General features: G+C 45.9%; 2 protein-coding genes across 17 annotated transcripts; one reads left to right on the forward strand and one right to left on the reverse strand.

Annotated features, from left to right (window-relative positions):
* Positions 1 to 46,550: 46,550 nt before the first annotated feature.
* Positions 46,551 to 62,885, reverse strand: LOC132389593 (zinc-binding protein A33-like). Of its 2 annotated transcripts, none has more exons than XM_059962078.1 (6): positions 62,087 to 62,885; positions 61,298 to 61,393; positions 60,652 to 60,885; positions 59,413 to 59,435; positions 59,207 to 59,325; positions 46,551 to 47,130 (listed from the first exon to the last, which is right to left on the reverse strand). In XM_059962078.1, exons 1-6 carry the CDS (start codon positions 62,495 to 62,497, stop codon positions 46,577 to 46,579), a joined length of 1,437 nt encoding a protein of 478 aa, XP_059818061.1. In that variant the 5' UTR covers positions 62,498 to 62,885; the 3' UTR covers positions 46,551 to 46,576. The 2 variants fall into 2 exon arrangements, with proteins under 2 accessions (XP_059818061.1, XP_059818062.1); XM_059962079.1 differs by lacking the exon at positions 46,551 to 47,130 and adding an exon at positions 57,213 to 58,145.
* An 8,398-nt stretch (positions 62,886 to 71,283) lies between these two features.
* Positions 71,284 to 110,275, forward strand: LOC132389594 (zinc finger protein 234-like). 15 transcript variants are annotated; one of them, XR_009510607.1, is made up of 7 exons: positions 71,284 to 71,551; positions 73,663 to 73,800; positions 93,442 to 93,551; positions 96,581 to 96,687; positions 97,449 to 97,727; positions 100,834 to 107,309; positions 108,057 to 109,553. XR_009510607.1 is itself a non-coding variant. In XM_059962080.1 (4 exons), exon 4 carries the CDS (start codon positions 101,227 to 101,229, stop codon positions 102,409 to 102,411), a length of 1,185 nt encoding a protein of 394 aa, XP_059818063.1. In that variant the 5' UTR covers positions 93,536 to 93,551; positions 96,498 to 96,687; positions 97,449 to 97,727; positions 100,834 to 101,226; the 3' UTR covers positions 102,412 to 108,047. The 15 variants fall into 15 exon arrangements, 1 of the variants encoding a protein (XP_059818063.1); XR_009510605.1 differs by lacking the exons at positions 71,284 to 71,551; positions 73,663 to 73,800 and adding an exon at positions 88,978 to 89,315 and having other exon boundaries at positions 96,498 to 96,687; XR_009510610.1 differs by lacking the exons at positions 71,284 to 71,551; positions 73,663 to 73,800 and adding an exon at positions 88,978 to 89,315.
* The last annotated feature ends 31,774 nt before the right edge of the window (positions 110,276 to 142,049 follow it).

Genomic DNA, 142,049 nt, shown 5'->3' on the forward strand with positions numbered 1-142,049 from the left:
TACTCAATTTAATGAAGTCTAACAATTCTGTTCTGCCTGAGAATTTGTTGGTTCAGTGTATATTAAGGAAATTATTGAGAAAGTTTAACCATTTTCCAGAAGATCAAAATATAATTTAACTGGGATTGTTGATGTTGCTGTGTTCTGCGTGAATTATTGGTAACAATAAAAAATGACCTACCAGCTATTTATCAGGTGCAACAGAATCGCTTGTCATCATTTCACGCTTACAGTGGGTGAGGAATTTTTTTGCTGCAAAGTTGTAATTCTTTCAGATTCCCTTTCGGTTTTCAAGAGTCTTAAAAAGGTCATTCTTGCAGCAGGTCAGATTTACTGCGGGAAACTCATCCAACATTGTTTCATATTCAAAGGTTTGAATTCGGGATGTGCACTGATTTGGGGTGCATGAAGACACGGGTCCTGAGGAGTTGGTAGACCAGAGGGATCTGTGAACACAGGTTCATAATGACTTGAAAGTGGCGTCACAGGTAGACAGCGTCAAAATGAGTGCTTTTGGCACATTGGACTTCATAAATCAAAGTATTGAGTACAGCAGATGGGATGTTATGTTGAAGTTGTATAAGTCGTTGGTCAAGCCTAATCTGGAGTATTGCGTGTAGTTTTTGTTACCTGCCTAAAGGAAAATTATCAACAAAATAGAGAGAGTGCAGAGAAATTTACGTTTGCTGGGACTTGAGGACTCGAGCTTTAGAAAAAGTTAAGGACTTTATTCCCTTTAGTGTTGGAAAATGCAGGCAGGATTTTTCATCTGAGGTTAGGTGAGATGGGAACTGGAGGTCGCAGTTTAAGGGTGAAATGTAAAATAATTATAAGGAATCTGAGTGGGATTTCCTTCACTCTGAGGGTGGTGAGGGTCGGGGAAGAGCTGCCAGTGGAAGTTATGGATTTCATTGTAGAAAAGTTTGGATCAGTACAGGGACGGGAGGGGTATTGAGGACCATGATCCAGCTGCGGTTATGGGACTCCGCAGAATAACAATTCGGTATGGACTAAATGGGAAAAAGGGTTTGTTTGTTATAGTGCTCTCTGACTCCAAATAAAGTGTCGATGAAGGGGAATTGGTTGGGGCTGTGGTCGGGAAGCTTTCAGGATTTCCTGCTGGGGACAGATGTGAATTGATACTGGATATCCATGGTCAAAGTGTGGCGATCTCTCTCTCTCTCTCTCTCTCTCTCTCTCTCTCTCTCTCTCTCTCTCTCTCTCTCTCTCTCTCTCTCTCTCTCTCTCTCTCTCTCTCTCTCTCTCTCTCTCTCTCTCCCTCTCCCTCTCCCTCTCCCTCTCTCCCTCTCTCCCTCTCTCCCTCTCTCCCTCTCTCCCTCTCTCCCTCTCTCCCTCTCTCTCTCCCTCCCTCCCTCCCTCTCTCTCTCTCTCTCTCTCTCTCTCTCTCTCCTCCCCCCCCTCTCCCTCCCTCCCCCCCATTGCCATTCACCCCGCTTCCAAAAAATTGCCCCTTTCTCCTCTTTGCCTCAAACTCTCCTGCCCCCATTTTCACCCCTTCCCCCTCTTGCCACCTCTGCTTCCCTGTTCCCTCACCGTCGCTTTCTCTCCATCTCATGTCTCCCACTCCCTCATCCTTTCTCTTCCTCCTCTCGCCTCACCTATTTCCCTCTCTTTCACACACTCTCTCTCCTCTCTTCATCCGTTCACTTCCCCACTTACACACCCTTGTTCTCCGCACATTCCTCCCTACTCTACCCACTCACTCTTTCCCCTTCTTCTCTCCCTTATTGTCTCTTTCTCCCTTTCTACTCAATGCTTCCCCTGCCTCTCACCCTCACCACAATTTCTCCTTTACTGCAGCTCGTTTTCTGGGCCACCCTCCCGTCCCTACATCCCCCACCCGTACTGTGATGACGGTTGACTCACACAGTGATTTGTCCGATGTTGTACAATTCTTCGTTGTTTGGACAGTGACAATGTTTTCTCGGAAGATGAAGGCTTGTGGTTTCCAGGAGAGGCCAGTTTGTTCCCTTTTTATGTGCTACAGAATAGGCCGGGTTAGGGAGTGTGGAGGAGAGAGGAGAGAAAGAGAGAGAAAGAGAGAGAGAGAGAGAGAGAGAGAGGGACTAAATACCTACAGCCTCAATTTCTTACCCCTGTCCTCCTCTCTTCATCCGTTCTCATCCACACTGCCCAACTCTTTCCTCCACACATTCCTCCCTAATCTTCCCCCTTTTCTGTCGCCTTTTTCCCCGCCACCCACCCGTCCCCACATCCCGCACTTTGATGACGGTTGACACGCACAGTGAATTATAGATGTTGTGTAATTCTTCATAGTTTGGAAAGCAGCAATGTTCTCTCAGAGATGAAGGCTTGTGGTTTCCGGGAGAGACCAGTCTGTTCCCTTTCTGTGCGCTACAGAATAGGTGGGGGCACGGAGTGTGGAGTAGACGGGATAGCCGTGTGTTCTCAGTAGCTACGCCGTCACGACAAAGACCGAGCGCTGTCTGTGACCTGGTCTCTGACACAAACACACACAGACACACAAAGAGACGGACAGACACATACAAGGACGCAAAGGAACACATAGAGATGCAAACAGACAGAAATTCTTTAAAAATGAATGCAGTTTGCTTTTTCAATGTTTTAAGATGGAGGCAACTATTCTGTGAACTGTTTGAAATGATTCTTTCTCTGGGATAATCTAATGTGCTTGAGGGGATATCAGCGGGTTTGCGGGTTCACATGGAAATACAACATTCTGTAAAGTTGTCTCCATTGATGCCCTTTATCCCATCAATCTTGATTTAATTATCAATCCAACAACCCCTTCGCTTTGGATGTGCTAGTTGAAATTTTAACAGCTTTTGTAACTGATCCGCTGTGTGCAGGGACCCATAAGAAGTGGAAATATAAACCAATACTCTGCTTATGAAATAATGTTTGATGAGTTTCCAACAGTAAATCTGTCCTACTGCAAGAACTACCTGTTTTAAGACTCATCAAAACGGAACAGGCATCTGAACAAATGACAACTTTACATGAACATATTTCCACCACCCACCGTAAGCCTAAAATGATGGAAACAAATTCTACTGTATATACTGATAAATGGTTGGTAAATCGTTTCTTTATCGTTACTTGTAATTCATGAACAAAAAACAGCCACACTGTCATCCCGGTTAAGTTATCTTTTGATTCTTCTGCAGCAATGTTTAACACATCATTATAATTTTCCACAATATACTGACGAATCAAGATTGTCAAGCATAACAGAATCCTGAGACCTCATTAAATTGTGTATGCTAAAATCAACTAAAGGGATTGAGAAAAACAATGTGGGGTTACCAAGAACGCTTCAGTGGGACATATTGCATAATCCAGCGAACCCATATTCACAGCATGATGAGAACCCAGTCCGTGGACAACAAGCTGTGTGAACTGATAAGTGAAATCTCTCACCAGCGGGAAACAAAAGAACGTAATGTTTTGTGCTTTGCGGAGACCTGGTTGACGGAGGAGACACCGGACCACGCCATCGAACCCTTTGGGTTCTCCCTGTTCCCTGTGGACAGGTGGAAACAGGAGTAAAGGAGGTGGGGTATGCTTCATGGTCAACAACAATGCTTGGTGCAACCCCCAGAATATGCATGTGCTCCAATCCTTTGTTGCCCAGATGTGGAGCAGCTGTTTAGACCCTGCTGGCTGCCCAGGGAGTTCATGGTGTTATCATCACAGCAGTGTACATTCTGCCCCAGGCTGATCCTGACCTGGCTCTCAAGGAACTGTACGAAACCCTCAACACGCTGAAGACTGCCCACCCAGAGGCTGCCTTCATTGTCGCCCTGACTTTAATCCAGCATCGCTGACTGAAGCCTCTCCGAAGTGTTGTCAGCACATCCAGGTGAGCGCTCGGGGAGCTGGCACACTCGACCTTTCTATAACGCTTACAAAGTGCTCCTCCGACCACACTTCAACAATCAGATCACTCTCTGATCCGGCTTCTGCCGATGTACAGGCAAAAACTCAAACAAGAAACGGCCATAGATGATCCATCCACTGTTGGTCCGACCAATCGGTCTTCATGCTGCAGGACCGCTTGGATGACATCAATTGGATTGTCTTCCATGATGAGGATGTGACCAAGTTCACGATGGGGTCACGTGCTTCATCTGAAAGTGTATCGAGAATGTTGTTCTCCAGAAATCGGTCAATGTCGTTTCTTTATCGTTACCTATAATGTGGGCACAAAAACAGCCACACTAACAACCCCAGTTAAATTATATTTTGATCCTTCTGTATTAACACATCACAATAAATTTCCTTAATGTACCAATGAACAAACAGATTTCAAGGCGTAACAAGTCCCGAGACTTTATTAAACCGTGTATCCCAAAATCATTAAAGGCATTTACAAAAACAAGTTGGGGTTGCCGGGAATGCCACAGTGGGACAGATTGCATAATTCAACGAACCCACATTCCCAGCGTAATAAGAACCCAAGCACCCTAAACTATAACACTCTTCTTGTGATGTTCCCAACAGTCCTCCGACACACCCCTAACAGGATGATCATTTCTTTGCTCCTTCAAATTAAACCAGTACATTAACATTAAATTCAACCTCCGAAAAATCAATCAGTAAACCTGAAACAGCAGACAACTTTACTGCACCATAACAGAATCTTGTCTCACAGCCAAACATTTGAAAGTTGGAGATGAAGCTGATCCATCAGCCACAGAATCAAGACAAGATCTAATGAAACAAATGTAAATGGTCAGCAGAGATTTTCATGTCGCACCCGAAGAATATCCACAGAGACACCGAGAATATTTATTGCTCCTTTACATTTATCAATTATTTTACTGATACGGTGCTTCCCTGTCAGCTCATTGTGCATCCACCTGTCTGGAAATCTCACCACTTACACGTCTTCAAGAGTTTGATCAGATGATTTCAAATCAAGCGCAGGTCTATTAATCCTGTTTATAAAACATTTGACTTGTGTTTTTTTGCCGCTGAAAGCTTAAGTCCCATCTATTTGCCAACTGATTAATTGCTAATGGCATCCTATATACAGTTAAATTGACATTTCTATCTCAAATTCATAAACCTCCATCATCTGTAAATAGTAATTTACCCACCCCGGCACCTATCTCATAGCAAATATTCTTAATTATAATAAGAATTGATAAATACTGCCTTGTGCTTTCTTGTATCTCAGAAACTTGCGTATAACTTGCACAAGAAATCTAAATAAAATAATCTCATAAAACTTTACAGTCGAACTTCCAAAAATTAATCAAAAGGCCTGTGTAAAAGCTGAGGAAATGGCATGTAAGTAGCAAAATTGAGTGGGATGTTGGATCATCGGGATGCTTTTAAAGTTCAACAAAAGGCAACTAAGAAGCCATAAGAATGGTAAAGGAGAAACACGAGAGCAAACTCGCCAATAATATAAAACAGGATATTATATTTTAGCTACATAAGGAGCGAAAGGGAGATGAGAGCTGATATTGGAGCACTGGAAAATGATGCTGGTGAGGTAGTAATGGAGGACAAAAAATGGCAGAGAAACTTAGTGAATACTTTGCATCATTTTTCACTGTGGAAGACACAGAAGGAGCGAGTGCCTTTTCTATTACAAAGGAAAAAGCGTGTGACTAACTCAAAGGTCTGTAGGTAGACAAGTCACCTGGAACAGATGGACGACAACCCAGAGTCCTGAGAAAAGCTGTTGAAGAGATACAGATGCATTGGTCACGGTCTTTCAAGGATCACTTGATTCTGGCATGGTCCCGTCGGATCGGAAAGTAGAAAATTGCACTCTTTACGAAGGGAGGAAGGCAAAAGAAAGGAATTTCTAGGCCAGTCAGCCTGAGTTCCGTGGTTGGGAAAGTATTGTAATCATTTAACGAGGGTGAGTTTCCGAGGTACTTGGAGACTGATGATAAAACAAGTCAATGTCAGCATGGTTTCTGTAAAAGGAAATCGTGCCTGACAAACCTGTTAGAGGTCAGTGAAGAAGTGAAAAGGAGGATGGACAAATGAGAGGCAGTTGATATCATTTACTTCGATTTTCAGAAGGCCTTTGATAAGGTACCACACATGAGGTTGCCGAGAAAGATAAAATCCCATGTTGTTACAGGAAAGATACTGGCATGGACAGAGGAATGTCTGACAGGCAGGAGGCATCAGGTGGGAATAAAATGGGCCTTTTCAGGCTGGCTGCCAGTGACTAGTGTTCCTCAGGGGTCAGTATTGGGACTGCTACTCTTCACATTGTGTATCAACGATTCAGATAATGGAATTGATGACTTTGTGGCAAAGTTTGCGGATGATACAATGATAGGTGGAGGGGAAAGTAGTGCTGAGGAAACAATGTGATTGCAACAGGACTTAGACAACAGAAGGATTGGTTAAAAAAGTGGCAGATTGAATACGGTGTTGGGAAATGTATGATAATACATTTTGGTCAAAGGAATAATAGTGCAGACTAGTGTTTAAATGGGGAGAAAATTCAAATATCAGAGCTGTGGGGGGACTCGTGCAAGAGACCCAGAAAGGTATTTCACAGGTTAAGTCTTAAAGAAAGAAAATACATTGTTGGCTTTTCTGAAGAGGAATGGAATATTTAATTAAGTATATAATCCTGATCCTTTATAATACACAGGTTAGGCCGTACTTGGAGTTTTGTCAATGTTTTTGGTCCCATACCTCAGAAAGGAAGCAGGATCTCATCGAAACCTACCGAGTGTTGAAGGGACGAGACAGGGTGCATGTGTTTCATATGATGGGGTATCCAGAGTAGACAGCACAGCCTCAACATTGAGGGGAGATGTTTTTGAACAGAGGTAAGCAGGAATATTTTTAGCCAGAGAGTAGTGAACCGGTCGAATACACTGCCACGGGCTGCGGTGGAAGCTGTCTGTGGGTATATTTATGGCAGAAGATGGTCATTTCCTGATCGATCAGGCCATCAAAGGACATGGCGAGAAGGCAGGTGTATGGGGTTGAGTGGGATCCGGGATCTGCAATGATAGAATGGCGGAGCAGAATCGATGGGCGGAATGGCCACATTCTGCTCTTATGTCTTACGGTCTTTCCAAGATTCAACTTGACCTCCCTTTTCCAGTCAGCACCGCCCCGGCTTGTCCCCGTTAAACTGACTCAGTGCGGGTGGACTTTAGGACCCGGGGCAGCTCAGGACCGAATCCGCCGTGTTTCTGTTCTGTTGATGGACGTGGTGAGCGAGTTAACATTAATAGATCGATAATTCTCATCTCGTGTTTATTTCACTCTCCGCACATTTATATTTACAGGGACATTACTCCTGACATTGGTCCCAAGACCCAGCCTGTTTACAGAACCGGAGCGGAACTGGAGCAGATTCTTAGACACTTGTTTTCATCGCAAATCCAGAAGACAGTTTAACGTTTTTTCGTGAATTTATTCTGAGTGAAGTTGCGGAGATGGGAGTTGGTCTCCGCGTTGTAAAATGAATCTGTCCCGGACTCGTAACTGAGATAAACTCCCACCCTCCCGGGGTTGGGACAGGCAGCGAGTCGGGGTTCAGGGGAGGTGGCAACACTGAACAAATCATAATTCAAGTCCGATAACCCCTGTCCGATGACCCAGATCAGCCAGATAGTGGCGTCTGTGTCCACAGGACACTCGAAGCTGCTGCGTCGGTTGAGAGTGTTGTTAAGAAGCCGTATGGCGTACTGGGCTTCATCAACTGTGGGATTGATTTCAAGAGCTGTGAGGTGATGTTACAGAGGAACAACGCCTTAGTTAGACCACACCTGGAGTACTGTGTCCAATTCTGGTTACCTCACTACGGGAAGGATGTGGATACTATACAGCGAGTGCAGAGGAGATTTACAAGGGTGTTGCCTGGATTGAAGAGCATGCCTTATGAAAACAGGCAGAGTGAACTTGGCCTTTACTCCTTGGAGTGCCGGAGGGTGAGGGATGACCTGATACACGTGTATAAAATGATAAGAGGCACTGATCGTGTGGATTGCCAGAGGCTATTTCCCAGGGATGAAATGGCTAACACATGGGGGCACAGTTTTAAGATGCTTGGAAGTAGGTACAGAGGGGGTTTCAGAGGTAAGTGTTTCACACAGAAAGTGGTGGTGCATGGAATGCATGGCGAAGGTGGCAGAGTTGGATAGAACAGGGCCTTTTAAGAGACTCTTAGTTAGGTACATGGAGCTTAGAAAAATAGAGGGCTATGCGGTAGGGAAGTTCTTGACAGTTTCTAGAGTATGTGACATGGTCAGCACATCATTGAGGGCCGAAAGGCCTGTAATGTGGTGTAGAAATTTTGTTCACTGCCAACGGCGAGATGCCGAACAGTGTTGCAGAGAGACAGTTCTTGGGATGCAAGTTCACAGCTCGTTGGATGTGGCGAAACAGGTCGATTAGGTGGTGAAGGAGGCTTATAGAATACCGGCTTTTATTCGTGAAGCGCTGAGTTCAAAATCCAGGAGGTTATATTGTAATTTATAACACTCTGGTCAAACCATGTCCGGAGTATTTATCTGAGGCTTCTGTGGTGCATATCTGGACAGTTCGGACGCAACATCCATGTCGACCCTCTCCGACGGAGGCCTCACAAACTCACACTGAGAAATATACAAATAACCAATGTCCCAGCATCCGACCCTGCGGTACACCACTTGTTCCAAATTTCCCTCAGAACAGAGATGAGGAGGAATTTATTCAGAGTGGGGTGGTGAATGTGAGGCATTAATTGCCCTAATTCCTGCTGTCGGTAGTTGCCGGCCTCTGCGTCCACAACGACAGGCGTGGTTCTCCTCCGACATCACGGTGAATCTGTTCCAACAGATGTTTGTGATGGCTGAGGAATAGTGTTGACGCAGGGAGCGAGTGAGAAGCTGAGACATTAGGACTACAACACCCAGTAGGCTCCGCGGCCCCGTATGTTCGGCAGCTGAAGCTGACTGAAGCTGTAGTTCCTATGAAAAGAGAGCGTTTGTGACTATTCTTCATTGAACAATTTGTGTCATTTGTCACTCTTTACGTAACCCGACAATTACATCGTGACAATGGGGCCTGTGGTGACGGAGGGGAGAATCGGTGGTGCATCACGCTCAGTTTTGGGGTCAGTGCACAGTCAGAATCGAGTCTCCTTTTGACACCCGTTCTCCACGGCCGGCAACAAAAGTCGTGAATCTTCACTGCGAATTCCAGATTAATCACGTCCTTTCCGAGGCGGCCGGCCAGAGTTGCACAGTTCTGCAGCCGTGGTCTGACCGACATAAAACAATGACAGTAGGGGAACAGGCGCTTCTGCTCACTGTGTTGTTCTGAACCAATTGAACCGGTCACTTTATGTCTCAGTAAACCAGTCCCCTCTGCCTACACAAGGTCCACATCCCTCCATTCTCCAACCATTCACGTGGTATCTAAAAGCCTTTATCACATCTGCCTCCACCACCACCCCCGGAATTCCTCCCAGACACCATCACTATGAGTCCAAAAAAAAAACAAAAGTTGCAACACACATCTACTTTAAACATTCAGAGGCAAGTTTAACATTACAGTCTAATATAAGATGTTTGTATTACAGCAGCAGTGTCATGAAAAGAGAGAAAAATGCACTAAATTACAAAATACACAAACATCGCAAAAAGGACCCGTGAGGTACTGTTCCCCGTTTCTGCTGAAGTGCGTTTCGTCTGCGAGTAGACATTTCCTACTTCGAAACACAATACCGGGCGGCCAGTGGGTCTGTGCTTCTCAGGTACCTATAAACTTCTGTAGGGCTTCCCACAGCCTCTCCCGAACAGAGCAAATTCCCCTGGAATGTCCAGTCTTATTTTATCCAGGCAGCATCTTGTTATCGTGTTCTAATTACCATCCAAATCTTCTGCATTATTCCAGTATTAAAATGCAACATAACTGCCTGACACTGGAACCACTATCTGGGAGATATGAACTCGTATTCCCTCTGTAGATTAGCCCATGAATACAGAAGCAAAGGGAGAGCGTTGAGCCTTTATCAGTCTCTATTCATGCTGTACTTGGAGTATCGTCAACATTTTTGTGCCCCGTATCTCAGAAAGGAAGTGTTGTCCTCGGAGAGAGTTCAGAGGAATTTCACCAGGATGATTCCGGGAATTAACGGGTTAACATACGAGAAGCATTTGACAGCATTGCGCCTGTACTGACTGGAATTCAGAAGAACGCGGGGCGATCTCATTGAAACCTACCGAGTGTTGAATGAACAGATCGGGTTGATGTGGAGGGGATGTTTCCTCTGGTGAGCGTATCCAGCACTAGAGGGCGCAGTCTCAAAATTGAGGCGCAACCTTTCAGTACTTTCCTTGTTTTTACTGACTCTGTCTCAGGAGACAGCTTATCCACTGATGTCTACTGCAAACCCACGGACTCTCAAAGCTGCCAGGATTATAACTATTCGAATCCTGTTATCTGTAAAATCGCGAAGCATTTCTCTCAGTTCCACAGTCTCCAGCACATCTGATGTCAGGATGAGACTTTTCATTCTAGAGCGAAGGAGATGTCCTCCTTTTTCAAGAAAGAGGCTTCCCTTCGTCCACCATCAACGCTGCCCTCAACCGCATCTCTTCCATATCGTGCACGTCCGCTCTTACCCCATCCTCCCGCCAGCCTACCCGGGATAGGTTTCACCACCCCAACAGCCTTCGCCACCAGCACATACATTTTGGATTGGACAGTTTAATAATGTTTAAGGATGCTGTCATGTTTGAGAATCTGTTAGCTCATCAGTATACTAAGGAAAATTATGATGATATGTGAACCAGTCATCATTAACTAGGTTAATCATTTTAACCGTTTTTTGCAGACGGATCGAAAGATAATTTAACTGGGAATGTTGGTGGAGCATTTTTTTTCTGACTGAATTGCAGAAAAGGATGAAGAAATGACTTACCTACCATTTATCAGTACATACGGCAAAATTGGTTGCCATCTGTTTTCGACTGAGAGTGGGTGAAAGAAATTTGCCCAGATAAATTTGTAATTTGTTCAGATTCCTTTTCGGTTTTGATGAGTCTTAAAACAGGTGACTTCAGTAATAGATCAGATTTACTGTTGGAAATTCATCAAACATTATTTCCTATTCAAAGTCAAACACGAGGAAATCTGCAGATGCTGGAAATTCAAGCAACACAGACAAAATGCTGGTGGAACGCAGCAGGCAAGCCAGCATCTATAGGGAGAAGCACTGTCGACATTTCAGGCCGAGACCCTTCGTTAAGTCTAACTGAATGTGAAGTTAGCCTTTCAGTTTAGAGGGGTTTAGGGGAATGAGCGGGTTGATTGTATACTTACCAAAGCTGTTAAAAGTTTAACTGTCGGTAAAGAGCTTCCACCTAGGAAATCAGCAGGTAAGGGTTTTTTAGTGTTAATAATTGTGGGCTTATGGCAAGACTGGTGGGATAATGGTCACAATGGGAGATACCATTACAGAATACATAGAAGTGTTGGATTTATGGGAAAAGGGCTTAAAACACGAATCGTCTTCCAATTGACAATACTATTCCTCATGTCGTGTTGGTAAACATCATTCTGGCTCGTGTACGTTTTGTCATTATGAAACAGTTGAACACATTTTCATTCAGTGCGAAGCGTATCAGAAAGAAAGAAATCAAATGGAGGCTTCATTACAATCTTCGGGGGTTGTTAGACTTTATTTAAAAGCTCTCTGACGTAATGGGAGTGACTTTAATTTAATTCATAATATTGTGTTTCAATGCATACGATATCTGGGACTTTGGGGTAATTTAACTTTCGAACGGAAAAACAATGGAATCGGCCAGGGTTTTATTTCCCAATTCTCCGCACCACACTCCAGTCCAGATGGTGGCGGGATCAACGCCTTGAAGTGGGAGTGTCGACCGTCGTTTATCCAAATCCCGTCATATTCCTTCACGTTAGCCAATCATTCAAGGGACAGTGGAGACTGCTGTGATAATATTGGAATAGTCAACTAGCATCGTATTGTACGCCGCCGACATGGTGGAACGTCGGACAGTGAGGATGATAGAAGGGAATGGAAATAGATGCAAATATCCACTGACCAATGGGGTTGCGCCTTCCGGAGCAGTTCTCCGACTGATATCTTCCCGGTCCAATGAAATACTGATCCTCCCGGACGGTGCTTTGCCCCACCCCATACACAAACTATGCTGATATCCCACAGCTGCCGGACGATGGGATAATCGGCCTGGGAATAACACCTGGGAAATCAGGTGGTGAACGTGAGGGGCTGGACACAGACTGGAAACACTGCGGCCGCTTCCGGTTTGAACTCAGGACGCCGCTTTATTAATGAACTGAAACACCGAGGTGACCGGATATTTCACCGCGCTGATCACCTGCTCCCGGAATTTTGACTGAGTCACCGCGTAAATAAATGTGTTCGTGCAGCAGCTGAAATTCTTCAGCAAAACCCCGACGTACATAAAGATCCATTCGGAAACATTGAAATCGAATCCTTTTCCTGAGACCTGATAATATATGAAATTTACAACCGCCGTCATCCACAGGAGGATGAAGCTGCCGGAGAGGGTGAAGAGTAAAACCACAGACCTCCTCCTGCTCTCCATCTCCGGGTCACTCCGGTTCTCCCCCTTGTTCTGACCCTTCAGCCCCTTACGGACCCGACTGGCCACTAAAATGTGTCTGACTGTCAGAGCGTTGAGCAGCAGTATCCCAGCGAAAGGGAGGAACGGAACAAAAACCGTATCGAGCCAGTCATATGCTACCCACCCGGGGTCAGTGAGATAATTGTCCTTGATATTGCAGAACCACGGTACATTGTCGATGATCACTGCGGGTTCCCGTGTGAAGTATCGGGGAACGTTTCTTAGACAGGTCAGTATGCCGGTTGTTGTTAGAACCACAGCCGCAGTTTTCCCGGTGCAATATTTTGTTTTCAGCTTCTGGCAGCAAATGGCGACAAACCGGTCAAAGGTGAAAGTGACGGTGAACCAGACAGAACATTGTATGGCTGTGAACTTCAATACAGTGATAACACTGCACACAGGGGTGATGTCCAGAAAACTCCACCGGAAGTAATACCAACTGATTTCAAATAAAATGATCTCGGTAACAACCGTCAGCAGATCCGCCGCTGCCATGGCCACCAGGTAGCGAGTGGTGCAGGTGGAGAGGCCGCACTTTCCCCGGGACAGGATCACGATCGCCAATAAATTCACTTGAGAGAGAGAGAGAGAGAGAGAGAGAGAACTGACACTTTTTTTTCTCAAAAAGTTCCTCTTTATTGCCAGACGGGGCAGATGTTCCAGCTTCTTGCGAGAGTTCGCCAGGACTCCAGCCTTCGTTTTGTGGGAGAGTCTGTGACGGGGTGGGATGAGGGCGGGCGGGGAACAGGGGGGTTTTGTTTCTGGATTTTGGCCACTCCCCACTGTACATGATTGAACACATTCTGCGGAAATTTACAACGGATCGGTTTTCATCTGAAGATCAGGAGTGCGAGAGTCTGTGAACCGTTGCTAATCCAACATCAGACAGGGGTCACACTGTCTCTACCTTGCCCTCTGCAATGTGGAGTTAAAACGCTATATGGGCAAATGTTGGCGATAAAAACCAACTGCACGAACTACACAATCAGTGCTGATCCCGATTCCAGTCGCTGATGGAGCCGGTTTCACTGATTTAACCGGGACTGACCAGGTCTCTGGAAACTCAGCATCTGACGGGGCCGAGAAGCGACACAGAAGGCAACAACGCACATAAAATACTGGAAGAACTCAGCAGGTCAGGCAGCTTCCATGGAATTGAACAAACTCTAGTTTCGGTCCGAGATTCTTCGTCTGGACGAAGCGGGGCCCCGATTCCCGACGGGTCTCAGAGGAAAGCAGAAACAAGCTAGTAACCTGAGGCTGAGTTAATGGATTAATTCTACAGCGCAGTTCAGTTCCATATCACACGTTAGCAGATCCGTGAACACTGGTTCAGCTGATCAGACCCAGTCATTGACCAATAGACAGTAGGATCGGACTGTGACAGACTTCGTAACGAAACGTAAAACACAGGACCAGGGGTTCTCTCTGATCAATAACTCAGGAACTGGGAACTTCACGATGTAAAACCCTCCAACTTCCCTGGAAGGTGCTGCCCCCAGCACTGGGAAAAATCCCATTCAAACCCACCCTGTCACACCTTTCTATGGAGCTGCCTGTGCCCAGCAATGGGACTGCTCTGGAAAAGGCTCCACTGAAATCCTCCCCGTCACACCCTCCCGGAGAGCTGCTTGTCCCCAGCGCTGGAGAAACTCTGTACAACGTCCCGTTAAAGGCAAGAACAACGTTCGAGTCGGTCCCGTGAGTGAGAGGAGAGGCAGCGGTTTAGTACCGCTTGTCATTAAATATAAAATATCAGAACATGGAACTGACAGGATCGACACCTCTGACGGAGATGTACTCAATGATCATCAAGTTAAAAGCTTGTTAAATGATCACAAACAACTTCACAGCAGTAAACACTCAGAAATACCGAACATGAATTGCTCTGCTCACTCACCAGGAACTCCAATGACGGCGATGAACACGAACAATATTTTCTGCACACTCAGGTACCTACGGGCAATTGAGGACATTTTATCTGTCCAGTGATCCGTCTGTGCCACAGGTGATCTCTCGGAATGACATGTCGAGGCAGCACTTGCCTGGGGTTTTTAAAACCATTTAGCGACTCCACAGGGAGAGGTTGCAACAGATTTAAAAATAAATATTTTTAAATTATTTACAAACCATTTACACCTGCCTCGTGAAATCCCCGCGGTGACAGAATGTGATTAAATTAAAGATTTAATATTTTGACCATTTGCAAGAGTTAGTTTGCGGACATGGCCAGAGTGCGCAGAGAGAGACACTGAAGCAGTTCGAAAGGACACAGACTTTAACGCCAACAATGTTAAAGGGAAAAGCAAACAAAGACGCTCGGCCAAACAAGCCGTGAATTAAAACTCTGAAATGGAAAACGAAGCCGACTCCGCGGCTGAAAAGTATAAGCGAGAATTAAACGAAGACCGCTAGTCTTCAGATTCAGGTGACTCAACAGTCCAATTTCACAGGCAAGGCGGAAAGGGAAGTGTTGCTGTGTCCGAGGTTCAAGTCCGGACAAAAACTACGACGGGACGAATGTGGTTAAATACGATCACAATGAAATAATAATTGGCTGCCACGTGCATATTCGCGAGCGCAATTGCCGAATCTGCCGCGCTGCTGAATCCGTGGTTGTGACAGAAGCATTTGTCAGACACTGAATATTGAAGTCAATTATGTCATTGTAGCTTGTGAAATTGTATTGAATCACCTACTGTTGCCATTCTCCTCAAGAATATAAACACTCGATATAGTTTGTGCTTGGCGCACTCTAACGAGAGGGTCCCCAAGAAACTGTCTGTCGGTGGTGATGAATAAACACTTTCATATTGAAGAAACCCTCCAGTTTCCTCAGTGACAGTAACAGGCAGAACATCAGGGGGCTCGTCCGGGTCCAACCCTAACCCTAATGCATGGCCATCAAACTCAGCCGTGAGTGTGTTCTAATCATCTCATCCCGTATGTGTCAAAGAGCTGTGGATAGTGTGGAGGGCTGTCAGAGGCTACAGCGGGACATTGATAGGATGCAAAACTGGGCTGTGCAGTGGCAGATCGAGTTCAAAAAAGATAAGTGTGAGGTCGTTCATTTCATTATGTCAATTATGATGGCTGATTAATTGTAAGACTGCTGACAGTGTAGAGGTTCAGAGGGATCTTGGCGTCCGGGACCATAGGACACTCAAAGCTGCTCCGCAGTTTCACTCTGTGGTCAAGAAGGCAAGTGGGGCATTGACCTTAATCATCCGTGAGATTGAGTTTTGGAACCGTGAGGTAATGTTGCAGCTATATAGGACCCTGATCAGACCCCACTTGGAGTACTGTGCTCAGTTCGTGTCGCCTCACTACTGGAAGGATGTGAAAACCATAGAAAGGTTGCAGAGGAGATTTACAAGGATGTTGCCTGGATTGGGTATCATTCCTTATGAGCGGAGGTTGAGTGAACTCGGCCTTTACTCCTTGGAGCGACAGAGGATGAGAGGTGACCTGATAGAGGTGTCTAAGAGGAGAAGAGGCACTGATCATGTGGATAGTCAGAGTCTTTTTTCTGGGCTGAAATGTTTAGCACGAGAGGACACAGTGTTAAGGTGCTTGGAAGAAGGCATAGGTCAGAGATAGGTTGTTTTACGCAGAGAGTGGTGAGAGAGTGGAACAGGTTACCGGCGACGGTGGTGGAGGTGGAAACGATAGGGTCTCATAAAATTGTTCTGGTTTGGTCAGAGAGCTTAGAAGAATATGTGTAACCCTAGGTAGTTTCTTTGATAAGGACATGTTCGGCACAGATTTTTGGGCCGAAGAGTCTGTTTTGTGCTGTAGGGTTTTCTATGTTTCTTTTCCATGTTCTCTAGACGGTGAAGACAGTGTAGTTGTGTGTGTGTGTGTGTGAGTGTGTGTGTGTGTGTGTGTGTGTGTGTGTGAGGCTATGTGTGGGTAACCCATTGTCTCTGCCTGACCCTGCCTGAATGAACATTTGTCCGTAGACTTCGACATCACTTTATCCACTTGTTTCGGTCCCTTCCCATCTGTGTCCGCAAACTGCGCATGCTCTCGAACACTGATTTCAAACACTTCACAAAATGGCTGCCTGAACCATTAAAAAAAACAGATGTGAAAATTCAAATTAACTTCATGATCAATGTATGAACAAATGAGACAATCTTGAGATTCGTTTCGGCTCCAACTCAGCAGACACCCCCACATGCACATTGGATTATCCCAGAGCACGTATCATTTCAAATAGTCCACAGAACGGCTGCGTCCGCCTGAGTTAACAGCAAGAAGTAATTTCATTCCAAACTGCATTTATTATTGAAGTATCTATGACTAATACAACTAATACAACTGCGTAGGGAGCTCAGGGTGTTAGTTGCGAAGCTGAAGAGCAGGGCCTCCAGGGTAACAATCTCAGGATTGCTACCTGTGCCACGTGCGAGTGAGGAAAGGAACAGAAAGATTATAAAGATTAATACGAGGCTGAGAGGATGGTGCAGGAGGGGGGGCTTCAGGTTTTTCAGATAATTGGGCTTTGTTCCAGGGAAGGTGGGATCTGTTCCGAGGGGACGGTTTACACCTGAACTGGAGCGGTACTAACATTCTTGCAGGGAAGTTTGCTAGTGCTTCTTGGGGGGGGGGGGGTTAAACTAAATTTGCAGGGGGCGGGGATCCAGAATGTGAGAGAGGATAGCGAGATGAAGAATAAAGGACAGGTGGGGACTACACGGTTCCGGAATATTAAGTGTGTAGTAGAGAATGGTGAGGCGGAACAAGTGATAAGGAGGACACATGTACAGAGGGATGGTCTAACGGAACATGGAGTTAAATGTGTAGAAAGAATAAGTAAATTTAGGAAGGAGAACAAAATTCTAGGGGCGCATAGCCCGATGGGAGTGCGGGGAGCTGGGTTAAGCACAATCGGCAGCGATTCAAACAGAAAGAGGAGAAATGGGCTAAAAATTCTATATCTGAATGCACGAAGTGTCAGAAATAAGGCGGATGAGCTTGAAGCACAGGTGCGAATGGGTAACTATGATGTTGTTGGGATAACGGAGTCATGGCTGAAAGGAGATCAGACCTGGGAAATGGATGTACAAGGGTATACGTGATATCGTAGGGACAGAAATGTGGGCAGAGGGGGTGGGGTGACTCTTTTGGTGAAGAATGAGATTCAGTCCTTTGCAAGGGTGGACATAGGATCAGGAGAAGTGGAGTCTGTGTGGATAGAACTGAGGAACAGTAAGGGCAAAAGGACCCCAATGGGTGTTGTCTACAGGCCACCAAACAGTAGCATGGATATTGGGTGCAAGTTGAATAGGGAGTTAACTTTGGCATGTGGCAAAGGTTATGTCGCAGTAGTTATGGGGGATTTCAAGATGCAGGTGAACTGGGAGAATCAGGTTGGTGCTGGACCACAGGATCGGGAGTTTGTAGAGTGCCTACGGAATGCATTCTTGGAACAGCTTGTACAAGAGCCGACCAGGGACAAGAATATTCTGGATTTAGTGTTATGTAATGAACTGGATTTGAGAAGCGATCTTGAAGTAAAGGAGCCATTAGGAGGTAGTGATAATAATATAAGTTTTTATCTGCAATTTGAGAAGGATAAGGGCAGCTCGCAAGTGTCAGTTTTGCAGTGGAACAAAGGAGACGATGGAGCCATGAGGGAGGAGCTGGCCAAAGTTAACGACAGATATCCTAGCAGAAAAGACAGTGGAACAGCAATGGCAGGTATTCTTGGGAATAATCCACAAGGTGCAAAATCAGTTCATCCCCCGGAGAAGGAAGGATTCAAAGGGGGGAAAGAGGCCACAGTGGTTGACAAAGGACGTCAGAGATTGCATAGCATTAAAAAAAGAAGTATGACAGAGCTAAGGTGAGTGGGAGGACAGATGATTGGGACATTTTTAAGCAACAACAGAAATTAACTAAAAAGGCAATACGGGGAGAAAAAATGAGGTAAGAACGCAGGTTAGCCAGGAATATAAAGGAGGATAGCAAAAGCGTTTATAGGTATGTGAAGAGAAAGAATATAGTTAAGAACAATGTTGGGCCCTTGAAGAATGAATTGGGTGAAATTGTTATGGGAAACAGAGAAATGGCAGAAGAATTTAATAAGTACTTTAGATCTGTCTTCACTAAGGAAGACACAAGCAATCTCCCAGATGTATGGATGGGCCAAGGACATAGGGTAACAGAGGAAATGAAACAGATTGACATTAGGAAGGAAACGGTGATGAGTAGACTGATGGGACTGAAGGCTGACAAATCCCCAGGTCCAGATGGTCTGCATCCTAGGGTACTAAAGGAGGTGGCCCTGGAAATTGCGGATGCATTGGTAATCATTTTCCAATGTTCCTTAGATAGACAATAGACAATAGGTGCAGAAGTAGACCATTCGGCCCCTCGAGTCTGCACCGCCATTCTGAGATCATGGCTGATCATTCACTATCAATACCCAGTCCCTGCCTTGTCCCCATATCCCTTGATTCCCCTATCCATCAGATATCTATCTAGCTCCTTCTTGAAAGCATCCAGAGAATTGGCCTCCACCGTCTCCCGAGGCAGTGCATTCCACACCTCCACAACTCTCTGGGAGAAGAAGTTTTTCCTCAACTCTGTTTTAAATAACTGACCTCTTATTCTCAATCCATGCCCTCTGGTACTGGACTCTCCCAACTTCTGGAACATATTTCCTGTCTCAATCCTATCAAATCCTTTAATTATCTTAAACGTTTCAATCAGATCCCCTCTCAATCTCCTCAATTCCAGTGTGTACAAGCCCAATCTCTCCAATCTCTCTGCGTAAGACAGCCCTGCCATCCCAGGAATCAACCTAGTGAATCTACGCTGCACTTCCTCAATTGCCAGAATGTCCTTCCTTAAACCTGGAGACCAAAACTGTACACAATATTCCAGGTGTGGTCTCACCAGGGCCCTGTACAAATGCAAAAGGACATCCTTGCTCTTGTACTCAATTCCCCTTGTAATAAAGGCCAACATTCCATTTTCCCTCTTCACTGCCTGTTGCACTTGCTCATTCACCTTCATTGACTGATGAACTAGGACTCCTATGTCTCTTTTCATTTCTCCCTTACCTAACTCTACACCGTTCAGACAATACTCTGCCCTCTTGTTCCTGCTTCCAAAGTGGATAACTTCACATTTATTCACATTGAATGACATATGCCAAGTATCTGCCCACTCACCCAGCCTATCCAAGTCTCCCTGTATTCTCCTAACGTCCTCTTCGCATGTCACACTGCCACCCAGTTTAGTATCGTCAGCAATCTTGCTGATATAGTTTTTAATGCCCTCATCTAAGTCATTGACATAAATCGTAAAGAGCTGTGGTCCCAATACAGAGCCCTGTGGTACCCCACTAGTCACCTCCATCCAGTCCGAGAAACACCCATTCACTGCTACCCTTTGCTTTCTATCTGCCAACCAGTTTTCTATCCATGTTGAAACCCTGCCCCCAATGCCATGAGCTCTGATTTTACTCACCAATCTCTTATTTGGCACCTTATCGAATGCCTTTTGAAAATCTAGGTACACTACATCCACTTGCTTACCCTCATCTAACATCCTTGTTACACCCTCAAAAAACTCCAACAGATTAGTCAAGCATGATTGGCCCTTGGTAAATCCATGCTGGCTCGGCCTAATCCTATTACTGCCATCAAGATATGCCACTATTTCGTCGTTAATAATGGACTCAAGCATCTTCCCCACGACTGACGTTAGGCTAACAGGGCGATAGTTCTCCATTTTCTCCTTCCCTCCCTTCTTGAAAAGTTGGATAACATTAGCCACTCTCCAATCTTCAGGAACTGATCCTGAATCTAAGGTACATTGGAAAATGATTACCAATGCATCCGCAATTTCCTGAGCCACCTCTTTTAGAACCCTCGGATGCAGACCATCTGGACCCGGGGATTCATTAGCCTTCAGTCCTATCAGTCTACTCATCAGAGTTTCTTTCCTAATGTCAATCTGTTTCAATTCATCTGATATCTTATGACCCTGGTCCATCCATACATCTGGGAGATTGCTTGTGTCCTCCCTGGTGAAGACAGATCTAAAGTACGCATTAAATTCTGTTGCCATTTCCCTGTTTCCCATAACAATTTCTCCCAATTCATTCTTCAAGGGGCCAACATTGTTCTTAACTATCTTCTTTCTCTTCACATAGCTAAAAAAGCTTTTGCTATCCCCTTTTATATTCCTGGCTAGACTGAGCTCATACCTGATTTTTTCTCTCCGTATTGCTTTTTTAGTTAAGATCTGCTGTTCCTTAAAACTTTCCCAATCATCTGTATTCCCACTCATCTTAGCCCTGTCATACTTCTTTTTCTTTAATGCTATACAATCTCTGACTTCCTTTGTCAACCACTGTGGCCCCTTCTCCCTCTTTGAATCCTTCCTTCTCATTGGAATGAACTGCGTTTGCATCTTTTGTATTATCCCCAAGAATATCTGCCACTGCTGATCCACTGTCTTTCCTGCCAGGGCATCCGCCCATTTAACTTTGGCCAGCTCTTCCCTCATGGCTCCGTAGTCTCCTTTATTTAATTGCAACACTGACACCTCTGATCTGCCCTTATCCCTCTCAAATTGTAGATAAAAACTTATCATGTTATGATCACTACTTCCTAATGGCTCCCTTACTTCAAGATCACTTATCAATTCCTGTTCATTACACATCACCAAGTCCAAAATAGCCTCGTTCCTGGTTGGCTCAAGAACAAGCTGTTCCAAAAATACATCCCTTCGACACTCCACAAACTCCCTATCCTGGGGTCCAGCACCTACCTGATTCTCCCAGTTCACCTGCATGTGATTCAGGATCAGTTCCTAAGGATTGGAGAATGGCTAATGTTATCCCACTTTTTAAGAAAGGAAGGAGGGAGAAATACTCACACGTTTCTACTGTCTGATATTCGGATGTTCATGTGTTCTGCTGCTGTCTTCCATGGTGAAGACTAATGCAAAATAACATTGACTTGATCTACTATTTTTTGTTCGGCTTTGCTCCCTCTCCAACATCATTTTACAGTTGTCTGGTATCCACTTTACCTCTCCTGTACGCTTTGTGAGGAATATCTGAAAAAAAAGGATTCTGGTTTCCTCTTTTATGTTACTGCCTAGATTACCCTGACATTCATCGTTTCTGTCCTCACTGCTCTGTTTTCTTTGCATTCCGCATTGATATGGCTGAGAGTGTTACGACGCGGCACGGCCCAGAACCAGAGGCATGGAATGACCTGAGATTCAGGAGGTTGAAGTACGAGGGCAGACTGAAAATGTCAGGGTGTGGGGTCTGGAGGACAGGACAGGAAAGTTCAGATCACAGCACTGCGGGGTTTATTTTTCTTTGTGCTGGTCTGCAATAAACGGGCTCCTGAATCGGCTACAGTGATGCCTGGTTCTGTGGCTTTAGACTCACTATCGAGCACTTCAGTTCAATATGTTATGTGCTGACTTTGTTATCTGCAAGATCTGTTTTTTACCCCTGCACATCGGGTGTTTGACGATCTTCTTTCTTTAATAAGTTCTAAGAGATGTCTTTGTTTTGTGGCTGCCGGTATGGAGACGAGTCTCAAGGTTGTATGCAGTATATATACATTGATAATAAAAGTACTTTGAACTTCTGAACGTCGATGCTGTCAAGTTATAAAAGCTTTCCGTTCCTCTAGCTTTCTACAAATAGTTGCTATATTCTATGCCCCTTCTTTTGCTTAGCCTCATCCTCCCTTTAAAATACTTCTTCTTCGGGATATATCTCTCCTGCGTCTTCAGAATTTCTTATAGAAGGCGTAGCATTGACGCAGAGGTACAACGGTACCTAAAGGTGTCGAGACAGGTAAATAGAATGAAGGCGTCCACTGGGATACCTGTCGTTATATGGAAAGTACTGAACAGAACTCTTGGAAGGACTTTTTAAAACATGAATTGTATCAAAAGCTTGAGATGTGTCTGGTGCCACACGACAGAAAATGTTTAATTGCACTGGAGATTCATCAGAATGTATGGTATGGACTGAGGAGCAAGGAGAGACCGCATTGGTGGGAATAATGTTCTCCTGGAGCATCCAATGTTGAGAGGTGATCTTAAAGAAGACAATGAACATGAGGTGCATCGATAATATAAATGGAGACCGCCTTTTCAAGCACGAGGGGGTGGTTGTAAAACTCAAGGGCATAGATTTTACGTAAGAGAAGAAAGACTAAAAGGGGACATTTTATCCACAGGCAATGATGGGGATGTGGAAGGAGCGACTATAGAAAGTGGTAGGGTGGAGTTCAGCTAGAGGGTTTAAAGGATATATTTACAGGCTAATGGATAGTACCTGATCACAGTGTTATGGGCTAGATGCAGGCAAATGGGCTGAATTCAAGTGGGCATGGACCATTTGGAAGGAAGCACACTTTCTCTTCATTGGGACTCTGTGATTCCAGACAGAGGTCTGAATAACAAGGAGTGTTTTAAGAAGAAGCGTGTGAAGTTTAGAGGTGATCTTAGGAATAATTGCTTCTGAAGGTCACCATCTGGAACATAATGACGGAGGACATGTTGCAAGCAAGCATTTAAAGACCATCTCTTTGAGCATTTGAATCAGCAAGGCAGAGAAGGCAATAGACCAAAGGCTGAATTGGAGAAGGCAGATAACTGGGATATAATGATGAGCTGAAATCCCTGTTTCACTACTTACATGCCGGTTTCTTAGCCTTTACACAGGCCTTTTGATCATAGTTAAACACTGTAAAGTTTTATGAGATTTTTTTTTTATTTAGACGCCTTCTGCAGGAGCCGGTGGGCAAGTTATACACGGGTTTCTGAGATAGAGATTGGGATCCCACAAGGCAGTATTTATTATTTCTTATTATAATTAATAACATTTTCTCTGAGATAGATACAGGGGTGGGTAAATCACTATTTGCAGATGATAGAGCTTTAAACATTAGAGGTAGAAATGTCAGTTTAACTGTATATAGGATGCCATTAGCAATTAATCAGCTGGTAAATAGATGGGACTTGAGCTTTCAGTGGAAAAACACAAGTCACGTGTTTTATAAACAGGATTAATAGACCTGCGCTTGATTTGAAATCATCTGATCAAACTCCTGAAGACGTGTCAGTGGTGAGATTTCCAGGCAGGTGGAAGCACAATGAGCTGACATGGAAGCACCGTATCAGTAAAATAATTGAGAAATATAAAGGAGCAGTAAATATTCTCGGTGTCTCTGTGGATATTCTTCGGGTGCGACATGAAAATCTCTGCTGACCATTTACATTTGTTTCATTAGATTTTGTCTTGATTCTGTGGCTCATGGATCAGCTTCATCTCCAACTTTCAAATGTTTGGCTGTGATACAAGCACAGGCTTTAAGATTCTGTTATGGTGCAGTAATGTCGTCTCCTGTTTCAGGTTTACTGATTGATTTTGCGGAGATTGAATTTAATGTTAACGTACTGGATTAATTTGAAGTAGCAAAGAAATGATCAACCTGTTGGAGGTGTGTCGGAGGACTGTTGGGAACATCACAAGAAGAGTGTTATAGTTTTGGGTGCTTGGGTTCTTATTACGCTGGGAACATGGGTTCGTTGAATTATGCAATATGTTCCACTGTGGCATTCTCGGTAACCCCAACTTGTTTTTTAACTGCCTTTATTGATTTTGGGATACACGATTTCATAAGGCCTCAGGATTTTGTTATGTCTGAGAATCTGTTAGTTCATTGGTATATTAAGGAAATTTATTGTGATGTGTTAACTATTTTTCAGAAGGATCAAAATATAATTTAACTGGGATTGTTGGTGTGGCTGTTTTTGTGCCCACATTATAGTTAACGATAAAGAAACGACATTGACTGATTTCTGGAGAAGAACATTCTCGATACACGTTCAGATGAAGCACGTGACCCATCGTGAACTTGGTCACATCCTCATCATGGAAGACAATCCAATTGATGTCATCCAAGCGGTCCTGCAGCATGAAGACCGATTGGTCGGACCAACAGTGGACGGATCACCTATGGCCGCTTCTTGTTTCAGCTTTTGCATGTACATCGGCAGAAGCCGGATCAGAGAGTGATCTGATTGTTGAAGTGTGGTCGGAGAAGCACTTTGTCAGCGTTATGGAAAGGTCGAGAGTGCCAGCTCCCCGAGCGCTCACCTGGATGTGCTGACAACACTTCGGAGGGGCTTCAGTCTGCGATGCTGGATTAAAGTCAGGGCGACAATGAAGGCAGCCTCTGGGTGGGCAGTCTTCAGCGTGGTGAGGGTTTCATACAGTTCCTTGAGAGCCCGGTCAGTATCAACCTGGGGCGGAATGTACACTGCTGTGATGAAAACACCGTGAACTCCCTGGGCAGCCAGTAGGGTCTAAACAGCTGCTCCACATCTGGGCAACAAAGGATTGGAGCACATGCATATTCTGGGGGTTGCACCAAGCATTGTTGACCATGAAGCATACCCCTTTACTCTTCCCTGTGAGGGGTTTCCACCTGTCCACAGGGAACAGGGAGAACCCAGAGGGTTCGATGGCGTGGTCCGGTGTCTCCTCCGTCAACCAGGTCTCCACAAAACACAAAACATTATGTTCTTTTGTTTCCCACTGGTGAGAGATTTCAGCTGTCAGTTCACACAGCTTGTTGTCCACGGACTGAGTTCTCATCACTCTGGGAATATGAGTTTGTTGGATTATGCAATATGTCCCACTGAAGCGTTCTTGGTAACCCCACATTGTTTTTCTCAATCCCTTTAGTTGATTTTAGCATACACAATTTAATGAGGTCTCAGGATTGACAATCTTGATTCGTCTGTATATTGTGGAAAATTCTAATGATGTGTTAAACATTGCTGCAGAAGAATCAAAAGATAACTTAACCGGGCTGTTTTTTGTTCCTGAATTACAAGTAACGATAAAGAAACAATTTACCAACCATTTATCAGTATATACAGTAGAATTTGTTTCCATCATTTTAGGCTTACAGTGGGTGGTGGAAATTTGTTCATGTAAAGTTGTCATTTGTTCAGATGCCTGTTCGGTTTTGATGAGTCTTAAAACAGGTAGTTCTTGCAGTAGGACAGATTTACTGTTGGAAACTCATCAAACATTATTTCATACGCAGAGTATTGGTTTCTATTTCCACTTCTTATGGGTCCCTGCACACAGCGGATCAGTTACAAAAGCTGTTAAAATTTCAACTAGCACATAAGCGAAGGGGTTGTTGGATTGATAATTAAATCAAGATTGGTGGGATAAAGGGCATCAATGGAGACAACTTTACAGAATGTTGTATTTCCATGTGAACCCCCAAACCCGCTGACATCCCCACAAGCACATTAGATTATCCCAGAGAAAGAATCATTTCAAACAGTTCACAGAATAGCTGCCTCCATCTTAAAACGTTGAAAAAGCAAACTGCATTCATTTTTAAATAATTTGTCTGTTTGCATCTCTATTTGTTCCTTTGCGTCCTCGTATGTGTCTGTCCATCTCTTTGTGTGTCTGTGTGTGTTTGTGTCAGAGACCAGGTCACAGATGGCGCTCGGTCTTTGTCGTGACGGCGTAGCTACTGAGAACACACGGCTATCCCGTCTACTCCACATCCCCTCCCCCGCCTATTCTGTAGCGCACAGAAAGGGAACAAACTGGCCTCTCCCGGAAACCACAAGCCTTTATCTTCTGAGAGAACATTGCTGCTTTCCAAACTATGAAGAATTACACAACATCTATAATTCACTGTGCGTGTCAACCGTCATCACAGTGCGGGGTGGGGGATGTGGGAACGGGTGGGTGGCGGGGAAAAAGGCGACAGAAAAGGGGGAAGATTAGGGAGGAATGTGTGGAGGAAAGAGTTGGGCAGTGTGGATGAGAACGGATGAAGAGAGGAGGACAGGGGAAAGAGATTGAGGCTATATTTATTCATTCTTTCTCTCTCTCTCTCTCTCTCTCTCTCTCTCTCTCTCTCTCTCTCTCTCTCTCTCACTCTCTCTTTCTCTCCTCTCTCCTCTCTCCTCCTCACTCCCTAACCCGGCCTATTCTGTAGCACATAAAAAGGGAACAAACTGGCCTCTCCCGGAAACCACAAGCCTTCATTTTCCGAGAAAACATTGTCACTGTCCAAACAACGAAGAATTGTACAACATCAGACAATTCACTGTGCGAGTCAACCGTCATCACAGTGCGGGTGGGGGATGTGGGGACGGGAGGGTGGCCCAGAAAATGAGCTGCAGTAAAGGAGGAATTGTGGTGAGGGTGAGAGGCAGGGGAAGCATTGGGTAGAAAGGGAGAAAGAGACAATAAGGGAGAGAAGAAGGGGAGTGAGTGAGTGAGTAGGGTAGGGAGGAATGTGCGGAGAACAAGGTTGTGTCAGTAGGGAAGGGAATGGATGAAGAGAGAAGAGAGAGTGTGTGAAAGAGAGGGAAATAGGTGAGGTGAGAGGAGGAAGAGAAAGGATGAGGGAGTGGGAGACATGAGATGGAGAGAAAGGGTGAGGGAACGGGGAAGCAGAGGTGGCAAGAGAGGGAAGGGGTGAAAATGGGGGCAGGAGAGTTTGAGGCAAGGAGGAGGAACGAGCAATTTTTTGGAAGCGGGGTGAAGGGCAATGGGAAGAGAGAGAGAAAGAGAGGGGGGGGAGAGAGATAGAGAGAGAGGGGAGAGAGAGAGAGAGAGAGAGAGAGAGAGAGAGAGAGAGAGAGAGAGAGAGAGAGAGAGAGAGAGAGAGAGAGAGAGAGAGAGAGAGATGTATGTGTTTGTTTGTTTTCAACTGCTTTACAATCCCTGCCTCTGATCGCCACACTTTGACCATGGATATCCAGTATCTATTCACATCTGTCCCCAGCAGGAAATCCTGAAAGCTTCCCGACAACAGCCCCAACCAATTCCCCTTCATCGACACTTTATTTGGAGTCAGAGAGCACTATAACAAACAAACAAACCCTTTTTCCCATTTAGTCCGCACCGAATTGTTATTCTGCTGAGTCCCATAACCGCAGCTGGACCATGGTCCTCAATACCCCTCCCGTCCCTGTACTGATCCAAACTTTTCTACAATGAAATGCATAACTTCCACTGGCAGCTCTTCCCCGACCCTCACCACCCTCTGAGTGAAGGAATTCCCACTCAGATTCCTTATAATTATTTTACCTTTCACCCTTAAACTGCGACCTCCAGTTCCCATCTCACCCAACCTCAGATGAAAAATCCTGCCTGCATTTTCCAACACCAAAGGGAATAAAGTCCTTAACTTTTTCTAAAGCTCGAGTCCTCAAGTCCCAGCAAACGTAAATTTCTCTGCACTCTTTCTATTTTGCTGATAATTTTCCTTCAGGCAGGTAACAAAAACTACACACAATACTCCAGATTAGGCTTGACCAATGTCTTATACAACTTCAACATAACATCCCTTCTCCTGTACTCAATACTTTGATTTATGAAGTCCAATGTGCCAAAAGCACTCATTTTGACGCTGTCTACCCGTGACGCCACTTTCAAGTCATTATGAACCTGTGTTCACAGATCCCTCTGGTCTACCAACTCCTCAGGACCCGTGACTTCATGCACCCCAAATCAGTGCACACCCCGAATTCAAACCTTTGAATATGAAACAATGTTTGATGAGTTTCCAGCAGTAAATCTGACCTGTTGCAAGAATGACCTGTTTTAAGACTCTTGGAAACCGAAAGGGAATCTGAACAAATTACAACTTTGCAGCAAAAAAATTCCTCACCCACTGTAAGCGTGAAATGATGACAAGCGATTCTGTTGCACCTGATAAATAGCTGGTAGGTCATTTTTTTATCATTTCCAATAATTCACGCAGAACGCAGCAACATCAACAATCCCAGTTAAATTATATTTTGATCCTATGGAAAATGGTTAAACTTTCTCAATAATTTCCTTAATATACACTGAACCAACAAATTCTCAGGCAGAACAGAATTGTTAGACTTCATTAAATTGTGTATCCTATAATCAAATAAGGGCTTGACAGAAACAAGGTGGGGTTACCAAGAACACAACTGTGGGACGTTTTGCATAACCCAACAAACACATATTTCCAATGTGATAAGAACCCAGGCAACGAAAACTAAAAACACTCTTCTTGTGAAGTTCCCAAAAGTCCTCCAGCACACCTTTAACAGCATACTCATGTTTCCCCCTTAAAATAATCCAATATGTTAAGATTAAATTCAAACTCCATGATTTCAATCAATAAAGCCGAAACAGGGGACGACCTGACTGCACCACAACACAATCTCAAAGCCTGTGCTTGTATCACACACAAACATAATAAAGTTTGAAGCTGAAGCTGATCTATAAACCACAACCATAATCAAGAATAGATCCAATTAAACAAATGAGATTGGTCAACAAATACTTTCATGTAACACTCTAGAATATCCGCAGGGATAACTGAGAATATTTAATGTTTCATTATATTTATCAATTATTTTCTGATCCAGTGCTTTCATGTCAGCTTATTATCCGTCCATATGCCTGGAAATCTTACCACTGACACCTTTTAACATGTTTGACCATATCATTTCCAATCAAGTGCAGGTTCATTAATCCTGTCTGAAAAACACATATCTTGTCCCACCCATACCTGACTCAAAATGTTCAATTAAAACAACTCAAAGTTAGATAATAGCCCCTCCATCTTCATTTCCACAATTTCTTAAAAATTCTTTCCTTCCATAAATACCATTTGCCTTTTGAATGGTAAAAATACTACTGTTACAACGTCTATATTCAACTGGCTTTACTAATACCATCTTCCAAATATAAACATGAATTCAATGTCATACTTGCCCATCCAGACCTTTACAAGATGTACAAATAGAAACAATTAGATAAAAATTGTACAATAGCTCTCTCAATTACATTTCCAAACATTAATCAAAAGTTCGTCCTTCAATAAATATTATTTGCCTTTTCAATATCAAAAATATTGCTTTACAACATCTTTATTTAACTGTACTTTCCTAATATGATCTTACAAACCCAAACTGATTCCAATGTTATTTAAGGCAGAGATTGCTAGGTATCTGAGTAGCCAGGGTATCAACGGTTATGGGGAGAAGGTGGGGGAGTGGGACTAAATGGGAGAATGGATCAGCTCATGATGAATTGGCAGAGAGTCGATGGCCCGAATGACCGACTTCTGCTCCTTTGTCTTATGGTCTTATTCTACCGTTCCAAATTCCCCTCTGATAAAACGTGAAATTACCTCTTTTATCGAAAATATAATTCAAACATTCGATTACCATACATTCTACAAGTTTACATAAATGAGACTTTAATGATATTGGCCTACAAGGAGGATCAGACGGGGAGATCCAGGTTTTAGAATGGGAACTACTACAACCATTTTCCATGTAAAAAGTAGATGGCCAAACCTCCAAATACGATTCAGAAAGTTAAAATCAAGATTTTCTACAAGTTCATGATGTAGTCTATTCCCATTCACAACACTATACTCTGCCCCTTTTCCTTATAAAACTGACAACATCACCCCTCTACCAACTGACCTGTCAAGCCAAACGACAATATAATCCTGCACAGGAATAAAACTTAAAATGAGCAGGTTTCCTGAACAGATATAACATTGGAAGAAGCCGACAATTCAGAAATAAACTGCTGAAAGTGTTGGCCATGTAAAATCAGGCTTCTTGCATTTCACTTCAATATTTCAATCCCATTACATATCTTCACAAGTAGACTGGGATGCAGAAACCCCCACAACTCAGAGCTTCATTTACAGCTTCCCACAGAACACCAGTTACACCAAGATACCTTTCTGCAGCTTTCACAATGATTTTAATTCCCTCAGTCTGATGAGATGTCTGACATGTACAATTCACCGCATCCGTTATAAACATCACAAACTTCATTTTAACCAGCAGTGAAGTATCTTTGGTGAGAGAACTGTGATGCCAGCATATATCCACTGACATCACAGTCTGTACTCTGAGTGGGATCACTTTATCCAGTTTACCTGCTCTGCTTGCTGTACTTGTCCTTGAACAGGCCCTTCTGCTCACTGTGTTGTTCTGAACCAATTGTCACTTCATGCCTTACTAAACCAAGCCCTTCTGACGACAGAAGGAACACATCCCTCCATTCTCCTCACATCCACGTGGTATCCAATAGCCTCTTTTGCACCTGCCTCCACCACCACCCGATATTCACTCCAGACACCCACCACTATGGGAATGAAAAGCAAAACTCGAAACGCAAATATCCTTTAAACATCCTGAGTCAGGTTTTTAACATCATTGCCTTTTCAATTTTTTTTTTCAACAGCAGCGCTGCAGAGAAAAGATACAAAATGCACTAAATTACAAAATACCTCAATACTGCAAAAAGTCCAATGAGGATGTGTTCCCCCTTTTTCCTGAAGTTCATGCCCACTGGCATTGGACATTTCCACCTTAGAGAAAAAATCCCGGCTCTCCACTCTGTCTGTGTCTCTCACATTCCTGTAAACGTCTGTCAGACCTCCCTCAGCTTCTGCCACTCCGCAGAAAATTCCCCGAGATTGTCCGGTCTCACTTTATCCAGGCAGCATCTCGTTAAGCCTCTTCGGCTCACCATCCAAAACCTCTGCATTATTCCTGCATTTGAATGCAATTCTCCAGATGTGGTAAAACAAGAGATTTATACAGCTGCAACATAACTGCCTGACAATGGAACCACTGTCTGGGAGTTATGAACTCGGATTCCAAGATCCCCCTGCAGATCAACACAGTCCAATCTCGCCCAATGTATATAACAGCAAAGAGATAATGCTGAGGCTTTATAAAACACTAGTCAGGCCACACTTGGAGAATTGTCAACAGTGTTGGGCCCCACATCTCAGACAGAATGTGTTGTCATTGGAGAGAGTCCAGAGGAGGTTCAGAAGGATTATTTCGGGAATGAAGGGGTTAAAATGAGGAGCACTTGGCAGCTTTGACCCTGTGGTCACTGGAACTCAGAAAAATGCGGGGCATCTCATTGAAACCTACCGAATGTTGAAAGGACTGGATAAGGTGGATGAGGAGAAGGTATTTCCTGTGGTGGGGCACAGCCTCAAAGTTGAGGAGCCACCTTTTCAAACAGAGGTAAACAGCTTATTTTTTTTATTATCCAAGGTGTATTGGATCTGTGGAATGCTCTGCCACAGACCGAGTGTGTGGGTATATTCAAGGCGGAAGTTGATCGTTTCCTGATCGGTCAGGGCATCAAAGGATATGACGGGAGGTCAGATATATGGAATTGAGTGCGATCTGGGATCAGCCATGATGAAAAGGTGGCTGACTCAATGGGCTGAATGGCCTAATTCTGTTCCTATGCCTTATGGACTTATAAACAGAAGCCCCCTCAATCATGATGAATCTCCTCTGCACTCTTCCAGCACAAAACATCCTTTGTACAGAATGCTAAGCGGAACTGAATGCAACTTTTCAAGAACGTTGTCAAGTCGAGCCGCATCTGTTGAGGGGAATAGAGTCGATGACTGGGACAGAACCCATCACTTACGGCACTAACACAGGCCCTTCAGCCCAAATTTTCCTTGACACAGAACACAGAAATCTACAGCACATTACAGGCTCTTCAGCCCACAATGTTGTACCGACCATGTAACCTACTCTAGAGACTGCCTAGGATTTCCTGATCGTATAACCTTCTATGTTTCTAAGCTCCATGAACCTATCTAAGAATCTCTGAAAATATCCTATTGTATCCACCTCCACCATCGCTGCCGGCAGTGCATTCCACGCACCCACCACTCTGTGTGTAAGAAACTTACCCCTGACATTCCCTCAGTACCGACTTCCAAGCAGCTTAAAACTACATCCCCTCATGTTATTCACTTCAAGCCTGGGAAAATGCCTCTGGTTATCCACATGGTCAAAGCCTCTCATCATCTTATTACAATTACTTATGTACAGGTTAGGAGAAATATCGCTTCAACATCACCTCACAGCTCTTGAACTCAATCCCACGGTTGATGAAGGGCATCACACCAGACCCCTTCCTAACAACACTGCCAACCTCCACAGGAGCTTTGAGTGTCGTATGGACCCAAAATCTCTCTGACACTCCACACTGCCAAGAGTCTTACCATTAATATTATATTCAGTGTTCAAATTTGACCTGCAGAAATGAATCTCTTCATCTGTGTTGAACTCCATCTGCCACTTCCCGGTTCTGCATCCGAGGCAAGGAAATAGATTGCTGAGCCTCTGGCTAGGATCATTATGTCCTCATTGTCCATGGGAATGGTACCGGAGGATTGGAGGGAGGCGAATGTTGTCCCCTTGTTCAAAAAGGGTAGCAGGGATAGTCCAGATAATTACAGACCATTGAGCCTTACATCTGTGGTGGGAAAGCTGTTGGAGAAGATTCACAAAGATAGGATTTATTGGCATTTAGAGAATCATGGTCTGATCAGTGACAGTCAGCATGGCTTTCTGAAGGACAGATCGTGTCTAACAAGCCTGATGGAGTTCTTTTAGGAGATGACCAGGCATATAGATGAGGGTAGTGAGTGGATGTGATCTACATGGATTTTAGTAATGCATTTGATAAGGTTCCTCATGGAAGGCTTATTCAGAAAGTCAGAAGGCATGGGATCCAGGGATGTTTGACCAGTTGGATTCAGAATTAGCTTGCCTGCAGAAAGCAGAGAGTTGTGGTGGAGGGAGTACATTTGGATTGGAGGGTTGTGACTAGTAGTATCCCACAAGGGTCAGTTCTGGGATCCCAACTTTTCGTGATTTTTATTAACAACCTGAATGGGTTGGCAAGTTTGTAGAAGACACAAAGGTTGGTGGTGTTGTGGATAGTGCAGAGGATTGTCAAAGATTGCAGAGAGACATTGATAGGATGCAGGAGTGGGCTGAGAAGTGGCAGATAGAGTTCAACCTGGAAAAGTGTGAGGTGGTACACTTTGGAAGGACAAACTCCAAGGCAGAGTAAATGGCAGGATACTGGGAAGTGTGGAGGAGCAGAAGGATCTGGGGCTACATGTCCACAGATCCCTGAAAGTTGCCTCACAGGTACACAGAGTAGTTAAGAAAGCTTATGGGGTGTTAGCTTTCATAAGTCTATGGATAGAGTTTAAGAGTCACAATGCAATGATGCAGCTCTATAAAACTCTGGTTGGGCCACACTTGGGACTACTCTGTCCAGTTCTGGTCACCTCACTATAAGAAGGATGTGGAAGCATTGAAAGGGTACAGAGGAGATTTACGAGAATCCTGCCTGGTTTAGAGAGTGGGTATGGATTATGATCAGAGATTGAGGAAGCTAGGGCTTTACTCTCTGGAGAGAAGGAGGATGAAAGGAGAAATGATAGAGGTATAGTTAAAATTAAGGGAAATAGATCGAGTGGAGAGCCAGCGCCTCTTCCCCAGGGCACCACTGCTCAATACAAGTGGACATGGCTTTAAGATAAGGGGACGGAAGTTCAAGGGGGATATTAGAGGAAGATTTTATACTCAGAGAGTGGTTGGTGTGTGGAATGCACTGCCCGAGTCAGAGGTGGAGGCAGAAACACTAGTGAAGTTTAAGAGACTACTAGACAGGTATCTGGAGGAATTTAAGCTTAGGGAGGCAGAGTTCAAGGGTCGGTACAACATTGTGGGCCGAAGGGCCTGTATTGTGCTGTATTGTTCTGTGTTCTATCTATTTCTCGCTGGAATCTCTCTTTTAATTGAATTTTTCATTGAAGGCACGACACCGTACAGAAAACGTAATGCATTACATTTTCCTCCATTTTGCTTTTATACCTTACCCGTAAAGAACACCGCAACGTCATCAGTGGGGCCTTCTGGGAGTTGTAGTCATTGGTTCTCGCTCGCTCCCTGTCAAAGCATGTTTCGTCAGCCACCACAGACGGCACCGAAACAGACCCACCGAGGCGCGAAGGGGAATCACACCCGTCCTTGTGGGCGCCGAGGCCGGCGACACCGACAGAAGCGACTCGCTGATCTCCACCATGGCGATGGAGCGGAAGAGCAGGGATGCCCCCGGGCCGATTTCCTCCAGCCTATCGTAGCTCAGACTTAACACTGGCCCCTGTTGTCATTGGTTGTAGTGCCTGTCGCTCAAATGGGAACGCAGAGGGTGATTAGTTTCTGTGAACTTCAGTCAGCCTTCCCGTCTTTATGAGTTTGGATTTGGATTTATAACGGGACAGGAAGCAAATTGGGAGAAATGTGAGTTTTTATGTGATGGTGCATCAGTCTCCGAGTTATATTATTAACAATAAAAGGGCAAAGGCCGTGATGAGGAAGGAGGTGATTTACTGGAGGTTATATGGATGTAAAGGGGGCCCTCAGCTGCGAGTCGAGAGTTCGGAGGGGATCGAATTGATCTCCAACGGTTGTGCACGAAGTGGTTTGGACTTTGATAAGTTTGGCGACTTTTCTTTATTTTTTTTCTTCATATATACTGTATCGTTATTAATCACTTAGTTATAGTAACCTTTATAAATTGTACTCATTTAATCGCATATGGTGTTGTCAGAAACACACTGAGTCTCAGCAATTTGCAGAACGGTAAACTTTATTTTTCGAGTCTGCAGAGTCGGACCCAACCAGCTCCTGCTAGATTGAGTGCCGAATTACACTTTGCACAGTTTTTTTATACCCTACTTGTTTACGAGTTTGTGAGTTGCACCCATGTGAGGTGCAGACATTCTTCCTTAATCTCATTACAAAATTACAAATGTGATTACCCTTTGGCCCACTTATCAGCCTCAGCGCATTTTGACCGTTATTGTTCAACCGTTAAGCATGTCTTCCCGTTACCCGTATCGCTTCTTTAATCAGCAAGCTATTGTTTCATCCTCATTTTGCAAATTGGTTTATACGTTGCCCAGCAAGTTGCTTTGCACGCTCTTTCTGTGTCAGCACATTCTAAATGGACTCCTTAAGTACCGTCTTTAATTTAATCATTTCTCTCAATCCACCCTTTTTCTTTTTAGAATGTGCTATCAATTGGGCTTTTGCCACGGGTTTACATAGGCTTCTTCCTCTAGCTCTATTTCTTTTTCTCATTCTGGATTATAGTTTCCTTAACTTTATCCACATAATCGTCTACCAATATCGAGGGAATATCCCACTGTCCTCCCTTGTTAATGCATAGCCATTTATCCTTGGGAGGACAAGTGGTAACACTCCCATATACCCCTAATCCTTGGCCCTCAAACCCCCACACATATCCCTTATTTCTTACTTGATAATATCGCCTTCCGTTTTCCAGGCATTCCTCCTTTTTGTTGTAGTCATAACATTTCTCGTTTACATGCGAGTGTGATACAAAGGACCCTGGAAAAACCGTCATGCCCACCCTTACCGTCGTCCTGCACTTATCACATCCCCCTTCAGCGCTTCTCAACAATAGCAGTATATACATTACAGTCCCAAAGTTCATTCTGTCCGTCTTTTGAGCTTTAGCACCATCGGGTCTTCTCCCTGGACGCAAGTCCATTCTGCACCTTCTTCGGGCTTTACGGGTCCCTTGATTCTCGCGGCGTGGGTCCACCCTTTTTCTTTTGTCCTTACTGCGGCTTCGGTGGTCAGTAGCACCTGGAATGGGCCTTCCCACTGCGGCTGTAACTTCTCTGGCTTCCAAGTCTTAATCAGGACCCAGTCACCGGGCTGAGTTCGGTGGAGTGCGAAGTCCAGAGGTGGGGTTTGTGCGAGTAACCCCTTCCTGCGCAATTCTGCAAAAGAACGAGACAGTGCCTGTAAATAGTCCCTTACAAAGACATCTCCCCCTTGCAGGGAAGGATAGCCCTCCACCTTGTTCCAATATGGAAGGCCAAACAACATTTCATAAGGGGATACTCCTATATCTTTTCGAGGAGCCGTGCGGATTCTTAGTAGGGCCAGGGGTAGACACTTGGTCCAGGGTAGCTTGGTTTCCATCATTAGTTTTGTCAATTGCGTCTTCAAAGTACTGTTCATCCTCTCAACTCTTCCTGAGCTCTAAGGGTGCCAGGGGGTGTGCAGCTTCCACTGGATTCCTAAGGCGTCACAGATTAGCTGGTGTGTTTTTGAGGCAAAGTGTGTTCCCCTATCTGAATCAATAGACCCCATTATTCCATATCTCGGGACTATATTTTCTAATAGGATCCATGCCACTGTAGGGGCGTCCGCTTTAGTGGTTGGGAATGCTTCCACCCACCGAGTGAAGTGATCCACAATTACTAACAGGTACTTCCATCTCTGAACTTGTGGTAGTTCCGTAAAGTCTATTTGGATCCGATGGAACGGCCGGACGGCTAATGTTTGTCCCCCCTTATGGGTGGCACGCATCATTTTCTTGTTTACCTTTTGGCAGGTGTAACAGCCCCACACCTCCTGTTGAGCTAGTGTGAATATCCCTTTACAAACATAGTCCCTTAGGATAGTGTCGCACATAGCTTGCACTCCCCAATGGCTTTGTTGTTGCAGTATATGACGAGTTACTTCCTTATTCAGTACTTGCCGTCCGTCGGGGGTCTTCCACTCACCTTCTGATGTTTGTCGGGCTCCCAGCTGGCTCATAGCGTCTATTTCTACTTGGGTGAAGACTGGTAGTTTGTTAAGCCCTTCCCTTATTGGTATCAGGGTTAGAAGTCGGACCGTTTTTTCCATTGCTGCCCGTTTGGCTTCTTCATTTGCGAGCCGGTTTCCTATTGCTTCCGGGGCTGTTCCTCGTTGATGTCCTGGAACGTGAACCACTGCAATTTCTTGAGGTAATGTTAGGGCTTCCAGAGTCATGCTTATCATTTGTTCGTGAGCTAATTCCCTTCCCCTGGCTGTTATCAACCCCCGTTCTTTCCAAATCTTTCCGAAGGTGTGTACCACTCCATAGGCATACTTAGAATCGGTGTATATAGTGCCTATTTTGTTTCTTAACAGTTGTAGTCCCCTCTGCAATGCATATAGTTCACAAGACCTCGCTGACCGATTACCCGGGAGCCGGCCGGACTCCACCGTCTCCCTAGTCCTCCCGTTTATAATAGCATATCCACTGTGTCGTACCCCATTGATGCATCTGGAGGAGCCGTCGATATATAGTTCCTCGCCTTCAATTAGGGGAACTTCTTGTAGATCTTCCCTACTTTTTGTCTGAAGGTCTGTTAGCTCCACGCAGTTATGCTCGGTTTCCTCCCCTGTTGATTCCCCGTATAAGAACTGTGCCGGGTTACAACTATTGTTCTTTTCAAAGCTTAAATCATCCCCGACCATCAGAATGGTTTCGTATTTCAGTATGCGAGAGTCCGTCAACCACCGCTGAGCTTTTTGGGCTAAGAGGGTGCTAACGGAGTGCAGGGTATACACCGTCATTCTTCCCCCAAAGGTTAATTTCCGTGCTTCTTCTACTAGTACGGCTGCTGCCGCTACGGCTTGTATGCACGTCGGCCATCCCCGGGATACCGGGTCTAACATTTTTGATAAAAAGGCCACAGGTTGCCGCTTTCCTCCTTTTTTCTTGGGTTAGTACTCCTAACGCAGTTCCTTCATTGTTTGTTGCATACAGCTGAAAGGGTTTTTCCAGTGCTGGCAGTGTTAATACCGGGGCCCGAATTAGTTGCCCTTTTATTTTCCTGATCTTCTGTTCTTCTTCTTCGGTCCAGCTGATTATTCCCCGGTCTTCCTTTGCCAATTTGTCGTACATAAACTTCACCAGGGAGGTATAATTCTCTATCCAAATCCGGCAATAGCCCACTAAGCCCAGAAATTGTCTTATTTCCTTCTTTGTCCTGGGAAGCGGTATTTTAGTTATTCCCGCTATTCTTTCTGGGGTTATTTGGCGGTGCCCTTTACTGACTCCGTGTCCGAGATATGTTATTTCCTTCTCGACAAATTGCAGTTTCTTCTTGGACACCCGCAATCCTTTTTCTCCTAGGTAATTCAGGAGTCTTATAGTATCGTCTCGCACTACCTCCTCTGCTGGTCCCGATAGTAATAGGTCATCGACATACTGTAATAGTTGGTTCTTTTCGGTACAATGGAATCCAGCCAATACTTGCTCCAGTACCTGTTCGAATAGGTTTGGGGACTCCGTGAACCCTTGGGGCAAGACGGTCCACCGGAGTTGCTTCTTCCGGATGTCTTGCCATGCTTTTGATACAAATTCAATTCGTATGAATTGTTCCCCTACTGCCGAATTAGGGTCCACCCCCGCATACTGCTGCACATTTTTCCGCACCCTGTCGAGGAAGTCGGTTGGGCTCTCATCTTTCCCTTGGTGGTTTCCAAACGCCTTGGCAAAGTTGTGACCTTTTGGCACAGCCTCCCTTATTCCCTTAATGATGTACTCTCGCCACTGTCGCATATTGCGTCTTCCCTCTTCTGCTTGTTTGTCCCACTGTGGGTCGTTTACTGGAAATTTCCGGTCCCCCGGTAACTCATTCGGCTGTTCCCTTCCCCAAATTGATATTGCAGCTTGTCGTATCATTTGCCTCTCTTGTGCAGAAAATAGCGTTCCCATAATCGCATGCATTTCTTCCCAAGTGTAAACATTAGGTCCTAAGAATTGATCCAACTGTTCTGCCAGTCCCATTGGATCTTCTAATAAAGTTTTCATATCTTTCTTAAATCCTCGTACTTCGGTACTTGTCAGAGGGACGTTTACAAATCCTGTCCCTCCTCGTGCTCCTCCCATTGGAACCTCTCGAAGGGGACACAGCTGTACCTCTTCCTTTTTTAATTCGTCTTTCTTTTTCTTATCTGCTCCTGTCACACTCCTTGTTTCGATCCTTGCTTTTGCTTTTTCCCTAACATCCCTCTCCGGGTCTATTTCTTCTGTTTTTTCACTTTCTTCACGTCCTCCCTCTGCTCCCGCAAGGGGCGCAGAAGGCTGGACATAGGGAGGGGGTAAATGATCGAGTGGGTCCCACTTCCGCTCCCCTTTAATGCCCAATTTAAAACTCTTTGTTGTTATTCCTGGCCAGGGAGCCCAACAAAAAGCGTAAGCAATTTCTTCCGGTTTTACATTTGGTTTTGAATTAACGTAAATGTTTAAGGCTTGTCGTACCCAATCCTCCTCAGACCCAAGCCGCGGCCACCAGACCGCAGGTTTTTCTATCGGCTGTTTCGACCAAATTAAACAGTACTGTATCATTTTTTTCTTTTGTTTCCCTTTTAGTCTTCCACATCCCCAATTCTCAAACATTCTACCGAGGGGGCTATCAGGAGGAACCCCCGGGTATGGTCCCGGTCTTTCCGTTTCCTCTTTCTTTTTAGAGCCACCCCTCCCATCTTATTCCGCTCTTACTTAATCCCGCACCCTTCTACTGCAACAGTAGGCACTTTACCCGGTGCGTACCAAGGACTTTTATCAGGAGGACCCCCGGGTAGCTATCCCGGTCTTCTCCGTCCTTACTTATTCCCGCACCCTTCTACTATAATAGTAGGCACTTACCCGGTGCGTCCTGGGGACTTCCAGTACCAGGTACTGTCCCCTTCTCCCCGTTTACCGCTCTGCGCTGTCCGGATATCACTCGCTCAAGCCGCGCCGGAGCGACGAGCACGGAGTCAGGGACCGCCAAACTCGGCGGGGTGCACCGTCTCCGATGTCCTTCCTCGTGTCCACCGCGGCCGGTGTGTGGATCCCGGACGAGCCCCCACGTTGTCAGAAACACACTGAGTCTCAGCAATTTGCAGAACGGTAAACTTTATTTTTCGAGTCTGCAGAGTCGGACCCAACCAGCTCCTGCTAGATTGAGTGCCGAATTACACTTTGCACAGTTTTTTTATACCCTACTTGTTTACGAGTTTGTGAGTTGCACCCATGTGAGGTGCAGACATTCTTCCTTAATCTCATTACAAAATTACAAATGTGATTACCCTTTGGCCCACTTATCAGCCTCAGCGCATTTTGACCGTTATTGTTCAACCGTTAAGCATGTCTTCCCGTTACCCGTATCGCTTCTTTAATCAGCAAGCTATTGTTTCATCCTCATTTTGCAAATTGGTTTATACGTTGCCCTGCAAGTTGCTTTGCACGCTCTTTCTGTGTCAGCACATTCTAAATGGACTCCTTAAGTACCGTCTTTAATTTAATCATTTCTCTCAGTGTACTGTCTGTTTTTGTGCGAGGCGGGGACATCACACAGCATCCACACCAGCTAATTACCCAGTTTGACGGGACCGGAGGCTGCTCCCCCTAGACAAGAATGAGCTGAGCGAGCCTGAGGCGACTCAGGGGGTTACATGGAAATAATATTGGAAGCGATATTAAACTTGGAATTGTTTGGGATATGATTTAGAAAGTTGTGAGAGTTATGGGGATCATAATATTCCAGTGTTGATTAATGAGGGCAAAATGATTGTTACTGAAACAGGGAAGGTTGTGTCACTGGCTGGGTCATTTGCTGAGATTCATAGTCAGGATAATTTAAGTGAAGAAATTAAACAATGTAGGGATACGATTTTCACTGAATACCCTGTTGTGCTGGAAGTCAGCTGTAGCAATGACAGTATCACTGATGGAGAGATTTCTTTGTTTGAATTTAAGAAGTCTATTAATAATGCAGGTCAGGGGTCTCCAGGAAAGAGTGATATTTGAAATTGTAATTGTATATAATTCACTTTTGTAAAATATTATATGTTTGAATTGTGCATCTACTTTCCTCATGGAAAATGGAAATAGCAGTGCCTGTTCTAAAACCTGGCTGATCCCCATTTGATCCTTCTAGTCATGGGCCTATATCGTGAATGTCTCATTTAAGTAAACTTATGGAATGTATGGTAATCAAGTATATTTTGGAAAGAGTGGTAATGAAGTTTTTTATTCGAGTTGGTTTTTGAAGGGTGAAATGACATAAGAGTCAGTTTTAGGTTTGGAAGATGATATTCGGAAAACACAATTAAATAACGATGTTGTAATAGCAGTATTTCTTGATACTGAAAAGGGAAATGATATGGAAGAAAGGACTTTTGATTAAATTAGGAGTGAGGTGGACATTGTATAATTTTTCTGAGTTTTTTTTTGGATGGACTGTCCAAGTACCGGTCAGCATGTTATGTGTGTGTTTCTATGAGATAGAGAATGGGATCCATCTTCAAATTAACAATGTTTGTATGTGATACAATTACAGGCAGTATTTGTAGCCCTTTATTATTTAATATTATGATGGGAAAATGGGATTCCCTGGGTAAATCACAATATACAGATGACGTAGCTTTATAGATTAGAGGTATTAATCGTAATTTGCAATTAATAGGTCACAGTGGACATATTGATGAGGATTTTAAGCTTTCAGTTGTTAAAACACATTATGTGGTTTACAAACAGCATTAATAGGCTTGCACTTGATTTTAAATTATATGATTAATATCCTGAGGAAGTGTATGGATGGATAATAAGCTAACGGGGAAGCACCTATCAGTGAAATAATTGATAAATGTAAAGGAGCTTTAAATCTCCTCAGACATCTATGTGGGTATTCTGTGGTGCAACATGATTATGTTATATTATCTGTTCTTGATTATGTCTGTGTGGCTTGTGGATCACTTTCATCTTCAAATTAGAAATGTTTGTATGTGATACAATTACAAACTTTAAGATTATGTTCTGGTGTGGTAATATTATCTCCTGTTTTGGCTTTACTGATTGCAATGGGACAATTGCCCTCAAAGTAACAGAGGTTCAAGTTGATGTCAATATACTGGATTAATTTGCAGGGGCAAGGAAATGATCATCCTGTTAAAGGTGTGCTGGAGGATGGTTGGGGACATCACAAGAAGAGTGTTTTTTTTTGTTTTGTGTGGCTTGGTTCTTACCACGCTGCGAATATGGGTGTATTTGATGATACAGTATGTCCCACTGTAGCTTTCTCCGTAACCCCACCTTGTTTTTTCCAATGACTTCAATTGATTTTATGTTACACGATCGGATTCAGTTCTGCCTGAGAGTCTGTTGGTTGATCAGTATATTCATGAAAGTTATTATCATACAGTAGCCATTTTTACAGATGAATCAAAAGGTAAGTTAACTGGGGATGTTGGTGTGGCTGTTTATGTGTGCCTGAATTGCAGGTAATGATAAAGAAATTACTTATAGCCATTTATCAACACAGGAAGCAGAATTCTTTCCCAATAGGAAATTGGTCCTTATAATTTGTTCAGAATACATTTCGGTTTTGATGACTCTTAAACAGGTCATTCTGGCAGTAGGTCAGATTGACTGTTGGAAACTTGTCAAACGGTATTTCATATATAAAGTTTGATTTATATGTCTGCACATTATGGGCCCTGCACATCACACTGTTGAGGGAAATGATGATGTTGACTGTTTAGCACCAAAAGCTGTTAAATGTTCTGTGGATATAGATCTTCCACTTAGCAAATTAGAAGCTAAAAGGTTGGTAGTGTTAAGAATTAGGGGCTTATGGCAAGACGTAGGATAATGGACGTAAAGACAGACACCTTTCCAGAATACATAAACCTGTCGGGTTTATAGAAGAAGGGCTTAAAACAACTGAAGGAATGATATTCACATGACAGAAATATCCACACTATGCTTAATTATGCCTTGTAACTAATTGGAAAACTTCATTCTGTGTCGTGTACATTTTGTCATTATGAAACCGTCGAAACACATACTATTTCAATGTGAAGCGTACAAGGCTGAAGAAAAATCAAATGCAGTCTTCAGTACAATCTTTGCGAGGGTAGATAGTTCCAGATAAAAACTTAATTAAATTATGGGAATGACTAATTCACCGTTTGAGCTGGAAAAGGCTTGTAATAATTGTGTTAAACCTCAGGAAATGGCATATAGGACCCGGGGGAGCTCAGGACCGGCCGCCCGCAGCTGCTGCTGATTCCCCGGTGTTTCTGTTCGGTTGACAGATGCGGTGAACAAGTTAAAATTAATTGATCGATAATTCTCATGTTGTGTTTATTTCACTCCATAAAACCATAGAACACTGCAGCACAGAAAGCAAGCCATTTGGTGTTTCTAGTCTGTGCGGAAACTTTTATTCCGCTCGTCCCATTGACCTGCACCCAGTCCGTAACCCTCCAGACCTCTCCCATCCAGGTACCTGTCCAATTTATTCCGAGAACTTAAGAGTGAGCCTGCATTTACCATGTCAGATGGCTGCTCATTCCACACTCCCACCATTCTCTGCGTGAAGACGTTCCTCCTAATGTTCCCCTAAACCTTTCCCCTTTCACCCTAAAGCCATGTCCTCTCATATTTCCTAATCTAAATGGAAAGAACCTACTCGCAGTTTCTGTCTATATCCCCCATAATTTTGTAAACTATCAAATCTCCCCTCATTCTTCTACGCTTCAAGGAATAAAGTCCTAACCTGTTCAATCTTTCCCTGTAACTCAACTCCTGAAGACCTGGCAACATCCTAGTAAATCTCTGCACTCTTTCAATCTCTCCAACCTCTCCATGGATACCTCATGTCTGAACTTTCTGAACTAACCTCACATGTGGGACCTTGTCAAAGGCCTTACTAAAGTTCATGTAGACAACATCCACAGCCTTTCCTTCACCTACTTTGTTGGTAACCTCCTCGAAAAACTCTTCAAGATTCATTAAACACGATCTACCATGCACAAAGCCATAGTGACTATCCTTAATCAGCCCTTGGCTGTCCAAATACTTGTAAATCTAATCTCTCTGAACATCTTACAATAATTTACCCACTACTGATGTCAGGCTCACTGGGCTGTAATTACCTGGTTTACTATTGGAGCGTTTTTTAAACAATGGAATAACAAGAGCTACCCTCCAATCCTCCGGCACTGCACCCGTGGCTGAGGACATTTTAAATATTTCTGTCGGGGACCCTGCAATTTCAACTCTAGTCTCTCTCAAGGTCCGAGAAAATATCAAGTCAGGCCCGGGGGATTTATCTACCTTTATGCGCTGTAAGGCAGCAAGCATCTCCTCCTCTTTAATCTACAGATGTTCCATGACACTACTGCTTGTTTCCCTTCCTTCCATATACACTATGCCAGTTTCCTGAGTAAATACCGATGCAAAAAAACTGTTTAAGATCTCCCCCATCTCGTGAGGCCCCACACATAGACGACCACTCTGATCTTCTAGGGGACCAATTTTGTCCCTTACTATCCTTTTACTCTTAATTTACTTTTGGAAACCCTTCAGGTTTTCCTTCACATTATCTGCCAAAGCCACCTCATGTCTTCTTTTTGTCCTTCTTTTGTATTTTCTTACGTATTCTATACTCTTTAAGTAACTCATTTGCACTTTGTTGCGTCTACCTGCGATACACTTCTCTCTTTTTCTTAACAAGATCACCAATATCCCTTGAAAACCAAGGTTCCCTATGCCTCTTAACTCTGTCTTTAATCCTGGCAGGAAAAATGCAAACTCCGCACCCTCAAAATTTCACATTTGGAGGCCTTCCACTTACTGAACACATCCTTGTCAGGAAAAAAAAAATTATCCCAATCCACTCTTCCTAGATCTTTATTCATTTCTACAAAGTTGGCGCTCAACTCGAGGACCAGACCTATCCTTATCCATAATTAACTTGAAACTGATGACATTATGGTCACTGGACCCAAGATGTTCACCTACAGATACTTCTGTCACCTGACCTGTATGGTTTCCTAATTCGAGATCAAGTATTGCATCCAATCTCATAGGTACCTCTATATATTGATTTAGAAAACTTTCCTGAAAACATTTCACAAATTCCAAGCCATTTAGCTCTATTACAGTTAGGGAGTCCTAGTCAATATGTGGAAAGATAAAATCCCCTACTATTACAACTTCCTGTTTCTTACATCGGTCTACTATCTTTATACAGATTTGCTCCTCCAATTCTCTCTGACTATTGAGCGGTCTATAATACACCCCTATTAGTGTGGTCATACCTTTCCCGTTCCTCAGCTCCCCCCATATGACCTCTGTAGACAAGCCCTCCGGGCTGTCCTGTCTTGGCACAGCTGTGATATTTTCCCCGACTAGTAATGCCACTCCTCCCCCTTTCATCCCTCCCCCTCTATCATGTCTGTAACAACGAATATTTTAATCATGTATAAACCTTAGGTGAGAGGTTATCTTTTTGTATTAATGTATTAAAAATAAATTATAAATTCTACCAATGGAGCCTCTTACTAAAAGATTCATATTCAAAATAGTATCCAACAAATCAGATTCTTGCATATATGGAAACTGGGATAATTATTTTTGTAAAAAATATCTAACCTGAGGATCTTGCAGTAAGTGTGTATGAGAGAGAGAATATTTGCTAATCAAAAGTCATCAATCGACCATCACAAAATAAATGAAAATAAAAATAAATAAATCTGCAAAAGAAAGCAGATCCCCTTAATCACTAAAGATTAAACAAGTTTGGGAGAGAGAACTTAATATGACCTTTGTTAATGAAGATGGTCAATTCTTCTTTGATATGTGCCAATCAGTGTTTAATTCAATTTAAAATTGTTTACTGTTGCTATTGAACAAAGGAGAGACTATCCAAAATATTTCCTAACATAGACAATTATTGCAATAGGTATAAAACTGAAGTAGCCACTTTTTCACATATGTTCTGGTCATGTTCTTCATCAAAATCTTTCTGGAAATCTTTATTTTCTACAATTTCTAAAGCTCTGAAAATTAATTTACAACCTAATGTACACACCTTTGATTTCTGTCTATATATGCAGTCCTCGCATGACCTTTAGACTCCTCCACCTCACTATCTACTCTAACACTCTGGTTCCCCTCCTTCTGCAAGTCATTTTTACACCCCCCCCCCCCTCCCAGCGGAACTGCAAATTTACCTGCCAGGATGTTAGCACCCTCCAGTTCAGGGGCAAAACGTCCCGTCGGAACAGGTCCCACCTTCCCGGGAACAAAGCCCAATTGTCCAGAAACATGAAGCCCTCCCTCCTGCACCATGTATTTAGCTGCACTCTCCGCACATTTATATTTACAGGGACTTTACTCCGGACGCCGGTCCCGGGACACGACCCGTTTACAGACCCGGAGCGGAACCGGAGCAGATTCTCAGCCCCTGATTCACATCCACAGTCCGGAAGAGAGGATAAAGTTTCCCCGTGAATTTATTCCCAGTGAAGGTGTGGAGATGGGACATAGTCTCCGCGTTGTAAAAGGAAACTGTCCCGGACTCGTAACTAAGATAAACTCCCACCCTCCCGGGGATGGGACCGGCAGGGAGACGGGCCCCGGGGGAGGTGAGATCACGGGACACGTCACAATCACGATGTAACACGTCACAATACCGCCCGATGACCCAGAACCCGGTCTCCGGACTCAGTCTGACCCATTCCTTCCTCTCCACAGACTCTGCGGCGACTCCCAGACCCCAGAACCGATTCCCCGTCACCTCCACCTCCCAGTAATGTTTCCCCGATGTGAATCCCTCCGATCCCAGCACACAAGGCCAGATTGTGAATCTCTTCCCGGAGTCATGGAGATTCCTCCAGGTCTCGGTCCGTCTCACACTCTTCCGATCCTCAGACACCTCGAGACACGGACCCGCCGTTTCCACATCCAGATTGACAGAGACTGGGGGGAGAAGCAGAGAATTAGAGAGTCCCCGGGGATCGGGGGGGAGACTCGGACAGCGCGGCCCCGGGAATCGGGGGGAGACTCTGTCAGCGCGGCCCCGGGGATCAGGGGGAGACTCGGGCAGCGAGGCCCCGGGGATCGGAGGGAGACTCGGGCAGCGCGGCCCCGGGGATCGGGGGGAGATTCGGGCAGCGCGGCCCCGGGGATCGGGGGGAGACTCGGACGGCGCGTCCCTGGGATCGGGGGGGATACTCGGGCAGCGCGGCCCCCGGGATCGGGGGGAGACTCGGGCAGCGCGGCCCCGGGGATCGGGGGGAGACTCGGACAGCGCGGCCCCGGGGATCGGGGGGAGACTCGGACAGAGCGGCCCCGGCGATCGGGGGGATACTCGGGCAGCGCGGCCCCCAGGATTGGGGGGAGACTCGGGCAGCGCGGCCCCGGGGATCGGGGGGAGACTCGGACAGCGCGGCCCCGGGGATGGGGGGTGGCGGAGACTGGGACAGCGCGAGCCCGTGGATCGGGGGGAGACACGGGCAGCGCGGCGCCGGAGATGGGGTGGGGGGGGAGACTCGGTCGGCGCCGTCCCGGGGATCGGGGGGAGAATCGGGCGGCGCGGCCACGGGGATGGGGGGTGGCGGAGACTGGAACAGTGCGGCCCGGGGATCGGGGGGAGACTCGGGCGGCGCGGCCCCGGGGATGGGGGGAGGCGGAGACTGGGACAGTGCGGCCCGGGGATCGGGGGGAGACTCGGGCAGCGCGGCCCCGTGGATCGGGGGGAGAATCGGTCGACGCCTTCCCGTGGGTCGGGGGGAGAATAGGGCGGCGCGGCCCCGGGGATGGGGGGTGGCGGAGACTGGGACAGTGCGGCCCGGGGATCGGGGGGAGACTCGCGCGGCGCGGCCCCGGGGATGGGGGGTGGCGGAGACTGGGACAGTGCGGCCCGGGGATCGGGGGGAGACTCGGACGGCGCGGCCCCGGGGATCGGGGGGAGACTCGGGCAGCGCGGCCCCGGGGATCGGGGGGAGAATCGGTCGACGCCTTCCCGTGGGTCGGGGGGAGAATAGGGCGGCGCGGCCCCGGGGATGGGGGTTGGCGGAGACTGGGACAGCGCGACCCCGGGGATCGGGGGGTGACTCGGGCAGCGCGGCCCCGGGGATCGGGGGGAGACACGGGCAGCGCGGCGCCGGAGATGGGGTGGGGGGTGGGAGACTCGGTCGGCGCCGTCCCGGGGATCGGGGGGAGAATCGAGCGGCGCGGCCCCGGGGATGGGGTGTGGCGGAGACTGGGACAGCGCGGCCCGGGGATGGGGGGTGGCGGAGACTGGGACAGCGCGGCCCGGGGATCGGGGGGAGACTTGGACGGCGCGGCCCCGGGGATCGGGGGGTGGGGGGAGACTCGGTCGGCGCCGTCCCGGGGATCGGGGGGAGACTCGGGCGGCGCGGCCCCGGGGATGGGGGGTGGCGGAGACTGGGACGGCGCGGCCCCGGGGATCGGGGGGGATACTCGGGCAGCGCGGCCCGGGGATCGGCGGGGAGACTCGGACAGCGCGGCCCCGGGGATCGTGGGGAGACTTGGGCAGCGCGGCCCCGGGGATCGGGGGGATACTCGGGCAGCGCGGCCCGGGGATCGGCGGGGAGACTCGGACAGCGCGGCCCCGGGGATCGGGGGGAGACTTGGGCAGCGCGGCCCCGGGGATCGGGGGGAGAATCGGGCTGCGCGGCCCCGGGGATGGGGGGTGGCGGAGACTGGGACGGCGCGGCCCCGGGGATCGTGGGGAGACTCGGGCAGCGCGGCCCCGGGGATCGGGGGGAGACACGGGCAGCGCGGCTCCGGAGATGGGGTGGGGGGTGGGAGACTCGGTCGGCGCCGTCCCGGGGATCGGGGGGAGAATCGGGCGGCGCGGCCCCGGGGATGGGGTGTGGCGGAGACTGGGACAGCGCGGCCCGGGGATGGGGGGTGGCGGAGACTGGGACAGCGCGGCCCGGGGATCGGGGGGAGACTTGGACGGCGCGGCCCCGGGGATCGGGGGGTGGGGGGAGACTCGGTCGGCGCCGTCCCGGGGATCGGGGGGAGACTCGGGCGGCGCGGCCCCAGGGATGGGGTGTGGCGGAGACTGGGACGGCGCGGCCCCGGGGATCGGGGGGGATACTCGGGCAGCGCGGCCCGGGGATCGGCGGGGAGACTCGGACAGCGCGGCCCCGGGGATCGTGGGGAGACTTGGGCAGCGCGGCCCCGGGGATCGGGGGGATACTCGGGCAGCGCGGCCCGGGGATCGGCGGGGAGACTCGGACAGCGCGGCCCCGGGGATCGGGGGGAGACTTGGGCAGCGCGGCCCCGGGGATCGGGGGGAGAATCGGTCGGCGCCGTCCCGTGGGTCGGGGGGAGAATCGGGCTGCGCGGCCCCGGGGATGGGGGGTGGCGGAGACTGGGACGGCGCGGCCCCGGGGATCGTGGGGAGACTCGGGCAGCGCGGCCCCGGGGATCGGGGGGAGAATCGGTCGGCGCCGTCCCGTGGGTCGGGGGGAGAATAGGCCGGCGCGGCCCCGCGGATGGGGGTTGGCGGAGACTGGGACAGCGCGACCCCGGGGATCGGGGGGGGGGTGGACAAAAGCGGGTGGAAAACTAATGTCTCCCCAAGGGTTTTACGCTGGCCGGAGAGCAGAGAGACCCCTGGCGTTTGACTCCTCAGACAGGGGAAATATCCTCCCTCATTCCTGCCTGTTGACCCCTGAAAGAATTTTGTGTTTCCATGAGATCTCCTCTCATTTTCCGAAACTGGGAACAGAGAACATAGAGCAGTACAGCACAGGAACAGGCCCGTCATACAATGTTCACATTCATTTGTGAGTGGGAAGTGGGGGAGTGTGATGGTTTGAGACAGTAAAGGAGGTGATAATGGGAACCAGTAAGGGAGAGATGAATGGCAGATTGAATCAGGAGGGGGAGGGGTGGAAACCCCGTAGGTGAACTGTGTGTGTAGACGTAATGAGAAGATAGAGGGGGCAAAGATGGCAGATGAGGATGACTTTGTCCCCTTTCCCACAACCCATGCCCCGCAGGCCCTCATTAGGACAGATGTCGAAGAGATCTGGCGAGACCCTTCATCAGGACCTGTGTAGCTTGGATTACCAGCATCTGCAGATTTTCTCCTGTTTGATTTTTAAAGCGGAAGTTAATAAGTAAACTTCTTGATCGTATGGGAAGGAGGCCGGAGAATAGGATTGAGAGGGATAGTAAATCAGCTATTCTGCTAAACTCCGGTGAGTACAGGCCCAGAACCATCTAACACTCCTCATATGTTAACTGTTTCATTCCTGGAATCATTCTTGTAAATCTTCTGGAACCCCTCCAATGCCAGTACATGTTTTCCGATAGAAGGGACCCAAAATTGCTCACAATACTCCAAGTGTGGTCTGACCGATGCATTATAAAACCTCAGAATTACATCCTTCCACTTGTATTCTAATCTCCTCGAAATGAAAGCAAACATTGAGTTTGCCGATCTTACCACTGACACAAATTGCAAGTTAATCTTATGGGAATTTTCGCCCTGTTTCCAGAATTGTCTCTGCCTTTATTCCTTCGACCAAAGTCATACCTGCCTAAGTTTGTACCTGTCAAACTCTACCTGTGCTACAAGATTCTTATTCCGTATACTGGTGCATTCAAATAAGACCATAAGACAAAGCAGCAGAAGCCGGCCATTCGGCCCTTCGAATCTGCTCTGCCATTTTATCATGAGCTGATCCATTCTCCCATTTAGTCCCGCCCCCCGCCTTCTCACCATGACCGTTGATGCCCTGGCTACACACATACCTATCAATCTCTGTCTTAAATGACCTGGCCTCCACTGCTGCAAGAAATTCACAGATTCACCACCCTCTGGCTAAAAAAATTTCTTCGCATCTCTGTCCTGAATGGGCGCCCTTCAATCATTAAGTCATGCTCTCGTACTAGACTCCCCCACCATGGGAAACAACTTTGCCACATCCACTCTGTCCATGCCTTTTAACATTCGACATGTTTCTGTGAGTTCCCCCCTCATTCTTCTAAACTGCACGGAGTACAGTCCAAGAGCGGTCAAATGTTCCTCATATGTTAACCCTCTTATTCCTGGAATCATTCTAGTGAATCTTCTCTGAACCCTCTCCAATATCAGAACATCCTTTCTTAAATAAGGAGCCCAAAACTGCACACAGTATTCCAAGTGAGGTCTTACCAGTTCCTTATAGAGCCTCAACATCACATCCCTGCTCCTATACTCTATTCCTCTAGAAATGAATGCCAACATTGCATTCGCCTTCTTCACCACCGACTTAACCTAGAGGTTAACCTTAAGGGTATCCTGCACGAGCACTCCCAAGTCCCATTGCATCTCAGAACTTTGAATTCTCTCTCCATTTAAATAATAGTTTGCCCGTTTATTTCTTCCACCAACGTGCATGTCCATACACTTTTCAACATTGTATTTCATTTGCCACTTCTTTGACTATTCTCCTAATCTATTCAAGACTCTCTGCAGACTCTCTGTTTCCTCAGCACTACTGTCCCCTCCACTTATCTTTGTATCATCAGCATACTTAGCCATAAAGCCATCTATTCCATAATCCAAATCGTTGATATACAACGTAAAAAAGAAGCGGCCCCAACATGGACCCCTGTGGAACACTACTGGTAATTGGCAGTCAACCAGAATGAGATCCTTTATTCCCACTTTCTGTTTCCTGCCTATCAGCCAATGCTCTATCCAGGATATGTAAATTTCCCATAATTCCATGGGATCTTATCTTGTTTAGCGACCTCATGTGCGGCACCTTGTTAAAGGCCTTCTGAAAATCCAGATACCGAACATCTACTGCATTTCCCTTGTCTAGCCTACTTGTAATCTCCTCAAAAAATTTCAGTGGGTTTGTCAGGCAGGATTTTCTTTTAAGGAAACCATGCTGAGCTTGGCCTCCAGATACTCAGTAACCTCATCCTTGACAATTGACTCCAACATCTTCCCAACCACCGATGTCAGGCTAACAGGCTAATTTACTTTTTGCTTCCTTGCCCCCTTCTTAAATACCAGAGTGGCATTTACAATCTTCCACTCCGCCGGAACCATGCCAGAATCTATTGACTTTTGAAAGATCATTGCTAATGCCTCCGCGATCTCCACAGCTACTTCCTTCAAAACACAAATGTGCATTCCATCTGGTCCTGGAGATTTATCTACCCTCAGACTATTCCGCTTCCTGAGTACTTTCTCTGTCGTAATTATGACTGCGCACACTTCTCTTCCCTGACACCCTTGAGTGTCCGGTATACTGCTGATATTTTCCTCAGTGAGGACAGATGAAAATACTCGTTCAGTTCCTCAGCCATCTCCTTATCTCCCATTACAATTTCTCCAGCATCATTTTCTATCGGTCCTATATCCACTCTCACCTGTTTTTTTATTCTTTATATACTTGAAAAAGCTTTTAGTATCTTCTTTGATATTATTTGGTAGCTTCCTTTCATAATTCATCTTTTCCCTCTTAATGGCCTTCATGGTTTCCTTTTGTAAGCTTTTAAAAACTTCCCAATCCCCTGTCTTCCCACTAATTTTTGTTTCCTTGAATGCCCTCTCCTTTGCTTTTACTTTGGCTTTGACTTCTCTTGTCAGCCACGGTCGCAACGTTTTTCCATTTGAAAATTTCATCTTTTTTGGAATATATCTGTCTTGCACATTCCTCACTTCTCGCATAAACTCCAGCCACTGCTGCTCTGCCGTCCTCCCGCTAGTGTCCCTTTCCAGTCAAATTTGGCCAGTTCCTCTCTGTCTCCACTGTAATTTCCTTTACTCCACTGCAATACCGACACATCGGATTTCGGCTTCTTTTTCTCAAATTTCACAGTGAACTCTATCATGTTACGATCACTCCCTCCTAATGGTTCATTCACCTCAATCTCTCTAATCACCTCTGGTTCATTACACAATATCCAATCCAGTATCTCTGATCCCCTAGTGGGCTCAACAACAAGCTGTTCTGAAAAGCCATCTCGTAGACATTCTACAAATTCTCTCTCTTGAGATCCAGTGTCGACCTGTTTTTGCCAATCCACTCGCATGTTAAAATCCACCACAATTATCATAACACTACCCTTCTGGCAAGCCTTTTCTATTTCCTGTTGTAATTTGTAGTCCACATCACTGCAGCTGTTAGGAGGCCTGTAGATAACTGCCATCAGGGTCCTTTTACCCCTGCGATTGCTCAGCTCAACACAGAAAGATTCTGCACCTTCTGATGCTATGTCACCTCTTTCTAATGATTTAATATCATTTCATACCAATAAAGCCACGCCACCCCCTCTGCCTACCTGCCTATCCTTCCGATACACCGTGTATCCTTGGACGTTCAGCTCTCAGAGACATGCATCCTTTAGCCACGTCTCAGTGATGGCCACAAAATAATACCTGCCAATCTGTAGCTGTACGACAAGATCATCCACCTTATTCCTTATGCTGTGTGTATTTGAGTATAACACCTTAAGCCCAGTATTTGGTACTTTTTCTTTTGATTGCACTGCAACCCATCCCAGTGGCTCCAAATTTGCTCCATCACCTGCCTGTCCTTCCTGACATCTTTACTGCTCACTATCTTAGATTTATTTCTGCTTTCCCCCTCCTCCACTCTATCATTCCGGTTTACCACCCCCCTGCCAAATTAGTTTAAACCCTCCCTACCAGCTCTATTAAACATTCCCGCAATGGTTCCGGTGTAACCCGTCCTTTTTGAACAGTTAATACTTCCCCCTGAAGTATTACCAATAATCCATGAATCAGAAGCCCTGCCTCCTGCACCAGTCTCTCAGCCACGCATTCATCTGCCTGATCCTACTATTCTTGCCCTCGCTAGCACGTGGCACAGGCAGCAATCCTGAGATTACTACCCTGGAGGTCCTGCTTCTCAGCTTCATTCCTAACTCCCGGAAATCTCTCTTCAGGACCTCCTCCATTTTCCTCTCGATGTCATTGGTACCAACATGTACCAAGACAGCTGGCTGCTCGCCCTCTCCCTTCAGAATATTCTGGAGCCGATCCGAGACATCCTGTACCCTGGCACCTGGGAGGCAGCACACCATGCGGGTATCTCTACCAGGCTCACAGAATCTCCTGTCTGTTCCCCTGACTATGGAATCCCCTATGACTACCGCATTCCTCTTCTCCCTCCTTCCCTCCTACACAACAGCGCCAGACTCCGTGCCAGAGACCCGGTCACCGTGGCCGTCCCCTGTCAGGTCATCCCCCTCAACAGCATCCAAAACGATATACTTGTTGCTGAGGGGGGCAGCCACAGGGGTGCTCTCCACTCTCCGGGCATTTCCCTTCCCTCTCCTGACAGTCACCCAGTTTTCTGACCCCTGTAGCCTATGGATGAATACCTCCCTGTAGCTCCCGTCTATCGCCTCTTCATTTTCTCTAATAAGCAGTAGGTCATCAAGCTGCAGCTCCAGATCCCTAACACGGTCTCCGAGGAGCTGAATCTCGGTTCACCTGGTGCAGATGTGGCTATCAGGGAGGCTGGAGGTCTCCCAGGATTCCCACATCTGACACCCTGAACAAAGCACTAACCCTGCAGACATGCTACCTAATTCTACAGGAATGAAACAAAGAAAGATAGGTCTACTCACCCACTTACTTCGGCAAGCACACGGACTTTTTAAACCGTTAGCTAATGTGCCCTGCTGTTCCCCCGTCCGTCCAGGCCGATTTGCCAAGGGGAGAAAAAGAGTCGGTGCCTCGCTATCGCCTCTTCCCGTTACCGCCTAAGCCCGTTGAGCCAAAGCCCTACACTCTGCTACCACCCACTCCGCTGCCCGCTGTATAGGGTGGTCATCTTTTTAAACTCTCCGCGCTGTCCTGCGCAGTCTCGCCGTTCTTGTACGCAAAGTTTTTTAAAAAACTGCCTTCCTTCAGAATTTAGCTCCCACGCCGCCCTTCTTGTCCCAATCTAAAAAAAAAACACCTTCAGTCGTGTATTCATCAGCCTATTCCACACAGTCCACATGAAATTCAGCAAGGCCTTTGATGTCGATGACAGACCACACTTGGAGCATTGTCTGCATTTCCGGTTCCCGAATATGGGGAGGATGTCATTACACTGGACAGGAGGCTTCAGGAGGACGTTACCAGGACTGGGGGCTTGGGTTAAAAGCAGAGAGTGGATAAGCTTGGGCTATTCACCTGTAGTGTAGGATGTTCAGGTATGACCCCTTATCGAGGTAAATAATTCATAAGGAGCTTAAAGTTTCTTTTTCCAAGAACTGGGAGCACAGAACCAGAGGCCTCAGACTGAATGTGAGACGGGAAATTTTTCTGAGTGGTCTATCGGGTAACATTCTCATAGAGAGGGAGGTTGGTAAATGGAATTTGCCGTCAGACACTGTAGAAACAGGTAAAAATAAAATATTTTAAAATAAATTTCGGCTGGTACACAGATGGGAAATGGTTAGAGGAATGGTGGGGGGAAACACACACAAATGGGCCATGCTCAAGAAGACATCTTAGTCTTGCAGATTGATGAAGTGGGCTGTGAGTTCAACATCCATCAACATTCCTGAAGAATCTCACCCGGGAGTCTGTCTGTGAAGTGTTGATGTGACGTCACATCAGAGGGCAGCTCAGTGACACAGAACAGACAGGCTGGGTAAGGACGGCAGATTTCAATCCCAAATGGGAATTTGTGCCTATTTCTGTGGCCGTGTGTCACACTCTGATAGTATATCCGTGTGTGTGTGTGTGTGTGTGTGTGTGTGTGTGTGTGTGTGTGTGTGGGCGCGCGCGCGTGTTGATTGTGCTAAATATCCGTCTGGTGCGTATACACATTGAAGGAGAGTGTGCACATTGAAGAATTTGTATGTCACAGTGAGTCATCACATGTCTGGTGTGTGTTGACAATGTGTCACACGTGATTGAATTGTTTAAATCAATAAATGACTGTCGCTGAAGAGACTGGTTTCCAGGTTACTGAGGGAAATAACTACGTACATTGCTGAGGCTCTGACTACAATCTGCCAATCCTTCCTGTGTGTGTGTGTGAGGGAGCTTTGCCAGGCCGGTTATGCTGTGTGTGCTTCTCCCGAGATGAAATCTTGACCCATGTCAATGCTTGTTGGTGTGTCCGAGCTCATTCTCTCAACACTTCAATGTAGTGGTCTGATCACCAAGGCATAGGAGCAGAATTAGGCCATTTGCCTATCGAGTCAGCTCTGCCATTCAATCATGGCTGATCCTTATTTTTCCTCCTCAGCCCCACTCCCTGGTCTTCTCCCCGTAACCTTTGATGCTGTGTCCAATCTGGAACCTATCAAGCTCTGCCTTAAATACACACAACAAGTTCCACAAATTCACCAGCTGCTGGCACAAATTTCTCCGTATCTGTTTTAAATAGACCCCCCCCCCCTCTATCTTGAAGCTGTGCCCTCTTGTCCTGAACTCCACCACCATGGAAAACATCCTTTCCACATCTACTCTGTCTAGGACTTTCAACATTCAAAATGTTTCTAGGACTTTCAACATTCGAAAGGTTTCAATGAGATCCCCCCTCATCTTTCTAAATTCCAGCGAGTACAGACACAGAGCTATCAAACGTTCCTGGTATGATAACCCTTTCATTCCTGGAATCATCCTTATGAAATGAACCTTCTGCAATGCCAGCACATCTTTTCTTAGATGATGAGCCCAATATTGTTCACAATACTCAAGGTGAGGCTTCATCAAATCCCTGCTCTTGGATTGAATGCTAACATTAGGGTTTAACCGCAGATTAAAATCCAGGAGCAACAGCCTCCAGGACAGCTTCTTCAACCAGGCCATCAGACTGATTAACTCATGTGGACACAGCTGTATTTCTCTGTTATATTAACCAGTCTGTTATGCATATTATTCTTCATAAATTGCACATTGCACATTTAGACGGAGATGTAACGTAAAGATTTTTAATCCTCATGTATATGAAGGATGTAAGTAATAAAGTCAATTCAATTCAAATCAATTTCTTGTTTATTTTTTTCATCTCAATCATTCTTTCAGTTCCTCTCTGTAGATATTTAAAAGCTTCCCAATCCTCTGTCTTCCTGCTAATTTTTGTTTAGTTGTATGCTCTCTCTTTTGCCTTTACATTAACTTGTCTTCCCTTATCAGCCACGGTTTTACTATTATGCCATTTGAGTATTTATTTATTTTTGGAATACATCTATCCTTCACCTTCCTCATTTTCCCAGAAACTGACACCATTTCTGCTCTGCTCACATCACTGCCAGCATCTCCTTCCAATTTGCTTTGGCCAACTCCTCTCTCAGACCACTGAAATTTCTTTCACTCCTCTGAAATACTACAATTTCAGAGGATTTTGAAATTCAGATCTCCCCCCACCTCGTCACTGTCTCACCGCCCACCTCGTCACTGTCTCACACCCCCACCTCGTTATCTCCTTATCAGATTTCAAGTTGAACTCAGTCACGTTGTGAGCACTGCTTCCTAAGGTTTCTTTTCACTACTCCCCTCTGGTTCAATACATAACACCCAATCCAGTAGAGCTGTTCCCCGAGTAGGCTCAACGACAAACTGCTCCAGAAAGCCATCACATTGCATTCAACAAACTCACTCTCTTGAGATCCTTTATCAACCTGATTTTCCCAATTGACCTGCATGTTGAAATCTCCCATGATTATCATAACATTGTCCTTTTCATCAGCCTTTTCTATTTCCAATTGTAATCTGTGGGCCACAACCCACTGACTGTTGGGAGGCCTGTATATGACTGGTGTCAGTGTCATTTTTACTTTTGCAGTTCCTTACCTCAACCCACAAGGATTCAACATCCCCCTATCCTATGTCACATCTTGCTGCTGATTTACCAGCAGAGCCACACCACCCCATCGGCCTTCCTTCCTTCCTCCGATACATTGTGTAATCTTGAACATTCAGCTCCCAACTACAACCATCCTTCAGTCACGATTCCGTGATGGCCACAGCATCATACCTGACAATCAATAATAGTGCAACAAGATCATCCACCTTATTTCTCATACTCCATATATTGAGATATAACACTTTGTGTACTGTATCTGCTACCCTTTTTAATTCTGCATCCCTAATGCACTGATACTCACCTTGCTAGCTGCAATTTTCTCATCACATCTGTCCATCCTATCTGACAGTTTGACTGCACGCTATCTTTGCATTTTACCATCAGTTCTATCGCTTCACTCCACTTCCAACCCCTCACCCCACCAAATTAGTTTAAACCCTCCCCGAGAGCTCTATCAAACCTCTCTGTGAGAATATTGTTCTCCCTTGGGTCCAGGTGCGACCCATCCCTTTTGAGCAGGTCATTCCTCCACCAGAAGAGATCCCAATGATCCAAGAACCTGAAGCCCTGCCCCCAGCACCATCTCCTCAGCCATGTTTATCTGTCAAATTATCCCATTTCTACCCTCACCAGCAATCCAGAAATTACTACCCTGGGGGGTACTGCTTCTGAGCTTTCTACCAAGCTCTCCAAATTGTATTTTCAGGACCTATTTGCTTTTACTTCCAATATCATTGTCCCCAAATTTGCCAAGATATCTGGCTCTTTTCCCTCCCTCTCTAAAATGCTGCGGACCCGATTCGAGGCATCCCTGACCCTGGCACCCAGGAGGCAACAAACCATTCGGGTGTCCCGTTCACATCAATAGATCCTACTGTCTGTTCCTGATACCTGCTTTTATTCCCTACAATATTATCGTTAGTATTAAATTCCCTGTTCCTCTGGTTGATCCAAACACATGTCCTGGTGTGTTAGTGCATTGTGCCTGGGATCAGGACACAGTGGTTCATCTGCCAGTCCTGTGTATTGGTTGTATTGTGACCCTATGCTGGTGTGTCCAGGGGTCTGACATCTCCAGCTGACCATGTGACAGTGATGCCTCCCAGTTAGTGGGGCAGATGTGGAATAAACTTCAGTTCCCCTTCAGCCCAGTATTACAGACAATCTTTGCCTCAAATTGGAACGAAATTGAGCTTCATAAACAAGGGGAAATGAATCTTTGTAAGTTTTACCTCGATTAATAGCATCAAGTGATTCTCTCAGCACTGTGTTCAATAAATAGAGGTGATCGAATTTTTCAACCGGTAGGGTCTCATCTGTCACTGACAATTCCTGGACATCGTCATTAATCCTGTAAATATTAAACTGCTGGTTATAAATTGCTATTCTGAACTACTTTACAAATCCATTCAGGGTTTCAGTAAAGAGCGTGTCCTACCTGCTGTTCCGACGAGCTTCCTCCTGAAATAAATAAAACATAAATCTGATTAGACTTGGACTTACTGTCCACATCCTGAATTTCATCCAAATCATTACAAGGTGCTGAAAATTCCAACTCCCACAGTCACTCACACACACAGACAATACAGAACCATGGGGTAAATTACAGGGAAAGTTTCTGAATGTGAAACCATTACTGAGAGGATGAAACGTACAGGGAAGACAGGACAGGCTGTGCATTATCATCTGGATATGACGTCAGTGTGATAGGATCGAGGAATTTAAGATCAGTGATGTATGTGATTGTGTGCGGGTGGAGGAAGTACCTCTATTTATGGGGAGACTTGTGGGGAGATGTAATTCCAGATGGATTTTAACAAATTCCACAATAAATTTTGTGAAGAGGATGAGGAACTCAGTGCCACAGGAGTGGCTGAAATGGAACAGCTGAGATTGACTGTAATGGGGAGGCTGGATAAACACGTGAGGGACCAGAGATTTCATGACACTGTTGCTGGTTGTGGTGAGTAGGTGGCAGGAGGATTGTGAAGCAGGGAAATTGCGAGGAGAAAATGGGCCGAATGGCCTGGATATGTTTTGAACGATTGAACGTTATCTGTAAAAGTAAAGAGACAATAATAGTTTCCCTAATTTAATGGAAACCGGATACAGAAGATGTCTGATGTGTGGGTCAAATTCTTTGTTCTCACTGATTGACAGAGAGACGCTCACACCCACCGCACCAGACACACTCACAGCCTTTGACTGGAAATGGGAGTTAATGAGAGTTTTAGAGGATATTTAATGAGGAATTAAGGAGACAGTCAGCAGCTGTCTGTTATGATCAGAGTAAATAATTTCAGAGAGATTTGCATTCTGTCCTGGGATGTACAGAAGTTGTGGAAGTCCACTTTTGGGACAATAGACAATAGGTGCAGGAGAAGGCCTTTCGGCCCTTCTAGCCAGCACCGCCATTCACTGTGATCATGACTGATGGTACACAGTCAGTACCCCGATCCTGCTCTCTCCCCATATTCCCTGACCCCGCTATATATAAGAGCTCTATCTAACTCTCTCTTGAAAGCATCCAGAGACCTGGCCTTCACTGCGTTCTGTGTGAGGTTGCCAGAGCGACAATTGATTTGTTAGAATTGGCTTCGGTGCTGTGTTTATTTCAAATAGACCACTGTTCATTTAGTGCCCTTTGACAGAAACAAATTGAAATATAATCCCTCACCTTGAGAAACATCACACTATCTTTTTGATCCATCTGTTCCTTTAACTTAGTGATTTCTTCCTGAATAATCCTTATATTCTCTTGAATCTTCCAATGATTTTTCTCCATTGGATTGAGAATCCTCTTCTCTTCTTCCCTGAGATCCCTGAGTAAGCTCTGCTCTTTCTCAGTGATAATCTGGCGCAGTTCAGCAAACTGGGATGTGATGTGGGACTGAACACTGTGTGACTGTTCCTGTCGAATGAAAGGTGAAGATTAATGTACTGCATTACTGTGCTCTGTTTCCTTTTGTCGTTCAGTTCGGTCAATTGGAGTCCATGCTACTTCTGAAAGCATTCCCATTAACACCATTCCCTCACCTTTTCATGAAACCTACTCTCACTGATTGACCCATAAACTCCCATCTGATTCACACACACAACCTTCCCACCTTCACAGGGTCAACGGTAATTAGCCATTCATCGGACATGTCATTGGGATGTGTCGGAGTCTCTTGTGGCCATAGGGAGAGCATGCAAACTCCACACAGACAGCAGCAGAGGTCAGGATCGAAACCAGGTCACTGGAGCTGCCATATTCGGCTATTCTGCATAAAAGGGAGCAAAACTCGACAGTAAAATCAGAAATCCCGCTCAGGAAGCCTCACCCAAACTCCGGAAATCTTCTCTTTCTGTTGCTGCTCCTTTTCCTGGAAGTCTGATTTCTTTTTTGTGAGAGAGTCTAAGGAAGATTTTAGCTGATCCTGGAAGTCAGTGAGTGAAGGAAATAGAAACAAAGATGCATCAAAAGAAACAGGTGATCAAACCCGATTATCACACAAAATGCCAGAGGAACTCAGTGAGTCAGGCAGCATCTATTCAGGGGAAATAAAACGGTCGGTGTTCCGGGATGAGACCCTTCATTAGGACTGGGAAGGATGGGACAGGACCCAGAATAAAAAGGTTGGGGATGAGAATCCGCCGACAGGTGACGGGTGAGACAACGTGAGGGGAAACGTGGGGGAGGGTGATGAAGTGAGAAGCTGAGAGGGGACAGGTGGAAGAGGTAAAGGGCTGGAGAAGAAGGAATCTAATACGAGAGGACATTCGACCATGGAAGCAACGGGAGGGACTGGGCTGTTTGCGGCCCTGAATAGTGACGAGGGAGGAGGTTAGGAGTCAGGTGTAGCACTTGTCCCGCTTGCAGGTGTCAGTGTCAGGAGGGAGATCAGTGGGGAGGTGCGAGTGGATCAGGGCGATACAGTAGGGGAAGCGCGATCCGTATAGAGAGCGGAGAGTTGCGGGGTGCGGCGGTTGGCTGTGGGACAGGTAGGTGCTAGAATCCCGTTGGATATGGCGGAAGTTGCAGAGAATGATGTGTTAGTTATAGAGGCTCGTGCGATGGTATGTAGGACAAAGGAAATATGTTAAGTATTAAATTAACGTTTAGTTTTTACCGTGCAGATTTTAACAGCTCCTTTAATCGGCCTGAAGCAGTGCTCTCTGTGTTCCTGCGCAGCTGCACAGATCACACAGATCAGTGTCTTGTCCGTTTCACAAAACAGCTTCAGTTCTTCCTCATGTTCCTCGCAGTGACGTTTACTTTGCTTCTCTTTCGGATTCAGGTTTAGATTTCGAGCTTTTTCAGCCAGATTTGCTAAGGCCCGATTCACCCTGAGGGTGCGGTCAGCAAACTCCTCTCTACATTCCGGGCAGGAGTTTCTCTCCTCCCTTTCCCAACACCGTGTGATACAAGAGCGACAGAAGTTGTGTCCACACTCCAGTATAACCGGATCGATGAAGAAATCCAGACAGACGGGACAAATTGCCTCCTCGCTCAAACTCTCGGCCTTTCTTTTCGAAGCCATGTTAACTCCAGCACTTGCTTATTCAGAATGCTTTCACGTTCAGGGAGCTGCTGATCCTCTGCAGTACCGGGATTGTCCACTACGCGCGCTGCAGACTCGGGGAATCAAACAACACACACACAATGCTGGCGGAACACAGCAGACCAGGCAGCATCTGTAGGGAGAAGCACTGTCGACGTTTTGGGCCGAGACCCTTCGTCATGACAGCTGTTGTGGTATTCCACCCTTTCCTCAGAGTAGTCCTTTCTTTTTAAATCTTTTTATTGATTTTAAGCAAACATAAATGAAACATGAATACAAAGAGCTTGAGATAACATAATTAATAGGTTAAAGTATAAATACAAATAGATGATAACAACCTCCCAAACTCATAGTGGTTACAAAAATTGGAGAAAATAAATTTTAAAAGTTCTAACCGACATGGGCCATTGCATTATATCACTTACACACAGTAGGATCAATAACTCTGCACCTACACCCAAATAATATAGGATATTAAAAGTAAGGTTTCGGAAAAGTAAGTTTAGCTCATATGAAAATGTTGAATAAGAGGTCTCCAAATTTCTTTAATTTTAACTGAAGGGTCAAAGACAACACTTCTAATATTTTCTAAACTCAAACAAGAAATGGTTTGAGAAAACCACTGAAATATAGTTGGAGGATTAATTTCTTTCCAATTCAATAGGATAGATCTTCTAGCCATTAATGTAACAAATGCAATCATCTGCCGGGCAGGTGGAGGGGGGGGGGGTGGAATAAATGACTATTATCCACCATTGGTAAACTGAAAGTTGTAGTAATAGGATGCGGTTGCAATTTGATATTCGGAATTGTTAGAAATAATACCAAAAATATCTTTCCAATAATTTTGCAAACAGGGGCAAGACCAGAACATGTGGGTCAATGAAGCAACTTCAGAATGACATCTGTCACTGGTTCGATTAACATAATAATAAAATTGAGCGAGTTTATCCTTGGACATGTGAGCCCTATGAACAACCATAAATTGTATTAGGCATGTTTAGCACAAATAGAAGAAGAATTGACTAATTGTGAAATGTTCTCCCACTGCCCTGTGGGTATAAGAAAGTGAAGTTCTTTTACCCATTCCTTCTTAATTTTTTCTGATACTCCTGGCTGTATTTTCATGATCATATTATAAATGATGGCTACTAAACCCTTCTGGCAAGGATTCGAGCCTGATTTTTTTCTGTAATGTCCATTGGACACAATTTCAGAAAAGACTAACATTCAAGAAATTTCTAACTTGCAAGTATCTAAAAAAAATGAGTTTTAGGCTGGACAGCTGTTCAAAGGACAGAAAACTGTTATCTAAAAATAAATCAGAAAAACATGTTATACCTTTTGTTTTCCATAACACAAAGGCCATAAACTCAATAACACAAAGTCCATAAAAGAGGGCTGGAAAAAAAGTTAGATATAAGATGGCTTGATAAGATAAACTTATTCAAGCCGAAGAATTTACGAAATTCAAACCATATTCTTAATGTATGTTTAACTATAGGATTAGTTATTTGTTTATTCAGTTTAGATAAAACAAAAGGAGGCAAAGGTTCTAAAGTAGAAAACAATGAGAAGTCTTGTACAGATTTACACTCCAAATTTACCCATTGTGGGTAAATTTACCCATTACACCAATTCTCGTGTCCAAAATATTAACTATCGGATGTTAACTGCCCAGTAGTAAAATCTTAGGTTTGTCAAAGCCAGAAAACCTTCCTACTTAGGCTTCTGTAAATATTTCTTACTTAATCTAGGATTATTATTCTGCCACATGTATGAAGACATTTTGCAATCAATAATATCAAAAAACGATTTAGGAATAAAAATTAGTAATGCTTGGATTAAATATAAAAATATGGGTAATACTATCATCTTGATAGTATTAATTCGACCAACCAATGACAGAGATAATGGGGACCACCTGGTAACAAGTTGCTTGATTTGGTCAATTAAAGTTAAAAAAATTAACTTTAAATAAACCCTTATGTCTCTTGGTAATTTTAATACCCAAATAAGTAAAATGATCTGTGACAACTTTAAATGGTAAGTGTTTATAAATTGGAATTTGCATATTTAATGGAAATAATTCACTCTTATTAAAATTCAGTTTGTAGCCAGAAAAGCTACTAATCTGAGCAAGCAAGGATGAAATAGGGGTCTCGGGGTCAGATACGTATAGAAACAAATCATCAGCATATAATGATAAATTATAACTCCCTTACCCACAGGTAATACCAAAAATATTAGGTGATTCACAAATGGCAAAGGCTAAAGTTTCCAAAGCAATGTCAAATAATAGAGGACTTAAAGGGCAGCCTTGCCTCGTACCACAGGACAACCGAAAAAATGGAGATCTTCGATTATTGGTAAAAAGTGAAACCAAAGATTTATAATACATTAATTTAATCCATGATATAAACTTCAAGCTAAAATTAAAATTCTGCAACGTATTAAATAAAAACAACCGTTCAACTCTATCAAACGCTTTTTCAGCATCTCAGGTAATGACATTCTGGTATTTTAGATGAAGAAGTATAAATTATATTCATTTATTTTCTAATGTTAAAAGATGAATAGCAGGTTTTAATAAATCCGGACTGATCTTCAGAGATAATTTGAGGTAATACATTTTGTCATGTAGTGGCCTAACTTTTGGTAAAAATCTTAGAATCCGTATTCAGCAAGGATATTGGCCGACAGGATGCACATTCAGTGGGGTTTTTATCTTTTTTAAAAATTGGAGTAATGGAGGAATCATAAAAAGTTTGTGGTTATTTACCTACAGCTAACGCATCATTAAAAATATTACAAAGACAAGGAACGAGTATAGAAGAAAAGGATGAAAAAGATTCAGCAGTATAACCATCCGGACCAGGGGCTTTACCTGAATTCATTGAAAAAGGGAGTGGGTTCCCCTTTCCAGACCCTGCCTGTGGACATGTGCCACTCCTCAGGGTTATATATGGAACCTCTTGGGCAGGGACAGGGAGTCAGTTCCCCTTTCCAGACCCTGCCCGTGGACTTGTGCCACTCCTCAGGGTTATATATGGAACCTCTCGGGCAGGAACAGGGAGTAGGTTCCTTTCTGGAGCCTGCCCGGGGACTTGCACCACTCCTCAGGGTTATATATGGAACCTTTCGGACAGGAACACGGAGTGGGTTCCCCTTTCCAGACCCTGCCCGGGGACTTGCGCCACTCCTCAGGGTTATATATGGAACCTCTCGGACAGGGACACGGAGTGGGTTCCCCTTTCCAGACCCTGACCGGGAACTGACCTGCACTCCTCAGGGTTATATATGGAACCTTTCGGACAGGAACAGGGAGTGCGTTCCCCTTTCCAGACCCTGCCCGCGGACTTGCCTGCACTCCTCAGGGTTATATCTGGAACCTCTCGGGCAGGAACTGGGAGTGGGTTCCCCTTTCCAGACCCTGACCGCGGACTTGCCTGCACTCCTGAAGGTTATTTATGGAACCTTTCGGACAGGGACAGGGAGTGGGTTCCCCTCTCCAGACCCTGCCCGGGGACTTGTGCCACTCCTCAGGGTTATATTTGGAACCTCTCGGACAGGGACAGGGAGTGGGTTCCCCTTTCCAGACCCTGCCCGGGGACTTGTGCCACTACTCAAGGTTTATTTGGAACCTCTCGGACAGGGACAGGGAGTGGGTTCCCCTTTCCAGACCCTGCCCGGGGACTTGTGCCACTCCTCAGGGTTATATATGGAACCTCTTGGGCAGGGACAGGGAGTGGGTTCCCCTTTCCAGACCCTGCCCGGGGACTTGTGCCACTCCTCAGTGTTATATATGGAACCTCTCGGACAGGGACAGGGAGTGGGTTCCCCTCTCCAGACCCTGCCCGGGGACTTGTGCCACTCCTCAGTGTTATATATGGAACCTCTCGGACGGGGACAGGGAGTGGGTTCTCCTTTCCAGACCCTGACCGGGGACTTGCCTGCACACCTCAGGGTTATATATGGAACCTTTCGGACAGGGACTCGGAGTGGGTTCCCATTTCCAGACACTGCCCGGGGACTTGCCTGCACACCTCAGGGTTATATATGGAACCTCTCGGACAGGGACAGGGAGTGGGTTCTCCTTTCCAGACCCTGACCGGGGACTTGCCTGCACACCTCAGGGTTATATATGGAACCTCTCGGACAGGGACAGGGAGTGCGTTCCCCTTTCCAGACCCTGCCCGCGGACTTGCCTGTACTCCTCAGTGTTATATCTGGAACCTCTCGGGCAGGAACTGGGAGTGGGTTCCCCTTTCCAGACCCTGACCGGGGACTTGCCTGCACTCCTCAAGGTTATTTATGGAACCTTTCGGACAGGGACAGGGAGTGGGTTCCCCTTTCCAGACCCTGCCTGGGGTCTTGTGCCACTCCTCAGGGTTATATATGGAACCTCTCGGACAGGGACAGGGAGTGGGTTCCCCTTTCCAGACCCTGCCTGGGGTCTTGTGTCACTCCTCAGGGTTATATATGGAAACTCTCGGACAGGAACTGGGAGTGGGTTCCCCTTTCCAGACCCTGCCCGGGGACTTGCCTGCACTCCTCAAGGTTATTTATGGAACCTTTCGGACAGGGACAGGGAGTGGGTTCCCCTTTCCAGACCCTGCCTGGGGTCTTGTGCCACTCCTCAGGGTTATATATGGAACCTCTCGGACAGGGACAGGGAGTGGGTTCCCCTTTCCAGACCCTGCCTGGGGTCTTGTGCCACTCCTCAGGGTTATATATGGAAACTCTCGGACAGGGACAGGGAGTGGGTTCCCCTCTCCAGACCCTGCCCGGGGACTTGTGCCACTCCTCAGGGTTATATATGGAACCTCTCGGACAGGGACAGGGAGTGGGTTCCCCTTTCCAGACCCTGCCCGGGGACTTGTGCCACTACTCAAGGTTTATTTGGAACCTCTCGGACAGGGACAGGGAGTGGGTTCCCCTTTCCAGACCCTGCCTGGGGTCTTGTGCCACTCCTCAGGGTTATATATGGAAACTCTCGGGCAGGGACAGGGAGTGGGTTCTCCTTTCCAGACCCTGCCCGGGGACTTGTGCCACTCCTCAGGGATATATATGGAAACTCTCGGACAGGAACAGGGAGTGGGTTCCCCTCTCCAGACCCTGCCCGGGGACTTGTGCCACTCCTCGGTTATATATGGAACCTCTCGGACAGGGACAGGGTGTGGGTTCCCCTTTCCAGACCCTGCCCGGGGACTTGTGCCACTACTCAAGGTTTATTTGGAACCTCTCGGACAGGGACAGGGAGTGGGTTCCCCTCTCCAGACCCTGCCCGGGGACTTGTGTTACTGCTCAGGGTTATATATGGAACCTCTCGGACAGGGACAGGGAGTGGGTTCCCCTTTCCAGACCCTGCCCGGGGACTTGTGCCACGACTCAAGGTTTATTTGGAACCTCTCGGACAGGGACAGGGAGTGGGTTCCCCTTTCCAGACCCTGCCCGGGGACTTGTGCCACTCTTCAGGGTTATACATGGAAACTCTCGAGCAGGGACACGGAGTGGGTTCCCCTTTCCAGACCCTGCCCGGGACTTGTGCCACTCCTCAGAGTTATATATGGAACCTCTCGGACAGGGACAGGCAGTGGGTTCCCCTTTCCAGACCCTGCCCGGAGACTTGTGCCACTCCTCAGGGTTATATCTGGAACCTCTCGGACAGGAACAGGGAGTGGGTTCCACTTTCCAGACCCTGCCCGGGGACTTGTGCCACTCCTCAGGGTTATATATGGAACCTCTCGGACAGGGACAGGGAGTGGGTTCCCCTTTCCAGACCCTGACCGGGGACTTGCCTGCACACCTCAGGGTTATATCTGGAACCTTTCGGACAGGGACACGGAGTGGGTTCCCCTTTCCAGTCCCTGACCGGGAACTGGCCTGCACTCCTCAGGGTTATATATGGAACCTTTTGGACAGGGACAGGGAGTGGGTTCCACTTTCCAGACCCTGCCCGGGGACTTGTGCCACTCCTCAGTGTTATATATGGAACCTCTCGGACGGGGACAGGGAGTGGGTTCTCCTTTCCAGACCCTGCTCGGGGACTTGTGCCACTCCTCAGGGTTATATATGGAACCTCTCGGACAGGGACATGGAGTGCGTTCCCCTTTCCCTGGCAGACGCCCGAAGGTTACCGGGATCCACCAGAGGGGCTGATGTAATACAAGCCCTGGCACGGTTGGTCGCTGAGGTAAGGGAACCCATTTGAATGACTGCCCGACTGCACGCGGATTTTGGTGAATTTACCTGATAACTACAGGAAAAAGGAGAATCCCTTGGGCGCTTTCTAGCTCGTTTTAAGGATACGTGAGAGTCCAATGCCGGCAAACCCCTGGACAGATCAGTGTGTCCAGCTGGCAGTGCAGACTTTCCTAAACTGTCTCAGACCCAAGCCTGCCCACTCCTTTAAGTTAACTAATCTCAATTGGTTGTGTCAGACCTGGCCCCGGGTGACATAAATTCTGATGAATATGGAGCGCAATTGACTCTTTAAAGGGACTGGGGAAAAGCGAGAGTGTGCACAGAGAACCGGTAGTGAGGAGATGGAGTTCGGGTCCCGACGAAGAACCCAGAACGGGTGGCAGGATCGTGCGGACGGTGCAGATGAAGAGGACACTTGGCTAAGGACAGAAACGGAGTTTATAGAAAGAGGGGACATTAGGCCAGAGATTGTCGCACTGCAATCACAGACAAGAATAATAAGGGGCAGTAAGTGATCCTGGATGACAGTGACACTCGACAAGAGTGCCACATTTACTCTCCACAATTCCTTCGGTCCCGGAAGTGCAGGCCAGAGGGGACGGATCAGAGTAATACTCGACAGAGTACCACATTTACTCTCCACAATCCCTTTGGTCCCGGAAAGTGCAGGCCAGAGGGGACGGATCAGAGTAATACTCGACAGAGTAAAATATTTATTGTGCAGAATCCCTTTGGACCCGGATAGGACAAGCCAGAGGGGACGGATCACAGTGATACTCGACAGAGTACCACATTTACTCTCCACAATCCCTTTGGGCCAGTTTCCGGCAGGCCAGAGGGGACGGTGATACAGGCGGCTGTGATCAGGCTCACCACACGGGCAGGCTCTTTTCTAACTGCTGTGATCAGGTAGAAGGTACAAGAGCCTCAGGACTCGCCCCACCAGGGTCAGGAACAGTTACTACCCCTCAACCATCAGGCTGTGGTACACACAGGATAACTGCACTCACCTGCTGTCCATAGAGTTGCTCCCACAACAAATGATCGTACTGGGACTGTCTGAAACTGAGTGAAACAAGAGGTGGTTTAACTGAGACAGATTGAATTCCTGTCTCAGAATTAGAGAAATATAATCTCACAGGATATTTAAAGTGGAAATGCTGGAATGATGTTTCCCAGAAGGTGTGGATCTAGCACTCACAAACTCAGAATCCGAGGACAACTCAGCAGGACTGAGGTGAGGAGAAATTTCCTCACCCAGAGTGCAGTTAATCATTGCAATTATCTTCACAAGGTTTCTAAATTGAATAGACATATCCTGGGGCTCAGCGGTGATGGAAAGTTGCAGGAAAGTGGTGCTGAGGTCAAACGTCAAGCATGTTCTGAGTTGAAGGGCAGTGGTAGCGCAAGGGGCCGAATGGCCACGCCTTCTCGATTTATTGTTTTCTGAAACACTCGGTTACCTTTGTGCCTCACTGTTTCTTGTCCTGTCAGATTGGACACGGAGAGCTGAGAGCACCGGACATCTATCGGCAGCCGCTGCGGTTATTTCATGTTCTCCTTGTTTATTTGCATTGGCGAAGTTTGTTGTCTTCTGCACTTTGGCTGATCTTTCAGTGATCCAAATATAGTTACCGTTCTGTAGCTTTGCTCTGCATGTTTGCAGGAGCTGCATGTGGCGACTTATATGTACTCTGTTAGTTTTTGGAATAGACGCTTGGGGAATCTGAGGTGGAGGATTTGGGGCTTATTTAAAATATACATAGATATTATCCAAATAGTGATTATTTGACAAGGGTTAATTCTGATATTGAAACTAACTGCTCTTTTTGTGGTTTATATCCAGAGGATTTATTTCATCTGTTTTGGGATTGTGAATATGTTGAAACATTTTAGGTTGATGTTTGTCAATTTATAGATCAATTTATTAATGTGGATTTTACTTTTTGTTTTGAAAATGTCTTATTGGGTTTACTAGTAATACCAAATCTCACAGGGATCACTTCTCTATCATAAATCTTTTGTTAATTTACAGCAAATTTTATATCCATAAATGCAATCACAGCAATAAGAAACCTTCATTTAGATTTTTACCTCAGACTTCTGAACACTTCCCGTAACTGGAAAGCTGTAAAGACTGGACAAATCTGTCAACATTTTGTGTTATCTCTGTAAATGTTCCTGCTTTGTGACTCCTCTCAGATACAGTTCCCTCCGTCCAGCAGTATTTAGAGCGGATTTCCTTGTTTATTTGCATATTTAAAGTTAATGGTTATATATTCGTTGCTGCTTTTGTGTGATTTCCTGGCTTTGTTAGCATATGTTTAGTGTTTCTGTTTTTGTTTGTGTTCAATAAAAATTTAAAATATTAAAAAATAAAAATAAAATTTACTTTGAACTTTGAGCCTCGGGGAACTTGCTATGAGACTGGGAACAAACGGTGACTGACATCTCCAGCTCCCGGCAGCAGTCCGCCCTCGGACACACTCCCAGCCAATCAGCGAACACCGCTGGTAGAATCTTGCTTCCATTGGCTGAGGAGTATCAGTGGGCGGGACACTGGGCGGACCGAAGTTTGGAACCGGGAACGAGTGGACCCGGTGAGAACCCGAGATTGGGAGGAGCTCCCGGGGTAAAGGCTGCAACAGCGGCCGGAGTTTTGAACCCTTCCGATGGCGGAGGTGAAGATTCGGGCGGAGATTCCGTGAGATGTTTCAGCCACACAGGGGGTGCCCGGTCTTTCCCCGCCGTGGATCGGGGCCTGTTGTCGAGCGCTCCCCTGTGCAAAAGGACAGGCTGAAGGTCAAGGGAGAACCAGGCGCAAAGGTAAACTCGGACTTTAGAAACAAATAAAACAGGAGCAGGCTAGGCCACTCGGCCCGTTCCGCCTATTCCACCCTTTCCTCAGAGTAGTCTTTTCTTTCTAAATCTTTTTATTGATTTTAAACAAACATAAATGAAACATGAATACAAAGAGCTTGAGAGTACATAATTAATAGGTTAAGGTATAAATACCATATTAATATTAATCTCCCAAACTCATAGTGGTTACAAAAAATGGAGAAAATAAGAAACCCTCCCCCTCCCAAAAAAATGGAAAAAAATCCTAACCGATATGGGCCATTGCATTACATCAATTATACACAGTAGCGTCAATAACTCCGCACCTCCATCCAAATAATTAAGGACAATAAAAGTAAGGTTTAGGAAAAGTCAGTTTAGTTTTTATGGAAATGTTGAATAAACGGTCTCCAAGTTTCTTCATATTTAACTGAAGGGTCAAAGACAACACTTGTATTTTTTATTAAACTTGAACAAGAAATAGTTTGAGAAAACCACTGAAGTATAGTTGGAGGATTAATTTCTGTCCAGTTCAATAGGATAGATCTTTTAGTCATTAATGTAACAAATGCAATCATCTGCAGGGCTGAGGGGGGATAAACGACCATTATCCACCATTGTTAAGCCAAAAATTGCAGTCATAGGATTCAATTTGATATTCAGAACTGATGAAATAATACCAAAAATATCTTTCCAGTAATTTTGCAAATAGGGGAAAAACCAGAACATGTGGGTCAATGAAGCAACTTCAGAATGACATCTGTCACTGGTTGGATTAACATAAGAATAAAATTGAGTGAGTTTATCCTTGGACATGTGAGCCCTATGAACAACCTTAAATTGTATTAGGCATGTTTAGCATAAATAGAAGAAGAATTGATTAATTGTAAAATGTTCTCCCACTGCCCTGTGGGTATAAGACAGTAAAGTTATTTTACCCATTCCTTCTTAATTATTTCTGATACTCCTGGCTGTATTTTTATGATTGTATTATAAATGATGGCTACTAAACCCTTCTGGCAAGGATTCAGAGCCTGAATTTTTTCTGTAATGTCCATTGGACATAATTTCAGAAAAGACTAACATTCAAGAAATTTCTAACTTGCAAGTATCTAAAAAAAAAAGGGTTTTAGGCTGGATAGCTGTTCAAAGGACAGAAAACTGTTATCTAAAAGTAAATCAGAAAAACATGTTATACCTTTTGTTTTCCATAACACAAAGGCCATAAACACAATAACACAAAGTCCATAAAAGAGGGCTGGAAAAAAAGTTAGATATAAGAGGGCTTGATAAGATAAACTTATTCAAGCCGAAGAATTTACGAAATTCAAACCATATTCTTAATGTATGTTTAACTATAGGATTAGTTATTTGTTTATTCAGTTTAGATAAAGCAAAAGGAGGCAAAGGTCCTAAAATAGAAAACAATGAGAAGTCTTGTACAGATTTACACTCCAAATTTACCCATTGTGGGCAAATTTACCCATTACACCAATTCTCGTGTCCAAAATATTAACTATCGGATGTTAACTGCCCAGTAGTAAAATCTTAGGTTTGTCAAAGCCAAAAAACCTTCCTACTTAGGCTTCTGTAAATATTTCTTACTTAATCTAGGATTATTATTCTGCCACATGTATGAAGACATTTTGCAATCAATAATATCAAAAAACGATTTAGAAATAAAAATTAGTAATGCTTGGATTAAATATAAAAATTTGGGCAATACTATCACCTTGATAGTATTAATTCGACCAACCAATGACAGAGATAATGGGGACCACCTGGTAACAAGTTGCTTGATTTGGTCAATTAAAGTTAAAAAATTAACTTTAAATAAACCCTTATGTTTCTTGCTAATTTTAATACCCAAATAAGTAAAATGATCTGTGACAACTTTAAATGGTAAGTGTTTATAAATTGGAATTTGCATATTTAATGGAAATAATTCACTCTTATTAAAATTCAGTTTGTAGCCAGAAAAGCTACTAATCTGAGCAAGCAAGGATGAAATAGCAGGAATAGATCTCTCGGGGTCAGATACGTATAGAAACAAATCATCAGCATATAATGATAAATTATAACTCCCTTACCCACAGGTAATACCAAAAATATTAGGTGATTCACAAATGGCAACGGCTAAAGTTTCCAAAGCAATGTCTAATAATAGAGGACTTAAAGGGCAGCCTTGCCTCATGCCACAGGACAACCGAAAAAATGGAGATCTTCGATTATTGGTAAGAAGTGAAGCCAAAGATTTATAATACATTAATTTAATCCATGATATAAACTTCAAGCTAAAATTAAAATTCTGCAACGCATTAAATAAAAATAACCATTCAACTCTATCAAACGCTTTTTCAGCATCTCAGGCAATGACATTCTGGTATTTTAGATGAAGAAGTATAAATTATATTCATTTATTTTCTAATGTTAAAAGATGAATAGCAGGTTTTAATAAATCCGGACTGATCTTCAGAGATAATTTGAGGTAATACATTTTGTCATGTAGTGGCCAAAATTTTGGTAAAAATCTTAGAATCCGTATTCAGCAAGGATATTGGCCGACAGGATGCACATTCAATGGGGTTTTTAATTTTTTTAACAATTGGAGTAATGGAGGCATCACAGAACGATTGTGGTTATTTACCTACAGCTAACGCATCTTTAAAAATATTACAAAGCCAATGAGCGAGTATAGAAGAAAAGGATTTAAAAAATTCAGCAGTATAACCGTCTGGACCAGGGGCTTTACCTGAATTCATTGAAAAAGGGAGTGGGTTCCCCTTTCCAGACCCTGCCCGGGGACTTCTGCCACTCCTCAGGGTTATATATGGAACCTCTCGGGCAGGAACAGGGAGTGCGTTCCCCTTTCCAGACCCTGCCCGCGGACTTGCCTGCACTCCTCAGGGTTATATCTGGAACCTCTCGGGCAGGAACTGGGAGTGGGTTCCCCTTTCCAGACCCTGACCGGGGACTTGCCTGCACTCCTCAAGGTTATATATGGAACCTTTCGGACAGGGACAGGGAGTGGGTTCCCCTTTCCAGACCCTGCCTGGGGTCTTGTGCCACTCCTCAGGGTTATATATGGAAACTCTCGGGCAGGGACAGGGAGTGGGTTCTCCTTTCCAGACCCTGCCCGGGGACTTGTGCCACTCCTCAGGGATATATATGGAAACTCTCGGACAGGGACAGGGAGTGGGTTCCCCTCTCCAGACCCTGCCCGGGGACTTGTGCCACTCCTCATGGTTATATATGGAACCTCTCGGACAGGGACAGGGAGTGGGTTCCCCTTTCCAGACCCTGCCCGGGGACTTGTGCCACTCCTCAGGGATATATATGGAACCTCTCGGACAGGGACAGGGAGTGGGTTCCCCTTTCCAGACCTGACCGGGAACTTGCCTGCACTCCTCAGGGTTATATCTGGAACCTCTCGGGCAGGAACTGGGAGTGGGTTCCCCTTTCCAGACCCTGACCGGGGACTTGCCTGCACTCCTCAGGGTTATATATGGAAACTCTCGGGCAGGGACAGGGAGTGGGTTCCCCTTTCCAGACCATGCCCGGGGACTTGTGCCACTCCTCAGGGTTATCTATGGAACTTTTCGGTCAGGGACAGGGAGTGGGTTCCCCTTTCCCAGGCAGACGCCCGAAGGTGACCGGGAGCCACCAGAGGGGCTGATGTAGTACATGCCCTGGCACGGTGGGTCGCTGAGGTAAGGGAACCCATTTGACTGACAGCCCGACTGCATGCGGATTTTGGTGAATTTACCCGATAACTACAGAAAAAAGGAGAATCCCTTGGGCACTTTCTCGCTCGTTTTAAGGATACGTGAGATTCCAATGCCGGCAAACCCCTGGACAGATCAGTGTGTCCAGCTGGCAGTGCAGACTTTCCTAAACTGTCTCAGACCCAAGCCTGCCCACTCAATTAAGTAAACTAATCTCAATTCGCTGTGTCAGACCTGGCCCCAGAGTGACATATATTCTGATGAATAGGGAGCTCAATTGACTCTTTAAAGGGACTGGGGAAAAGCTAGAGTGAGCACAGATAACCGGTAGTGAGGAGATGGAGTTCGGGTCCCGACGAAGAACCCACAACGGGTGGCAGGATCGTGGGGACGGTGCAGATGAAGAGGACACTTGGCTAAGGACAGAAAAGGAGTTTGTCGAAAGAGGGGACATTGGGCCAGAGATTGTCGCACTGCAATCACAGACAAGAATAATAAGAGGCAGGAAGTGATCCTGGATGACGGTGATACTCGACAAGAGTGCCACATTTACTCTCCTCAATTCCTTTGGTCGGATAGTGCAGGCCAGAGGGGACGGATCACAGTGATACTCGACAGAGTACCACATTTACTCTCCACAATCCCTTTGGTCCCGGATAGGGCAGGCCAGAGGGGACGGATCACAGTGATACTCGACAGTGTACCACATTTACTATCCACAATTCCTTCGGTCCCGGATAGGTCAGGCCAGAGGGGACGGATCACAGTGATACTCGACAGTGTACCACATTTACTATCCACAATTCCTTCGGTCCCGGATAGGACAGGCCAGATGGGTCGGATCACAGTGATACTCGACAGAGTACCACATTTATTCTCCACAATCCCTTTGGTCCCGGATAGGGCAGGCCAGAGGGGACGGTGATACTGGCGGCTGTGATCAGGCTCACCACACAGGCAGGCTCTTTTCTCACTGCTGTGATCAGGTAGAAGGTACAAGAGCCTCAGGACTCGCCCCACCAGGGTCAGGAACAGTTACTACCCCTCAGCCATCAGGCTGTGGTACAACACAGGATAACTGCACTCACTTGCTGTCCATAGAGTTGCTCCCACAACAAATGATCGTACTGGGTCTGTCTCAAACTGAGCGAAATAAGAGGTGGTTTAACTGAGACAGATTGAATTCCTGTCTCAGAATTAGAGAAATATAATCTCACAAGATATTTACAGTGGAAGTGCTGGAATGATGTTTCCCAGAAGGTGTGGAACCAGCACTCGCAAACTCAGAATCCGATGACAACTCAGCAGGACTGAGGTGAGGAGAAATTTCCTCACCCAGAGTGCAGTGAATCATTGCAATTATCTTCACAAGGTTTCTAAATTGAATAGACATATCCTGGGGCTCAGCGGTGATGGAGAGTTGCAGGAAAGTGCTGCTGAGGTCAAAAGTCAAGCATGTTCTGAGTTGAAGGGCAGTGGTAGCGCAAGGGGCCGAATGGCCACACCTTCTCGATTTATTGTTTTCTGATACACTCGGTTACCTTTGTTCCTCACTGTTTCTTGTCCTGTCAGATTGAACAGGGAGAGCTGAGAGCACCGGACATCTATCGGCAGCCGCTGCGGTTATTTCATGTTCTCCTTGTTTATTTGCATTGGCGGTTTGTTGTCTTTTGCACTTTGGCTGATCTTTCAGTGATCCAAATATAGTTACCGTTCTGTAGCTTTGCTCTGCATGTTTGTAGGAGTTGTATGTGGCGACTTATATGTACTCTGTTAGTTTTTGGAATAGTCACTTGGGGAATCTGAGGTGGAGGAGTACTTGGGGCTTATTTTAAATTATACATAGATATTATCCAACCAATGTTTATTTGACAAGGGTTAATTCTGATATTGAAACTAACTGTTATTTTTGTGGTTTATAACCAGAGGATTTATTTCATCTGTTTTGAGATTGTGAATATGTGGAAACATTTTAGGTTGATGTTTGTCAATTTATAGATCAATATATTAATGTGGATTTTACTTTTTGTTTTGAAAATGTCTTATTGGGTTTACTAGTAATACCAAATCTCACAGGGATCATTTCTCTATCATAAATCTTTTGTTAATTGACAGCAAATTTTATATCTATAAATGCAACCACAGCAATAAGAATCCTTCATTTAGATTTTTACCTCAGACTTCAAACTATACGTTTATACTCTGAAAACTTCCCGTAACCAGAAAGCTATAAAGACTGGACAAATCTGTCAAAGTTTTGTGTTATCTCTGTAAATGTTCTTGTTTTGTGACTCCTCTAAGATACAGTTCCTTCTGTCCAACAGTATTTAGAGTGGGTTTCCTCGTTTATTTGTATATTTAAAGTTAATCGTTATATATTTGTTGCTGCTTTTGTTAGCATATGTTTCGTGTTTCTGTTTTTGTTTGTGTTCAATAAAAATTTAAACTACTAAAAATAATAATAAAATTTACTTTGAACTTTGAGCCTCGGGGAACTTGCTTTGAGTCTGAGAACAAACTGTGACTGACATCTCCGGCTCCCGGCAGCAGTCCGCCCTCGGACACACACACAGCCAATCAGAGACCACCACTGGGAGACTCTTGCCTCCATTGGCTGAGGAGTGTCAGTGGGCGGGACTCTGGGCGGACCGAAGTTTGGAACCGGGAACGAGTGGACCCGGTGAGAGACCCGAGATCGGGAGCAGCTCCCCGGGTAAAGGCTGCAACAGCGGCCGGTGTTTTGAATCCTTCCGATGGCGGAGGTGAAGATTCGGGCGGAGATTCCGTGAGATGTTTCAGCCACACAGGGGGAGCCCGGTCTTTCCCCGCCGTGGATCGGGGTCTGTTGTCCGCAGTTTCCTCCCGGTCCTGTCTCCTGCTGCTGGGATACGGGAGCTGGCCCGCAGCGGCTGCCGATGGAGCTCCGGTGTGCGAGCGCTCCCCTGTGCAAAAGGACAGGCTGAAGGTCAAGGGAGAACCAGACGCAAAGGTAAACTCGAACTTTAGAAAATAAGAAACAGGAGCAGGCCAGGCCACTCGGCCCGTTGCGCGTATTCCACCCTTTCCTCAGAGTAGTCCTTTTAAAAATCTTTTTATTGATTTTAAACAAACATAAATGAAACATGAATACAAATAGCTTGAGAGTACATAATTAATAGGTTCACGGTATTAGCCTCCCAACTCATAGTGGTTACAAAAAATGGAGAACATAAGAAACTCTCTCCCGCCCCCCAAAAAATGAAAAAAATCCTAACCGACATGGGCCATTGCATTATATCAATTATACACAGTAGCGTCAATAACTCCGCACCACCATCCAAATAATTAAGGACAATAAAAGTAAGGTTTAGGAAAAGTCAGGTTAGCTTATATGAAAATGTTGAATAAATGGTCTCCAAGTTTCTTCATATTTAACTGAAGGGTCAAAGACAACACTTGTAATTTTTTCTAAACTCGAACAAGAAATAGTTTGAGAAAACCACTGAAATATAGCTGGAGGACTAATTTCTTTCCAATTCAGTAGGATAGATCTTCTAGACATTAATGTAACAAATGCAATCATCCGCCGGGCTGAGGGGGGATAAACGACTATTAACCACCATTGGTGAACCGAAAATTGCATTAATAGGATGCGTTTGTAATTTGATATTCAGAACTGCTGAAATAATACCGAAAATATCTTTCCAGTAATTTTGCAAATAGGGGCAAGACCAGAACATGTGGGTCAATGAAGTGACTTCAGAATGACATCTGTGACAGGCTGGATTAACATAAGAATAAAATTGAGTGAGTTTATCCTTGGACATGTGACCCTATGAACAACATTAAATTGTATTAGGCAAGTTTAGCACAAATAGAAGAAGAATTGACTAATTGTAAAATTTTCTCCCACTGCTCTGTGGGTATAAGACAGTAAAGTTCTTTTACCCATTCCTTAATTTTTTCTGATACTCCTAGCTGTATTTTCATGATCATATTATAAATGATGGCTACTAAACCCTTCTGGCAAGGATTCAGAGCCTGAATTTTTTCTGTAATGTCCATTGGACATAATTTCAGAAAAGACTGACATTCAAGAAATTTCTAACTTGCAAGTATCTAAAAAAAAGAGTTTTATGTTGGATAGCTGTTCAAAGGACATAAAACTGTTATATAAAAGTAGATCACAAAAACATGTTGTACCTTTTGTTTTCCATAACACAAAAGCTTGGTCCTTAAAGGAGGGCTGGAAAAAAAAGTTGGATATAATAGGGCTTGATTATTCAAGCCAAAGAATTTACGAAATTGAAACCATATTCTTAATGTATGTTTAACTGTAGGATTAGTTATTTGTTTATTCGGTTTAGATAAAGCAAAAGGAAGCGAAGATCCTAAAATAGAAAACAATGAGAAGTCTTGTACAGAGTTACACTCCAAATTTACACATTGTGGGCAAGGTACTATGACCGATTCTTGTGTCCAAAATATTAAATATTGAATATTAACTGGCCAACAGTAAAATCTCAGGTTTGGCAAAGCAAAACCACCTTCCTTCTTAGGCTTCTGTAAATATTTTTTACTTAATCTAGGATTTTTTTATTCTGCTACACATACGAGGATATTTTGGAGTCAATAATATCAAATAAAGAGTTAGGAATAAAAATTGGTAATGGTTGGAATAAATATAAAAATTTGGGTAATACTATCAACTTGATAGTATTAATTCAACCAAACAAGTTGCTTGATTTGTTCAATTAAAGGTAAAAAATTAACTTTAAATAAACCCTTATGTTTCTTGGTAATTTTAATACCCAAATAAGTAAAATGATCTGTGACAATTTTAAATGGTAAGTTTTTATAAATTGGAACTTTCATATTTAATGGAAATAATTCACTCTAATTAAAATTCAGTTTGTTGCCAGAAAAGCTACTAAACTGAGCAAGCAAGGATGAAATAGGAATAGATCTCTCAGGGTCAGATATGTATAGTAACAAATCATCAGCATATAATGATAACTTACAAGTCCCAATACCAAAAATATTAGGTGATTCACGAATGGCAACGGCTAAAGGTTCCAAAGCAATGTCAAATAATAGAGGACTTAAAGGGCAGCCTTGCCTCGTACCACAGGACAACTGAAAAAAAGATCTTTGATTATTGGTAAGAACCGAAGCCAAAGGTTTATAATACATTAATTTAATCCCTGATATAAATTTCAAGCTAAAATTAAAATTCTGCCACATATAAAATTAATATAGCCATTCAACTCTTTCGAACGCTTTTTCAGCATCTAAGGAAATGACTCTGCTATTTTAGATGAAGAAGTATAAATTATATTAATAAATTTTCTAATGTTAAAAGATGAATAACAGTTTTTAATAAATCCGGTCTGATCTTCAGAGATAATTTGAGGTAATACTTTTTCTAATCTAGTGGCAAGAATTTTGGTAAAAATCTTAGAATCCGTATTCAGCAAGGATATGGGCCGATAGGATGCACATTCAGTGGGGTCTATATCTTTTTTAAGAATTGGAGAAATGGAGGCATCATAAAAAGATTGTGGTTATTTACCTATGGTCAACGCATCTTTAAAAAGTTTACAAAGCCAAGGAGCGAGTATAGAAGAAAAGAATTTTAAAAAATCAGCAGTATGAGCATCCGGACCAGGGGCTTTACCTGAATTCATTGAAAAAGGGAGTGGTTCCCCTTTCCAGACCCTGGCCTGGGACTTGAGCCACTCCTCAGGGTTATATATGGAACCTTTCGGACAGGGACAGGGAGTGCGTTCCTCTTTCCAGACCCTGCCCGGGGACTTGTGCCACTCCTCATGGTTATATATGGAACCTTTCGGACAGGGACAGGGAGTGGGTTCCCATTTCCAGACCCTGCCCGGGGACTTGTGCCACTCCTCAGGGTTATATATGGAACCTCTCGTACAGGGACAGGGAGTGGGTTCCCCTTTCCAGACCCTGCCCGGGGACTTGTGCCACTCCTCAGGGTTATATATGGAACCTCTCGGACTGGGACAGGGAGTGGGTTCCCCTTTCCAGACCCTGCCCGGGGACTTGTGCCACTCCTCATGGTTATATATGGAACCTTTCGGACAGGGACAGGGAGTGGGTTCCCATTTCCCAGGCAGACGCCCGAAGGTGACCGGGATCCACCAGAGGGGCTGATGTAATAAAAGGCATGGCACGGTGGGTCACTGAGGTAAGGGAACCCATTTGAATGACAGTCCGACTGCACGCGGATTTTGGTGAATTTACCCGATAACTACAGAAAAAAAGGAGAATCCCTTGCGTACTTTATAGCTCGTTACGTGAGAGTCCACTGCCGGCAAACCCCTGGACAGATCAGTATGTCCAGCTGGCAGTGCAGACTTTTCTAAACTGTCTCAGACCCAAGCCTGCCCACTCCTTTAAGTTAACTAATCTCAATTCGATGTGTCAGACCTGGCCCCAGAGTGACATAAATTCTGATGAATATGGAGCGCAATTGACTCTTTAAAGGGACTGGGGAAAAGCGAGTGTGTGCACAGAGAACCGGTAGTGAGGAGAGGGAGTTCGGGTCCCGACGAAGAAGCCAGAACGGGTGGCAGGATCGTGCGGACGGTGCAGATGAAGAGGACACTTAGCAAAGGACAGAAACGGGGTTTGTAGAAAGAAGGGACATTGAGCCAGAGATTGTCGCACTGCAATCACAGACAAGAATAATAAGGGGCAGGAAGAGAGCCAGGATCACAGTAATACTCGACAGAGTAAAAAAATTACTCTCCTCAATCCCATTGGTCCCGGATAGGACAGGCCAGAGGGGACGGATCACAGTGATACTCGATAGAGTACCACATTTACTCTCCACAATCCCTTTGGTCCCGGATAGGGCAGGCCAGAGGGGACGGATCACAGTGATACTCGACAGAGTACCACGTTTACTCTCCACAATCCCTTTGGTCCCGGATAGATCAGGCCAGAGGGGACGGATCACAGTGATACTCGACAGAGTAGCACATTTACTCTCCACAATCCCTTTGGTCCCGTATACGGCAGGCCAGAGAGGACGGTGATACAGGCGGCTGTGATCAGGCTCACCACACAGGCAGGCTCCTTTCTCACTGCTGTGATCAGGTAGAAGGTACAAGAGCCTCAGGACTCGCCCCACCAGGGTCAGGAACAGTTACTACCCCTCAGCCTTCGGTCTGTGGAACAACACAGGATAACTACACTCACTTGCTGTCCATAGAGATGGTCCCACAACAAATCATCGTACTGGGACTGTCTCAAATTGTGTGAAATCAGAGGTGGTTTGACTGAGACAGATCACATTCCTGTCTCAGAATTAGAGAAATACAATCTCACAGGATATTTACAGCGGAAGGGCTGGAATGATGTTTCCCATAAGGTGTGGAACCAGCGGTCACAGACTCAACATCCGAGGACAACTCAGCAGGACTGAGATGAGGAGAAATTTCCTCACCCAGAGTGCAGTGAATCATTGCAATTATCTCCACAAGGATTAGAAATAGAATGGACATATCCTGGGGCTCAGCGGTGATGGGAAGTTGCAGGAAAGTGGTGCTGAGGTCATAAGTCAAGCATGTTCTGAGTGAAGGGCAGAAGAGGTGCAAGGGGCCGAATGGCCACACCCTCTCTATTTCTTATTTTCTGAAACACAAGTTTACCTTTGTGCCTCACTATTTCTTGTCCTGACAGATTGAACAGGGAGAGCTGAGAGCACCGGACATCTATCGGCAGCCGCTGTGGTTATTTCATGTTCTCGTTGTTTATTTGCATTGGCGAAGTTTGTTGTCTTCTGCACTCTGGTTGATCTTTCAATGATCCAGATATAGTTACCATTCTGTAGCTTTTCTCTGTATGTTTGTAGGAGTTGTATGTGGCGACTTATATGTACTCTGATAATAAATTTTACTTTGAACTTTGAGCCTTTGGGAACTTGCTTTGTTTCTGATATCAAACCTTGACTGACAGCTCCAGCTGGGAGAACCAGGCGCAAAGGTAAACTCGGACTTTAGAAACAAATAAACAGACTTTCCGTCTTTTCCGCCTTTCACACAGAACATGCCTGATCTTTGACCTCAGCGCCACTTTCACGCAACGTTCCCAGCATCGCAGAGCCCTACAATTTGTCCTTCAAATTTAGAAACCTTGTGGAGAAAATTCCAAAGTTTCACTGCCCTCTGGATGAGGAAATTCCTCCTCATTTCAGTCGTGCTGAGGTGAACTCGGATTCTGTGACCCCCATTCCTCACCACAGCCAAAGGAAACATCATTTCTCCCTCAAGACTGTCAATACCCTGTGAGACTCTGTCTGTCTCAGTCAGACAGCCTTTTATTTCTCTAATTTTGAGACAGGCCCGGTCAGTATAATCTCTCCGAGGACACTACCTCACCTCCTAAATCAATCTGGGAAATCCCTTCATTCCCTTCATCCCACAGCCTGACTCCATGAGTGAGACCAGACCTGTGCACAGTGTTGCATGTACGCTCTCACCAGGGCCCCATATACCTTCAGAGGAGATCTTTATTCTTCTATTCAAACCTTCCTTCCCATTCAATGCTCTTCATTTAATATCGAACTCAAACAGTGAACAGACACGACACAGCCTCAGCCATGAATTTAAAGGGCAGGTGTTGCAACAGTTTGAGCTTCATACCGGGGGCCACGGAGCAAGCAGGGTGTCATAAAGGGAGGAATGTGGGAGTGTTGTATGTCTGAGCCCAGCTGTGTGTGTTTGTGTATCAGAATCAGGTTTAATATCATCCGCATATGTGGTGAAATTTGTTCCTTTGTGTCTGCAGTACATTGCAATACATAGTAATAAAAACTATAAATTACAACAAGTATTTATAAAATTAAATTTGAATTGTAGTGCAAAACGTGATGGAAAATACTGAAGAAATATTCTTGAGTTCATTGTCCATTCAGAAATCTGACAGTGGGGAAGAAGCTGTTCCTGAACCAGTGAGAGTGTCTCCAGGGTCCTGTACATCCTCCTTGATGGTAGCAATGAGCCGAAGGCATGTCCTGGGTGATGGGGGTCCGTAATGATGGATGCCACCTTTTTGTGGCATCATCTTTTGAATGTGTCCTGGATGCTGTGGAGTCCAGTGCCCATGAAGGAGCTGGCTGAGTTTACAACTTTCTGCAGCATTTTCTGATCCTGTGCAGTGGCCTCTCCACACCAGGCAGTGATGCAACCAGTTAGAATGCTCTCCACAGTACATCTGTAGAAATTTGCAAGAGTCTTTAGTGACAGACTGATTCCCCTCAATCTCCGAATGAAATATAGCCGATGTTGTGCCTTCATTGTAACTGCATCAACATGTTGGGCCCAGGATAGTTCCTCAGAGATGTTGACAGGCAGGAAATGGAAACTGCTTACCCTTTTCACTTCTGATCCCACGATGAGGACTGGTGTGTGTTCCCTCGACTTCCCCTTCCTGAATCCACAATCAATTCCTTTGTCTTCATGATGTTGAGTGCAAGGTTGTTGCTGCGACACCACTCAACTTGCTGATCTATCTCACTTCTGTACTCCTCCTCATCACCATCTGAAATTCCACCAAAAATAGTTGTGTCCTCGGCAAGTTTATAGATGAACCCAGACACAGAGATGTGGTGTAGAGAGAGTAGAGCAGTGGACTGAGCATGCATCGTTGAGGTGTGCTGGTGTTGATTGTCAGCAAGGAGGAGATGTTATTTCTGATCCACACAGACTGGGGTCTCCTGGTGAGGATCCAGTTGCAGAAGGAGGTACAGAGGCCCAGGTTTTGGAGCTTGTTGATTACAATTGAGGGTCTGATTGTGTTGAACGCTGAGCAGTAATCAGCAGCTTGACTTGTGTATTGCTATTGTCCAGGTGATATAAGCCTGAGTGGAGAGTCAGTGAGATTGCATCTGCTGTAGGTATATTGTGGCAATCGGCAGATTGCATTGGGTCCAGGTCCATGCACAGACAGGAGTTGATTCTAGACATGACCAAACCGTCAAAGCTCTTCATCACAGTAGATGTGAGCACCACTGAGGGATAGTCATGGAGGCAGTTCACCCTGTTCTTTTTGTGTGTGTGTGTGTGTGTGTGTGTGTGTGTGTGTGTGTGTGTGTGTGTGTGAGAGTGTGGGTGTGTGTGTGCGTGTGGGGTGTGTGTGTGTGTGAGTGTGTGTGTGTGTGTGTGTGTGTGTGTGAGAGAGTGTGGGTGTGTGTGTGGTGTGTGTGTGAGTGTGTGTGCGTGTGGGGTGTGTGTGTGTGTGTGTGTGTGTGTGTGTGTGTGTGTGTGTGTGTGTGTGTGTGTGTGTGTGAGTGTGTGTGTGTGTGTGATGCTGCAGCTTTGCAAACTTCAAAGGAAGGAGAGGCACTGCCGTGCTTTCTTCGTAATTGCACTTGCAGTGCTTATAAAAAGTATGCGGACACCTTGGAAGTTTTCATCTTTTATTGTTTTACAACATTGAGACACAGTGGATTCAGATTTGTTTTATTCACACTGATCAGCAGAAATAAAAACTCTTTTGTGTTAATGTGAAAATAGATCACCAAAAACTGGAAAAAAGTAATTACAAATACAAAATAGAAAATCTTTGAGTGCATCAGTATTCACCCCTCATACGTCAGTATTCTAAATCGTGCAATCCCATTTCACCAGGTAGAAGATTTGATTTCATTTTGACATACAGACCCTCCCCACACCTCTGCCTACCTGTCTGTCCATTCAGTACAATCTGTATCCTTGCACATGAAGCTATAATCTATAATCTTCCTTCAGCCACCATTCCGTGATGCCCACAATGCCAATCTGTAACTGTGACACAAGTTCATTTCCCTTACTCCATGTATTGCACGCTTTCAAATATAAAACCTTCAGTTCCGTATTCATCACATTTTTCATTTTGTCACCCTTTTGCATTGCAACTCATCCCGCCTACTGAAATTTTGCGCTATCGTCAGCCTCTCAATGGTGGCAGTCTAACTACACACTGCCGCTGTTTGAAAACTTAGAACATTCGCCTCAGCCCTATCACTCCAGTTCAGATCTGCTGCCAAATTAGTTTAAAACCTCTTAGACAACTCTAGCAATCCTACCCGCATGGACATCAGCAGACATTGACCACTTCCACCCCCCCCCCCACCACCACCCACCGAGTTCATGTGTAAACTGTCCGTGTTGTGCAGGTCCTGTGTTCACTAATTGGCTCACACAGACTTGCCAAACTCTCCAGACCCTGCCCAGGGACTTGTGCCACTCCCCAGGGTTATATATGGAACCAGTTGGACAACGACAGGGAGTGGGTTCCCCTTTCCAGACCCTGCCAGAGTACTTGTGCCACTCCTCATGGTTATATATGGAACCTCTCGGACAGGGACAGGGAGTCGGATCCTCTTTCCAGACCGTGCCCTTGAACTCGCCCCACCAGGGTCAGGAACAGTTACTGCCCCTCAACCATCAGGCTGTGGAACAACACAGGATAACTGCACTCACCTGCTGTCCATAGAGATGCTCCCACAACAAATCATCGTACTGGGACTGTCTCCAAATGAGTGAAATAAGAGGTGGTTTGACTGAGACAGATCACATTCCATATAACCATATAACCATATAACAATCACAGCACAGAAACAGGCCATCTTGGCCCTCCTAGTCCATGCCGAACCCTTAATCTCACCTAGTCCCACCTACCCGCACTCAGCCTATAACCCTCCACTCCTTTCCTGTCCATATACCTACCCAATTTTACCTTAAATGACACAACTGAACTGGCCTCTACTTCTTCTACAGGAAGCTCATTCCACACAGCTATCACTCTTTGAGTAAAGAAATACCCCCTCGTGTTTCCCTTAAACTTCTGCCCCCTAACTCTCAAATCATGTCCTCTAGTTTGAATCTCCCCTACTCTCAATGGAAACAGCCTGTTCACGTCAACTCTATCTATCCCTCTCAAAATTTTAAATACCTCGATCAAATCCCCCCTCAACCTTCTACGCTCTAATGAATAGAGACCTAACTTGTTCAACCTTTCTCTGTAACTTATTTGCTGAAACCCAGGTAACATCCTAGTAAATCGTCTCTGCACTCTCTCTAATTTATTGATATCTTTCCTATAATTCGGTGACCAGAACTGCACACAATATTCCAAATTTGGCCTTACCAATGCCTTGTACAACTTTAGCATTACTCAATGCTTTGATATATAAAGGCCAGCGTTCCAAAAGCCCTCTTCACCACCCTATCTACATGAGACTCCACTTTTAGGGAACTATGCACAGTTATTCCTAGATCTCTCTGTTCCTCTGCATTCCTCAATGCCCTACCATTTACTCTGTATGTTCTATTTGGATTATTCCTGCCAAAATGTAGAACCTCACACTTCTCAGCATTAAACTCCATCTGCCAACGTTCAGCCGATTCTTCTAACCGGCATAAATCTCCCTGCAAGCTTTGAAAATCCACCTCATTATCCACAACACCTCCTACCTTAGTATCATCGGCATACCTACTAATCCAATTTACCACCCCATCATCCAGATCATTTATGTATATTACAAACAACATTGGGCCCAAAACAGATCACTGAGGCACCCCGTTAGTCACCGGCCTCCATCCCGATAAACAATTATCCACCACTACTCTCTGGCATCTCCCATCTAGCCACTGTTGAATCCATTTTATTACTCCAGCATTAATACCTAACGACTGAACCTTCTTAACTAACCTTCCATGTGGAACTTTGTCAAAGGCTTTGCTGAAGTCCATATAGACTACATCCACTGCCTCGTCAACATTCCTCGTAACTTCTTCAAAAAATTCAATAAGGTTTGTCAAACATGACCTTCCACGCACAAATCCATGCTGGCTACTTCTAATCAGATCCCGTCTATCCAGATAATTATACATACTATCTCTAAGAATACTTTCCAGGAATACATTCCTGTCACAGAATTAGAGAAATACAATCTCACAGGATATTTACAGCGGAAGGACTGGAATGAAGTTTCCCATAAGGTGTGGAAACAGCACTCACAGACTCAAAATCCGAGGACAACTCAGCAGGACTGAGATGAGGAGAAATTTCCTCACCCAGAGTGCAGTGAATCATTGCAATAATCTCCACAAGATTTCTAAATTGAATAGACATATCCTGGGGCTCAGCGGTGATGGAAAGTTGCAGGAAAGTGGTGCTGAGGTCAAAAGTCAAGCATGTTCTGAGTGAAGGGCAGAAGAGGAGCAAGGGGCCGAATGTCCACACCTTCTCTATTTCTTATTTTCTGAAACACGAGTTTACCTTTCCGCCTCACTGTTTCTTGTCCTGTCAGATTGAACAGGGAGCGCTGAGAGCAGCGGACATCTATCGGCAGCCGCTGCGGTTATTTCATGTTCTCATTATTTATTTGCATTGGAGAATTTTGCTGTCTTCTGCACTCTGACTGATGTTTCAGTGATCCAGATATAGTTACCATTCTGTAGCTTTGCTCTGTATGTTTGTAGGAGTTGTATGTGGCGACTTACATGTACTCTGACAATAAATTGTACTTTGACCTTTGAGCCTCGGGTAACTTGCTTTGTTTCTGAGATCAAACCTTGACTGACAGCTCCAGATCCCAGTAGCAGCCCGTCCTCAGGCACACTCACAGTCAATCAGAGAACACCACTGGGAGGATCTTGCCTCCATTGGCTGAGGAGTGTCAGTGGGCTGGACGCTGGGCGGTCGGAGTTACGAATCGGGAACGAGTGGACCCGGTGAGAGACCCGAGACTGGGAGCAGCTCCCCGGGTAAAGGCTACAACAGCAGCCGGAGCTTTGAGCCCTTCCGATGGCGGATGTGAAGATTCGGGCGGAGATTCCGTGAGCTGTTTCAGCCACACAGGGGGTGCCCGGTCTTTCCCCGCCGAGGGTCGGGGCCTGCCGTCGGGAGTTAACTCCTGCTGCTGGGATACGGGAGCTGGCCCGCAGCGGCTGCCGATGGAAATCCGGTGCTGTGAGCGCTCCCCTGTGTTAAAGGACAGGCTGAAGGCCCAGGGAGAACCAGGCGCAAAGGTAAACTCGTACTTTAGAAACAAATACACAGACTTTCCGTCTTTAACGCCTTTCACACAGAACATGCCTGATCTTTGACCTCAGCTCCACTTTCGCGCAACGTTCCCAGCATCGCAGAGCCCTAAAATTTGTCCTTCAAATTTAGAAACCTTGTGGAGAAAATTCCAAAGTTTCACTGCCCTCTGGATGAGGAAATTCCTCCTCATTTCGGTCCTGTTGAGGTGACCTCGGATTCTGTGACCCCCCATTCCTCACCACAACCAAAGGAAACATCATTCCTGCCTCTACCCTGTCAATACCCTGTGAGACTGTGTCTGTCTCAGTCAGACGGCCTTTTATTTCTCTAATTTTGAGACAGGCCCAGTCAGTATAATCTCTCCGAGGACACTACCTCACCTCCTAAATCAATCTGGGAAATCTCTTCATTCCCTTCATCCCACAGGCTGACTCCGGGAGGGAGACCAGACTTGCGCACAGTGTCCCATGTACGCTCTCACCAGGACCCCATATACCTTGAGAGGAGATCTTTATTCTTCTATTCAAACCTTCCTTCCCATTCAATGCTCTTCACTTAATATCGAACTCAAACAGTGAACAGACACAACGCAGCCTCAGCCATGATTTTAAAGGGCAGGTGTTGCAACAGTTTGAGCTTCATACCGGGGGCCAGGAGCAAGCAGGGTGTCATGAAGGGAGGAATGTGGGGGTGTTGTATGTCTGAGCCCAGCTGTGTGTGTTTGTTTATCAGAATCAGGTTTAATATCATCTGCATATGTGGTGAAATTTGTTCCTTTGTGTCTGCAGTACATTGCAATACATAGCAATAAAAACTATAAATTAGAACAAGTATTTATAAAATTAAATTTGAAATGTAGTGGCAAACGTGCGGGAAAATACTGAGGAAGTATTCTAGAATTCATTGTCCATTTAGAAATCTGACGGTGGAGGGAAGAAGCTGTTCCTGAGACATTGTGTGTCTCTTCACGGTCCTGTACATCCTCCTTGATGGTAGCAATGAGCTGAAGGCATGTCCTGGGTGATGAGGGTCCGTAATGGTGGATGCCACCTTTTTATGGCATCATCTTTTGAATTTGTCCTGGATGCTCTGGAGTCCAGTGCCCATGAAGGAGCTGGCTGAGTTTACAACTTTCTGCAGCATTTTCCGATCCTGTGCAGTGGCCTCTCCACACCAGGCAGTGATGCAACCAGTTAGAATGCTCTCCACAGTACATCTGTAGAAATTTGCAAGTGTCTTTCATGACAGACCGATTTTCCTCAATCTCCGAATGAAATATAGTCGATGTTGTTCCTTCATTGTACATTGACATTCCTTCATCAACATGTTGGGCCCAGGATAGTTCCTCAGAGATGTTGACAGGCAGGAAATGGAAACTGCTCACCCTGTTCACTTCTGATCCCACGATGAGGACTGGTGTGTGTTCCCTCGACTTCCTCTTTCTGAATCCACAATCAATTCCTTTGTCTTCATGATGCTGAGTGCAAGGTTGTTGCTGTGACACCACTCAACTTGCTGATCTATCTCACTCCTGTACTCCTCCTCGTCACCATCTGAAATTCCGCCAACAATAGTTGGGTTGTCAGCAAGTTTGTAGATGAGTCTAGACACACAGACGTGGTGCAGAGAGAGTAGAGCAGCGGGCTGAGCACGCATCGTTGAGGTGTGCCAGTGTTGATTGTCAGCAAGGAGGAGATGTTATTTCTGATCCACACAGGCTGGGGTCTCCTGGTGAGGATCCAGTTGCAGAAGGAGGTACAGAGGCCCAGGTTTTGGAGCTTGTTGATTACAATTGAGGGTCTAATTGTTTGAACGCTGAGCTGTAATCAACAGCCTGACTTGTGTATTGCTATTGTCCAGGTGATCTAAGGCTGAGTGGAGAGTCAGTGAGATTGCATTTGCTGTAGACAGATTGCGTTGATCGGCAAATTGCAGTGGGTCCAGGTCCATGCACAGACAGGAGTTGATTCTAGTCAGGACCAACCCCCTCAAAGCTCTTCATCACAGCTGTGTGTCTGTGTGTGTGCGTACACGCTTCAAACAGTGATCCCAGTTTGATTCAGGAATCTTTCCTGTAGCTGGGGTACCTCAGAAGAGGGGTCATTGTGATGGGATGATCATTCTGATCCGAGCCAAATCATTTAGCCAGTCGATGCTGAACCTTTAGAAATTACAAAGCACATGTGTGTTTGAGAGAGTAATTTAAATGTAGAATTCAAAATTTACAAAGTAAGTTTATTATCGAAGTTTACGCTTGTCACCATGTTCAATCCTGAGATATTTTTTTTTCGGACAAACTCAGTAAATCAAAGAATCATGATTGAATCAATGAAAGCCCGAACCCAACATTGGAGACAAAATACAATGTGCAAAAGACAACAAACTGTGCAAATACAAAAGAAAAAAAAAGTGATAAATAATTACCATGAACAGGTGATGAAGAATCCGTGAATGTGTCCATGGGTTATAGGAACAGTTCAGTGATGGAGCAATTGAATTTGAGTAAGATTATCTCCTCTGTTTGAAGAACTTGATGTTTGAAGGGTGATAACAGTTCCTGAACCTGGTGGTGTGGGTCCTGAGAATCCTGCACTTTCTTCCTGATGGCATCAGTGAGAAGAGATCATGTTTCACTTGGTGGGTTCCTTGATGATAGTTGTAGCTTTCCTATGACAGCACACCAGAGAAATGTGCGCAGTGGGGGGAGGGTATTACCCGTGATGTACTGGGCCATATCCACTACTTTCTGCAGGATTTTCCTTTGAGGGGCTTTGGTGTTTCCATACCAGGCCATGATGTAACCACTGAACATATTCTCCACACACACCTGCAGAAGTTAGTCAAGGTTGTAGATGTCATGCTGAATCTTTGCAAGCTTCTAAGGAAATGGAGATGTTGCTGTGCTTTCTTCGTAATTACACTTCCATGCTGGGCTCAAGACACATCCTGGAAAGTGATGACATTGAGGAATTTAAGGTTGCTGACCTTCTCCGCCTTTGATCTCTGATGAGGACAGGCTCACAGATGTCCTGGTTCCTCCTCCTGAAGTCAATAATTAGCTCCTGGCTCTTGCTGATGTTTAATGAGAGGTTGCCATAAGACCATCAGATATAGGAGCAGAATTAGGCCATTTGGCCCATCGAGTCTTCTCCGCCATTTCATTTTAGCGGATCCAATTTCCCTCTTGGCCCCAATCTCCTGCCTTCTTCTGGTAGCCCATCATGCCCTGACCAATCAAGAAACTATCAACCTCTGCCTTAAATGTACATGAAGATTTGGCCTCCACAGCTGCCTATGATTCACTATCCATAGAATCCATAGATTCATTACTCTCTGGCTAAAGAAATTCCCCCTCATCTCCATTCTAAAGACACCCCTCTATTCTGAGGCTGTGTCCTTTGGTCTTAGACTGTCCCAAAATAGGAAACATCCTGTCCATATTCACTCTATTAATCCTTTCACTATTTGATATATTTCAATTAGGTCTGCTCTCATTCTTTTGAATTCCACTCAACACAGGCCCAGAGCCATCAAATACTCCTCATATGACAACATATTTAATTTGGGAATCATTTACGTGAACCTCTTTTGGATACTCTCCTGTTTCAGCACATCTTTTTCTCAGATAAGGAGTCCAAAACTGCTCACAGTACTCCCAGTGAGGCCTCACCAGTGCTTACAAAAATTTCAAAATTACATCCCTGCGTTTATATTCAATTCCTCTTGAAATGAATTATGACATTACATTTGCCTTCTTCACCACAGACTCAATCTGCAAATTGACCTTTAGGAAGTATTTGGAAAATAGTCAGCCCTTTCATTTCTTCTACCAAAGTGCATGCTGATACCCTTGGCTGACACTGTATTCCATCTCCCACTTCTTCGCCCATTCTCCTCATCTGTTGAAGACCTTCCATAGTCTCTCTATTTCCTCAAAACGACATAACCCTCAACCATCTTCATAGCACCTGTAAACTTTGCAGCAAGGTTATCAATTTCATCATGCACATCACCGACATTTAACAGAAAGAGTATCAGTCCCAACACAGACGACTGTGGAACCCACTCATCAAGAGGCTCCGTTTATACCCACTCTTTGCTTCCTCTCAGTCAGCCACGGCTTTGTCCATGCTGGAATCTTTCCGGTACTACCATGGGCTCGTGGGTTGTTAAAGCAGCCTCATGTGTGGCATCCGCTCAGAAGCCATCTGAAAATCCAGGTAAACACCATCAATCGATTCTCCTTTGTCTGTCCTGCTTGTTATTTCTTAAAATAATTTCAACAGGTTGGTCAGGCAAGGTTTTCCCTTCAGGAAAACATGCTGACTGTGGTCTATTTTATCTTGTGACACGGTACTCTCAGACCTCATCATTAATAATCGACTCCAACATCTTCCCAATCACTGCGGATAGACTAACCACCTATAGTTTCCTTTCTTCTGCCTCTCTCCCTTCTTGAAAAGTGGTGTGACATTGGCAATATTACATTCTTGAGGAACCATTGCGGAACATTGTGATTCCTGAATGTTCATTACTAATGGGGCCACAATCTTTTTAGCCACCTCTTTCAGAAAGCCGGGGTGTACACCATCTGGGTCACGTGACTTATCTAACTTGGCCTTCCAGTTCCTCAAGAACCTTCACTCTGGTTCTGGTAACTTTGCACACTTCTGACTCCTGACACCCGGAAGTTCCACCATTCTGCTGGTGTCCTCCTCAGTGAGGACAGACACAACATACTTATTCAGTCTGTCTGCCATTTCTTTGTCTCCCGTCACTGCCTCTGCAGCATCGTTGTCCAGCCACCCTAGACGTTTTATTCGATAAAAATTGGGGTGCAAGTGCTTTAATTGGGCAAGAATGTTGCACCAACACACCAGACAAAACTGAAAATGTAACTCACCTGATGGATTATATTTGAGAGGCAGCAGATAGAATGAGAGAAGTGGGAGAGCAGTTCCACAATGATAACCCCTCAGGAAGCCGGTGGCCATTTGGGACTCTGGGAGGATGGTGGGATACTGGTTTACATTGTACAGTTCCACAATGATAACCCCTCAGGAAGCCGGTGGCCATTTGGGACTCTGGGAGGATGGTGGGATACTGGTTTACATTGTACATTTCCGCAATGATAACCCCTCAGTAAGTCAGTGGCCATTTGGGACTCTGGGACGATGGTGGGATACTGGTTTACATTGTACATTTCCACAATGATAACCGCTCAGGAAGCCGGTGGCCATTTGGGCCTCTGGAAGGATGTTGGGATACTTGTTCACGTTGTAGAGTTTATCAATCATAACCCCTTAGGAAGCTGGTGGCCATTTGGGATTCTGGGAGGATAGTAGGATACTGGTTTACATTGTACATTTCCACAATGATAACCCGTCAGGAAGCCGGTGGCCATTTGGGACTCTGGGAGGATGCTGGGATACTGGTTTGCATGATGGAATAACCATTGGAGCAATAATAATACAAACAATCTGATTACGATTCTCGTGCTCATTCGGGTGTCTGAAAAGGAGGAGATATCAGGGTTCTGGCTCCTCATGGGGAATGGACGGGGAAAAGAAAGCCCTGAGATCTGAAGTATTTTCACTTTAAAGACATCATTCACTTCGTAAGTTCTGATGATATTGGATGTCTGTTGTCATGGGACAACAAAGAGGAGGGAATGGGGAAATATGTACTGAACTTTAGATTTTATTGTAAGTATCTGATGAGACAAAATGGAGCTGTACAAACCCCGGAGTGCTGAGCTAGTATATGCGATATATGTAGGTGGGAACAGTAACCTCGTCTCGTTCTTATGTACGGAAGGAATATTTTGTAAACGCTGTGTTTGAGGTCCCCTCCCATCCCTGGTGAGAATGGAGGTGAACTTACCCCCGGCAGGTAATAAAGAATAAAGCTGCTTGATGAAGAAACACTCAGTGTTGGGATTGCGTTCTGTGAGTCTCAGCAGAGAGATACTTGACAGGGGGTTAAGGGTGAAAGGTGGGGAGTTTATGGGGCACATGAGGGGATACCTCTTCACTCAGAGGGTCACAGGAGTGTGAAATGAGCTTCACCCACCCACAAAACGTCTCCCCCCGAATGAGGCGGAGCCCAAATGTCGGGTCCCTCAAATGAGCTGCTGCCAACCGGAGACCGGGGTCTTCGGGCTGGTTTGTTGCCGCCAGAGAACATGATGTGTGCCCCTGGTGATGGACACACTGACGGTAGGTGTCGGCGATTGAAATCCCGTGTTTCCCTGCACCCCCCCCCCCCCACGGATCCAGCCAGTCTCGTTCCCCCTGGGAGATGAAAGAGAAAGTAAATTCATCCGCTTACAACTGGACAATGATGTGTGTTAATTATTTGGACAATGCAGTTCAAACAATTAGTGAGGTTGTGGATGTCACCAAAACCGGTGTGTGGAGAAAGTGAGGGTTGTCTAAGGTTCCAGTGGGATCGAGACCAGTTGGGAAAGTGGGCCGAGGAATTGCAGGTGGATCTTAGCTGTCACTCAGAAACAGTTCTTCAGGGGGTCAAAGACGACTGAGACACGAAAGAGAGCTTTTCTTGGGCTCTGGATTCAAACAGACAAGACTGGTGCACTCGTACCAAGGCAGAATATAAGTTGTTGCTCCGCCACCCTGAGGGTGCAGTCATCAATTAGGAGCAACTTCGCACCATCCTCCACAAGTCTGACTTACCAGTCAGCACGCATTTTAATTCTTCATTCCCAGTCCTGTTCCGCCGTGTCGATCCATGGACTCCTCTTGTGCCAAGATGAGCTCCCATCCCCCCACCCCAGGGTGGTGGAGCAACACATTATATTCCGTCTGGGTACCCTCCAACCTGACGGCATGAACATCGATTTCCCCTCCTGTGAATAAATTACCGTCACCCTCCTCTATGCCCCACTCTGACCTTGTACTTCTCACCTTCCTACATTCCTCCCGGGACCCTCCTCCTGCCCTCTCTCTGGTCCACTCTCCCCTCCTATCAGATTCTTTATTCTCCAGCCCACCCGTTCTTGACCTTCCCCACCCACCCGGCATCAAATTCCAGCTCGCCTCTTCCCCTCCCCCACCATATTTCTATTCTGGCACCTTCCCCTGTGCTTCTCTGCCCTGCAGAAGGCTTTCTGCCAAAAAACGCCGTCTGTTCATAATTTTCTATAGATGCTGCCTGAGGTGCTGAGTTCCTGCAGCGTTTTGTGTGAGTCGCCTTGAATTTCCAGCATTTGCAGACTTTCTCCTGTTAGTTCCAGAAATCGCCGTCCGTGACCAGACGATCACATGCGCATGCGTAAGGTCGCGGTGAGTTTCGCGCGTGCGCACGGTGGACAAAAAGCTCGGAGACTCGCTGCAGGTAGGAGCGGGGATCCGGGCGGATTATCATCGGTACCGGCGTCCGAACCGCGACCGGCCACACCTTTCTTCCCCACCCCGGGTTAGTCCAAGTCCTTACCCCTCTCTCTCCGGGGGCTCCGGGGAATTTGCTGCTGAGGAGCGGAGACGCTGGAGCCGTGGCGGATAGATGGGTCTCTTCTTCGTGTAGGTTTCTGGGTAATGAGGCAGCCATTGATGACAGGGCCAGCGTTTTCCCCGTTAGTCCGTAGGCCGTATTTGGAATCGCAGGGGGAGGGAAGGGGAGTAGATGGATCACTCGGGCACCACCGAGCACTGAGGAGCTGAACTTCCAGTCAATGAAAATGTCAATTTTTACTGTATGAAAAGAAGGAAACAAAATCCTTACATCAGCTTTAGTCCTTGTGGAAATCACCTTTGTTCCATCTTGATCTGGACCTTTCTACCTGTGAGAACTTGTTTAGTACCATTCGCTTTGGGTACATAATAATACCAATTACCTTTGGCCTGGTTAACAAGTGACCTGTAGCGTTCTCATCACAAATATGCCACTCTCCAATGAGAACAAGGACTGCCCTCCCCATCATGTTCATTGGCATTGCCGCTGACGGGCTCTCCACCGTCAATCACCTGTGCGGAGGGGCAGAGTAATTTGAAACTCTCCAGGGTTTGCTATGTAACATCACATGCTCTTTGTAGTGCTGCCGTACACGATCAGAACTTGAAATAATACCTATGTTTTCTCTAATTTATTTTTCTCAGAACGTATGGACCGACCATTTGTCTGAAAGTTAAATGTTTAAACAGCCTGAAAACAGCACGGCATCAACAAAACACCAGCTGTGCAGCAGCAAAGGCTGTCTGTGTGGGAACATTTCAGTTACTGCGCAGCTCGGAATAATATGGGACAGAGAATAATACTAATGGAAGGAATCAGACTGAGCTAAGTCACAGATTGAAATTCCCATTCTCACACAGACAGGAAATCTGTTGGGGAATTAGATGGACAGACCAGTTGCCGGCGTCATGAGCAGTTAGAAGGTGAGTTTTTCCCCCAACTTGGGTTGATCCTCGCTGTAACAGTGTGATGTCAGAGTTCAGAAAGGAGATTAAAATTATCTCACAATATATCGGCTGTGAAAATTAATCAGATACAGGAGCCGAATGAGGTTGTTTGGCCCATCGAGTCTGCTCATATAACCATATAACCATATAACAATATAACCATATAACAATCACAGCATGGAAACAGGCCATCTTGGTCCTCCTAGTCCGTGCCGAACCCTTAATCTCACCTAGTCCCACCTACCCGCACTCAGCCCATAACCCTCCACTCCTTTCCTATCCATATGCCTATCCAATTTTACCTTAAATGACACAACTGAACTGGCCTCTACTACTTCTACAGGAAGCTCATTCCACACAGCTATCACTCTTTGAGTAAAGAAATACCCCCTCGTATTTTCCTTAAACTTCTGCCCCCTAACTCTCAAATCATGTCCTCTAGTTTGAATCTCCCCTACTCTCAATGGAAACAGCCTGTTCACGTCAACTCTATCTATCCCTCTCAAAATTTTAAATACCTCGATCAAATCCCCCCTCAACCTTCTACGCTCCAATGAATAGAGACCTAACTTGTTCAACCTATCTCTGTAACTTAATTGTTGAAACCCTGGTAACATCCTAGTAAATCGCCTCTGCACTCTCTCTAATTTATTGATATCTTTCCTATAATTCGATGACCAGAACTGCACACAATATTCCAAATTTGGCCTTACCAATGCCTTGTACAACTTTAGCATTACATCCCAACTTCTGTACTCAATGCTTTGATTTATAAAGGCCAGCGTTCCAAAAGCCCTCTTCACCACCCTATCTACATGAGACTCCACTTTCAGGGAACTATGCACAGATATTCCTAGATCTCTCTGTTCCTCTGCATTCCTCAATGCCCTACCATTTACTCTGTATGTTCTATTTGGATTATTCCTGCCAAAATGTAGAACCTCACACTTCTCAGCATTAAACTCCATCTGCCAACGTTCAGCCCATTCTTCTAACTGGCATAAATCTCCCTGCAAGCTTTGAAAATCCACCTCATTATCCAAAACACCTCCTACCTTAGTATCATCGGCATACTTACTAATCCAATTTACCTCCCCATCATCCAGATCATTTATGTATATTACAAACAACATTGGGCCCAAAACAGATCCCTGAGGTACCCCGCTAGTCACCGGCCTCCATCCCGATAAACAATTATCCACCACTACTCTCTGGCATCTCCCATCTAGCCACTGTTGAATCCATTTTATTACTCCAGCATTAATTCCTAACGACTGAACCTTCTTAACTAATCTTCCATGTGGAAATTTGTCAAAGGCTTTGCTGAAGTCCATGTAGACTCCAGCCACGTAGACTACATCCACTGCTTTACCCTCGTCAACATTCCTCGTTACTTCTTCAAAAAATTCAATAAGATTTGTCACACATGACCTTCCACGCACAAATCCATGCTGGCTACTTCTAATCAAATCCCGTCTATCCAGATAATTATAAATACTATCTCTAAGAATACTTTCCATTAATTTACCCACCACTGATGTCAAACTGACAGGTGTATAATTGCTAGGCTTCCTTCTAGAACCCTTTTTAAACAATGGAACCACATGAGCAATACGCCAATCCTCCGGCACAATCCCCGTTTCCAATGACATATTAAAGATCTCCGTCAGAGCTCCTGCTATTTCTACACAAACTTCCCTCAAGGTCCTGGGGAATATCCTGTCAGGTCCCAGAGATTTATCCACTTTTAAATTTCTTAAAAGCGCCAGTACCTCCACCTCTTTAATTGTCATTGGTTCCATAACTTCCTTACTTGTTTCCCACACCTTAGACAATTCAATATCCTTCTCCTTAGTGAATACCGAAGAGAAGAAATCATTCAAAATCTCTCCCATCTCCTTCGGTTCCACACATAGCTGACCACTCTGATTCTCTAAGGGACCAATTTTATCCCTCACTATCCTCTTGCTTTTAATATAACTGTAGAAACATTTCGGATTTACTTTCACCCTATTTGCCAAACCAACCTCGTATCTTCTTTTAGCTTTTCTAATCTCTTAAGATTCCTTTTACACTCTTTATATTCATCGAGCAATTCCTTTACTCCATGCTGCCTATATCTATTGTAGACATCCCTCTTTTTCTGAACCAAATTTCTAATATCCTTTGAAAACCATGGTGCTCTCAAACCTTTAACCTTTCCTTTCACCCTAACAGGAACATAAAGATTCTGTACCCTCATAATTTCACCCTTAAATGACCTCCATTCCTCTATTACATCCTTCCCATAAAACAACTTGACTCAATCCACTCTCTCTAAATCCCTTTGCATCCCCTCAAAGTTAGCCTTTCTCCAATCAAAAATCTCAACTCTAGGTCCAGTCCTGTCTTTCTCCATAATTATATTGAAGCTAATCCATTTCCATCTCAGCCGCACTCTCCTGCCTTCTCCCCATATCCCTTCCTGCCCTGACTAATCAAGAATCCATCACCCTCTTCCCGAAAACAGACCCAATTACTTGGACTCCAGAGCAACTCATAGCAGCAAATCCCCCAGAGTCACCACGCTCCGGTTAAAGAAATTCCTCCTCATCTCCATTCTGAAAGAACAAAGCTCGATTTTGATGCTGTGTCCTCTGGTTTTGGACTCCCCCACTCTTGTCAACATACTCTCCATATCCACTCTATCGAGATTTTTCAATGTTCGATAGATTTCAATGAGGGCCCCTTCATTTTTCTGAACTCCAGTGAGTAGAGGCCCTGAGCCATCAAATGTTCTTCATCTGACAAACCTTATAAGTCCTGAAATATTTTTGTAAATTTCCTTTGAACGCTCTGCAATGTAAGTACATCTGTTCTACTTAAGGGGCCTGAATCTGCTCTCAACAGTCCAAGTGAGGCCACATTTTATAAATACTCAACAATACATCCTTGCTTTTATATTCTCCTACTCTTCAACATTATTTCCTCTCTATTGAGAAAACAGTCTGCACTCTCATTGCCTCTAACAAAGTGGATGACCATACACTTCTCTGAATGATGACTTTCATTCATTGATGTCTTTTGTAAATCTTTTTTACAGGTTAGAAATGACAAAAATTGTGTACGGGAATTTTAAACAGAACAACATGTCAGTTTGCTGTCTCTGCCCAGATATTTAAGGAGTTACTAGATATTTAACAATGTATCACTGTTGATCCTTGGAGATGAAGAATTTTGTCATCACAGCTGGAAAAGTGCTTTGTGTCTGAAATTAAGTTTTCTGTTGTAACTCACTGAAATCCACTGGAACCGGGGAACTGAGAACACACCAGCATTTGTTCACTGGAGATCAGTTCTTCAACTACTTTGATTGTGCAAGGGGTTTACTACATCTGATATTTGACTTATGAATTGACAAAGAACTGTGGGAAGGGATTCACTCTTCACTCACTCATCTCACCTGCATGCACAACAGCGAGTTCACACTGATAAGATGTCTTTCACCTGCGCTGATTGTGGGAAGGGATTCACTCGGTCATCCTGCCTACAGACACACCAGCGAGTTCACACTGGTGAGAAGCCATTCACCTGCTCAGACTGTGGGAAGGGATTCACTCAGTCATCGCAACTGCGGAGACACCAGTCACTTCACACTGGGGAGAAGCCATTCGCCTGCTCAGACTGTGGGAAGGGATTCACTTGGTCATCTGAACTGAAGATACATCAGCGAACTCACACTGGAGAGAGGCCATTCACCTGTTCAGACTGTGGGAAAGGGTTTATTCGGTCATCTCAACTGAAGGTACATCAGCGAACTCACACTGGGGAGAGACCGTTCACCTGCTCAGTCTGTGGGAAAGGATTCACTCAGTCTTCTGTACTGAAGGAACATCAGCGAATTCACACCGCAGAGAGGCCATTCACCTGCTCAGACTGTGGGAAAGGATTCACTCATTCATCTGTACTGAAGGTGCATCAGAGAATTCACACTGGGGAGAGGCCGTTCACCTGCTCAGACTGTGGGAAGAAATTCACTGACTCATCCAGGCTACAGGCTCACCAGCGAGTTCATACTGGAGAGAGGCCGTTCACCTGTTCAGACTGTGGGAAGGCATTTACTCGGTCATCTCAAGTGATGGTACATCAGCGGATTCACACTGGGGAGAGGCCATTTTCCTGCTCTGAATGTGGGAAGAGATTTATTCATTTATCTGACCTGCAGGTGCACCAGCGAGTCCACACTGGAGAGAGGCCGTTCACCTGCTCAGACTGTGGGAAGGCATTTACTCGGTCAGTTGAACTGAAGACACATCAGCGAATTCACACTGGGGAGAGGCTGTTCATCTGCTCAGACTGTGGGAAAGGGTTTATTCGGTCATATCAACTGAAGGTGCATCAACGAGTCCACACTGGGGAGAGACCATTCACCTGCTCAGACTGTGGAAGGGGATTTATTCAGTCATCTCGACTGATGATACATCAGCGTATTCACACTGGGGAGAGACCGTACGCCTGTTCTGATTGTGGAAAGAGATTCAGTCAGTCATCCGACTTACAGACACACCGACGAGTCCACACTGGAGAGAGGCCATTCTCCTGCTCCCAATGTGGGAAGAGATTCTCTCAGTCATCCCACCTTGTGACGCACTACCGAGTTCACACTGGGGAAACTGTTTAAACAGGCGACAGGCTACAGGCTGGATATTTCACCATCACAGTTACTGAATCAAGTTCAAAAGTGACTGTTGGTGCCGAACTCGGCAATTACTGCTGCTGTTTAACAAACCCAGTTCTGCACTCTGGTCACTGGGCATGGGAGTTATTCCTCAGCGAATGTTCACGTTTAATGGGACTGGAATTTAATGGTTTGGATCTGTGACGCAGAAATCAGTTCTAATTTAAATCCTGTCCACACCTACAGAATCTCCTTTCTCTCCCCAGAATATCATCTCTTATAACTGCCACAAGGGCTAAATTTACACTTCCCTGTTAAGCTTCAGAGTGGACAGTGCTGCCGGCCTTTCTGTTGCTTCCATGCCCCAATGGATCAACTCCCCACCCACTGAGCAGTATCCAACAAGGTGTTCTGCTGTGGAGAATGCCCACAGGACAGCCCTGCACTGTCTTCCTAATGACCCTTACCTCTGCTGGTGGTCACGCTTCTCCTGTCCGAAGCTTGTACTCTGGGTGTGGCCACCTCTTCAGATGTTTCATTGATAGTATCTTCAGGCTCCCGAATGATCCTGAGTACATCCAACTCCCTGAACCAGTCTGTGATTGGGTGCACTTCTTGCAAATAGTCATCGGCAAACTGTCGGATGTCCAGAGTTCCCACATCTGACTGGAGGAGCATCCCATCCTGACTGCTCTGCACCAAAATACACCACTGTCTGAATGAATTAACATACGCAAGAAAACATCGAACGGGAATGGGGCAATGACAGTGGAAGTAGAGTGTTCAATTACCTGTGTTTTTGCCATGAGGTCGAAGGAATAGAGGCTGCCATTTTGTGAAGCTGTTCTGTCACCCCCATTTTGTGCACTGATTGCTGTGGGATAACCTGATCAGATCAACTGAACACAAGAAGTTACTGGTATTCCCATTGTAAGCCTGAAATCACTCTCACATAATCTGTGCATTATGTACACTGTCGGGTTTGCAGAAGTAATCTCGTTATCTCTGAACCTGAAGTCACTCTGAGATAAGGTGTGTATTACGTACAGTGGCAGTTCTGCAGAAGGAATCTCGATATTTCTGCTGAGAGTCCGAGCGACACAGTTTGTCTGTTTGGATCCATTGTGGAGGAGAACAAAATAAATTACCTTTGACATGATGTTGTGTAGCCCTTGGACTACATCCAATGGAAATCTGTTAGTCATCAGCCTGATGGACCTCAGCCAACAAGAATGAGATGCGTCCTCTGAACTGATAAGAGTTGTGTCAAATGTTTCAAATCATGCTTGTTTCAAAACAAGTAAAGAGTTTCAAATGCAAAGGTGTGATAACTCCGGAGACTAACTATCACAAGGAAGAACCCCCATGGAAGGGATAGGAGAAGAAATGATCGATCATTTGGATACAGTGGGATCCCCTGTTTCAGTGTTGTGAATTTGAGAAGTGGTCAGGGTGTTTATTAATACAGAGGCAGCAGTGGAATTCATGTTTCAGTTGTTAGCCTGGGGTTTTCATTGTTACTTTGTTGTTTGTGCAGGAAAATTAAAGAGAGAGCTGTAACAATTACGAGTTTCCTGATGAGGTTCCAAACTGATCTCAGTTGATGAACGGTGAACATATTTTCGCGCCCTGGGTGCACTCGAAAAGAAGGAAAAGTGGTCTGGGACCCTGGTGTCGAGTTGACCCACACAGTAGATTAGGATATTAAACTGTGAAAGGGAAAGGACAGGAGGAAGAAACCAGGGATTCAGAGGATTTCAGAGATTACTTTCATCGTTAATTATTAAGGAAATGGTCAAATTATGAGGCGTGGTTAGAAAAGTTTGACAGCCAAGGTTCCGGGACTGTGGAGGAAGAATTGTGGAAAATAGTTCGTGAAAATAAGTTAAAGAAATTACCAGGGATTAAAAATGTTGTAATGTGATGTTTGTTGGATGATCTAATTGAAGTGAAGAGAGAAAAAACTGAAATTGGCAGAGAAATTGTGTAAGTGTAGGGAAGAGTTAGAAATTGTGACGGAGCAGGATCAGGTGAATTTGATCCACATGAGTCAGTTTCAGGCTCAGTGTGAAAGCGTTAACAAGAGAAAATGAGAAAACAGAAGAGGAGGATAAACAGGCGGATACAGAATTAGAGAAAGGAAAAGTCAGGGTCGGGATTTACGGCTGTTACGAATGTCATGAAGAAATTGGCAGCTGAGAAGAAAGGCTGCGCTGATCACAAGTGTTTAAAACAGATGGAAAATCTGCAAAGTGAACTCTCAGCTCGGAGAGGAGTGATATGTGCGAGGACGGACGATGATGGTGATGCAGATTGGGGTGATTTAACGTATGAAGAGACGCTTGTATCACACACCGGTCACCAGTCACCTGATGAGGTAATCGTAGCCTTTGTCCGGGGTCAGATATGGTCAGGTCGTGTCCAAATTTCATAGAGTGTTTCAACCGTTAACCACTACTCTTTCCAGTTGGTGGATCAGGAGTGAGGGTCAAGTCACTGCCCAACTGTTCCTGACTTCGAGCTCAACCCCTCTCTCCAGCTCCATACCCAGTAAGGGGCTCTTTCTGCTCCCTCCCCCATCCTGCCAGCTGCTTGCTTCTTGCTCTTTTCATCAAGGCCCAGCACAGACAGCTACCTCCATGCTGGCCGTGCCGGGAACCCACTACAGTCGATCTCCATGAGAAACAGCCACGTCTGCCATCCTTTGTCCCTGCACTCCGGGACTAACAGTGTCAGAGCCAGGATTATTGGGGAAGTGGCCCGCCTCCCAGCAGGTTTTTCCGAGAGTGGGTGGAAGCTTCAACACCCAGTGCCCCAGTGGCGCCTGTAGTAATGGAGGGACTGCAGGACACACCAGAGTCGGGGGTGTAGGGCGTTTGTGACACGTTATTCTGTCCCCTTTGACGTGGCCCAATTGAGTGCTTGAGCTGTGAATGAGAGATGATTCTCGGAAATTTTCCCGGTGCATTCAGCAGATAGGATAACTCACGGTCTATATGAAACGGAGGAGGGGAAGCTAACCCTTCACTGTCTAACTTCAGCTTTCCCTTTAGCCCTGCCTGAGGAACAGGCACCCTCCCAGGGGACACGGGGTGATTTTCAGAAGGCACCATTAGAAGCTGCTGGACTAATAGAGGTGACAGTGGAGGTTTTGCATAACTGCAGACAGTGGAAAGGGAGGAACCTTCTTTATTTGTTACGAGGTTGTGGCCGGTTTTCTCGAGTATTTTGGGTCCTACTTTGGATACGCAGAATTTGACTCCGTGACAGAGTAGGAACTGGCCGAGGAACTTGGTATCGCACAGTACCGAGGAGAGCAGAAGGGTGTGTGAAATGATTGCTCCATTCAAACCCCACACATGCTGAAGCATGGGCTCTCAGAAGGATGATGCGAATGAGGGAAAGGGAGTGAGGGAGAAAGGTACTGAGGAGGATAAGGGGAAACAGGGTTCTAAAACGACCCTATCACAGAACAAAGTTTGCAGTGGCAGAATGAAGGGAGACGGGGGTGGGTGCGGCCGATCAGTACAAACTCCACAACACCACCTAATGGCTGGGTAGTCAACGACGTGGTTGGAATATCTATGTTCCCCCCGTTGTGAATACTGGATCCACAAAGTAATGATGCAATACTGGACACGAAGTTTATTTTGGCATTGATTGCCCACAACCCAGGTGGGTTGGGACTTGTCAGCATGTAACGATGGCCTATTGCCCCAAGAAGGTCAACTGTGTTACCTATAATATAATGCCCATGGTGCTGATGATAAGCCACGACTTGAATCCAGAGTTACCCAGGGGGTCTCCAAGATACATGTGCGTTCACCACATGGTCGGATGGTGCAGCTGGACCCCTTGTTGAAACTAAAGTAGGAATCCGCCCCATAAAATTTCTTGCAGATGATACTAAGGTAGATGGCGTTGTGGAAAGCTTGTTTCAAAGTTTACAGAAAGTTAGAAGAGTGGGCTGAACGATGGCAGATGGAGTTTAATGCTGATAAGTGTGAGGTCCTACATTCTGGTAGGAATAATCCAAATAGGACATAAATGATAAATGGCAGGACATTGAGGAATGCAGTAGAACCAAGGAATAATGGTGCAGAGTTCGCTGAAGGTGGAGTCTCAAGTGGATAGGGTGGTGAAGAAATCTTTTGGTATGCTAGCCTTTATAAATCAGAGCATTGAGTAATGTTAAAATTGTGCAATGCATTAGTAAGGCCGAATTTGGAGTATTGTGTACAGTTCTGCTCACCGAATTATAGGAAAGATATCAACAAAATAGGCAGAGAACAGAGAATATTTACTAGAATGTTACCTGGGTTTCGGCACCTAATTTACACGGAAAGGTTGAACAAATTACGTCTTTATTCTTTGGAGCATAAAGGTTTGAGTCGGGACTTGATAGAGGTATTTAAAATTATGAGGGGGATAGATAGAGTTGACGAGGATAGGCTTTTTCCACTTAGAGTAGGGGAGATTAAAACAAGAGAACATGATTTGAGAGTTAGGGGACAAAAGTTTAAGGGTAACACTAGGGGGTATTTCTTTACTCAGAGAGTGGTAACTGTGTGGAATGAGCTTCCAGTAGAAGTAGAAATAGTAGTGTATATATATATGGTTCATAATGCGGGAGAGTCTCGAACCACCCTAAACATGGCTACATTCAATGCAACACATTGGGAAACAGAAGATGCAGTTATTATGAATGAATTTACGTGACACTCACGTGTGGGAGTACCGTTGATATACATTCGAAACTTGGAGATTTTTTAATGTATTTAATCTTGTAATGTGCTCAATAGACCCTACATTATCCCAGATTGCTTTGCTGTATGCTAACTAAGGACGTGGAAGGAGGCGTGTGACTTTGGCTTCGAAGGACAAAAAATAAGATGATCAAAGTAAATATGTTATTATGACCTGAATTCACTTTTGTGTTGAAAATGCATTTTTGTGTCAGTGTCCCACGCAGCTGTATCCACCCCCACCCCCACGTTTCTTTGTAATGTGTGAAAGTGCACTGTTTATTTTAAGTTTTGCAATTATTCTGTGGAACGAAACAGCTGTGGGATTGGGGACAATGTTTCTGTTGCGTTTTTATTTGTTTTTCTGCATTTCGTGCGGAAGAGGAGTTGTTGATGTTTCTTTCTTGGTTTCGAGGCTATATGGTGAAGAAGAATCACAGGATTGTGTACTGCATACATATTCTGATAATAAATATAATGAAATGAAGGAATGAAAGAATGATACAAACATTGATTTTTGTACTGTCTTGTGTGTGTGTGTGTGTGAGAGAGAGAGAGAGAGAGAGAGAGAGAGTGTGTGTGTGTGTGTGTGTGTGTGTGTGTGTGTGTGCGTGTGTGTGTGTGCGTGTGCGTGTGCGTGTTTCGTTGTGTTTCCTTATTTGTTTTCCATGTAATTGATATTAAGGTCACCCGAATTCCACACTGGCAATGTGAAATCCTGGTTGAGCAGATGGAAATCCGTGCATCTGTATTCGGATATAGCTGCCTACATTTCAGGAGAATATTACTCGTTGGTGTACCGTTACGTTTGGGAATTTGAAATTAACAATTTTGTTAAGACTGGAATAATTTGAGAGCAGTCCTAAAAATTGCTTAACTAACAAGATATTTTTTCTTTTATAGAACAGAAAAGATTTTCAAGACTTTTGACAACTTGGTTAGAGTCCCCCAAACACAAACTAATCCAAGAGTTCATACTCTCGAGGAGAATGATAACAGTAGGTGATGCAATACAATTTTACAGGCTACAATGACATAATTTACTTCAGTATTATGTTTCTCAAATGGCTCCATTGAAGTACATACTTAGAGTGGGAGAATATTGAATTGATAAGAAACCACTGAAGGTTCAGTCACCTTTGTTGGGACAAACTAATTCACATAAACAGTCCACACATTGCACTCGTTCATTATTTAATCGCAATCTGTCACCACGGGGATTGCATCTGTCTGACGTAATTGGTTTGTAAATAATTTTAAAACAGCTATTTTTAAATCTGTTAAAATGTGTCCCTCTGGAGTCGCTAAATGGTATTAAAAACCGTAGGCTTGGGCTGCCTTTACATTTCATTCCAAGAGATCGCCTGTAGCACAGTGGGGACAGATCACTGGACAGAGAAAATGCCTGCATTGTTCAATAGGTACAGAAGTGTGGAGAAAATACTGTACGTGTTCATCGCCGTCATTGGAGTTCCTGGTAAGTGAGCAGAGCAATTCTTGTTTGGTATTTCTGTGTGTTAACCATGTGAATCTGTTTATGATCATTTGACGAGCTTCTAACTTGATGATCATTGTAGAAATATCCGTCAGAGATATTGATCCTGTCAGTTCAACACTCTGAATTTTCATATTTAATGACAAGCGGAGCTAAACTCCTGTCTCTCATCAAACTCACGTGATCGACTCGAACGTTGTTCTTGCCTTCAATGACACCTTGTCCGGAGTTGTCCCAGTGTGGGGACAGGCAGCTCTCCCGCAAGGTGTGACTGGAATGGGTTTACATTGTAAAGTTCACTGTTTCTGAGTTATCGATCAGAGAGAACCCCTGGTCCTGTGTTTCATGTCTCCCTGTGGAGTCTGTCACAGTCGGATCCCACTGCCTGTCGGTCAATAATTGGGTCTGATCATCTGAACCAGTGTCAACGGATCTGCTGACGAGAGTTATCGAATTGAACTGCGCTGTGGAATTAATCCATTAACGGAGCCGCTCAGCCTCAGGTTGCTCAGTTGTTCCTGCTTTCCCTCTGAGACGCGTCGTAAATTTTCTCCAGGACAACTCTTCGTCCTGGAGAAAAGTCTCGGCCCAATACCAAAGTTTGTTCAATTCCATGTACAGAATGTTGCCTGACCTGCTGAGTCCCTCCAGTGTTTTGTGTGTGTTCCTCTCCTCTGCATGCCTTATCGGCCCCATCATTTACGAGTTTCCAGGGGCCAGGTCAGTCACGATTAAATCAGTGAAACCGGCCAGGTCAGGGACAGGAATCGTGATCAGCACCGACCTATGTTGTTCATGCAGATCGCTTTTATCGCCGACGATTGTCCACAATTGTCTTATCTCCACACTGAAGAAGGCAGGTCAGAGACAGTGTGACCAGTGTCCCATGTTAGGTTAGCAGCCGTGCACTGACTCCACAACTCCTGGTCTTCAGCTGAAACCCGATCCCTTGAGGAATGCGTTCAGTAATGGCCTCTGTCTGTTATCTCTCTCTCCCTCACTCTCTCTGCTCCCTCGCCCTCCCACCTCCCCTCTCCCTGTCTCCCTCCCCCTCTCCCTCCTCTTCTCCCCCTTTCCCACACGCAGTGAATGTAGTGGCGATTGTGATCCTGTCTCGGGAAAGTGCGGCCTCTCTACCTGCACCACTCGCTACCTGGTTGCCATGGCAGCGGCTGATCTACTGACCATTGTCACCGCGGTCATTTTGTGGCGAATCAAATCCTATTACTTCCCGTGGAGTTTTCTGGACATCACCCCTGTGTGCAGTGTTATCGATGTACTGAGATGCACAGCCGCAAACTGTTCTGTCTGGTTCACCGTCGCTTTCACCTTTGACCGGTTTGTCGCCATTTGCTGCCAGAAGCTGAAAACAAAATATTGCACCGGGAAAACTGCAGCTGTGGTTCTAACAACAATCGGCGCACTATTCTGTCTGAAAAATGTTCCCCGATACACACGGCAACCCAGGGTGATCATCGACAATGTACCGTGGTTCTGTAAAGTGATGGACAGTTATTTCACTGACCCCGGGTGGGGAGGGTATGACTGGTTCGATACGGTTTTAACTCCGTTCCTCCCTTTCGCTGGGATCCTGCTGCTCAACGCTCTGACAGTCAGACACATTTTAGTGGCCAGTCGGGTCCGAAAGGGGCTGAAGGGACAGGGCAAGGGGGAGAACCGCAGTGACCCGGAGATGGAGAGCAGGAGGAGGTCTGTAGTTTTACTTTTCACCCTCTCCGGCAGCTTCATCCTCCTGTGGATGACGGCGGTTGTAAATTTCATATACTATCAGGTCTCAGGGAAAGGATTCAGTTTCAATGATTCTGAATGGATCTTTATCTACGTCGGGGTTTTGCTGAGTGATTTCAGCTGCTGCACCAACACGTTTATTTACGCGGTGACTCAGTCAAAATTCAGGGAACAGATAATTAGGTCGGTGAAATATTCTGTCCCCTCGGTGGTTCATTACATTAATAAAGCTGCGTCCTGAGCACAAGCCGGACGCAGCCACAATTTCTCCAGTCCGGAGGCCAACTCCGCACATTCACCGCCTGATCTCGCAGTTGTTATTCCGGGGCCGACTGTCCCATTGACCAGTAGGTCTGGGACATTAGGATAGTGTGTTTCTGGGGAGGGGCAAAGCACTGTCCTGGACTCGCCAGATGTCAGTCAACGAACTACTCTGAAATGCCAGCCATCCATTGGTCTGGGAATATGTCCATCTACTCCTATTCCCACCCACCAACCTCACAGACCGACTTTCCCACAAGACAGCTGGTGTTCTAGTCTGATGCTGGTAGGATAATCAAATGTCAAGCACACCAGTTTCCGCCTTCCGCTTGAATGATTGGCTAACGTGCATATAAATAGGGCGGGTTTTGGATACATGGTGGTTGGTACTCCAAATTAATGCACGTTCCCGCCACTAACTGGACTGGAATATGGTGTAGAGGATTGGGAAATAAAACCCTTGCTGCTTCTTTGTTCTAATGAAAACTGAATTACACTCCAAAAATCCTACAGATTGTACCCACGTGAAGCCCAATAGAGAGAATCAAATTAAACTCATTCCCACGACTGAAATGAAAGATATCCGCCCCCAACGATTGTAATGAAATCTGTATTTCATTTCTGTCTACCTGATCACCTTCACCCTGAAATAGTGTGTGTTCAAGTGCTTCATAATGACAAGAACTACATGACCCAGTATGGAGTTTTCCAACACGACATAAGGAATAATTCGTTATCGTCGGGCTAATTCAGGTCGTATCAATATAATTCCTTCCCTTCTTGTTTTTACCCGGTTCTCCCATGAACCGAACACAGGTGTTCTCTAAAGGTGCTCCCCTTGTGCACAGTATCCCACTAGATTTACCATAAGCCCCTAATTCTTAACCCTGCAAACTCTGAACCAGCTTCTGATTTGCAAAGTGGAAGGTCTTTATCTACAGTTGAATCTTCAACAGCTTTTGCAGCGAAATAGTCAACCCGTTCATTCACACCCAATTCTGAATGGACGCCCAATCCAAGTGAACCACAATATTCGACAAATGAACCACAATTGCTCACATCCGCAAATCGGTGTGTACCCCGTATATGGCAAATTACATCAGCAAATTACTGTGCATCCCATATTGGCCGACGCATTCCGTAATCTGTGTACACCCCAAATCCATGTTCAACCCCAAATCGGGGCGCCCCTCCAAATCCGCAAGCAACCCGCAAATCAGTGTGTACACCCAAATCCGTGTGCACCCACAAATCTGCGCACATTCTGAAACAGGAGCGCACTCCATAATCATTTTGCACACCAACCAGGTGAAAGCTCCACATGCAGTTCATCTAATCCCAAAGCATAATTTTCAAACAGTACACAAAACGGCTGACTCGATATTAAGCACTCGCACGCAACCCACAATTCTTGTGTAAATCCAAATCCGCTGGCGTACGCTGATCCCATATTCGACAACACAGAAATAAGAGAGCACCACAAAATCTATGTGCACCCGTTGAAAGGACAAAGCACAGGGGTTATAAAAGTATCGGAAATTAAAACCCGTCACAACTCCAAATCCGCAGTCTCCAAAAAATCTGTGAGAACACCGAACTCAGTAAACATCGCCAGAAAGCCCGAAAGCAATGAAAATCTGTGCCAGCCCCAAATCAGTGCGCACCCCAAACACCTCACATGCATAATAGCTTATCTCAGAGCAAGAATCATTTCAAACAGTTTAGAAAATGGCTGTATCAACATTAAAAAAGTCCCCAGCCAACCAGTTGTTTGTTTGCACCTTCCGATCGGCCGAAACCCCAAATCTGGATGCAACCTTAAATCTGTGTGCAGTCCTACCTCCGACAGCACAATCCTAAATCTGCGTGCACCCCCAAATCCAAATCCCCCCACCCAAAGCCGTGTGCACTCCATAGTTGCCGACAAACCGCTAAATCTGGTCCCCAGGTAAGTGCGCCCCCACATGTTCGGGAAGACAGCCATGAATTCGTGTGCAACCCTAAACGCATGCGCACCACCGAGGACCACGATGGTCGTTCCAAATCAGTGCGCACAACAACCCCATATGTGCATGAGATTATCTCAGAACAAAAAATGAGTCGCATTGAAAATCTGTCTCGACGTAAAAACTCCGAACCCAGTCCAAAATCCGTGTGGAAATCTTGATCTGCAAGACCATCACGTGCTGCCACGTATGCACCCCGATATTTGCAAGCGGACATCACTAAATCCGCGTGTATTCCCATGTTCGACAACGCACACTAAATCTGCGAACATTTGGGTGCGCACCCTCAAATATGTGCACATCACCAAATAACATACCCCCTAAAAATCTGACACGCACATTAGAATGGTTTCAAGCAGTTCTCAGAATAGCTTCCACCACCTTCAAAAAGCTGTGTACATTCATTATCAACGTACAGGAAACAACCTTTATATTTATTACTCAACCAAGTCTACCGACACCCCTAAATTCATTTACATGCACGTCCTGAACTGGGGCTCTGCCAGCGAGATGTTTCCTGAGACGCCCGGGCAGAAAGGGGGCGCTTCACGCAAAAATTAGAGTTTCTATCATTGAGATAGTCTGTGAAGCCGATCTATTGACTTACATCCTGACCTTGGCAAAGTTGGATGCCAAAGTTCATCGTTGGTTCGTCGCGTTGTCTGCCTATGATTTCAGCCGAAAGTACCGGCCGGGCGGCCGGAACATTGATCCAGTTGTTTTCTCCCATGTGCGCATGAAGGTCTGGAAATGGTCTGAGAGTGGAAGAGCGTTCCCGAGCCTGGATCTAAAGCAATGTGCCTGTTTTCCATCACGGGGGAGGTTTGAGCGGTGGGTCATTTGGGAACTTCTGGTTGCGCCATTCCACAAGCCTGACCACTCTGGATGCAAAGCAGTTCTCTGAGCTGCTTCCAGAGGGAGTGACCTCCGCTCAGCGAGATGACCCTTGTGTAATCACCGTTTGGTCGGCTGCTGCGGAAGCGGATATGGCACAAGCTGAAATGATGAAACACCCTGCCGTATCTCTACTGCGGAGAGACTGGCCGAAACGGCAGCTGAGGAACCAGATTCCATGCCGGGTCACGTCTGCTCCAGACAGGTCTCCGCCTTCCCAGTTGGTTCTGTATGAGAAGTATCGGGGATTTAGTTGAAGTCATTTGATGATAATTCAGGTTATTTGGGGGGCTGAAAAGATCTATGGATCAGATAGTTTCTACTGACCCCGAATGAAAACTGTGGTCGTAGAGAACTGTAAACCGCGCATTCGATGTGTTCGGAGGAAGACGCTGCCTACAAGGCCCATTCCGTTATCTCATTTGCAGAGAGTGGGGCCACTTGTTCTGGTGTGTATGGATTTCCTATCAATAGAGTCTGGTTCCAGCAACACGGCGACAATCTTCGTTATTACTGAACACTACACCGGATATCCTCAAACCTTTCATACAAAGGTCCGTGGCCAAATTTTTATGCTCATTCTGGCCTCCCCAGACGGATATTTCCACAACTCATCCCTTTCTTGGAAACGTCCTGCTTCCTCCAGACTCCAAATAGTTAACATCAAGATTTGTGACTTGCTTTACTCCTTTGGTTTCTAAAGATTTTACTAGGGAAGCCTGGGCTGGGGACTTGAACTCAGAGATACCAGCGGAACTTTGGGAGGAGGCAATGTCCCGGGTTCACTGTTGCACTGTTGTTCTATTAATTCACACTACAGGTTAATCCAGTACAAGGTGATGCATTATTCAAAAACAAAACTGAATCGCTTCTTTCCATCTGTAACTCCTGAGTACAAGTGCTGCTCTGCTGAGGGCTCACTAGCGCATCTTTTCTGGTTTTGACCTACTTTTGTACTCTCCCTCTCTCTCTCTCTCTCTCTCTCTCTCTCTCTCTCTCTCTCTCTCTCTCTCTCTCTCTCTCTCTCTCTCTCTCTCTCTCTCTCTCTCTCTCTCTCTCTCTCTCTCTCTCTCTCTCTCTCTCTCTCTCTCTCCCTCTCCCTCTCCCTCTCCCTCTCCCTCTCCCTCTCCCTCTCCCTCTCCCTCTCCCTCTCCCTCTCCCTCTCTCTCGAATGTAGTGGCGATTGTGATCCTGTCCCGGGAAAAGTGCGGCCTCTCTACCTGCACCATTCGCTACCTGCTGGCCATGGCAGCGGCGGATCTACTGACCATTGTCATCGGGGTCATTTTGTATCGAATCAGATTGTTTTACTTCCTGCGGAGTTTTCTGGACATCACCCCTGTGAGCACTGTTATCGGTGTACTGATTGTCACGGCCATACATTGTTCCGTTTGGTTCACCGTCACTTTCACCGATTTGTCGCCATTATCAAGGACCATTATTTCACTGGTGGGTGGGCTATGACTGGCTCGTTACGGTTTTATCTCCGTTCCTCCCTTTCGCTGGGATCCTGCTGCTCAACGCTCTGACAGTCAGATACATTTCAGTGGCCAGTCGGGTCCGTAAGGGGCTGAAGGGTCAGAGTAAGGTGGAGAACCGCAGTGACCCGGAGATGGAGAGCAGGAGGAGGTCTGTAGTTTTACTCATCGACCGGCAGTCCGGGACGTTAAGATAGTCTGTGTGTCGGGAGGGGCAAAGCACCGTCCAAGGGAGTCAGAACCTCATTCTTCCTGCCAGATGCCAGACAAAGAACTACTCCGGAATGCCACCCGCACATCCGTCTGCGGGTATGTCCATCTATTCCCATTCCGCTCACCAACTTCACTGTCAGACATTCCACAAGACGGCGCGGGTCGAGTCAGATGCACATTTACTAACCTCATATGAATCACACCAGTCCCTGCCATCTCCTTGAATGATTGGCTAAGTTAAGAAGTAGGTCAGGCTTTGGATTTACGACGGGTGACACTCCAACATAAAGGCGCATTCCCGTTATCAGCTGGGCGGGACTGTGGTGTAGAGAACTGCGAAATAAAATCCTCACTGCTTCTGTCTTCTGACGAAAGCTAAATTATTGCCAACAAATCCTATCAATTATAGGTAATGAAACACAATACGGCGAATTTAATTAAAGACACACCTATGACTTAAGAGAGCGGCTAAATGAAATCAATCAAGCCCCCCCCCCCCCCCAGATTGCACTCAAGCCTGCATGATTACTTTCCAGATTTGCTTCACCTGTGTTCAGACGTTTCTTAATGAGAAAACCTACACGATCCGGAAGCATGTTTTGCTACATGACAAATGTATAATTAAGCATAGTAAGTCATGATGATATAATTCCTTCCCTCCTTGTTTCTCCCATAATCCCACGACTTTCATGCTCCCATTCCAGTTCATGTCAATATAATTCCGTCCGTTCTTGTTTTACCCCTTTCTCCCCATACACCCAACACGTTTATGTAGTCTGTAAAGGAGTACTCATTTTCCCATCAGTCTTTCCATAAGCTCCTAATTACCAACAAACATAACTCTGAACTTCTGATTTTTTTAAATGAAGGGTCTTTATCCACAGTCGAACTTTTGTAACTTACAGTCAACCCACTCATTCCCCTCAATACCTTTGTGTGCAGGGACCTAGAAGAAGAAAATATATAAACAAGTACTTGAATATGAATTAATGCCTGCTGGGTTTCCAACAGTAAATCTGACCGACTGCTAGAATATCGTGTTCAAAAGTCATCAAAACATCAAAGTATCTGAACAATTATAACGTTACGTGGGAAGAAATTTCTCCGCCAACGTTCAGCCTAAAATGATGGCAACTAATTCTGCGCGATATGCTGATAAATGGCTGCAAAGTAATTTCTCTGTCATTGTCTACACTTCAGGCACAAAAATGGGCTACTCCAACATTCCCAGTTAAATTATCTTTCGTTCCACCTGTAAAAAATGTTAAAAACTTGACATGATTAGTGTAACGCTTAGGGCTATCGGCTTGCATTTGTCTCGGGGAAAATCCGTCCTCCCGCCAAACCGTATCTCCCGTTTGTGTAGATGCTGTGTAATGCACACTGGTACAAACTCGCACATTCAATATCAGACAGCACACAATGTACGTTTTATAGATTACTCTTTATAAATTTTACAGGAACTAGGTAAGTAATAGAGATACAATATAAAAAGAAAGAAAAGGGCGCCAGAACCTCTTTTTTTTTACAGTTCAATCAGTTCGTGCACAACCGTTAGAGCTCAGTTATCGAAACCTTCTGTCCACCATTCGATCTTCTCCGACCTCCTCGAGCCGCCGTCTGGGACCAACCTGGGACCAAAGGGTCCAGCACGTCCTTCCTCTTCGGTTCTCCTCCCGAAAAACCCGCGCACTGACTCCAGGCTCCCACACATACAAACAGAACAACATCGCTTCCAGTGGTTAGTTCCTCCGTTATCAATAACTATAACCCAAACATTTCAACTAAACAGAACATTACCAAATCAGCTACCCACGAAGACGCCATTTATCTATAACGTTACAGAGAAGCCATTTTATATATGCAGTTAACAGTTAACATTAGAGTTAATAATCTGAGGACCCTGTCTTCTCCCACCTCCCCCACCAAATTAAGTCATGCCCTCATGACGTTCACATAATTCGCCAACCCCTCCTGCAGAACACACCGCCCAATCTAAGTGCAGAAAGCAGTGGCATCACTCCCCAAAACAGTGGAGATCACACCCTGCACCCCAGGTGCCACATAGGCCAACCTGTCTGGGGGGTGCCTAGTACTTTCAGCCCTGAGCACTCTGTCCTCTAACTCTTCCACCTCGGACAATCCGGGACACTCATGGGAACTACGAGGCGAACCCTCCCGCGAGCGGTCACCCAAACCCCTCTGCACCTCGGAACCCCCGACTGCCCATCACTAGCCCCCTTACCCCATCCAACCTAGTGGGAGAAGGACCGGGAGCCTCCCGCTCCATCAAGGGGGCGTCAGCGAACGGCAGCATGTACCGATCGTCGGATTCATCATTCTCCGAGTCAGTATCCCTCACAGGGACTGGGCCCGGTCCCGACTCTCCCGGTGTGGGCTCTTCCTCCACCCTGCGTGGACGCAGAGTCCTGGTACAGGATGCAACAGGCACCTCGGGCTCCCGCTGTACCTGTACATCTCGCCGCAGGGGTAACAGGTGTTTTCGATGGAGAATCTTGACGGGCCCCCTCCCATCCTTGAGCCTCACCCGGAAAACCGGGAGATTTGGCATCTGAGTCTCTACTACACAGGGCATGCAAGACCAGCGATCAGCCTGCTTGTGTTTCCCAGGTAGTCCCAAATTCCTTATGAGGATTCAATCTCCCGGCAGTAGTTGGGAGAACTTCACCTTCTGGTCAAACCTCCTCTTACTTCCCCGACTCTGCTCGGCGGCCGCCTCCCTCCCCAGCTCATAAGCTATTTGTAGTTCTTTCTTCATATCAGACACATACTTCAAGTGGGTTTCGGCGATACTTTAACTGCATCCGTCCCAAAAACAGAGATCAATGGGCAACCTTGCATCTCTCCCAAACATCAAATAGTTGGACGAATATCCAGTAGCTTCATTTCGGGTACAGTTGTAATAGTGAACCAGATGTCCAATATGTTGACTCTATCAACTCTTTTTGCTGATCTACAGAGTTCCCAGCATGTCTGGCAGCGTCCGATTAAACCCCTCCGGCTGGGGATCGCCCTGCGGTTGATAGGGCATAGTCCTCGATTTCTGAACCCCCAACATACCCAGTATCTCGTAGATGCGCTTACTCTCAAAGTCTCGACCCTGGTCACTATGTATCCACCGGGGAAGGCCATAATGCACAATATAGGACTTTCGCCACCGGAGTCGCCATTTGATCTTTGTAGGGAACGCTTGAGCATACCTGGTGTAGTGGTCTGTGGTGACTAAGACGTTCGCCGTATTGCTGGCATCGGGTTCCATGGCTGAGAAATCCACTCACACCAGGTCCAGCGGCCCCTCAGTTTGCCAGTGTGACAACGGAGCAGCCTGCACAGGCCGTGTCTTCCGGCGTATGCAACAAATGCACGACTTTATCCACCACCGCCTTCATTCGGGTCACTAAAACCTGTATTTGAGAAATCCATAGATCTACTCCACCCCCGACTGTCCAAAATCATCGTTCAAGGACGTCAACACAATATTCCGATACTTCTCGGTCCGGGGGTGACGTGACCCGGTACAAAAATTATTTCCCCAAATTCAGCTGAGGCCATTCTCTCAATAACGGAGGCACTGAAGCGTATTTTGTCTTCCCCGCTCAGATCACCCTTTTTACACCGCGCGCCAACTACTCCACCCCCGAATGTCCAGACTCATCGTGCAGTGACTTCAACACAATCTTCCGATACTTCACGGTCCGGGGGTTGGTCCGGGGGTGACGTTACCCGATATAAAACATGTTCCCCCGACTTCAGTCGAGGCCATTCCCTCAATAACGGAGGCACTGAAGCCTGTTCCATCTTCTCCGCCCACACCACATCCCCCTTTTCCACCGCGCACCAAACAGCGCCAATTCCCGGTTCATCCCGGAGAACACCTGCCACTTCCCCCGGACTTAATTCTGGCATCTGCTTAGTCTTCAGTGCAGTCGGGGCACAGTAAACTGGGGGTAGAGCGTCAACAGAAGCTCGTTCCGGCTTCCCCTTTTTCTCGGCCTTCACGGTGATAGCAAACTGACACATGGCTTTCACCCCAGGGCCAAGAACTCTGTCCCACTCGTCGTCCGTCTCCTGTTCCCCGTGCTCCCGTCGCGAGAAGGCATCCGCATGGCCATTCCTGCTCCCCGGCCGGTTCCTCAGACTGAAATCAGATACCGACAAGGCTGCCAACCACTGAAGTCCTGCAGCATCCACTTTCGCCGAAGTCAGGATATAAGTAAGTGGGTTGTAGTCCGTTCTCGGCTCAAACCTTGCTCCGGAGAGATCGTCTCTCAGCTTATCCACCACTGCCCACTTCAACGCCAGGAACCCCAGCTTATGGGTGGGGGAGTTTATCTCGGAGAGCGACAAACTCCGGCTGACAAACGCATCAGGTCTCAACCCGGTGCCCTGATCTTGATACAAGACAACCCATAATCCCTCTCGGCTGGCGTCTTGTGTGTACATAGGGTAATCGGGGATCAGCAAAAGCCAGCACCGGTGCCTGGGTCAGCAACTCTTTCAGCATTTGAACAGCCTCCTAACAGTTTGCTTCCCATCTCTGTCCGAAGGGCTCCGACGGTTCGAGATATTCTCCAACCTCCCGTCACTTCTTTTAATTTCTTCCCCATGGGAGGGTAACCACGCTTTGGCGTACACCTTCACGAATCACCGATAATAACCACAGAACCCCAAGAACGAGCGCAAAGCGCTTACAGCCCGTGGCCTCGGCCGCTTCAATCTTAGCCGGGTCCGTAGCTACTCCATCCCACGAGAATATGTGTCCAACATAGCTAACAGACGTCTTGCAGAACAGACACTTGTCCAGGGAGTGTTTGAACCCTTCCTCCTTCAGTCGACTTAGCACCTTCAGCAGCCTCGCTTCCCGTTCTTCCAAGGTGGCTCCAAACACTACCAAATCATCCAAATACACCAGCACTTCAAGCAAATTCATATCCCCCAACTTGACCTTCTGGAAGGTGGCAGGGGGACCCGATATACCCTCGGGCATCCTTGCGAACTGGAAAATCCCCATAGGGCATATAAATGCCGCCTTCTCTTTCTGTCCTGAAATGTCGTCTTCGTACTGACGAAAGGTCTCGGCCTGGCCTGCTGTGTTCCCCCAGCATCTTGTGTTCCCCCAGCATCTTGTGTGTGTTGCCATTTTCTCTTTGTCGGCCTCACTTATAGGGATCTGGTAATATCCACTCCTCAAGTTCAGCACACTAAACAAACTCGCTCCACTCAGACAGGCCAACGCGTCTCCGACCCTCGAGACAGTCTACTAGTCAGGGACAGTGTACCGGTTCAGGGTCCTATCGTCCACACACCTGCGTACTCTTCCGTTCTTCCGGGCCATCACTATTGGGGACGCATAGGGCCTTCGGCACTCTGTGATGATTGCAGCTTCCTCCACATCTGCAGAGACCAGTCGCCGCGACCTCTCCCTGAACGGGGTGTCCGAGGAGAGTCCCCAAAGTTAAAGGCCTCAGCGGTCAGCTTTCCTCTGTTTTCCAATCCTTCCCCCTTAGTGGGCCTCACAGGGGCGCTAGATATTACCATCACCGGGAACAAATGCGCCAGCGGTATCCCTCTCTGAAAGGTGATGTCTCTCTTCGTAGTGTTCCTGACACTCAGTTATCCGCCCCGCCTGTACCACCGAGGGCCTCTGCACTTCGGGCCTCACCAGCACCCCAGCCGGAAATCGTGACTCCCCCTAGAGATCTTCCACTAAAAGGGCCTCGCCATCAGGCACTTCGTGAAATCTGGGGCTTACCATTTTTCTTGCTACTTCCCCGGGCCTTGTTAACACAGGCTCGACTGGGTGCACCACACAGTCCCTCGCTTAAAATCAATTTCTGGCCCAGGGATATGCCGCACTTCCTTGAAAGCAGCATGAAACGCTGGGTACCCGACATGGGCCCCCAAGCAGTACTCATTTTTCCTCTCCTGGCAGGCCCCTCTGAAACTCTGCACCACAGGGGTGTTGGTCTCCACCAGTATTGAAGCAGCCCCTGCTTCAACTGGGTGCGAATGAACCAGCGTTAATGTCTCCAAAACTTCGGACTCTCCCACATCGGCTTCTGAAAACTACAGATTCACTGACAAATACACGTCTATAATCCATGGCATTGACGCCCCAAATATCCAGTGCCCGGAATGGGGTCAATAGAAAATGCTTTAAGTGCTGACTGTGAAACGAACGGTACAGTAGCGGGACCTGCGACCCGGTGTCAAGTATGGCTTTAGCAGAGATTCCCTCTATCCGTAGCGACGCGCTAGAAGGGAGTCCCACTAATCCTTCCAGAACCGTGTCTTTTGATTTCGGGGGTTCCTTGGTACATTGCCAGGAACGAGTTCCCCGAGAGACGCAAGGCCTTTCCTTCACTGGGCCCCCTCTGAGTTTCCCGACAGCTCTCCCTTCTTGGATACCCTTGGTTATAACACACCTCACTATCTCTCACAGTCTCTCCGGAAATGCCTCTCTTTCCCACAGTAATAGCAAACCATGCCTCTCACAGTCTCTCGGGAAGTGCCCCTCTTTCCCAAAGTAATAGCACACGCTACTAGCCGCGCCTCTTCTCGCAGACCTTCCGCCACTTGCAGCATCCTGCGTTGACCATCCTCTGGGGGGCGAAACCCTCCCTACCGACCCCCTCAACTCTCAGCTTGGCCACCACTGCCTTTATCAGTTGCCGGGTGGACCCGGCTCCTCTCCCATCCCCACCAGCGGTCTGACGATCTCACCCTGCTTACAGAGTCCTCCCGCGGCCTCAACCCCCGCTCATCCCCCCTCTCATCTCTGATCAGTTGAACGAACGTCGGGGAAGGACGCGTTTTATAAGACTGCCGGAGACTACAAGCAATCTTGTCCTCGGACTGGGCTCCCCGAAATACCTGATCCATCCTGAACTGACCCACCTGTTCAGCCCGAATGACCCCCCGGCGCCGCAATCCGTTAAGCTGTCTCTCTAGCCGATAAAAGGTCCGCCGAGAGCTTCTCACCCTCCTCCTGATAATTGCTTTGAAACTCCCCGAGGAGCTCCCAGTCAACCCAAAAGCTCTTTCCAAGGCCTCCATATCGTCCTTCAGTGGCCAAAGGCTGGTTAACCTTCACACCTCGCACCATCCCGCAAACTTTCAACTAATCTCTGTCGCTTTTCCTCAACAACTGTGAAGTTTGCTCAACCCATGTCTCATAATCCTCCTCACCCTCGGGAGCGGGCGTTATCCCCGAGAAAACTCTTATCTCCTGGCGGGGATCCTCTGCCCTTCTCGCTAAGGAGGTAAGTGCAGAGGCCAACTCAGAACTCTCGCCTTTCACGGTGGAACGGGAAATGACCAACTTTTCCAAATCTGACAGCTGTTTCCCTTCATCCTCCAGCACCGGAAGAATCCGTTCCTAAGATCTTCTCCCCCCTCTACAGGCAACTCTGCTCGCAGAGCTTTGGCCGCTCCGTCCCCGACACTCTGCAGACGCCATGGCCCCGCCTCCCCGGGGACGCCAATCTCCTCTGGCAACTCCGCCCCTGTTATGTCCTCACTTGTCTACATTAACACTGTATCTGTACCTGCCTCAAAATCAAAGTTCCGTGATATAATCGCTACTTTGCAGAAATTTTTAACCTCATTCAAACCTCGAAGTAACACTTCATCCGGTACGCTGGTCTTCGCCCGCTCAACACGCACGCATTGCTCTCTGCCACCTTCGCAGCCGCACACCATCGCCGAAAAGCAGCTGCCGCCACCCCAACCGGATTGTATTTACGCAGAGGGGTCACCAGCATCCACAAATTCAATCCGGGACGAGCACTCCACGTGTGTGATTTGAAGGAAACGGGGATCATCGCTGGGTTCCGAAGCCTCGATGCGTTACCATTAGTAGTGGGCAGGAAGCGGAAAGTGAGCTTACGGGTGTTTGTGGACTATAGGACACTGAGCAGGCGCACCCTTCCTGACCAGTATACGGTTCCGAGGGTCGAAGGTAAGAGGCCAATAGTAGTGGCCCTGAAGAACGGAAAGATACGCGTGTGTGTGGACTATAGGACACTGAGCAGGCGCACCCTTCCTGACCAGTATACGGTTCCGAGGGCCGAAGGTAAGAGGCCAATAGTAGTGGCCCTGAAGAACGGAAAGATACGCGTGTGTGTGGACTATAGGACCCTGAACCGGCGCACTGTCCCGAGGATCGGAGACGCGCTGGCCTGTCTGAGTTGAGCGAAGTGGTTCAGTGTGCTGGACCTGAGGAGTGGATATTACCAGATCCCGATGCGTGACGCCGACAAAGAGAGAACCTGTTTTTTTTTTTCAGTTCAAACTGATACCCCAGGGCATATCGGGAGCCCCTGTCACTTTCCAGAGGGTCATGGAGAAGACGCTGGGTGATATGAATTTGCTTGAAGTGTTGGTGTATTTGGATGATTTGGTAGTGTTTGGAGCCATCTTGGAAGAACACGAAGCGAGGCTACTGAAGGTGTTATGTCGGGTGAGGGAGGAGAAGAGACAGTTCGGCAAGACGTCTGTTAGCTAATTTGGACACATAATCTCGCGGGATGGAGTAGCTACTGACCCGGATAAGATAGAAGCGGTGGCCACGTGGCCGAGGCCCCGGACTGTGAGCGCTCTGCGCTCGTTCTCGGGGTTCTGTAGTTATTATCGGAGATTTGTGAAGGTCTACGCCAAAGTGAGTCCCTCTTGAACCAGTTTCTGCGTCGTTACCCTCCCTTGGGGAAGAAAGGAAAATGGAGACGGCAGGATGGAGAATATTTCAACACTTTGGAGCCCTTCCTACTGAGGTGTGATGCAAAATGTGAGGAGGCTTTTAAATTGCTGAAAGAATTACTGACCCAGACAACAGTGCTGGCTTTTGCGACACCCGATGCCAGCCGGGAGGGTTTCGGGGCCGTCTTGTATCAAGATCAGATCGCTGGGTTGAGACCTGTCCCGTTTGTCATCCGGAGCTTGTCGCCCTCCGAGAGGAACTATCCCACCCATAAGTTGGAGTTCCTGGCGTTCAAGTGGGCAGTGGTGGATAAGCTGAGTGACTGTCTCTCCGGAGCCAGGTTTGAGGTGAGGACGGACAACAACCCACTTACTTATATCCTGACTTCGGCGAAACTGGATGCTACAGGCCCTTCGGTGATAGGTGACCTTGTCGGTATATGATCTTAGCCTGACGTATTGGCCGGGGAGCAGGAATCTCGATGCGGATGCTTTGTCACGACAGGAACTGAGGAACAGGAGACGGACGAGTAGTGGTAGAGCATTCCTGCCCCTGGGGTGGAACCCATGTGTCAGTTTGCTATCACCGTGAAGGTCGAGGAAAAGGGGAAGCCGGAACGTGCAGTGAACCAATTGGGAGCTTCTGATGACGACCTACCCCCAGTTTACTGTGACCTGGAGACGAAACAGTGGTCCTAATTCAGTCCGCGGTAAGTGGCTGATGCTCAGCGAGATGACCCGGTAATTGGCCCTGTTTGGTGCGCGGTGGAAAAGAGGGATGTGGCGTGGGCTGAGAAGATTTTGGACATTCGGGGGTGGAGTAGATCTATGGATCGCTCAAAGACAGGTTTTACTGGCCCGAATGAAGGCGGAGGTGGTAGTGTATTGCAAGTCGTGCATTCGCTGCATCGCCGGAAGACGCTGCCTGTGCAAGTTGCTCCGTTTTCACACTTGCAAAGTGAGGGGCTGTTGGACCTGGTGTGTATGGATTTCTCAGCCAAAGAACCCGATATCAGCAATACGGCGAATGTCTTAGTCACCAAAGACCACTACACCAGGTATGCTCAAGCGATTCCCACCAAGGAGCAAAGGGCGATTGAGGTGGCGAAAATGCTATTAAGTGCATTATGGCCTTCTCCGGCGGATACGTTGTGACCAGGTCCGAGACTTTGTGATTAAGCTCATCTGCGACCTACTGGGTATGAAGGGGGTTGAGAAATCGAAGGCTACACCCTGTCATCTGCAGGGCGATCCCCAGCCGTATAGGTGTAATCGGACGCCGAAACCCTACTTGAAGTATGTGTCTGATATGAAGAAAGATGTACAAAGAGTTTAGGGAGGCGGCCGCCGAGCAGAGTCGGGGAAATAAGAGAAGGTTTGACAAGAAGGTGAAGTTCTCCCAACTGCTGACGGGAGATCGAGTCCTCATAAGGAATTTGGGACAACCTGGGAAACACAAGCTGGCTGATGGCTGGTCCAGCACGGCCTGTGTAATAGAGAGTCAGATGCCAAATCTCCCGGTTTTCCGGGTGAGGCTCAAGGATGGGAGGGGGCCCGTCAAGATTCTCCTGTTGCCCCTGGGGCGAGATGTACAGGTACAGCGGGAGCCCGAGGTGCCGGATGCACCTATAGCAGGACTCTGCGGGAGAGTCGCGCCTGGGCCCAGTCCCTGGGAGGGATATTGACTCGGACGATCGGTACATGCTGCCGTTCGCTGACGCTCCCGTGATGGAGGGGGAGGCTCCTGGCCCTTCCCCCACTGGGTTAGACGGGGTAAGGGGGGCCAGTGATGGGTAGTCGGGGGTACCACAGGGTGTTGGAATCAAGGATGTAGGGCCCAAGCAAGAGATACACGGTTCCGAGGTGCAGAAGGGTTTGTGTGACCGTTCGCGGGAGGGTTCGCCTCGTAGTCACAATGGGTCTCCTGTATTGTCCGAGGTGGAAGAGTTAGAGGAGGGAGTGCGCAGGCCTCAGAGAAGTAGGCACCCCCTAGACAGGTTGGCCTACGTGGCACCTGGCACTATGTGGATCTCCACTGTTTTGGGGAGTTATGCCACTGCTTTCTGCACTTGGATTGGGCGGTGTGTTCTGCAGGAGGGGTAGGCGAATTATCTGAACGTCATGAAGGCATGACTTAATTCGATGGGGGAGAATGCAGGGTTCTCAGATTATTAACTGTAATGTTAATTGTTAACTGCTTAAATAAAATGGCTTCTCTGTCACATTATAATGAAATTACTTCTTTGTGGGTAACGGATTTGGTAATGCTCTGTTTAGTTGAAATATTTGGGTTATAATTATTGATAACGGAGGAACTAACCACTGGAAGCAATGTTGTTCCCTCTGTATGTGTGGGAGCCTGGAGTCAGTGCGCGGGTTTTTCGGGAGGAGAACCGAAGGGGAAGGACGTGCTGGACCCTTTGGTCCCAGGTTGGTCCCAGGCAGCGGGTCGAGGAGGTCGGAGAAGATCGAATGGTGAACAGAAGGCATCGATAACTGAGCTCCAACGGTTGTGTAGAAACTCATTGAACTCTAAAAACGTTTTAGCCCCTTTTCTTTCTTTTTATATTGTATCTTTGTGAATTACCTAGTTCCAGTAAGATTTATAAAGTGAACTCTGTAAACGTGCATTGTGTGCTGTCTGATATTGTGTGTGCGGGTTTGTACCAGTGTGCATTACACAGCATCTACACACACGGGAGACGCGGTTTGGCGGGAGGAGGGATTTTCCCCTGGACAAATACAATCCGATAGCCCTAAGAGTTGCACTAACCATTTCAATTTTTTAACATTTTTACAGATGGAACGAAAGATAATTTAACTGGGAATGTTGCAGTAGCCCATTTTTGTGCCTGAAGTATAGACAATGACAGAGAAATTACTTTGCAACCATTTATCAGTATATACAGTTGAATTGGTTGCCATCATTTTAAAATGAAGGTTGGTGGAGAAATTTCTTCACACATAACATTATAATTGTTTAGATTACTTTTATGTTTTGATGACCCTTAAAAACGTTATTACAGCAGTCGGTCAGTTTTACTGTTGGAAACTCACCAATAATTAATTCATATTCAAGTACTTGTTTATATATTTCCTTCTTATAGGTCCCTGAAGGAGGTATTGAGGGGAATGAGTGGGTTGACTGTAAGTTACAAAAATTGAACTGTGGATAAAGACCGTTCACTTAACAAATCAGAAGTTCAGAGTTATGTTTGTTGAGAATTAGGAGCTTGTGGAAAGGCTGATGGGAAAATGGGTACACCTTTACAGAATACATAAACGTGTTGGGTGTATGAGGAGGAATGCGTAAAACAAGAACGGATGGAATTATATTGACATGAACTGGAATGGGAACATGAAAGTGCTGGGTTTATGGGAGAAACAAGGAGAGAAGGAATTATATCCCCATGACTTACTATGGTTAATTATTCCTCATGCCATATTGAACGTCATGCTTCTGAATCGTGTAGGTTTCTTTCATTGCTATTTCAGGGTGAAGCATATCAGGAAAGAAATCATGCAGGCTTCACTGAAAATTTCGGGGCTTAAATGATTTCATTTAACCGCTTTCTTAAGTCATGGCGTGAATTTAATGTAATTTGCAGTACTGTGTTTCATTACGTAAATTCGATAGGATTTGTTGGGGGTAATATACTTTTCATTAGAATACAGAAACAGCGAGGATTTTATTTCCATTCTCTGCACCATTGTCCGGTCCAGTTGATAACGGGAATGCGCCTTTAAGAAGGAATGTCTTAATTTTGCCAATCATTAAACGAGATGGCGGAGACTGGTGTGATTCACACTGGGTTAGTAAATGAGCATCTGACTCGACCCCCGCCGTCTTGTGGGAATGTCTGACAGTGAATTTGGTGAGCGGAATGGGAACAGATGGACAGATCCACAGACGGATGTCCGGAGTAGTTCTTTGTCTGGCATCTGGCGGGAAGAATGAGGTTCTGATTCTTGGACGGTGCTTTGCCCCTCCCGACACGCAGACTATCTTAACATCCCGGACTGCCGGTCAATGGGACAATCCGCCCGGGAATAACAACTGGGAGATCAGGCGGTGACTCTGAGGATCCGGAGCTCGGACAGGAGACTCTGCCACCGCCTTTGGCGACTACTCAGGATGCGGCGCCATTAATCAACTGAAGCATCGAAGTGACGGGATATTTCACCGCGCTGATCGCCTGCTCCCTGAATTTCGACTGAGTCACCGCGTAAATAAATGTGTTCGTGCAGCAGCTGCAATTCATCAGGAAATACCCGACGTACTGAAAGATCAATTCAGAATCATTGAATTCGAATCCTTTTCCTGAGACCTGATAATATATGAAATTTACAACCGCCGTCATCCACAGGAGGATGAAGCTGCCGGAGATGGTGAAGAGTAAAACCACAGACCTCCTCCTGCTCTCCATCTCCGGGTCACTGCGGTTCTCCCCCTTGCTCTGACCCTTCAGCCCCTTACGGACCCGACTGGTCACTAAAATGTGCCGGACTGTCAGAGCGTTGAGCAGCAGGATCCCAGCGAAAGGGAGGAACGGAGTTAGTACCGTATCGAGCCAGTCATATCCAACCCACCAGGGGTTAGTGAAATACTGGTCCTTGGGAATACAGAACCATGGTACATTGTCGATGATCATCTGGGGTTCCCATATGAAGAATCGGGGAACGTTTCTCAGACACGACATTACACCGGTTGTTGTCAGAACCACAGCCGCAGTTTTCCCGGTGCAATATTTTGTTTTCAGTTTCTGGCAGCAAATGGCGATAAATCGGTCAAAGGTGAAAGTGACGGTGAACCAAACGGAACAGTGCGTGGCCGTGAACATCAGAACACCGATAACCGTGCACATAGGCGTGATGTCCAGAAAACTCCGAGGGAAGTAATACACTCTGATTCGATTCAAAATGACCCAGGTGACAATGGTCAGTAGATCCGCCGCTGCCATGGCCACCAGGTAGCGAGTGGTGCAGGTAGAGAGGCCGCACTTTCCCCGGGACAGGATCACAATCGCCACTAAATTCACTGGAGAGAGGGAACAGACACTAGGCATTACTGAAAACATTCTCCGGGAATTAACATGTTAGCTAAAACTCGGGAGTGTTGGAGTCTGTAAATGGCAGCTAATCTAGCACCAGAAATGAGTCGCACTGTCTCTGACCTGTCTTCTTCAGTGTAGAGGTAATACGATGTGTGGGGAATCGTTGACGATGAAAGCGAGCAGCATGAACAACAACGATCGGTGCTGCTCCCGATTCCAGTCGCTGATGGGGCCGGTTCCACTGAATTAACTGTGACTGACCAGGTCTCTGGAAAATCAGCATTTGATGGAAACGCGAAGGGACACAGAGAGTAGCAACACACACAAAACTGCAGGAACTCAGCAGGTCAAGCAGCCTCCATGGAATTGAATAATATTTCATTTCGTGTCGAGACCCTCCTTCAGGACGAAGCTCTGCCCCGATTTATGACGGGTTTCAGAGGGAAGGAAGGAACAACTTAGTGACCTGTGGCTGAGTTGTCCCGTTAATGGATTAATTCTGCAGCGCAGTTCAATTCGCTGACACACGGCAGCAGATCCGTGAACACTGTTTCAGGTGATCAGACACAATTATTACTCAACAGACACAGGGATCCGACTGTGACAGATTCTAGAGGGAGACGTGAAGCGCAGGACTAGGGTTTCCCTCTGATTAATAACTTAGGAGAAGTGTGCTTCAGAATGCAAACATCTCCCAGTCATAACTTCCAGGAGAGATCCCTGGCCCCAGAACTGGGACTTCGCTGGACAAGGTGTCATTCAAGGCAGGAACAGCGTTCTATTCGATCCCGTGAGTTAGTGGAGAAAAATAGGCTTAGTTCCAATTGTTGTTAAATGTGAAAATTCGGAATGTGAAATTGACAAGATCGATACCTCTGATGGATATTTGTGCAATGGCGATCAGTTTGTAAGCTTGTAACATTATCTTAAACAGGTTCACACCGGTTAAAACACAGAAATAACGAAAATGAAATGCTCTGCTCACTCACCAGGAACTCCAGTGACGGCAATGGACATGTACAATATTTTGTCCACAGCGATATACCTATCGAACATTGCAGACATTTTCTCTGACCAATGATTTGTCTCGTTGTGCGACAGGCGATCTCTCGGAATTAAATGTTATAGCAGCAGATGCCATGGGGTTTTAACGTCATTTAGCAAATCCAGAGGGAAAGATTTCAACAGATTTCAAAAATAAAGTATTTAAAATTATTTATAAACCAATTACGTCAGACAGGTGAGATGACAGATTGTGATTAAATTAATAAATAATATTTCGATCATTTTTGGTAGTTAGTTTATTGCAACAAAGGCGACTGGACCGTTGCAGGTGTCTGATCAATTAAATGTGGTTCCACTGTAAATATCTACTTCAAAGGAACCAGTTGGCTGGTACAGAATATTGAAGTAAATTATGTCATTGTATTTTGTGAAATTGTACTGAATCACCATTCTCCTCAAGAGTTTAAACTTTTGATGTAGTCTGCGCTTGTGGGACTCTACTGAGAGGGCGTCGAAGAAAATGTCTGTTTGCGTTGATTAATAAACACAATTTCATATCCACCAAATCCTCCAATTGCTTGAGTGACGTAGTCACACAGATCATTTGGGGGCTCATCCAGGACACATCCTTAACCCGAACATATACCATGAAATTGAGCAGTCTAGTGGTAGGGGGGGGGGGGGGGCTATGTTTTAATCATGTCACTCCGTATGTGTCAAAGATCTGTGGAGGCGTATAAGAAAGTACAGTTTTGAGTGTGTGTGTGTGTGTGTGTGTGTGTGTGTGTGTGTGTGTGTGTGTGTGTGGGTGTGCGCGCGCGCGCGTGTATCTTTCTGTCTGTCTATGAGTGTTGGTGTACGTCAGTGTGTTTCTGCGTCTGTGTCTCTGCTTGTCCCTGCCTGACGATACATGTGCCCGTACACCTCCAATTCAGTTTATCCCCCTTGGTTCAGTCCCTTCCCATCTGTCTCCGCAATGCAGATGTTCTCGAATTCTCATTTCAAACGCTTCACAAAACGGCTGCTCAACCATAATAAAGCTAGAACAAATTTCACATTTGTTATTAATGTCTGTAGAAATAAAACAACCTTGAGACTCGTCACAGCTCCATTTCAGCAGCCACTCCCACATGCACATTAGATTATCGCGGAGCAAGAATCAGTTGAAACAGTTCACGAAATAGCTGTCTCCATTTAAAAAACACACCACCGGGAACAGAGGTAAAAGTTCATATTGAACTGATTATTATTGCATGAAAAATGGAACAACCCTGAGTTTTGACACACCTCCAAATGCACCGGCTCCCCCAAGCCAATGCTCACCCCAGAATCCGCCAGCATCCCCAACTCTGTGCAAATCTGTGTGAAGCCACACATCTGTGCTCACTGGCAAAACTTCATTCAATCAGCGTTCACCCCAAAAGCAACCGACACCCGCAAAATCCAGTGCAATTACACATTTTGTGACAGACCCCTAAATCTGTGCGCATCCCGAAAGCAACATTCGCCGCCAAATCCGTATGCACTCCCAGATTCACCGACATGTCCTGAAATATACGCACATCCACAAATCCGTGCGGATCCCAAATCCGTGAGCACACATTACACACTCACAGAGCAGGATTCACTTCAACTACTTTGCAAAATAGCTGATTCCGCCTTAAAAATAGCAATAACAAAGTTTAAATTCAAACACATGCCCACTTGCATATTCTTTGTATAATCATTGACATCCCCCTAAATCTTCGCACCTCACCAAACCCATCTTTATCCCCTCATCAGTGGGTGTCCCAAATCCACCGACCCCCATATTCGCTAACTAAACCCTATGTCTGCCCACAATCACAAATCCACGTGCACCCCCATATTCACCAATACATCCCTGTCAGAGCAATCCTCAAATCTGTGTGCACCCCCAAATCTGTGCCCACGCCGAACCCGCAAATGCACCGACATACGCAGAACTGTGCGCACCCCAAACCTGCTGGTTCCGCCACATGCAAGTTACATCTGTGTGTTCTCCCAAAACTGTGCGCACCCGCAAAGCCGCATGGAAACCACAAACTGTGTTCGCTCCCAATCTGTGTGAATCCTCAAATCCGCCGACACACCCAATTCTGTGCGGTGCCTCAGATTTGCATTCCCAAAACCCTGTGAACCCTCGCACGTCCAAAGCTGCGTGCACCCCGAAATTCACTGACACTCCGAAATTGGTGTGCACACCAGTATTCGCCAACATACCCTGAAACGCCTGTACATCAGCAAATCAATGTACAGCCCCACTTCCATGTGTACCCGCTGGCATCGCCACAGACACATTACATTTTCAGAGAGCAAAACTCATTTCAATACTGAAATAATTGCCACTTTCTTAAAAAGTTTAAAGTTCATAATGTGTACATTATTAAAGTATCTTTGTGTGTCTGCATCTCTGAGTGTCTATATGAGTTCCCGTGTGTGTCTTTGTGTCAGACAACGCTGGCGCTCTGTCGTGTCGGCTTGGCTACTGAGAACACTTGGCTGGGACAACAGAGGGATCTGTGCACACTGGTTCGGGGAACTATAACGCATTGAATTGTTTGTAAGGGATACAGCAATATCATGGACTTAAATCTGAGGAGGTTGAACAAGGAATGAAAGAGCGTTTGATGGTTCTAGGCGAAAAATGAGGGAGAAATCAGTTTGAAAGCTGTCGAATATTGAATGCACACGGAACGGGACACAGTGGAGACCTGGGGAGGCAGGAATAATTCGGCGGCTGGTCTGTCTTTACGGATGTAGGGGTAAGAAGTGAATTGGTGGGTGCACAGGGATTTTGAGGTGTCCGTTGCTTTCGGAGTGCACTATGATTTAAGGGTTGAATGCGCGTTCACCAGTGAGCACAGATTTGTGGGCTCACACTGATTTACACAGAGTTGGGTGTGTTGGCGGATTCGGGGGTGCACACTGACTTGTTGGAGCCGTTGGATTTCGAGGAGTGTCGAATCTCAAGGTTGCCCCGTTTATACGGACTTCAATAATAAATGCAATATGAACTTTGACCTCTTTTCTTGCTTTTGTTAAATGGAGACAGCCGATTTGTGAACTATTTGAAATTATTCTTGCTCTGTCCATGTGGGGGTGTCTGCTGATCCGGACAGGTGACGTGTCTCAAGGCGGCTTCATTTGTACATAAAATAATAATACATTACATTTGAATTTTGCCCTCTATTCTTGATTATTGGGCCGAATGGCCTACTTCTGCTAATAAATCTTTTGGTTTTTATGGTATTATAACAGATTCCTGACGCACAGCACTGGTCACCGGCGTCCATGCAGAATATGATCCGCCCACAACCACTCTTTGCCTACTGTGGGCAAGCCAGTTCTGGATCCACAAAACAATGCCCCTTGGATCCCATGCCTCCTTAATTTCTCAGTAAGCCTTGCAAGGGATACCTTATCAAATGCTTAGGGAGATGAAATTAGGCGCATAAACCAATGGGGATAAACCGAATTGGAGACGGAGATGTGTGGAATCATCCAAGGTCAGTTAGAGACAATCTGTCTACACACACACACACACACACACACACACACACACACACACACACACACACACACACACACACACACACACACACACTCAAACCTGCACATCCTTATCCGCCATTGCAGCTCTCAGCCGAATTCCTTGACACATACGGAGTGACCTAATTAAACCCACACTAGACTGGTGAGATTGATGGCAACATGTCAGCGTTAGGGGTGGGTCCTGGTCGAGCCCCCAAATGTTCTGAGTATGACTGAGTCACTGAAGTCGTTGGAGAGTTTCATGGATCGGAAAGTGTCTACGCATCACCACTGACAGACATTATTTTGGAAACCCCCTCGGTAGAGTCCCCTAAACATAAGCTTCATCAAGAGTTTATGCTCTTGGGGAGATTGGGAAGATTCAGTGTTTCAATACAGTTTCACAAGCTACTATGCCATAATTTATTTCCATATTCTGTGTCTGACAAATGGTGCATATGTACAGTGGAAACACCTTTAGCTGTTAAGACACATCGGAAGTTTCAGCCACCATTGTTGGGATAAATTCTCCCACAAATGGTCTAAGTATAAATTCATCAGTTTATTCAGAATCTGTCACAGCGAGGATTGCATCTGCTTGATGTTAATGGTTTGTAAGTAAATTAAAAATCTTTACATTTAAATCTGTTGAAATCTGTCTCCGTGGAGTCGCTAACTGATATTGAAAACCTCAGGCATGTGTAATCTCAACATCTCATTCCGAGAGATCGTCTGTGGCACAGGAGGACAAACCACTGAACAGAGGAAATGTCTGCAATGTTGGATTAGTACTTGAGTGTGGGAAAAATATTGTTCGTGTTCATTGCGGTCACAGGACTTCCTGGTGAGTGAACAGAGCAATTCATGTTTGCTATTTCTGTGAAGGCCCTGAAGCAGTGATCCAATCGCAGACCCAGTACAGTGCACACAGTGATATATACTGAGTCACAAATCCCGAGGTACAAACAAAGTCAGCGTCAAAATTCAGGTAGAGATCAAATCATCCAGAGAAATCCAAACACCAGAATCGGGAAACAGGCAGAGTCGATATTCAGACGGACAGGGTACAGATACGAATGCTGGAAACGCTCAGGAAAATTCCCTGGCACAATCTGGCAACAAACCGGTGAAAGCACCGGACTGAAATACACTGAGCAACAAACAGAGCGGCAGGTGATAGGTGGAGCACAATGAGACACAGGTGACAGCAATACAGGCAATAATGAGAAACAGATGAGAGAGGAGGTAATACAGGGGCCGGAGTCGAGCAGGAGCGGGGACAAGAGCACATGGCAATGGAAACCACAGACTGACAGCTGGAGGAAACACACAAAAAGACAGAGTTCAACTGGAGGTGTTGACAGTACCCCCGCCCCCGCCACACACACACTACGGACGCCTCCGGGCGTCACGGCCGGTGGAGCTGGGTGCTGGCGATGAAAGTCTCAGGGATGCAGACCATCAGGCCCTGGGGATTTATCAGCCGTCAGTCCCATTGGTCTACCCAACACCATTTTCTGCCTAAAGTGAATTTCCTTTTGTTTCTCCGTTACCCTCGGCCCTCTGGACACTATTACAGCTGGGAGATTGTCTGTGTCTTCTCTAGTGAAGACAGATCCAAAGTACCTGTTCGAGTCGTCTGCCATTTCCTTGTTCCCCAGCATAAATTCACCCGTTTCTGCCTTCATAGGCCCAGCTTCGGTCTTAACTATTTTTTCCCTCTTCACACACCTAAAGAAGCGTTTACTATCCTCCTTTATATTCTTCGCACCTCATCCTTTCTCCCCGTATTGCCTTTTTAGTAATGTTTTGTTGCTCTTTAAAAGTTTCCCAATCCTCTGGCTTCCCGCTCATCTTTGCTATGGTATTCTTCTTCTCTTTTATTTTAATACTGTCCCTGACCTCTCTTGTCATCCACGGTCGCCCCCTACTCCCCTTAGAATATTTCTTCCTCTTGGGAATGATCCTGATCCTGCACCTTCTGAATTATTCCCAGAAATTCCTGCCGTCGTTGTCATCCTGCGAGGGTATCATTCCAGTCAACTTTGGCCAACTCCTCCCTCATAGCTCCATAGTGCCCTTTGTTCAACTGTAATACTGACACGTCCGATTTCCCTTTTCCCTCTCAAATTGTAGGGTAAAACTTGTCATATTATGGTCACTACCTCCAAATGGCTGCTTTAATTTGAGTTCTCTTATCACATCCGGTTCATTACACAGCACTAAATCCAGAATCGCCTTCTCCCTGGTCGGCTCCAGTATAAGCTGCTCTAAGAATCCATCTCGGAGGCATTCCACAGACGCCCTTTCTTGAGGTCCAGTACCAACCTAATTTTCCCAGTCTACCTGCATGTTGAAATTCCCTGATTACAACCGTCGTATTACCTTTGTGACGTGCTAATTTTAGCTCTTGATTCAACTTGCACCCTATATCCAGGCTACTAATTGGGGGCCTGTAGATAACTCCCATTAGGGCCTTTTTGCCCTTACAACCTCAGTTCTATCCATATTGACTCTACATCTCCTGATTCTATGTCTCCCCTCTTATAGGACTGAATTTTATTCCTCAGCAGCAGGGCCACCTCACCCCCTCTGCCCACCTGTCTGTCCTTTCGATAGGATGTATATGGTTGAATGTTCATTTCCCAGCCCTGGTCCTCTTGCAGCCATGTCTCTGTTATTCCTACAACATCATACTTACCAACTTCCAACTGAGTTTCAAACTCATCTTCTTTATTTCTTCAACTTCGTGCATTCAAATATAATACTTTTAATCCATTACTCCTCTCGCTTCTCAAATCGGTCCGAAATGCACTTGGCCATACTCTCCGATCCCTTCCTGAGCTTTCGGCCCCGTCAATTCTGTTGTCTTTCTTAACATTTCTTATTCTCTGCTTCTCTTTACTTCCATCCTTATATTTCCATTTATTTCCTTTAAAATGTGACAACCTTGAGATTCGTTAACCGCCTCCCACCCACCCCCACTCATCCACAGACTGAAATCCGGCTGCATCTGGAAATCTGTGCGCAGCCTGAAAGCGGTTGACAATCCCACATGCACATTAGAATGTCCTTGAGCAAAAATAATTTCAAACATTCCAGCAAATAGCAGCCTCCACCTTATGAAAGTCAGTAAGAGAAAGGTAGAAAAATTAAAGTTCATTTATTAATAAAGTTTTCATTAAAGAAACAATCTTTGAGAATTGTAACGACCCCACATCCACCGACTGCCCCAAGTGCGTGTACATCACTTCTGCCTGTGCACCCTTACAGCCCCTGAATCTGCGCGCATCTCCAAACCCCTGTACATCTGCACACCTCCATGTTCACAATTCGTTACCGCAAAGGAAAACTCTTTACAATCAGTTCCAAAAATACCTTAAAAAATAACCGGAACAAAGTTCATTTTAAAGTTCATTTATAGATTTATTAGTAAAATATCTGTAAATGAAACAACCTCGTCAATCCTCCAAATGCACACTGCAGGCACATATTAGGAGCCACACACGTAAATCTGCACACACTCTCAGATAAGAGTGTACCCCAATTTCCATGTGTACCCCCAAACCGCTGACAACACCTCATTAGAATATCTCAGATAATCCAGCAGTTCTCAAAATAGCCGTCTGGTCATTAAAACACGCGAAATTCGTGTGCAATTCCAAATTCGCTGATACATCTAGAAGGTGTGTGTAATCCCAAATCCTTTTGCACCGTATTCGGACAGACCAACAAATCTGCGCACACCCCATAATAAGGAACATACCGCTAAATCTGCGCGCATCCCTAAAACAGTGCACACCCCATCTCGCTGACATCCCCGCATACACATGAGATTATCCCTGATCAGGAATCATTTCAAACAGATCGGAAAATGGCAGCATCGACATTAAAAATCAGTATGCAGCCCAAAATTCGACTACCAGTTTTATACGCCGAGGCACACAAATCTGCGCATCCCAAATCCGTGTGCACCCCATGTTTGACAACTCACCCATTAATCTGCACACATCACCATATTCGTGTCCACCCCCATATTTGACAACCCACCTTGCGCATCCCCGCATGTGCACTCCCAAATATGGGCCAATCGTCAAATAAGAGCGCACCCTAAAAGCCGTGTGCACACCAAACCCACTGACACCCCCAAATGCACAACAGATTATCCCAGAGTAAGAAACATATCAAACAGTTCACAAACTGAACCATTAAAAACACGAGCTGAGGTCGTTCACTTTTTTTTAAATTAACATATCTATAAAAGAAACAAATTTGAGATCGTCACACGTCCACTAAAATTCATCTGTACTCCTAAATCTGTGAGCAACACCTTATTAACCCACCCACTGCAAATCCACTTGTACCCCCAGATTTGTGAGCAACTCCTTATTGACTAACCCACCGCAAATTCATTTGTATGTCCAAATCCGTGTGCAACCCTTTATTAAAGTCCCTCCACCACAAAAACTATTTATACCCCCAGATCCGTGCTCAACTCCTTATTGACCAACCCACCGCAAATTCATTTGTATGTCCAAATCGGTGTACAACCCTTTATTAAAGTCCCTCCACCACAAAAACTATTTATACCCCCAGATCCGTGCTCAACTCCTTATTGACCAACCCACTGCAAATTCATTTGTATGTCCAAATCCGTGTGCAACCCTTTATATACCTATCCGCCGCAAATCAATTTGTACCCTCAAATTCTTGTCTATATCGTTAGTTTTTGACTCTCTGTCTGTAGGTTCTCGCTAATTTTATTGCATTTCTCTGTCCGACTGGGAATGTCTGCAAGACCATGAATCTGAGGGTAGTATATGGTGGCGTGTACGCCCTTTAATAATATAGTTAATTTCATATTTCATTGAAACACAAACACACAGACACAATCAGTCATACATAGGGAGTCGTTCTCTCTCTCTCTCTCTCTCTCTCTCTCTCTCTCTCTCTCACACACACACACACACACACACACACACACACACCCACACACACACACACACAGACGGAGGCTCACTATCACATATGAACACCGACTTTGGAATCGGAGACCGGGGCACAGACAATCACTGAGGCGCGCAAACACGGACTCTTACACATAGGCAGAGGCGCATACACATGCACACAGACACAGACATAAACAGCCAAATTGAGATGCACGCAGAGATACGCACACACACACATATACACATCAGAGAGACGCATGCACTGTGATTAACACACAAAGAGTAACGCACACTGAAACCCACTCACAAACAGTCACAGAAAACAGAGAGAAATGGAGACACAGAAACCAAAAAGACAGACAGACAGGACCAGATACGCAGCAAGAACAGATACAGATATACGCAACACACGCACACAGACGCCGACACAAACGCACGAACAAACACAGACACGCATGCGCACAGAGACACACAGCGACATGAGCTACACACCGCTGACACTCGTTCGCAGACAAGTACTCATAGACTTTCAGACACCGACACTGACATATAGTCACACAGTCTCAGACACCAACAGTCATATTCAAACACTCCAAGGCAGACACATACAACGTCACACACATATTCACAGACACAACGGGCAGAAGCATATACACCGACAGGCACAGTAACACACAAACATACCCACACCGACACACACCACACACAGACACTCACACATGCACACATACAAACTCACAGGCACATACAGGTTGATACCCACACTGACAGACAAAGACTGACAAAGGCTCGTACACGGCCAACACAAGAAACACAAAAACAGATACAGCCACACACAGGCAGACACACATACAGACAGATATAACAAACACACACGCATGCACACTGTAGTAAACACACACATTATCACACTTATAAAAAGCAGACGCACATACACATACATCCACAACTAAAGATATACGCACACATAGATTCAAAGGCATGAAAACACAGGCATTCACCAACGGATGTACACACATTGACAACTAAACTTTTTTTTCCGAATCTCCCCCTCTCCGTCGTGTTCTATGGCACTTAAGGGGTGTTATTATTAATAAGTAATCATCCCCAGTTTAGGCTGTTGAGTATGCACGCTATTGAGTCGGATTCGGGGAGGGTCCTGGTGAGTTTGAAGCCATTGAGCAGGGCTCGGGGAGGGGGTGCCCTGGGGAGGTTGCAGGGTGTTATGATTACTATATACTCACCCTCCAGCTTAGACAGCTGAGTTTACAAGCTCTGGAGTCGGGTTCGGGGAGGGTCCTGGTGAGTTTGAAGCCATTGAGCAGAGCTCGGGGAGGGGGTGCCCTGGTGAGGTTGCAGAGGGTTATGATTAATACATACTCACCCTCCAGCTTAGACAGCCGAGTTTATAAGCTCTGGAGTCGGGTTCGGGGTGGGTCCCGGTGAGGCTGACGGTAAAAGTATTCATTCATCACCACAAACAGATATTTTCTTGGGGACCCTCTCTGTAGAGGCCTCCAGACACAAACTACATGAAACGTTTATAATTAGAAGGACATTGGTAACAGTAGGTGACTCAATACAATTTCACAAGCTACAAAGACTAAATTGACTTCAATATTTTCGGTCTTACAATTGACTCCTTTGACGTATATAGTTACAGTGGGATCACAGATAATTGATCCGACAGATCCGAGTGGTCAGACACCTATTTTGGGGCAACTAATTAACACAAATGTTGAACTACTTCTGAGAAGAGAGAAACTCAATGTCCACGGTTACTGTTGTGAGGTCTGACACACGGACAGGCAGGGAATGTAGGGAGACCGACCGTGTAGATGTAGTTAGTATCCTTTTGATAAGGCGTCATGGTTGGCCCAGACACTGTGGGCCGAAGGGACGGTTCCTGTGCTTTACCTTTCGCTGCTCCATGAAGACGTAACCCATATGGAAGGCAACAACGTTCGCCTTCTCTGTGCAAGCGTATTTTTGACCCAGGACAAAGTTTGGTCAACCTCTGCTACGCAGGGGATGGTTAGGAATGAGGGATGAGGTTACATTCAAAGCAACACGCTCAAAATACCGGAGGAACTCAGCAGACCAGGGAACTTTTAAGGAAGGGTATTGCCGACGTTTCGAGTCGAAATCTTTAATCAAGACTTGAGAAGAGAATACAGAGCAAGAAGGCGGGGGAGGGGTTGAGTGGGTGGAGAATGCAGAAGGTGTACAATGTGGTAGGAGAGAGGTGAAATCGGGAGTGGGGCGGGGGTTAAAAACCGGGAAGTTAATTCGCAAAAGGGATAAATGGTTGGAGAAAGAATATTACTGATAGAAGAGAGAGTAAGATGATCACAGCAGAAAGGGAAGGTGGAGGAGAACCAGAGGGAGTTGTTGGCAGGAAAGGAAACAAGGCGAGAGAGGGACACAGGAATGGGGGAATGGTGAAGGGGCCGGGGGCGCATTAACGGAGGTTCGAGTGATCAATGTTCACGGCATCAGGTACGTCCCGCCCAGTAGGAACATAAGGTGTTACCCCCTCCAGCCTGAGTGTGCCTCAGCGGGCAGCAGAGGAGGCCGTGGACTGACGTGTCGGAAAAAGGAATGGGAAGTAGAAATGAAATGCATGTTTTGATTTGATTCCCAGCATCTTCAGACTTGTTACAATTTGTTGGTGATTAAGGTCGGATTCAGCTGACGTGCGATCGGAACTGATGGAGCATCAAAGTGAGCGTTCGTTTTACTCTCAGTCGGTCTGCTTCACCAGTTCCTCAATGGCTGGACGAAAGTCACAGCGACACAAACAAGAGGTGATAATCTGGGCCGGATAGTATTTGAAAGAGTCTGTACTTTACTGAATGAATTTCACTCCCAATTTACAGCCCTTATTACCATCGCATTATAAACTGTTTGCCGTTTCACAATCAATTCACTAAATTAATCGCTATCTGTCACCGTGGGGATTGCGCGTGACTGACGTAATCAGTTTGGAAATAATTACAAAATCTTTATTTCTAAACATGTTGAAGTCTGTCCCAGTGGGATCGCTAAATGGTATTAAAACCCTAGGCTTACGCTGCCTTAACATTTCATTCCGAGAGATCGGCTGCAGCACAGGAGGACAGATCACTGAACAGAGAAAATGCCTGCAATGTTGGCCAGGTACGAGAGTGTGGAGAAAATATTGTACATGTTCATCGCCGTCATTGGAGTTCCTGGTGAGTGAGCAGAGTAATTCACGTTTGGCATTTCTGTGTGTGTGCTTGACAAGCTCCCAACTTGGTGATCATGTGCAGACCTCCGTCAGAGATATCAATCTGTCAATTCGATATGCTGATGTTTCATATTCAATGGCAATCGGAACCAAACGCCTGTCTCTCCTCTGCCACGGGGGATCGACCCTGGTTCGTGCTTTTAAGGACACCTTTTCCAGAGTACCTTCAATTCATTTCTCCGGGAAGGTGTGACTGGAAGGGTTTTAATTGGAATTAGTCCAGATTTATACCCGTGCTGAAGGAAGGCACT

The sequence above is a fragment of the Hypanus sabinus genome, unplaced genomic scaffold (assembly GCF_030144855.1).
Source record: "Hypanus sabinus isolate sHypSab1 unplaced genomic scaffold, sHypSab1.hap1 scaffold_609, whole genome shotgun sequence".
Classification (NCBI taxonomy): domain Eukaryota; kingdom Metazoa; phylum Chordata; class Chondrichthyes; order Myliobatiformes; family Dasyatidae; genus Hypanus; species Hypanus sabinus.

Bases quoted from the DNA above. Each gene is read 5' to 3' on its own strand.
- LOC132389593 (XM_059962078.1), bottom strand. From the start codon at position 62,497: ATGGCTTCGAAAAGAAAGGCCGAGAGTTTGAGCGAGGAGGCAATTTGT. The intron at 59,436-60,651 runs GTGAGGGATTAT...TATTTATTTCAG, and splicing joins ATAGTGTGATGTTTCTCAAG to GAGGAAGCTCGTCGGAACAG. The intron at 47,131-59,206 runs GTAAAACTTACA...TTCTCCCCCCAG, and splicing joins ACTTGATGCTATTAATCGAG to TCTCTGTCAATCTGGATGTG.
- LOC132389594 (XM_059962080.1), top strand. From the start codon at position 101,227: ATGTCTTTCACCTGCGCTGATTGTGGGAAGGGATTCACTCGGTCATCC.